Here is a 144,179-nt window from a genome sequence, read left to right as displayed (position 1 = left end):
TTCTTCTAGTAGCTTGGCATATTGATCTTTGGTCACTGCACTGTACAGTAGCCCATCATCAGTGAACTGTTACACTGGCATTTCTCTTTTAGAACAAGTTAACAGTGAAGTCCTAGCTCATTAATGTGAGTTTCCCTATTGATTTCTGTAGCACCTGGACTTTTCATAGTATGAAAAACCTTTACAGGCTAGAATAGCTACATGTTAATCACTTGTAATACCTGCACATTTAGAGAAACGGTAAATGTGTAATTCATATAATTTCAGGGGTTTTTATAAGTGATAGCATTTTCTGAAGAGGAAAACATATGTAGATAAAAGCTGAATAAATTCAAATAAGACAAGAAATGTCTGTCAATGAAGCTAAAGTTATAAAAGAGTATTTAAAAAAAAGTTGGAAAAGTAAGGAATGAGATCATCACATGTTTAACACAGGAAGAACAGGTGACAGTAAAAGAGGGACTGCTGAATATGAATGTGAACTATGCATATGGAATATATTGTGGTGTTTTTGTTTGGTTTTCTGTTCTTACTTTGTCTGTAGTGCTCATAGAGAGCTTTCAAGTAATCTGCAATCAGCCCCCTTGTAAAGATAAATCATGTTGTCTCTCAAAACAAATACACCAAAATGTAGAAAGAGACTGTGTCATTGTCTTTTAGAAATACAGGTTGAAGAAGACAAAGCCAAGTATTTTTTATACTTAATAAAAATAGCAAGTATTTCTAGTGCAGGTGAGGGTAAAGAAATGTTAAAAGCTAAAAACATGAGTATTCACTATGAGGTTAAATGTAGCACAAGCAAATCAAAAGGCCTCTCAGAGTTTCACATGTCTTGTAAAAGAAACGTTCCTGTAAAGCATATGTAAATCTAAAGAAAGAAGAATAGAAGAGAACGTTTGTCTAAAGTGCTTCTCAGGTGCACAGAGACGTATAATTTTCAAAGAAAATCTTATTTCTCAAAGTCACAGATATCTACATTATTAAATTGGTTTTTACGGAAACTTTTGGAAAAGTTCCGAACATTCATTGTGCACTACGTATCTCATTTTAGAACTGGCCGGACTTGCATATCCAAAGGCTAGAACACTGTAAAATATAATATCATTTATGATGTTTCCAGTAAAGGGAAAAAAAAAGATTTCTTTTTTTAAGTATTAAAATCACGTCAACACTCCATTATCTGCAATGAAAACAGACTGGAAGAAGCTCTCTTTTCCAGACTGAGGAAGAGTTTAATTCCATTGCTTTTGAAGCTTGGGGGCCTCTTTTGACTGGTTCTCCCAGAACTGCTCAGTGTGCGTGCTATGCAGACACATGGAGCCAGTTCAGGTGTCTCATCTGGGTCTGCCTGGCACAGTGAGACATTATGCAACCAGAAGTGCTGACAGGGCATGGCAGGCATGCCCAGACTGGCTTCACTTCAGCACATTACCAGACAATTTGTGTCCTATTTGGCTTCTCCAGAACCACATTCTGACAGCACTCCAGAGCTGGTATCACCTGGCCGGACCTGAGCCAGCCTGGTCTATATAATTCTTTTTTCTGCTCATGGTACCCATAACCCGAGCACTTACATACAAATCCAGGCTGCACACAATGCATGTCCAATTCTTTCTTATTTACAGAAATTTTTAGTATGTGATTTCAGAGGTTATTGCCTAAAGTAAGTGTTTAATTTCTCTGAAATAAGGAGGAGCTTATTCATTGATCATTGAAATAAGCTTTAGAAATTGCAAAAAGCAAAGCATCCCATTCCTCATAGAGAAAGGAGAGCTGGGCCAGGAAGCAACACCTGAGAATAACCACTGGACAACCACTGCATGTCTGACTGGCTCTAACCTTGTCTCACAGGTTTAGCTCCTTTCTGCCACTGTGTTAGTCTTAAGTGATAAGCAGAACAGGCCTTATTTTTGCCAGCTGTTTTCAGTGAGTCATGTGAAAAAGAAAATATTACAGAAATTAAACATATAGATGGCACCAAAACTTTGTTAAGTCAATCTGTATTCTTTTTTTGTTAGCTTTATCATTGCTGGCACGACAAGGCACACAGATAATACCATCTGTCTTAGCGTACATTACAGTATTTTTGAAATGCTATTGGCATTAAAAATTGTGGTAGAAAAGGAGAATTTGTCTTCAGTTGACCTTGCCTTTTGATCTGTTCAATTTCAAGTGAACCAAAAGGGAGGAGGAGAGCCCCGACAAGCATGGCAGCAAACATTGCTAGACCTCACATTTCAAGAGGAGAAGTGTTTTGATATAAAGGAAAGATAGCAGTTAGTATCACCACTGGGTGAAAAGATGCAGGATGAATTTAACTGTCTTGCTAGGGAGTCCATGCAGGGGAGAGATACCGCAAATGAAAATCAAGAATAGATGTGGGCTCATATGATTTGCATGTTGCAGTACTGCTTGTTTTTGCAGAACTGCTTTGTTTCCTGTCAGAGTTAGCTTGTTCTTCAGTCTACATCTATTTGTTCCATACGTCTGCTGCCTCCAGTCATAGTATTGATGGGGACCTCATCTTCCTATCTACATGTAATGAATCAGCAGATACCATGTACTGGATAAAAGAAAGGGGAGGGAAAAAATGTTTTCTTAATGATATCCTTGTTAGATGGAAGTGAACTGGCTACATCACAATCTAGATGAGGCACTGATGTTCTCTAAAAATAAGCTTGTTAAATATGCACAGCTTTAATTTTGCTGTACTTGGAAACATTAAGTTGTCATTTGCTTTGACTTCTGCTGATATTTCTGATTATCAGTAGTTATGCAAACTCAGAACTGCCCTTGCAAGGCAGTTCCACCTTCTCCTGGGTCAAGTAGTGTATTTTGCAACATTGTTATTTTGGATTTTTTCTCATAACCTTTTTTACTAGGTCACCATCTGTTACAGCAGCTGCATATTTTGTGTGAAGTAGACAAGACACTGATTTTGTATTTAGGAACATGCACCTGTGAGAACCCACTGTCCCCTGATGAGCAAAGACCTTAGCTGAGCATAGAGCCAGTGAGGAGTACCACCTCCTAAACTACTGCTATTACTCTCTGCAACCCTGAGACTTTTTATTGTTCTTGAAACCAAGAGGCATCAACTGTAGTAAGTACATAGATGTGATGGTAAGCAATAATGAAATGTTTACAAATGTAGAACTTAGAGGTGTTCAGCACAGTGGGCATGCTATAGTGCTTCCAGTTTTGGAAGCATTCAGTTAATCAAATGCAAGGTTTGTCTCTGCAGTTCTTATGAAATAAAGACTATAGACGTTTTTTCCTTAAAAGTTACCTTAAGAGTTACAGGATTTGTCTTGAATATCTCATAGGAATAGATGCGCAGAATGATCTGAAAGAATGAAAGAATTAAATGGCTGATGCTAATACGCAACTTTCCTTAAGAAGCACAGATTTAAACAATATCAGTGAAATACACATGCTGAAGGAATGCTTAGCGTTTAACAGGTAATGGTAGAATAAATCTCTGCAAAGCCTTCTGGGAAGGTAGCAGTAATATCACTGATTTAGGATGTACTTTACACACATTTGCCAGAAGTGTCCATACAGGACACAATAATTAATCTATTCTTTATGCAAATAAGGTGTTGGGAAGTTAATTGTTAGCTACTTCTTCATTATATAAAATTACAACTTGTTTGAGAAGATATTGGTTTGGGGCTTGATGTACCATTTAAAACTACTTTTTGCTGACAAGTAATAGCTTGTAATACAGTTGGAGGGATTTACTTTTTAGAAGTGCGACAAAATTAAAACCAACCAGCCACAAAAACATCTCTCCCTGCCCTTCTTTAACTTGAAATAACAAGTGTGTAACAGACTTCACCAGCAGTTTACAGTCTTAAACACTTTCTTAATGACCTTGGTCAAGAGGTAGGTCCAAGTAGCTACAGTTATGGCTGTATATGCCAGCCATATATATGAAGAATGAGTTACCCTATGCAGGAGTCTATCTCATCTGTTTCTTACACATATGTAAATCATGTGTATATATTAAAAAGTATCTATTTCCAAGCATATATACATAAACAAAATTATGTATACAATTACGCATTTGTATATATTACTAACAGCAGTTAACTTCTAAGTAGTTCAGGAAATCAGCTTGACTCTACATCACCTCATGATATGACAACCTGCTTTTAATAATAGAAAAAAAATGCAGATTTCCATGCAGGTGTGCAGATTAAGAGGACCTCACTGCATCTGGAAGCATTCAAGTGACTGCTGTGAGAGCTAGCTGCAAGTGTGCCAAATGAATACTGTGTAGCAAGAGGACTAGCTCTGCTTCAGGCACCTATGGACCATAAATGCCAATCTGGAACTTTTTGATAGCTGTAGTTTTTTCATAGAAACTATCTATTCACATGAATAATCAGTTTTCCTCAGTCATATTCCTCTTTTTTCTTTTCTCATCAGAAGAACCCTCCCTTTTCTTTTAGCTGCTTTTTCAAATAATTTCAAATTAGTTCATGACTCCACACAGACTTACTTCATCTGCAGGATGACAAAAGCTTTCTTGATCGTATGAATGTAATTTTCTTTTAATGAGAACTCTTGAGGTTTCTAACATGAGCAGCAAATATACAAAAAATGGCTTCTTTGTTTTTAAGATTCATTCCATGAAATACTACTAAATTAGGTCAGGCATGAAAGTTTCAGGCTCAGATCTCTGGAAAGAACATAACTGTTATCATTCACTAGTAATAATGTATTTTAATAACATGCAAGTTAAATCTCTAAGCATCCCTGTCTGACTCTATTTGAAACTACTGTAATAGAAATGAAATACTGGTCCCATGTTTCAGATGAAGCTAAAAGTGAGCCCTGTGACTAAACTATGCTGGATGTGGTTTAAAGAAAAGTTTCACTATGCATTTTATAGAGCTATTAATACAATTATTTTAAAATCAATAATGAGATTTAATAGGCTTCTTAATTTTATTGATTTTTTTTTTTTTAGTGCAAGGGTAGGTCATGTTAGGCACAATATATTTTCTGCTTTCATTGCTGAAAATGCCCTTTTCTGTATTTGAATAGCCAATGCTCAAAAAAGAGAAGGCAAAGGTTATTTTTTCAAAATGCTGTTTTCCTATCACAGTTTTAGTTTTCATTTAGAGTCCTGAAGAGTTTTTTATGAGGTATCTGCCCATAATTTCTCTCTTACTATTGCACATACCTTGTAAAAATTGTTCAACTTATCTTTTTATAAAAGAAATAATAAAAGCTCATCATTATTTGCACATTATGATATGAAGCTTACAATGAAAATAAACTGTATGTAGCAGCTTTGTTAGCATGACTGATTATGATCAACACACAAATTACATTTAAAAAAATTCCAGTGCTCATTTGTAATATGTAACCAGTGTTAGACTGGTTTTCCTCTGGTGGAATAATATTTAAAATAGGGTTTACAAGATCTCATTGACCAGCTGCCATTTTTTTTTTTTTTGCCATCCACAGGGGTATTTCTTCTGTTTTCAAGTCTAACTGAAGTGATTTTAATTATTATTTCATTAGTGTTAGTAATTTAATCTTTATGAGATAATTGTAGGATGACACTTAGGATGCCTGATAAGAATTCAGGTACCATTGGAGCAGAGATGGTTTGACTCTGCTGGAGTTAGAGCTATCAGAGAAGTAGAGGCTACTAAGGAAATAAAGATTTTTCTGCCGCTAGTATGTTATGGGAAATAATTTAAAAAGCAAACAGAAATGCTCCTTAGGTAACCTCTGTTTCATACAACCTTTTAAACTCTAGATTCATTTATGCTGTTTGTTATTTCAGGCTGCATAAGACTTGATGATAGGGGGAGGCACTTAAAAGAAAACCAAAGGAACAAAAGCAAAAGGTCAGGTAGAACAAATCATTAGACTTATTAAGAAAGAAAACTGAATTCCTTTATGCAGGTTGTTCCTCTTAAAATAAGTTTTTCCTTCAGACTGACTTTGTGGTGCTGCAGTACTGGGCTAGACTAGACTACAGACCAGTAGCATCAGGAAATCCAGTGCTGATTCTTACAGGTTATTCAGTTACAGGGTCCCTCTCATGAATATTTGGAGAACATCTGTCCGATCTGTTTTATCTGAAATCCTGTGTCCCAACTGTGTATTTCTCAGAGCAAAAGCTGCAGCATCATTCAGGGCTAGCAAATGGTACTGGATTTTGTAAAATCTGAAAGTTTAGTGACAGAGATTCAGGTCACTGTTCTTTAGGTCTATTCTTGTACTTATCAAACAAAGCACATTTTAGCAGACACTGATACAAAACAGGAAACCTCTTACTATTGCTTTCAACTCATTAAAGGCTTTCCCAGTTGGAAGTATGAGAATAAAAGCTCTTATAAATGGATTGTGGGGGGGGGGGGGGGGGAGGGGGGCAAAAGAAATACAAGGAGAAAATGAATTAATGAAGAGTGGATTAAATTCATTAATTTAAAATAGCTGACATGCTGAATAAACTTATTTAAGAAAAGATGCTGTCTTCCAAGAGATAGGAGGAAGAATGTAATGCAGAACCTGTAAAACACCTGTTGAATAATACAAATAAGGAAATGCTTGAGAAATTTGAATATTCAATATATTCTTAATGTTTGCACTCCCTTTAAGATGCTAAAATAAATCCTTCATTAACCTCTGAGAATTAGTTTGGTAAAGAAAAGTCTCTGAAAAATGAGGATGAAAGCAACAGCATTAATATTGCCAGGAAAAAGGGGAGGGTTGTAGTAGTAGGGGACTCTACTTTGAAAGGGACAGAAGCGCTCATCTGTCTGCCTGACCTGGTCTCAAGGGAGGTGTGTTGCCTACCTGGGGCACGGATCAGGGATGTTGCAGTGAGGCTGTCTGCTCTAGTAAGTCCCACGGACTATTACCCACTTCTAGGGATACACGTGGGTGCTAGGGATTGTTGTGGTTTAAACCAAGTCCACACAGCTCGTTCACTAACTCCCCCCCTCACTCCCCCAACTCATGGAGAGTTAGGAAGGAGAATCCAAAGAATGTAGCCCCCACGGATTGAGATAAGCACAGTTTAAAAGCTAAGGCATAACACAAATCACTACTGCTACTACTACTACAAATAATAATGATAAAGCCAATAACAAGTGAAGAGAATACAACACCTCACCAGCCACTGACCCATAACTCACCCCACCCTGCCTGACCGAGCACTGACCGATACCTCCTCCATCCCCCCAGAGCTCCAGCCCTTCTGGGTTTCTCCTAGTTATCTGCTGGGTATGACGTGCTATGGTATGGAATACCTCTTTGGCTAGCCTGGGTCAGGTGTCCTGTTTCTGCTTCCTCCCGGCCTCCCCTCCTCCCTGGCAGCATGAGCTCAGGAAAGGCCTTGGACAAACCAAACATTTGAGCAGTAACTCAAAACATACTTGCTATCAGCAAATGTTCGCAGCCTGAAAGTCAAAGCACAGCACTGCACCAGCTACCAAGAAGGAGAAAAATGACTGCTACTGCTCAGACCAGGACATGGATATAGATAGTAGTAGTCTGGGGAACATAAAGAAGGACTACAGAGCCCTGGGAGAGGTGGTTAGGGACTCTGGAGCTGAGATAATCTTTTCATCAATTCTCCAGGATACAGGGGGGGAACCTTAAAAAAGCTAGGAGGATTGGACAGGTTAGTAAATGGTTAAAAGAGTGGTGTCATAGTCAGGGGTTTGGGTGTCTTGAACACGGGACCCAGATTTGTAGGCCAGGTCCACTGGGGGCTGGTGGAGCTGCTCTGATAAAGAAAGGAGAGTGGTTTTGGTAGGAGGCTTGCCAGACTGGTCAAGGATGCTTTAAGCTAGATGTGCTGGGGAATGGTGTTCCCCCCTCACTTCATTCCATCCGAACACACCTACTTAGTTGCCAGCACCTATAATAAATGCTTGGAGCAATGTAGTGATATTCCAGCCACTCCAGCCAATGAGCTGGCTTCGGTTGGAACTCGGCTCAGATGCCTCTATACAAATGCCCATGGCATGGGGCACAAATGAGGAATAGAGATGTGTGCACGTGTACAGGGCTATGATATAATAGGCATCACAGAAACATGGCGGGATGGCTCCTATGACTGGAGCGTTGGAATGGAAGGTTACAGGCTCTTTAGAAAACACAGGCCCAGCAGGAGGGGAGGGGGAGTTGCCCTTTATGTTAGGGATAGGCTGGAGAGTATGGAACTCTGTCTGGGGACAGGTGATGAGTCAACAGAGAGCTTGTATGTCAGGGTTAAAAGGAGAACAGCAATGGGATACATTATTGTGGGGATCTGTTACAGACTGCCTGGTCAAGAGGATCCTGCAGAGGAAGCACTCTATAGACAGACAGGAAAAGCCTCACTCTCACAGGCCCTTGTTCTCATGAGGGACTTCAACCACCCTGACATCTGTTGGAGTGACGGTATGGCCTGGCACAAGCAATCCAGGAGGTTCCTTGATTGTGTGGAAGACAACTTCCTTCTCCAAGTAATAGAGGAGCTGACAAGGAGAGGTGCTGTGCTTGACCTCGTGCTCACCAGCAGGGAAGGGCTCGTTGGAAATGTGATGCTCCAGGGCATCTTTGGTTGCAGCAATCGTGAGATGGTCGAATTTGAGATCCTCAGGACAGTGAGAAGAGTGTGCAGTAAGCTCACTGCCCTGGACTGCAAGAGATTTTGGCCTCTTCAGGAACCTACTTAATAAGGTTCCATGGGATAAAGCCCTGGAGGGCAAGGGGCCCAAGGTTGTTGGTTAATATTTAAGGATCACCTGCTACAGGCTCAGGAGTGTTGCATCCCAACCAGAAGGAAGTGCAGCAGGAGGGTCAGGAGACCTCCTTGGATGGATAAGGAGCTGCTGAGAAAAATTCACAAGAAAAAAGAGGCTTATAAAAGATGGAAACAAGGACAGGTGGCCTGGGATGAATACAGGGATGTTGTCCAGGAAGTTAGGAACCAGGTTAGGAAAGCTAAGGCCCAATTGGAGCTAAACTTGGCTAGGGATGTTAAAGATAGCAGGAAGGGATTCTATAGGTATGTAGCGGCTAAAAAACAGACTAGGGACAACGTAGGCCCCCTCTGGAAGCTTTTGGGAGAACTGGCTACACAGGACTTGGAGAAGGCTGAGGTTCTGAATGACTTCTTTGACTTGGTCTTCACTGGCAAATGCTCTGACCACACCACCCAAGTCTTGGAAGGCAGATGCAGGGACTGTGAGAATGACGACCTTGGTCCCACTGTAGGAGAGGATCTGGTTTGAGGCCATTTTAAGAACCTGAATGTGCACAAGTCCATGGGACCTGATGAAATCCATCTGCTGGTCCTGAAGGAGCTGATGAAAATGAAGTTGCAAAGCCAGTGGGCATCATATTTGAAAAATCATGGCAGTCAGGTGAAGTTCCTGACGATTGGAAAAAGGGAAATATAACCCCCATTTTCAAGAAGGGGAAAATGGATGACCCAGGGAATTACAGACCAGTCAGCCTCACCTCTGTGCCTGGCAAAATCTGGGAGCAGATTCTTTTGGAAGGCATGGTAGGGCACATGAAAAACAACAAGGTGTTTGGTGACAGCCAGCATGGCTTTACTAAGGGGAAATCCTGCCTGACCAATTTGGTGGCCTTTTATGATGGGGCTACAAAAGTGATGGACAGGGGTGGAGCAGTTGATGTCATCTACCTGGACGTGTGCAAAGCATTCAACACAGTCCCACATGACATCCTTGTCTCTAAATTGGAGAGACGTCAATTTGATAGGTGAACCACTTGGTGGATAAAGAACTGCCTGGATGACTGCATGCAAAGACTTGTGGTCAATGGCTCAATGTTTGGCTGGAGATCAGTAACGAGTGGTGTCCCTCAGGGATCGGTGTTGGGACCGGTCTTGTTTAACATCTTTGTCGCTGACATGGACAATGGAAATGAGTGTGCCCTCAGCATGTTTGCCAATGACACCAAGCTGTGTGGTTCGGTTGATACGCTGGAGGGAAGGAATGCCATCCAGAGGGACCTTCACATGCTTGTGAGGTGGGCTGATGCCAACCTCATGAAGTTTAACCATGAGAAGTGTAAGGTCCTACCCCTGGGTGGGAGCAATCCCAGGCACAGCTACAGGTTGGGCAGAGAAGAGATTCAGAGCAGCCTTGCGGAGAAGGACTTGGGGATGTTGGTCGATGAGAAACTGAACATGAGCCGGCTTCAGTGTGTGCTTGCAGCCCAGAAACCAACCGTATTCTGGGCTGCATCAAAAGGAGCGTGACCAACAGGTTGGAGGAGGTGATTCTGCCCCTCTGCTCTCCTCTTGTGAGACCTCACTTGGAGTATTGTGTGCAGTTCTGGTGTCCTCAACATAAAAAGGACATGGAACTGTTGGAACAAGCCCAGAGGAGGGCCACGAGGATGATCAGGGGACTGGAGCACCTCCTGTATGAAGACAGGCTGAGAAAGTTGGGGCTGTTCAGCCTGGAGAAGAGAAGGCTGCGTGGAGACCTCATGGAAGCCTTTCAGTATCTGAAGAGGGGCTGTAAGGATGATTGGGAGGGACTCTTGACTAGGGACTGTAATGACAGCACAAGGGGTAATGGGCTGTAACAGGGGAAGTTAGTTAGTTTGGATATAAGGAAGAAATTCTTTACTGTTAGGGTGGTGAGGCACTGGAATGGGTTGCCCAGGGAGGTAGTGAATGCTCCATCCCTGGTAGTGTTCAAGACCAGGTTGGACAAAGCCTTGGGTGATATGGTTTAGTGTGAGGTGTCCCTGCCCATGGCAGGGGGTTGGAACTAAATGGTCTTAAGGTCCTTTTCAACCCTAACTATTCTATGGTTCTATGATTTCTCCTGAATTTTAAACCTGAACAGTTTAGTGCTACCTGTCATTGTTTATATGTTTGCACCAGCTGTTATTGTTCAGACTTTTGCTGTGATTCATGCATAGAGCACACTCTAAAACTGCATATGCCAAAGAGACTGTTGCTTCTCTTGTAGTTTCCTACTAAGAAACCAGGGGGAGTATGGCATATGCAATCAGTTAACTCTGTGTTATGCCAGGGGTGTCAACAGAACAAACTAATCTTTTTTTTTTTCTGTGCTGAATTAGAACTGTGTTACTTCCACAAGTGTCTGCTACTTACACAAAGGCAGAAAGTGCTAGTAACTATTTGGAACTTTCAAATAGTGATTTACAAGAAGTTACCTAGAGTGCTTGATTGGGAAGTTCTTCACGTCTTTGTTCCCCATTTTCCATGTTTGTTAATCATTGTATTTCTACTCATTCTTCATTACTGGTTATCATCCCCAAATAGTGCACTGTGTGGTCTTCATGTCAGTAGGCAAAAAAATTTGTCCTTCTGGCTTCTTCTTACTGTTTTAGACTTTTTTCCTTTGTTTTAATCCTTTAGGTTCTTACAAGAAAATGCTTAAAATCTGTTCAGGTCAGGAACAGAAAAAGCATGTCCCTCATTTGAATATTTTTTGTTGAATTATGAGTAAGTGACACTTATACCATAAAAAGATCAGAAGCAATCTACATGCTATTCCATAATTATTACAGTAGAGCTGAAGTTCTTTGTTTATAAGTTGTAACTCTCTGAATTAAATGATACCAATTAAATGTATTTTAAGAAACTTGTAATAGTTCGAAAAAAAGGTCACTTTACACTCCAAAAACAGGTCTAGCCATGATTAATGCAGTGTTGTATTTGTGAATGGATAAATAATTCATTATTCAGTTAAATAAGTGGTCTGAATATTCATAGATATTCTGTTACATGTGAATTAAGTAAATATAAACTGATCTTTTGGGTAATGTTACTGATATGGCTATTGTTTATAGTGTCTACATGAGAAAATATATCTGTGAGGAAAAGAGCAAGGTAATGTCAAGCTGTGGAAAAGGCAATCAAAACCTTTGAGAGGGCACATGAAATGAAACTTGAACATACTCACATCTTGACTACAAGGAAAGATTTTGTTCATGTTTTTGTTGGCATTTCTATAAAAATCTCACACTTGCCTGAAAATGTGGTTGTTAATGATACCTGAATATGGTGGTGACAATAACACAGTCTTAAATCAGCATTTTGGATAACTTCATCATAATTTTGCACAGAGAAATGTGATTTTCTTTTTCTCTTTCATCCCTTAATGCAATTGTATGTATAGAAAGATTACATATGTACATTTTGTATTGTTTGCTTCTCAAGGTAAGGTCCTATTTAATTTGTTTGGAAAAGTCTATATACAGCTGATAACGAATGGCATAAGATGCTTTACCAGGCAGGTAACCATTGCTTTTGACTTCATGGAACAACTGGGGAAGGGGGGAATCTGGCAAATTCTTAGTTTGGAATTCTTTTTTTTTTTCTTATTTTGACACCAAAGCTAATCGAATATACAATGCTCAGTATTCCTTAGTTATTCCACAGATAACATCTGTGAATATCTGAGATCACTCATGGATGACCCAAAAAGGACAGGACACAAAAGATTTCATATTCCAGATCTTTTTAAACCAAAGCATGAGCAGGTTTTAGAGTGAAATGACATGTGGCACCTTCTGTGAACTGAATGAGAAGAGAGGATAAAGCCTCTTGCTTTCTTTAGTATCTCCTTTTTATGACATATTTCTCCTTCTGTAATAAGCATTTACATTTTGAGAAGCCAGAAGTCAAGTCATTTTCTATAAACACATACTGGTAGGGAGGTGTGAACTCCTTTGACATCATTCTGATCCTATTTGAATTGTCAGTGGTTAAAAGTTCACTGCTACCATTCTGAATCCTCTAAGGAAAACTGAAGTAAAAAAGAAGCAGCAGACAGAAAAGTTCCAAGGGGGAAAAAGGGAGAGAGAGAATGAGGGAATGCAATAGAGAGCTCTCAAGTAGAGCATGGTCAGTGGGGAGAATCAAGAAGTGGGGAGGTAACAAGGGGGTAATGACTGACATTCTCATTTTGCAATGAAATGTGAATACCTGCTGTATAGGTTATCCTTCTGTTCCTGTCTCTTCATATAGGTCCCCTCCCATGCTTCCCTGTGAGCAGGATAGAATAATTTTTATCTGCCCAAGAAGTAGCAGTTTTCTAATAAAGAGAATATTTAAATAGTATTGTGAGGGTTTTAAGATGTGTCATGGTTTAAACCCAGGCAGGAACTCAGCCACGCAGCCGCTCCCTCACTACCCCGTCCCCTCCCCCCCAGCTCCCAAAGGGATGGGGAGGAGAATCGAAAGAATGTAACTCCCACAGGTTGAGATAAGAACAGTCCAGTAACTAAGGTATAACACAAACCACTACTGCTACCACCAATAATAATAATGGTAAGAGAAATAACAAGGGAAGAGAATACCAGCGCTCACCACCTGCCGACTGATACCCAGCTAGACCTGAGCAGTGATCTAACCCTTATGGGTAACTGCCCCCAGTTTATATAGTGGGCATGATGCACTGTGGTATAGAATACCTGTTTGGTTAGTTTGGGTCAGCTGTTCTGTCTCTGTTTCCTCCCGGCTTCCCCTCCTCCCTGGCAGAGCATGAGACTCACAAAGTCCTTGGTCAGAGTAAACATTACTGAGCACCAACTAAAACCATCGGTGTTCTCAGCGCTGTTCTCAGGCTGAAAGTCAAAACCACAGCACTGCACCAGCTACTAAGAAAGAGAAAAATGACTGCTACTGCTGAACCCAGGACAAGGTGGGGTGGAGATGTTAATTTTGTGTGAATGTTGATTTTTTTGGTTGGTTTGGGCTTTTATTTTATATATTATACATGCATGTATATACACACACATATGTATTATATGTATATGTGTATAAACTCATAGAATCATTTAGGTTGGAAAGGAGCTTTAAGATCAAGTCCAGCTGTTAACCCAACACTCCCAAGTCCACCACTAAACCACATCCCCCAGTGCACATCTGCACATCTATTAAATACCTGCAGGGATGGTGACTCAACCACTTCAGGCAGCCTACTCCAATGCTTGACAAGCCTTCTGGTGAAGAAATTGTTCCTAATATCCAGTCTAAACCTCTCCTGGCATAACTTGAGGCTGTTCCTTTCGTCCTACCACTTGTTACTTGGGAGAAGAGGCTGACCTCCACCTCACTGCAACCTCCTTTCAGGAATGATATGATATCCCCTGAGCCTCGTTTTCTCCAGGCTAAACGACCCCAGTTCCCTCATCTACTCCTAGTAAGACTTGAATATAAATGTATATACAAACATAAATGTATATACAAACATGTATACATATATATATAATGTATTTTGCATTATATTTGCATATATTTTTAGAAACCAGATATTTTTACTTTTATTAACTGGCACCCTTTTAGAAGACCAAGTTGTTGCCTGGGACTGTTGCCCTGTTTCAGGGCCTGTTTTTAAAGACAATGTCTAGATAGCAAAAACCAGGTAGCAACTTCTGTTTATGTATGCTGGCAGTTTTAGGGTCACGTAATACTAAAAAAGAGTTTGTACTTTGTAAACTTTACTCTGAACACAATGCAAGTGTAAGTCTAAAACATGTTGCTGGAATTGACATGCTGATTACTATTTTATGTCATGATATGCTAACATACATGTAGTGTGATCATTATGTTTTTTTGTGATTCATATGTTCTTATAGTAGCAATTTCTAGTACTACAGAGGTGATATATTTTACAAGCTTCATAGAGACTGTGATTTCTTTAAACCAGCAAAATAATGTTAATTTAAACTAAATAGTCTATTATGTGTTATTTTATAGCTGTCCACAACGAGTGGACCCCTGTGGTGGGTAAATCCCTTTCCCACATACATTTCCAAGGTAATACGTAGCTCTCAGAGTGCCTGCTGAGTATAACACTGCCAGCTCCTGGTTATCAGAATTATTTATTTATTTAAATTAGCAGAGAATTAAAAAAATGACTTACACTTCTATGCCCTCTGTTTGGCACTAAGTATAATAATTCTGTTTACCACAGGTTTTAGGACTTCACCTAATAATCTTCAAAACTGAATTCTCAAACAGCTCTAAGTCAGGCTGAAAGAAGAGATCTTCCAAAGAGTTGAACACTCTCTTGTTGGATATGCACTCAACTGTGGTTTAATCTACTCTAAAGGCTAATTAGCTAAGTAAAAACAAGAACCCCATCATGTCTCAAAGGCTTTTAGTCCAAATAGAATGCATGATGGAGTGGTAAATGAATGTCAAGGCATTAGGGTGATTTTATACTTTTCATATTTCAAAGGGGAGTGCAGTCCTTTGCTTGACTGGGAAAACAGGACCTCTTAAGCTGAAAAAGGAGGTCTTGGTAGAAACAAAGTTGAGAACTCCAGCTCTATGTAATTGAACTGACTGAAACACTGTCTTCTTTTAGTTTGGTTTAAAGAAACTAAACATTAGCCTACGATGCCCCGCAAAAGAAAGGAGTACTCTCCTCAAAATAACTACAGAGGGTTAAATCATGTTGAAATCAGCTGACTTTCTAGTCATGTGGGAGACAATAATATGGGGCTTTTTCAGTGTTTCCTGCAGAGTATGTGAGCTAATCCATCGTTCATCTAATTTCTTAAATTATCTTAGAGGTTGAGAATAGCATTTTAATTACATTCCTCATTTACCTAATTTAGTTAATCAAGTATTAAAATATTACCATGACAGACACTGCAATAATATGAAAGCATTTAGCATCAAATATCACTTCATTAAAAGCAAGTTTTAATTTTTCATACTCCTCCTGTGTCTCACAGTAAGCAGCAACAATACTAGAGAATCAGTAACAACAAAAGGTGTTGATTCAGGTTTCACACTTTCTTCCTGAATGTGGCAAATGCTACTGCATTATATAGTACTAGAAGATACAAGGTAAAGCAAGTGTAGTTTCTTCATGTTTAGATCTGCCAGTCTAAAATAAATTATTCCTAGAAAAATTTTTTAGAAAACAAACAACATTAGACTAAGTGGCTTAATACAGAAGCCTCAAGCTGCCATTCACCAGCCTCTATCAGAAGGAAAGATGATTCTACCTTTCTCTGCTTACTGTTGTAAGTTTGCAGTACTATCCAATAGTTACATCTACTGTTAGAGCTTGTAATATTTCTGACACCAAAAGTGCATTAGTAACCTTTTCATCTGTTCGTTAGAATTTGTAGACCTAGCTGAGTTTGGCTTTTGATAAATTGGGTCCTGTAAGTATGTTGTTTTCATGAGAGGAGGATTCTTGGAATCCAGATATCCCCCCCTCTGTCTTATCTAACCTACAGAACCTGAACTCTCACTCTTTGAGGCTTTCCTGTGGATTGGTTTTGTGTCTGCCTTTACACTACAGATGATTACTTTTGGGTCATTCATTTATTCTAGAAAAGAGCCTAAAAATGAAGGGCTCCTATGTATGTAGAGACTCATCAGGACTCTGATGATGGACACAAGTTTCTTTCATTTTCATTACCTTACTATATAAAGCTCTTAAGGGTGACAGCGGGAAGTTAGAATTGGTTGCCAGGTTGGTTAGAGGAGGAGGAATGCTACAATACAAATAGCAATGATTTTATCAAATGTATAAAAGGTAGAATGATGCATGTAGTGGTGAACATAAACATGAGATAATGATACATGTGTCAAGGTGTTAATTTACTTAATTAAAAGACAATAATTTGAAGTAATTGGGGAAACTGATGGAGAGTAATACCTGTGAAGAATTTTTCCTGTTTCTTAACTGAAGCAGCATTTGCTGAACAGACAACACAGCACTATATATGCCAGCTAGGTACAGCTCTGGAAAACTGCTTGTTCTGTAGCAAGAAAGCTGAATGGTAGGGTATGTAATGTGGCATGAATTTAGTTGCTTGAAAAAATGAAAGTTGGCTTGAGAACTCTGATACACTGATTTCAAGATAGACAGCGAAGAAAAAAAGTCATGGTAGTTGCCCAGATGTCTTGATTTAAACTCTGCTCATCTGGCAGAACTGTTAGGGGCATCAGCGTGTCAAGATTTTACTCAATAGTTGCTTAACAGGTATTATTAGGAAGTCAGCGGGAGTATTTTGAAAGAGAACAATTCAGTGAGGCCATCGACGGAAGAATAACCTCCAGTAGAAGAGTTAATAATAGTTGCAAGTAACTTCTTACTGGCAGTCTAAGGTTTGATATATTTGCCTGTCTCATTCATCTTGGGAGATATATATAGGACATAAAACCTACTATTTTTTGTCATTTTGCTAACACTTAAGTATAAGATAATGTATGTGAAGATCTAAACAATAAATGCTGGGTTTGAAACAAAGTTGTAGGGAGCTGAAGTTTTCTTCACAAAAATAATTACCAAAAGAATATAAAAGGCAGAAATTAAATCAGCCTGAATTCCTTTTTGACATAAAAGGAGATTACCAATTTAAATTACATTTTCTAAAAGTAATTCACAATAAAGTGCTACTTAGATCACTAACTTGCCAATTAAATGTAACTACTGTAATCCCTTATATTAACCTGGTGACTGCATATTTTATAGTAAATGTAAAATGTTAAAGTAGTGTGAATGCCAAAATAATTTTTTCTAGTAAAATAAGAGCTAGTGCTCAGAATCCATAAACATTTTCTTTAGCTAAGTGATAATTTTCTGATAATATCCACACTTTATAGCATGTCTGTGTGAGAGTGTCCTTATGCATCTTAGTTTTTCACATAATTATACCTTATTTCATTTAGCACAGTGATGCTTTGTCTGTGGCATGAAAAGGAATGAGCAAATGTCACTGCAGAAAGTCTGCAATCTCAAGATTCATCCACAGAAAAAATTCTGGAAGTTTTGCCTCCTCGTCTGTGTCTAATATCTTGCATCCAAAAAAAACTGCAGAGTATTTCCCTAGTGGAAATATTCCATGGTGTTGGCTGAAAAGCAAGGCCAAAATCCCCAAACCCATCTACCTGTTAAGCTCTGTCTTTATAACTATGTGTTTTCCTCTGCTTCTTTTTATTAGCCGTTACTGTACTTTTACCTCTCAAGAGAAATTACCCAAAGTCTTCATTCCTTCCACCCTGAGTTTTAAGTGTTACTTTAACCATTGCACCAGTCCCAGTTCTAACCCCCAGTTTTGGTGTTCTTTTAAAATAATGAAAATTCAAGGGATTTTCCTGTTTAGAGACACTTCACATGAGACACCAACCGATTTAGGCTACGATTTCCTGTCAGGGTCATGCATGTAAATTGTGTGTCAGGTTTGTTTAAGTACGAGAGTCATCCAGTCGTACATTGGTTGACTATGCCTTACCAAAGCCGTTTGATACAAGGTGGCTTTTCGATGGCAGAGAAGGCTATTCAAGAGCAAGTGACATTAATTTGTTCTGAACGGTGCCAGCATCCACATGTTGTGGGTACGTACCGCAGCCTCAGCATTACACTTGGAAAGGTGTTGGATTCACTAGTGTCCCTGCTAGGCTTACATCTAAAATGTTTCCCTGCCTCACTGTTTACTAATAAAACCCATAAGTGCTTAAATATTTTTCAGAAGGAAAAAGCCTGAAGCTTGCAGTATTCTCATGGAAACAGCCAAGTTCTATCTTTGGCTTCAGTTGATATTTTGCTATTAATGGAAAATCCACCAGCTTCCACAGGTCCATTTCAGGATACTAACACTACAGTACGCTGGTAAAAATCTGATATCCTGACAGATACAAAATACACATTTCAAGGCTCCTTGAGATTAGGCAGGGAGTTAAGTCCTAAATTTGGACCTATTTTTTCTAATTCCTTCTCAGTGGCTCTGATAATTGGATTAATCAATATGAAGCTTCTCAGGTGTTTTTTGAGAGCACAATATCTGGCTTAAATCCAGCCCAGAGGCAATGCCTAGCACTTTGAATCCTTGGCAGAAATGGCTTTCTTCAGCCCAGAATTAAGTATCAGTATTTCTAGAACACGATGGACTTAGGCCTCCATTTCCCTGTGGCTACCTACAGACTGGGTACTGTAGCAATCATTTCTGGACATTTTGTAGTCCCTGTGGAAAACACAGAATAGACTTGGTACCTATTTCAGGACTCTTATTTCCACTAGTGATCAGGGAACTAATGAATATCTGCTCCCTGCAATTTAGTCTGTGTTGTAATAATACCAAGGAAAAGTCTCTGTTTCATTTCTCTGTATTTTTCAAAGGATATTTTGCTTGCCAGATTTTCCTCTTGTCTGTTCATCACCTTCTAATACCCATGATGTGAAACTACTAAGTATAAATCTAGAAATATTTCTTGTAGACATTTAGTGGGGCTAGTGAGGAAATACTTCAGAAAAGTGAATAATTTAATAGTTTTTAATCTCTTTGCTTACTGTTGTCTGTGAATATATTGCTTTTCCTCAAAATACGGTTTTTGTTAGTTTTTCCACTAAGGTACAGCTATGCAATGTACTATAAGATGTTGTAACTGAGTATATTTACATTGATTTACCTGGTTGACATTCCACTGTTTGACTATGCAGAGCTAAAGTAAAAAAGAGGGTATTAGGAGAAGTAATCTGGAAAGAAATCAGTGTTCAGAGGTAGCAGAACGTTTTGTGACTTTGTGATATTTATAAAATAATGACTGGGCAGGTAGAAAGAAAATATCAAGTATTGGAAATAAACATCTACTGAAGGACTGACTAGCCAGCGTGCAGATATTTGAGTTGGCAGGGCAAAAAAATGTACATATGAAAAGAGCTGTCCTAATTGTGCAGAGGTTGTGGGGCAGTGTGGGATTGACGTAAATGCAGGGGAAACAAATGTCTTACAGGAGCCTACAAGATCTGTCCCATCTAAGAGCTAGGTAATATGGAAGATCTAGCTCAGCTATGTAGGCTGGACAATGCGGTGTATCTTACCACACAGAGGGAAGGTAAAAAGTACTATTACAAGAATGATATGCATTTAAAGGAGGATTCTGGTAAGAAATCTCTGTTAGCACAACAATACAGTGAGGATAAGGTGCCTCACAAATAACAGCTGGAATTTCAGCTGGATCAGAGTGGAGATTTTACCAGAGAGGGAAACTTGAAAGGTAGAGAGATCACAAGTGCAGTTCGTCTCTGAACTACCACAGGAGTTATATTTAGAGCTAGAATAAATCTGAATTTGCCTTTGAATATTATTTAGGTGACAAAGGTGATGAATCAATAGAAGCATGGAGGTGCAACCTCATCTCAGAATTTCATTTTGATGGTTTCTAAATCTAGGAATGTTTGATAAGAACAAACAGAGTGTCTGTGCATACTGCTTGTACACTGCAGACAAATGTAACCGAGAGGCAATAGGTGGTGTTTTTTTAACCCCTAGAGGTTGTATTATTTGTCAAACACAACAGGAATTTAAATTATTTTCCAATTAATAAATGTATATGGACTGCACTGAGATAACATTTATGTCTTGGGAGCTAGAGGAATGACAGCATAACGAATGTAAAATCATAACATTTTGAGACTCATTATACATAGGTAAGAGTTCAGTATAGTTAAGAATACCCATGTATTCTTGACCTTTCTTTGAAATACAGAAATGGTGCTTAGATGTGAACTTCATTATGGTCTCCAGTGAGATGCAGCTATTAATTTTTTAACTGACTAATTTAGGTTAGTGTTGATGAAAGACTTCATAGGACTAAATATGGAGATCTCACTGGCAAGTATACTGTTTTATAAGTAGGTATCACCTGCCTAATTAAGTGTTTGTAAGTAGCTATTTTGTCAAGTTTTTCTGTATACAAAATAATCATTAAGTGGAAAATGTAAAAATTAAGTTGTGTTATTCCATACATTGAACTTGGCTTTTAGTCTTTGATATGAAACGTGCTTCCTTAGAAGCACAGATACAATTAAAAAAACATCATGTTGAACAGAAATAGACAGAAGCATGCAGGCTGTTCTTCAGTAAATGAAAATTTATAAAGAAAATGGCACCTATGGGATTATCTAAAATCTGTAAAAGGTAGGAATATCTAAATCATGCACTGGGCAGTCCTTCGGGAAAATTATCTGGATTTGTACAGACTGGGACCATCACTGGGAGTTTCAGTCTAAACAGCAGGGTCTGGAAATGACAGGAAACAGAACAGGTTTTAATTCTAGAGATTAGGCATGGTGTTTAAATCATTTAGTGCAAACTGCTGTGCTGTGGCTGTTTTGTGCCTATTGTGTGAATAAATGGGCAACAGAAATAAAATGGCTTATTGGCCATTCCGGCAGGGTGTTTTAAAATTATAAAGAAGGAATTTTTGCAGCTTTCTGTATATGCTTTCTAGTGAAGTGATACATGCAAAATATAATAAATTAGAATTTTTAGCTTATAATTGGTTTACTGTATAGATAGAAATAAAGAAAATGTGTTTATAGTACAAAACTCTGGAATAATTTCACTATTTAGAAAAATAATAAAAATTAACTCTATGAAATTTTTACTTCATTTACACCATGTCTCTTGGAGCATGTAGAATCCAACCAGATGTCTTGTATTAATTTGAGTAGACAGGAGTGATAAATTTTCAAAGCTCTGCTGACCTTGTAGTAGCTATCACAGATTGCTGTACCTGAAGATCTTATCCCTTTCCTTTTATGGATAATTTTATCTTTGGCTAAAGGTCAAAATCAGTCTGCTCGATAAGCAATTTCAAATTAAAAGCTGTAATAACAGTTCAGTAAAGTGATTAAATATACGTAAGTATATGATTAAATTGTCTACTTAATCATATTCATGTGTTAAAGGAGTCTTAAAATACCCCACGCCATTGTCAGAATAGCATATATAAATACATTTTATAACGTAGATTTACTGATGTCTATAAGGTTTGGGCTGTGTTTGCTTTTAAATAGATTATTTTTCATGGGACTTAACTCCAGAGTCTTGTCTTAGTGCAATACTTGTTCTGAAGCAATAAGATAAATTTTTAAGTAGATGTGTTAATCTTTTGATGTTGAACTCAGGTTTCTGAGTACTCTCGATAGAATGATCTATCCTACAGGATTTACTCATCCTGATTTATATAATTGTCTAAACACTACTGTTACAAGGTATGGATATAACAGTATCAATACAAACAATACTTCTAAAGATAAATTTACTCATGATGATCTACACTAGAAAAGCTAAAATAAAAGTTTTAAAAAGCAAATTTTGTGCAATTTATGAATGGATAGAATGGAAAAAAATCTGCCAGATTTGTTCATGTATACCTTTCTGCAGGGGGAAAAGTCAGGAACAAGTGATCTGATGAAATTTAATTTAAGTCTGTTCAGATTTGTTAGAGGATTTTTTAAAGATTTTACTTGAGTTTGAACTCACTGGTCAAGCATATATAGGTTTTATATTAGACCATGGTTTTCAGGGAAAGCTTAGTCTTCTGTGCAGGTAAGGACCCATGTTGAAAATCAGACATTGCAACTTTTGTTATTAAGTACAATTTTACTTGGAGAGGTAACATTAAGAAGACGACCTTACTTTGGCTGCACTGAGGTTGTTGAATGAACTGAATTTATTCCATATTTAATATGGAATGGAATTTCCTGGGAAACTCAAACTGGAAGATAAAAAGCTATTAACCTGGGCAATGTAAATAATTTATTTTAAAATGTATTACTAGAAGTGAAGGTGAGCTAAAAAATCTTTCTCATTGGAATCCATTTACTCAGTTGCTCATATACAGCATGCTAGTACATGCTAGTGTGTGTTTGAAGGTATAATACAAGCTTCAGTACAAGTTGATGAGGTGGCAGCAGTTCAGCCTCAAAAGAAATCTTGGAGCTTCAGCTTGCTGTGCCTTTTCACTTAACCTGCATCTTACCTGGGGTGCTACAGAGAAGCACAGCAGAGGGCTGAGGACACTGCATTTGGGGCATTTGCAGCTTTCTCTAGCCTGAAGACTTTAGGAAGAAGACTTGGTGTTCCCTATAGGAGGCCAGAACATGAACAAGAGGCGCAGCAGTACATAAAGGGAACCTTTGTGACACTGACAATATACACAGTAAGAGCATTCAAAAGCATGATATGGGTTTTTAAAGATTATATGTAGGAAGCTGGGGCAAAGAAACAAACCTGTCAGGCCTAAACGATGACTCCTGCCAACATTATTCTTGTGCTCATGTATTCGCTTTTACTCAGGTTTCTTTACTGTGCCCTTTACTGATGGTTGAGTGCTTGGCATAAGCCCTGCCAGCACATTCAAATCTTTCAGGGAGCAACACTGATCCTCTGTGTCAGAAATCCTGCTTCTTCAGTGCCCTAGGCAGGTCATGAGCGAGTCTGATAGCTGTCCAAGCAGCATGGGCACAGGTTAATGATTACCTTGTCCAGTTTCTGGCTGTTCTAACACAGCCCTGTGCGGCTGCTGGATGCCGTCCAGTCAGCAGTTTTCCATTCCAGGAAGCTGTGGGTAGCTGTGATGAAGCACAAATCACAGCTATCTGTGCTTGGCCTGTGCTATAACAGCCCATGGTTGAAAACCAGTCAAAGATAAAAGAAACCCAGGGATTTGGCAATGCTGTTTACACTGGTGTCTGACATCTTTGCTGTTCGTTTGGGCACTTGGCTAAACATGCTAAACATTTTTGTAATCATAGCTTGATATTTCATTAATACTAATGAGCCAAGTTTATGCTGTGTGGAGATCTACTGTATCAAAAAAAAAAAACCAACAAAAAACTAGTGCCTGTTAATTAATGTTATTCCAGCTACTAATTTGGTTCCTGCTTCTTTGATATAATCTGTCTAAATTCTTAACTGATTATGCATAACAGATCCAACCCATTTGTTCTGACTAATGAAATCAGGGTCTTCTTAATGGTAACAAATGTCAGCTATTAGATTTGAACCTCTGTCCTTCTATGTGAATTTTGTGGGAGGTTCTTTAAACTCAAGGCTTCAATGGGGAAAGAGAAAATCCTCCCAAAGTAATATGAAGACAGATGTGACCTGTACAGTTCTGCACACACTTTTTCTTTAATATTCTTTATTACTGTGCTGTCAGAATATATTTAATATCATGTAAATTCTGGTGTAAGAGAATTAGATTAGTTCTATATCCAGTGAATGACTTCAGTGTTTTGGAATAGTGAAGTCTTGTAGAATTAAGTTGCTGGCCCAGCATGCCATTAGCTTCAGATTATTAATGCAAATTTAAGTACATTAGCACAGTATTTAATATAATAGGGCCTATCCTTCTTCAAAATTCCTATGACTTTGATTTAAAAAGCTGTCAGAGAAAGAGCCTAGTAATGGCACATATTTAAGTTTACATGTTCCCACACAGTAAATCAGTTTGTTACTTATCGACTTCTGGATTGGGCAAAGTTGGCAAGGGGCGGGGGTCAGCTGTCCCAACAATTCCTGGCATAAATCAGTGTAGTAAACGTCTTTTTTTCACCCAGTGGGTGAAATGGGCATGCATGTATGGTTTCCTATGCCCTCACATAATCACAGGAGAGACCATGTGTACAAGGATTTTGTTGGGAGGAGGCCTAAGATCCTCATCCATTTCCATTTGCTCTCCTGCTAAGGGGTATTCATGTTCCCACTGCAATGCTATGGCTCCTCTGAAGAACCAGGAAGACGGCAGTATTGCACAGAGCATAGCAATAATGGCAACACAATGGTAGGGCAACAGAGGATGGAAGGGAGGTGGGTGGTTTGAGATTTACAGTCTTCTGTATAAGTTTTAACCTTAATCCTTACTGTTTTCTTGTCCACTTACTCAATAGGATAGCTTTGGGTGTGGGGAAGAAATCTTCAGAAGTGACATAAACTGTAGTTTTGACCAGTGCCAAATGCAGCAATGTGGCATAACTTTGGCAGACATGATTTCTAAATCTGAAAACTCCTAGAGAGCTAAAACAATAAAATAAAAGATGAAAAGGTTTACAGCTGCTGTGTGTCAGGTTCAGTGTGTAGATGTGAAATATACCAGTAAGAAATACAAAAATATCAGTTGTACAGAACTGAATTATCAGAAGAGTGCAGCTCAAAACTGAGAATCAAAGATGACAGACACGTTGATATGCTTTTTTTTTGTGGACAGAAGAATCATTTCTAGGATAGAGAAATAGAATATAAAGTAGTCATATGATATACTAAGTATCTATGATCTTCGGGAGCATATTTTTCCTCTATGCCTGCTTATTTGAGGTGCTAATTGAGGCTAAAAGCAGCAATTATTGTGGTTGATTGGCTAGAATCAGAACAGGGTTTAGCAGTGACAAATGCCAGAAATATAAAAGCTGACATATTTGTACATATATAGGGTTTTTTTGGACATTCAGGCCACATCTAATACTAAATAAAAATTAGCTCCAAAGTCATTAATCAGTCTAGAGATGAAGATGTTAGTGGGGTTTGTGAATACAAGGTCACAATATTTTAGGTAAATTGTCTATCACCAAATGTAGTTTAAGGGAACCCAGTAATATTGTAACCCACAACTCCACTGAATGCTTGTCTTATCTTGCTTGCAATTAAAACTTACCCAATAATACTACTGCTTAAAAATGACCTGCACTAACAAAGGAAGTAAAATATGATGAAGGAGTTAGTTCACTCTGGCTGCTGCAAGAAATGCTGAACAGTTATTTTTGTAACTTGTTCAGATAGGGGAATAGACTCATTTCTTATACATGCTCAATTTGCTGTTATTTTTTCCTCAGTCTTAGAGAACAGTTGTTTCAGATAATACAGTGCCATCACTCTGTGGTAACATTTGAACAAAGTTTTCTCAAGCAGACATACACAGCCAGCCAGGGCCCACAGGTGAAAAGATGATGGAAAAAGGCAGCAGCAGCCTCACACCGACCCCAACACTGGCAAGTTTGATCCTTAAGATCACTAAGAAAAAGAGCTACACAGCATATAGACACATCTCCAAATGTCATTGCAGGTAATTCTTGAAAGGAAGGACCTAACAGCAAGTCTCCAGGAGAGCATCTGCTTCAGGAGGCAGGACGCACAGATACTGGAACCTGAAGGAAGGAGCAGCCTGGTATCCTGTACTAGCATTGGAAGCCTGTTGTGTCACTTCAGGCACCTCACATTACAAAATAAGCGAAAAATACCATGAATATTGAATTACTAGGAACCGGAAAAAAAGAACTTTACTCCCCTAAGACTCCACAGTAATACTGCAGTTGTTCAAATATCAGCTAATGGATGTGGTAGCTGGAGCATGCTCTATTGGAAGAGGCCTTATAAACTTTGGGGTGTCTTTGTGTACCCTTTTCTACTGCATGACACTGGAAGACCCAGTAAAAGCAGAAGGCTTGATCAAAATATGTGAGGAATCCAGAAGCAGAACAATTTTTGTACATAAAGATGTCCTGAATTCCAAAGTCAGTTTTGATGACACACTTTGAAGAGCAGTCCTGTCATATCACGGTTTGACACATACAGCCAGAACGTACTCTGTGACATAAGCTCTCTACTGATCAGTTCTTTGCAGGATGATTTGATAGCACAGGGGAAAAGAGGAGATAAAGAATACTTAAGATAAAAGATACTCCAACAGTGATTGTTGTTCTTTGAGATACTATGTTTAAAATGGATTCCAGAATCTGCTTCCCAGTTCATTAGGATGTAGGTGGTAAGGGAAACCTGGAAGGTTTTGGCTTTCCAGAATTTTATATCTTTACAGGGTAGCAGAAACTGTCACTGGGTACTTTTGTGCTCCTAAGTTGCTGTTCTGGGGTCTCCAAGCTTGCTCAGATGAGGGACAGAAGTCCTGTATAGTAGAAGCCATATTGGCAGCAAGATCTTCGACCACTACAGATTTTCTAATGTAAAGATGATAAAAAATGTGGTGCATGAGGCAACCTGTTTTCAAGAGGAAAATGCGATAGATAGAAATCATCTACCATAAGAAAAGCAAATACAGCATCTAGTGATTTAACAGTAGTAGAAGACAATGATACACCTGAAAACTTCATTCTGTATTTGAACACGTATTACTGAAGGAACCCAAGTATAGAGAAAAACTGTAAATGGGTTTTAGATTTTATTTGCTTTGCCAGAGATTCTGAATAGCAAAGACCTGATACAGCAAATATCCTCTGAAGGGTGGTGCAAGGATAGATTTTAAAGATGTTTGCATGATAGCTTGATATTAAAATAAGGATAAAAATAGAGAAGAATAATAGCCACTCTTTAAAAAAAAATCATTTATTATGCCAAGTGTGTCTAAACCCATGTGTAGTGCTAAAACATTTCCTTTCTTATAGGTGTCTATGAATAAATGAGATACAACTTTCACAAACCCATAGCAGTGTTAAGCTTTCCTAAGGAAACAACTAACTCCATCTTCTGTTGTGGGTTGGGGTTTTTTTAATTCTTTTTTAAAACTAAGTTGAAGTGGAAGGACATTAAAACTATAGTTGCAATGTTTCTGTAACTGTAAAGGCAGGCAGTATGTTAGTGTGAAGCAAGTTGTACATTAAGACAGATCTGTGGCCAAGGACACTCCAGGCAGAGCTAAAATCTAAACTCAGAAGGCAATTTTGTTGACAACAATAATCCCAGATTACACCTGTGTGTTCAGAGTTACACAGGAAAGCTTACAGGTGTTTCTGATCTTTCAAGATGATAAATGCACTGCTTTGAGTTTCAGTAAGGAGATTTTAGAGTTTCAGTGAGGGCAAGGATGAACTCACAGGGGAGCATTTGAAATGAACAACATTCCAATATGATTTTTTAAGACAAATGTTAATTTTTCATTTTATGACTACTTTCTTTCTAGAAAAGTTTATACCAACTTCATACATAGAGGTAGTATTATTTGGGAAACATTTATAGATGAAACTTCTCTTAATAAGCAGCAAGTTATTACAGTATGTTATGCAAAGGTTCTCAAATGCAAACCCACAGACAGCAGACAGGAGGACTTACAAAAGCAAATTAAGGTATTATACCACCATTTCACTCATCTAGTAGGCTGAATGTGTAAACCCCTTTATATTTAGGGTCAGTAATGGATTTACTGAAGCGTCATTCTAGATTTTCTGTTTCAAAGATTTCTCTTTTTGCTCCTTTTGCTAGATATCTCAAAACATGAGCATCAGTAGCAGAAAACCAATCAATAAATCACCTTTACAGAGCAAACACAGAAATAGTGGAGGAAATAAACTTAGGGATAAACTCCTCCATTTTTCCAGATATTAGAGAAATGTTTTTATTTGTGCCATTTACAGGCAATCTTGTTACTATGCAAGCTGCTGGAATTGACTGTAATCATTGTGCTATTGTATAAAGGTAGGGAATATTTTTTTCTTTGATGAATGTAAAGTAGCAGTTACAGGGAAAATTGTTCTCTTTTCACAGGATGTTATTGACAAAGCCAAGGAAACAAGAAGTCTTAGGCCATGAAAGAGAATACTTTAGGTTTGGAAGATGAATGATAAGACAAGGAATCCCAAAGCATTTCACACAGGAAGAGAGAATATTGCCTACTCTCAAAACATTCTTATTCTATGGATTTCCCCAAAAGCTCCTTTTAAATCATTATTAAAGTGACCAGAATGCAATAACTCTAGGAAAACAGGGACAACAATCCTAGACATGTTGTCAAAATACAGAAAAAACACAGAGCAAAAATGAGTTGGATGCACTGTTTTATCCTAAGCAATGTGTTGATAGAGAAAATATTTAATTATGTCAAAATGGAATACAGTAATAATTGTAAAGATATAAATATATGCATAATGGTATTAGGGAGTCTTGTAAATATCAAGAAGTGCACCCATTTTTTGTCACCGGAAAGAGCCTCCTACGTGTTTATTATCTTTCAGTCAGGTTGTTAAGAAATATGTAACACTACGTGTTTGCAGTTTGAAAACCAAATCATAAAATCACCGAATAGTTAGGGTTGAAATGGACCTTAAGATCATCTAGTTCCAACTTCCCTGCCATGGGCAGGGATACCTCTCACTCAACCATGTCACCCAAGACTCTGTCCAACCTGGTCTTGAGCATCACCAGGAATGGGGAATCATATCAAATTGTTTCAATAATGAAAACTGTAGGTGCATCGAACCCAAAAGTTGCATCATTAAAGGTGCTTAAGCATATTTTGAGCGGAACTTTGCATTTCTGAGTATGAAAACCTGTGCAAAACCACTTAGAACAAAAAAAAATGTAGGAGATTCCTATGGACTCTTAGCTTTAGGTTACTTCTCTCCACATTTATCTTGAGAATGAGGCTAATGCTAGAGGTGTGAGGCAGGCCCCGCCTCTTCCTGCTTCTGCAGTAGTTTGTTGGGTGTTTTTCTCTTTTGTGAAGTTTTAACATGCCATTTTGGTCTAAGTAAATCACACCAAGAACAAGAGGTGAGACTTTTTTCAAATGCCTGTATCTTTAACAAATCCTACAATATTTTTAGAAATGCCACATTCAGTGATAGCTTTTTTCTTGTTTTGTTTTTCTGGGGTTTTTTTCCTTCAAATTGCTTTATTCGCTTTCTGTTGCAAGGGGAATTACACAAGTCTGTGAGGCTAAACATAGGTTTAAATCACGTATGTCATACATTCTTCTGGGCAACTGCAGCTGCATTTCATAACCTGATTGTAGGTTTGAGTATGAAACATCATAGGTGGTCTCAAGGCTACAGAATTCATCTAAGTCCTGGACAAGCACTTTCACTGATTAAGATGCTGCAAATTTTTGTTTCCTTTCAAGCCTTTGCTTCTCACTGTGTTGATCTCTGGCTTGTTAGGGTTCAGCTTTAGCCTGTCTTCCTTTCTCTGTCTAAATGTATTACACAAATTAAGAGAGAGCGTGCCACCTCTGTCTAGCTGGTAGGTCCACATCTTCTCATGCAAAAACCTTATCAGTTTATAGCAACTTTGAACATCAGTGTGGGTTTCTACTTTTTGTCATTGTCTACATTTATCTCTTCTCAGTGGGGTGAGTGACAAGGTCTTAATTTTTCTAATGTACATCTTCCTACAATTTCCATGCTATCAAGGATTTTTCCCCCTGGCTCCCCCAAAAATGACAATACCATTAACTTTCATGGAGCCAGAACATCTTTGAAGAAATCTTTGTAGGATGTGTGTTAGAAATCCAAGCTGATTCAACAGAATCCAATAGAACATCATGAAAAGGCCTACAACGCTTAATTTTTCTGTGCTTCAGAATAGTCAGTAATTTGGGACTGAATCAGCCCTCTAATTGACACAAACTCCATATATTCCAGTATTAAAGCAGAAATAAGCTAATATTATGTTTAAGACACTAATTTGGGAAATCCTTTAGTCACTCCCATGAATTTTAATACGTAGTTCTTGTTAATGCATTTTCTGTAATTAATTTTGACAACTGTTGCTAAAAAGAACAGTTACTAATTAATTTCAAAATATGTATGAGCAAATCCTGAAATTTCTTTAATTGTAGGAGTTCTAGTATGGGTACGTTATTGATGAATAATGTATGAACAGTAGAAAAAAGTTATTTATGGTAGGGAATGTTTATTTAATATTGTTGTTAATGAAAAATTTACATGATTTTGAACCTTTTTCTCTCCTGGAACCTGTATACTTGTATGGCAACTCAAACGCTGTTAGGGTGAAAAAGAATCCACACTCTCTATGTAATATTTGAATTAATTTTAAGCTGATTATGGTAAGAAAGCATGATGTAGCTTTACTTTCAGCAGCCTTGTTGCAAGTGGAATACAAGTATGACTGACAGCAGAATCTGGCACTTGTGCTTCTGTGAATGTTAATGTAAGGAAGCATTTCAATGCACACCAGAATTTAAAAAATATTATTAATTGAAGTTTTTAAGATTTATGATTATGGGCCTTATAACTTGAAAATAATACTATAAAATGTAAATAATTAATTGAAATGCTCAAATATTTCACAAGGTTAAATATTTGCATGTTTCTGTTCCTGCTAACCAAACTGGTATCTAGTAGTACTCTATACAATCCCATTCTGAAATCCTTTCCCCAAGCATAACATTACATTACCATTCCTTAATATTCCTTATTTTCTGATCCTTTTAACCATCTAGTTACCTAGATATTAATGTTTTGTTCTGACTACAAATTGCTTTTCTGTTCCAAAAAATAGTCTGGCACCACTGCTCCTAAGTTACACCATTGTACCACCATATTTAGCTTTATCTTTGTTCTTTTGCCAAAAGAAGTGCGTTAACAGGCTGTGCAATCTTTGAACAACGATCCTTTTGGTATGGATGATTTGACATCAACATTCCAGCAGAACTAAGGAAACATACTATCTTTGTTTGAAATGCTTATATCACAGCTACAGAAATGTTCCATAAGCCAACAGATACAAATGATGCCAAATATGCTGCAGCTTTCGATTTCCATTGCCAAGAGTACATTTTGATCTGGCCAAGATCAAGTGGGTTTCTTTTTATTTCTGACAACACAGTGTGCTGGAAAAGTTGTGTACAGCTTTTTTTAAAGAATACAGCTGCAAATCATAAAATGTTTTATTTATGATTATTTGATTAAACTAATGCACTGAATATTGTCATCACTTTTCAGCCCTATGAAAAATTTGGGCTCCAGCAGAGATTATTTATTGTTAGGAAGGAAATTAGAAAATACAGGCATTGAGTATTTTATTCACTTTAAAAACAGGCTATTATCAAAAGTGATGTATAGTGTACTGCTCACAGGGCTGGCATGACATACTAAGGGCTCCAGAAACCAAGTAGTTTTAACTTCCAGCTGCTCATTTCTTTTTCCATTGCTTCAAGAACTCAGAGCAAAATTCCTTTCACCATGTACTTTTCCTGAAACCATTTCTGTTACTGTAGTGAGAACTAAGTACTATGTCTCTACCCCTTTCTCTTACATTTTCAATCCTTTGGGACAGATTTTCTTTTATCTAATATTGCTATGTCTGTCTCCATTGACCCAAGTAAGGGTGCTGATTGCTTTTACCTAGGTGAAGAACAAAAAGAAAAAGGGGGGGGACGACACACACATGGACACACAATCCTTGCAATATTATGTTGGAAACTCTTTTTTGATGAGTGTAGTCCAGATAACTCTTCCATGCATGTCAGATGTTTCTTGATGCCATCATGAGGTAACAGGCTGAGCAGGACTGCAGCCTGGCTGACTCCACAACTAAATGGCTGCTTTAGATATGTGTGGGCAGCTGCTGAGCTGGGTGATTTTACCTTCTCTTCCTAGATTTGCATGGCAGTGCAATGAGTCTCACTGAGCCAACCGGGAAGTGTTTGGTTTGTTTGTTGGTTGGTGGGTTATTTTGCTAGGTTATGTTTTAGACAGATTAATCCATGATATGTATGGTTCAATTGCCTGGCTGTGCAAATGCTAGCCCAGTGATTCAGGGCTGGCCATGAGCAGAGGGAGCAATGGGAACCACACCTCTGTGGGGGACTACACTCAAGTCTGATAAAGGTGACTGTACAGCTACAGATGAATTACAGCAACTTGTCTTGACAAACAAAAGGAAGAAGGGCAGATTAAGTGATCTGCTGTTAACTGACATGAAGCTATCCCATATTTCCCATACACATGGGAGGGAAATTCACAGTGGATTCAACTTCTTACTGGCCTAGGTAGAGCTGAAACACACTTAATTGTCCTTCCTCTGATGTGAGGGGAACTGAATCAATTTCTGTCATGTTTCTCCCTTTTGCACAAATGTATGAAGTTAAAATAGTGATTTTTGTTAAATAAAGGAGGTAGAACAATAATGGATCAGAGTAGAAGGATTACAATGACAGAAATGTTCACATTCCGAAAGAGGCAGAAAGCAATTCTAATATTGAGAAAGAGATAAAGGGGTAGAAAATGGAAACAGCACAACGTATCTATAAATATCTTCCAAATGAATATGCTGTATATGGATCAGATGAAAACATTTTTACTCATGCAGAGCTCCTAACATACCCTCTAGGCAGAACGAGTACTCAGATAGCAGATACTCAATATTTCAGGTCAGAATTTCGAGTAAACTTCAGGTGATGGAGTTCTTATATTCTGTCTCTCTACGAACTTTTTAAGTTCACAAAAAAAAAGCATCAAAAGGAATACAGAAACCAGAAGGAACTGTGGAAAAGAATAACAAAAATTGAGAAATAAAAGAATAAACGCCGGCATTGACAAAAGAGCATTAAAGTAATTATGAGAGGAACAGTCTCAAAGTAAATCCATAATACGTATTGTGGGTTAATCTCTGTTGTAAATTACTAGTGTACATTATAGAGTATAATGCCACTACTAAAAGCTAAATAACATATTAAAGAGCGTATTAAAAATGCTACTGCAGCAGCCACTGAGACAGATATATTAACACCAGCGGGTCAAAGGAGGTGAGTTTCCCTCTCTGCTCTCCTGAGACCCCACCTGCAGTACTGCATTCAGTTATGGGGCCCCCAGTGTAAGAACAACATGGAGCTGTTGGAGCAAGTCCAGAGGAGGGCCATGGGAATGATCAGGGAGCTTGAGCACCTCTCCTATGAAGACAGGCTGAGAAAGTTGGGCGTGCTCAGCCTGGAGAAGAGAAGGCTGCATGGAGACCTCATAGCAGCCTTCCAGTATCTGAAGGGGCCTACAAGAAAGCTGGAGAGGGATGTTAAAAAAAAACCAACACCAAAACAATAAAAAAAACAAACAAATGTAAAATAATGCTTAGCTTTTAAAAGTAAATAAACATAAATATGACTGGTTTGAAATAAGGGTGTTTTAATGTAATTACAAGTAATTGTTTTCGTAAGTACAGCACATATCCAACATGATTTGCAAAAGTGCTGAACTTTTGCTGTACTTTTGGTAATACTTCTCTTCTATAAGGTACAGACGCCTGTGATCACAGCCTGTGTAACTTGAGTACTCCAGTAGAGATAAAAAAAAGTGTGACACCAATAACCCTCTTGGTTTTGTTCCTGTTTTACCCAACTCCTAACCCTGATGCTCTTGTTCCCACTGAGATCCAATATGCCTCTGCAGAACTCCTGCTGTTGGCTCTTCCCCATACAGATAAATACCAGAGTGACATTTCTTAACCCCTCTACAGATGGAGACAACATTCACAAGACTAGTAAATGACTGAATAACACAGCAAACAAACAAACAAACAAACAAAAGAGTGATACTATTATTATTTAATATTGGCTGTGGTACACAAACTTCCCATTTTCCCATAACCTGGCCACTCAGAAATGAGAGACAAAATCTGAAGTAGTACCAGAATCCTGTTGTTTATGGGAGACTATTTGCTGCTTGTGTAGAGCTTATGTCTATTAGCTCTACAATTTCAGTTCAACTCCCTTAAAACTTGAATCTGTCTTTTATTATGACGCTGCAGCAGCAAGAACAAGGCAGAAAACATACTCTGAAATCCCACATTACAGAAATGAGAATTTTCTCAATAAATAATATATCAAAACGTGGAGGACCAGATGAAAGAGAAAACTTGAAACTATGCTCTTGCAGGGTTTAAAAGAGCATGAGCTCATACTTGGTACACAATTATTATAATTTTTTCATGATGCTGTGATGGGAGGCTGAAGGAGGTGCAGCCATTCACTGGAGCATAGGTCCTCACTTGCTAAGTAGTCCAACATGAAAATACTTCCTACTGTTTTAAGGAAGAGTAAATTCTAATAGGTGGCTTATTTTGTCTCATACCAAAATCATTTCAAGGCAGTAGTCACAGTAGTGTGCTGTAATGATTCGATTCAAACTAGAGTTAAACTATCACTATAAGAACCGAAAATGTCTAGGCTGATGCAAATAAGACTCTCTGTTATCATCATGATTGTGTCAGAGCTTTCTGATACACTATGGATGAGCTACTTTCCCCCTTAAATAAGCTAAACTCTGTTGAAAGAAATGTCAAAGTTTGGAAAGGTAGCTGAGAAGAGAGTTCAATACTGCACTGTCTTGGAGAGGCCATGACTGAGCACTATAAAAACATGTATTTGTTCAATCCCTTTATAGAGTGCACAACACTACTAATAATTGTACCCTACCATTAAGACTATGGTGAGATTTCTTGCTATGTTAAAGTCTCTTGGAAAGCAGAAGTCCAATGGTGAAACACAGCCTTTCTGCCAATTTAGTATTTGAAATAAGCATCAAAAGTGTACATAGTCCTTACACAATTTGTAACTTGTTCCAAAATTATCAGAACACTCTAATTTACTTAATCTTGAGAAAGGTCTTGTTTTTTACAGTATAAAATTGGAAAATGTCATAAAAGGAAAACTATTAAGTAATAACTTTAACCTGTGTATATTTGCCTGTGATTCAGGAGCCTTCTCTTTTTTTTTTAAATAGTTATTAATTAGGAAGAAAATAATAATCTTGTTCTGATTTTTGCTTCCTGTGGGCAAGAGGAGAAAACCAGCTTTTGTCAGCTGACAGCCTCATGTGAGCAGTCATAAAGGTGACCTAGTTAGGTGGTTGTGACACAGCCTGACACTCATCTCTTCTACAATGGAATGCCAAAAAGTGTTTCTGAAGGTTCTTTTTGGCACAGTTGCTTGCATAGCCTGAATGCTAGAGAAAAATAAACAAGAATGCTAAAGAAATTGTCCTTGTCTCAGTGAGGATGCTTTCTTCCCTCTTGATAGACTATGAGCTTGTGAGTGCTAGTCTAGCTTAGCTGTGTGTTAAGCAACATCTTAATCATTTGGGTTCTCAACAGAGCTGATTAAAAGCTTTTTGTCAAAATATTTTTCAGAAAGATATTTATATGCTCATCATTATCAAAATCAGTCAATAGATACTTGCAAAATATTGTTTACAAAACCCAAAACTGATACTTCTTGAATTTTCAGTTTAGGATTTAACTACTGCTGCTAGGAATATGTCCTAGTCTGAAATTTAAAAAGAGACAAACAAAATACTGTGTATTCTTCGTTTTGAAACAGCTTTTTTGAATGAACTTTGTAGAGTCATAAAGAGGATCAAAATCCTTCTGACTTTACTGATAGAAAATTATTTGATTAAACCCAGAGGATTTTGGGTAGGGATAAGGATTCATTCAATTAAATATTTCAGAATGCCTTGTTTTCCATTTCAGACCTGAAAAATTTAAGTAGTTGATTTTCAAAGTAGTTAATTTCTAATGAAATAGAAAATCTGGTTCCTCTTTATTTAAACTTTAGCTCAGTGTTAAATGTAGCTAAATTGCAGTTCAAACTAGAATTAATTACTGGCTTTATCAGCTAAATATAACACATTTGTATTGATAGTTTAAGACAAGAAGATATCTGAATACATGAATACATGAAACCAGCTGTTTCTGCAATTTGAGGATGAATCAGTAGGAGGACTGAACAAAGATAGTACAGTCAGTCTTCACCTGACAGAACAATGGAAATTCGTATCTCTACCAGAATACTGTGCAACATAAATCACAAGAGAGAAAATAAACACGAAAGACCAAATAAAAGAGGGGCAGCACACTGCGCTACATGTACAGCTGAAGAAATGAAAGGGAACTGAAAGCTACATATCACACCAGTGTAATGGCAGAAAGCAGATTATGCAAACAGTCTGCATAAAGATTCAGAACATTGGAATATACCAACAGGTTTGTCTTTGCCACAGAAGCAAAACCTCGAAATTGGTTCATACCGTTTATAGCAGTTGCAAACATTCTGTAACACATCTCCCATGGCCTTTGCAGAACATAAAAATTGCTGTATTTTGTAATTTTAAAAATCCCCCAAATCAATGTGAATTATGAGCTGAGTGTCTGTGGAAACTTAAGAACACCGATGTTTTATTTTCTCCATAGTGAATTTTATGTTCTTTCAAAGGCACTAATCTGATGATAGCAGTATGCTGTTTATCCACTGAATGCACTGTCACACTCTACCAGCATGCCTAAAATCTGGAACTGGAGGAATCAATTCTAATGCAAATGAGAGGAGTTTGGTTTCCCTGAATACTGAAGTAAGTCCTTGCATCTGCTGAGACTGACAAGGTGGTTGCCATCTGTCCAGCTAGGAATGTGGCAACGATAAGCAACATAGTAAAAACCCCAGCCTACTAGCTCTGTAGCTGTTCTCTTCCCCATGCACTCTGAGTCTCATTATCAGGAGGTGAAATTCTCTGCGTTTCAGCCAGCACAGTCATCTTCAAAAGCCTGCAATGCTGCCTGCATTTCATTTCATATATTAGAATGAATATAAGGAATGTTTTTCAGGTGAGCTGCAAATGTTCTGCTGCAAATGAAAGCAGTAAGAGGCTGGCCCCATTTACAATGACATTGAGTCAGTAGTGTGTGTGAAACTCTTGCCCCAAAAGTGCATATGAGGCATAATTCCTACCTGTGGATTTTGTTAAAAGAAATTTGTTCTTCAGTGCATTGAACTTGAACACTGGCTCTCACAACAGCATGGGTATGTGTTAGCTTTCACCACATGTGGGATCTAGGCATTCTATTATATGAATCAGAAATGCTGTGAATCTGCCTTGCCATGTGAGGAAGAAGGAGTGTGTCTTTTAGCAGGGCAGTGTTTGGAGGAGTGCCCACGGCTGGAAAGTTGCACTGTCTTCTTTCAGCCTGGAAGCTGATGGGGTTGACAGATCACAGATAAAACTGCTGACTTGGGCATGTAGGACCCTGGTGCAGGACTTACTATGAATGGATGGTATTCATAACTCACTGCAGAAGGTGTGAGACAGGAACGAAATGGGAGAGGCTCAGTCTATGACATTTCATATAAAGGTCTCAAGAAAAAAGCAGTAACTGCTTGAACAACTGTAGTTGATTTTCTTTGTTCTTCCTATTTTGAATTTTGAGTGAATCTTTTTCCTCTCCAACTTTTTTTTTCCCCCATAGGATTTGTCTACTTATCTATTATTAACTTCCCACAAGTTTCCAAACCAATAGGGGTAGTGAGTCTAAAGAGAAGGATGCAGTTAACATCTAGTCATTCTCCTTGCTGACCAGTAAAAATAATAACAGAGCTGGAACTCAGAAGGATAAAGAGCCTCTTAGCCAAAATATTGGTATTTGGAATTTAGTTGCTTTAGTGGTGCGGTTTTTCCTAATAGAAAAACATGATGAGATGCAAGAAATCTTGAAAAAGATAATGCTCTGCTTTGACCAGTGAAAATGGATTCAGTGTGTTATAGAAACCTATGTTTTCTTTCCAGAAATAGCGATTTTTCCTAGCTAGGTTTAAAAGATATTAACTTTCACCAACAGGAAGGTATTTTAGAGAAGTTTTTGGTCTGTTTCAGTTTGGTGGTGGCTGGAGTTGGTGTTCTAACAGACCTACAGCTCTTAAAGGAGTTGTATGCATTAAAAAATGGGATAGAGACAACTGAAGACCAACACTTACTCATAAGTTAATGTAATAATGTAGAAAAGGAACAAACTGGTAAGGAGAGCTCGTAAGAGAACCAAGCATGTACTGCTGCTAATATGCCTGAAGGGCAAATTGCAGTATGGGAAATCACACAAGCTACTGTCAATAGTCATCATTCCATATCGAGGAGACAGTGTTGAATTAATAAGAATGTCAAACAAAAACATATTTGCCCATCAAAAGCATGGAGGCAGCTCATATCTAGCAAGACTAAACAGAATTACCTCACCAAAACCACGTTCTGAACAAAAGACAAGTGATTGTTCTCACTATTGCAGGTAAACAGACAAAAGCTATGTGAATAAACCAGACAAGGTAGCTACATCAAGTACTTAGGATTAAAGAGTTAGGAAATAAATGCCTTGATAACAAGATTACAGTGACCTGTTCATAACCTATAACTTTCTAATGTGATTCACTTTAAAGCTAGATTTCACAGTTCCAATTTGATTTCTAGTTGCAAGCATTTTGTCTGTTTGAGAATATAGGACCCCTCCATTTCATCTGATACTGGATGAAGCTCCTAAGTTTTTTCAACATTAGATGTGCAACAAAACTATTGTCTATGCATGTTCTGTGGAATTTAGGATACCAAATGTGCGGGGGGAGAGGGGGGCAGGGGATGGGTTGGAAATTTATTCTCTTCTTTGCTGTATTGTTTATTAGGTTTGTGATCTTACAGACTCCTCTAATAGCATCCTTATTAGCATTAACTGCATTCTCTACTCTGTGTTCTCAAGGGAGAATACTGAAGTAAGGCTTTGAAAGGGTGTTCAACTGCACTACCACAGAAATCAAGAAAGCCATGGTGACATGGCTTAGATACATGAAACGACTGCCATGTGGCCAGTTTCATGGCAACCTCACAGTAGAAAATGTTGGTTTTCAGTTTGCCTTTCTCTCCTATAGGGACAGCAAATATTATGGATCTTTTTAAGCCTTGTACTTGACTTGTATTACCAAAACCCCAGTGTACATACAAACCTATAATCCCTAATGTTATGTATGTCCAAGTCAGACTCCTGAATTAGAATTCTATTTGATGGAACATCTATTGTATGTTTTATTCACTGTGCATTTGTCAAAACTTTTCTATACTATCTTGTAGTGCAAGATATATGGAATTTGAGTTATGATTGTGATACAAGAATGAAATTCAAGTTTGTACTGTGGTTATAATTGTGTAGCTGAGTATCAGGGCCATTCCTGTGTGCCTACCCAGTGCAGTCATCAAATTCCCACATTGGTCCGGGAACTTCGCAATTAGTCTCCATAGAGATGAGTCCAGATAAAGACAAAGGAATTCACCGAACACCCAACTGTCTTTACAGCAAAATATTTGACTAATTGTTGCGGGAGGTCTACAAGTGGGAATTTCAGACACTTCTGGAGACTCCCAAAAGCATCCCATGCTGTGCATAAGGCACTTGGTAGACACTGTATTAATACTTAAGGTTGTTAATTAATGCCCTGGGTAGACAATCTGTCAGTCTGAAGGAGTCCCCCAGACAGTTTCTGCAGCATTTTCCTGGAGATGCAGGAATGGTAACACAAGACAGTGTTTTGTATGTAATTAAGATACTAGGAGTTGGTTTGTGCATAGTTTAAGGTGGTTGACAGAAACAATCATGCATAGGCCGGAATGGTCACTTAGAACCCTATTCAGAAGATTCCAATCAATTAGCTTTTGTCTGTTAACAAATACTCAATGAGTGTCTTTGCAACACTGGTGTGGAAAGGGACTGAGTTGTTCTGGGGAGACACTTTCATTTTTCAAACTGCTCGTTTAGCATACAGCCATGTTCTGCTCAGCAGCTGCTTCTGATGGTAGGATTCACTGTCAAGTGACAAAGCTGAAAAAATTCCAGATCCAGAACTTACAATATTTGTATAACTTTTTGTACTGCTTCTATCAGGAAAAAGGTGGTTTTTGCTCTTAAGGGAAAATTCAAAGTGGACTTTGGGAGTCTTTGCAAAGAACAAAATAAAAAAGCACATCTGTCAAAGCAATTAATTGCCAAATTTTGGAAAGGAGATGAAGTGAGTTGCTGGAAATATCTAGAAATATTTTTCAAGAACCATTTGTATGCAGACTTCAGAGTTGTACTTTTACATTTGATTATCATGTTTTATTGTGCATTAAAGGAAATTACTTTTTTCATTAAACTTGATAAAAGGATAGCTTCTTCTAATTAATCTGCCTTTAATTTTAAATACAAGTTTGTTGAGTTAGCAAATACACAGTCTTAATTCAATCATTATAGTTATCCTTTCAGGAAATATTTGATGGTACTGATAATGATGTGCTGCAAGTTACCATATTTATGAATTAAGGTATGTGGACCTACTATGATTTATCTGTGATATCTCCTTTTCAGGATGTGGTGGAGGTTTGCTGGTGATGAGAGAAGCCACCTTGGGTTTAATTCATGGTAAGAGGGAAAGTGCTAAATACCATCTCAACCTGCTGAAGGATACTTTATACTAACAGGCTTAAAAGGAAAGGTAGTGCTGTGCAATCTCTGTGAGACAAATGAAATATTTGACAGAGTGAGAGGCTTTAAATGGCTGTGTGACTGGAGATGTAAAATCGCAAGGAGCAGTACTTTCAGGTGGATTCTTTTGTGTCTGCATATATTTCAGATCCTTAGAATTCCTTATTCAAAAAGCGTGCATAAAATCCAAACTATCTGTTTGGAACAAAAATAATACAGTCACCTTTTTCCTTGATATTATTGTTTGCGCACCAAAGAGCATGAAATGTTTCTGAAATTCTACAGAGCACTGTGTGGATACTCTTTATTTATCTATGAATAGTGATTCCATCAGGAGATATTTCAATTTAGAATCTTATCTGAAGGACTTTCCACTACTTCTCTCTACATTTTGATGTCCTTTCCTGTCACTTGATTTTGTAAAAATAGTTGTAGTGTTTGGCTTTAGTTCACACAAAAACTTCATTACTAGTTACAACTGAGTCTTTGTTTTCAGTGCATCACAGAAACAAAATGAATTGCTGAGATAAAAATATACTGGTTCAAATGTTAAGGTAGGGAGCAATAAATTTGATTTGCAAGAGTATTTTAAGTCTCTTTGCCTTTGCTAGCGTCAATGTAAAATATTTTTTAGTACTGACCCTCAGTAAAGAAGATATTAGGTATTCCTCCCATTCCTATCTAGATGTGTATAGAGGTAATATAATTTTGATTAACTGAATTTAGAGAGAGCTGGAACTTTCTAACATTTTCAAGAATCAGCATGGCAAAGCTTTTTTACTACTGGTTTATATCAGACTAATTGCATAAATCACTTTGGCATCAAGTTTGAAAATATTTCAGAAGTGTCTCATATTTTTAATGTTAGAAGGTACTACAGGAATCAGCTACAGATATTGCTCAAAGAAGAAATGGCCTTTGGCAGGATGACTTACAGACCAAACTCAAGATATTCTGGGTCTTGAACATAAAACTGAAATTTAGAAACCGAAGATCTACAGTTTGTATTGTTTGTGCAGCTGTTAATGGCACTGCATCATGACTGCATTAGAACTTTATGATGCGTTGTGTGATATATAGTAGATAGAAAAAATAGTGAAAGATCATAAATAAAACTACTTTCAACAACCTAGCATAAATTGTCAGGGATGGATCTTAAATAATGTGACTTCCCTTCACATTCACAACTTGCAAATAATTTGTACCTCAGTGAGTTTCAGTTGGCAGGAGAATAGAATTCCTATAAAAATATAGGGACAAAGCAACAACTCTGGGTATGCTCCAATCCTGTTTTCTTCTCGGCTTCAGAGAAGTACTCTGGTTTTACTAGTTGCAATTCAGGTATTCATGTTACATTATTGCTGAAACTGTGTTGATGTGGCCACAGTGAGCCCCACAACTTAGTATTTCACTCTCTCTTCCCATACAGATGCCACAGATTTGTGTTTTGTAAAAGAAGGGAGTATCTGACTGTTTAGAGTAAAGCAAACTGTCACCACAGCTGTTCTCTGTCTCTTTCATGGCATAAAACCATGCTGTTCTAGATGGAAATGGCCTTGTAGGCCACAGCACACTGTCGATTTAGGGAAAAAAGGCACGACCACAGGGTGGAGGGTACAACAGGAATGACATACAGTATGTTTGCATTGAAATAAATACTGTGTTATAAGTACTGCAAACTAACGGTGTGTAGCTTTTCCACTGGGTCTTTCCCGAGCCACAGAAATCTTGTTGAGATTTAACAGCAAAATAAAAAGAAGTACAAGTATGCAGGACATAAGATAGAATCTAGGATCTCCGAAACAATGTCCTTGATTTCTTTCTGATTCTCCATAATCTGCAGTCTCTGTGTATGAGCATGGAAAGATGACACCATGTGGTTAATTGGTACAAGTGAAATGTCACAAAGGGCTCTTTCCTTTGCAGAGTCTTCCCTTGACAGAGGAACAAGATGACTGGCTCACTGGTTTGATCTGTATTTCTCCAAGTAATTATGCTTATATTGGTTTAGGATTCTGAATTACCTGAAGGTGTTCTCTAAATGATATTTTCTTTTTACTGGTGTGTTAGGATATATCTTCAAACGATATGATCAAAGATACAGGACAAGCTGAAATAGCTTTGAAGATAATAAACAGACTTCTGGGAGGTAAAATCTACATGAAAATTATTTAGTCAGATTAAGATGCAGAATTTGAGATGGCTCTAATATTTCTGGTGCAAGGATGACAAATATAAGGGCAGAGATGAGTAAGAGTTTAGGGATCTATATTCTGCATGGCTTCTGGAATTTATTGCAATGAAATAAAGCCAAATTTTTAAGCAGCAGCTACGTCAGAATTCAGATGCCTTTTTTATTACACTCGAAGGTGAATAACTTCAGGGAACTTTGTCTGGAGTCTGACATTTAGGTGTATATACTAAGTACTCCCTCGCTTCGTCCTGGGAAAATCAGCCACCCACTGTTAAGGAATCTGTAGTCTAGCTCTAATGGCTTTTTGGTTTGGGGTTTGGTGTGGTGATTTTTTTTTTTTTTAATTTCACAGGGTTTGTTTGCATTTGCCAAGTTAAAATGTTTTGTGCTGTAAATATTTAAAGGATCATTTTGAGGTGACACAACTAAGGTACATAATGACTCCTGAAATTAGAGTCTGACTAAATTGTTAGAGTCATGCTAAAAGAAGTCTCTTATTACAGGTTAACTGCTGTTAACCTCAAACACGTTCAGAGTTATAGATACCTGAGACATACTCTAGTCCAGTTTTTCTTGCAAGACAAGTCTTATCTCATGTCAGAAATCCCTTCATTATGTTACACCTGCATATTATCAAAAGCTTTTCATGGGACCTTAATTCCCCACCATTCAACCCTAAACAGTAGGTCCTTCCTTTTGCTGGGAGAAATACTTAGATGGCAACAATAATACTATCACAGATATGTGAGCTAACTCAAACTGATGTAATCTCAGTTAATAAAAATGAAAATTTTGAAACTATTGAAGAAGCATGTGTTGCCGTATAAAATATTGAGATCTAATTATTGGTTTTAAAGTCTTAACAGATAATTTGACTGGGTTTGTTTTGTTGTTTTTTTTTTTTGTCCTCTAAACATTCCGTGTTGCAGATGAATTCATTTCACATCATGGAAAACCAGTTATACCTTTGCAGGTGTAATGTCTTGAGACATTTTAATTTCATTGCAGCTCAGAAGGCAGGAAAAAGAGTACAGAAGAAAAACAGCTTGGGGAAAACAGTTGGGACTGACAAAGGCAGCAAGGGATAGAGTTGGAATTGAGAGTCTGAGACCTGGCAATTAGTACTTTTTAAAAGATGTCTTCTGGTTAATCTTTGTAGCTACAGATAGGGGCCTGGCCCTCTTCCCTGCCAGCTGCTTCCAGTGATTATAGTTCTTGTGCCCTTGACACATGATTGTAGTCAGCATCCACCTTGCTGCCCCCGCAGGACTGAAAGGATTTTGCTGCTAGTATATAATTTGCCCAAAGTCTCTATATAAACCTGAGCATTATCATTAAACACCCTAGACAGTTATCAAGTGCACATATTAAATGACTCACAGAGAAATATTCAGTCTACTTATGAAAGATTCTTGCAGAATTTTAAAATGAAAATTTGGACAGATTTTTTTCAGTACAGATCTGGAATAAAGTCACAAAGTTTGGGACCTTCTAGCTGCCCAGGTGACAAAGTGGTCTTATCACATCAACTACGAGGTTGTGGAAAGGTTGGTTCACAACAAAACCAATTAATATTTTACTCCATATTGCATCACATAATGGAAAGTAGAAACCACCTTTATTGCATCATGTGACAATAGTCAAAAAAAGACCTACAGACCCTCTGACAAAAAATAAGCAACAGCCTTACATCTGAAAGGAAGATCATTAAAACCTGGAAAGCAACTCAATTTCTGCTTCACTGTCCAAAATCCTGCTTGGTTTTCTTTAGTAGCAATGCATCACATGCTATTACCCAGGTGATGCCTCTCCAGATTATTCATAGTGTTAAAGGAGGAATGCTTTAGGCCACAGGAGAAACACAAATTATTAAAACCTCCCTCTGCACAGGTTCATTGAAAGCTCCCTCTGCACAGGTAAAGGGAAAGAAACTGGAGAAGGGCTAGGAGAATTTTAAGTCAGTGCTGCATTTCTGTTTCTCAGTAGGCACTACTATATCTTTCAGTTTGCAAGGGAGCACTGAACAGCAAAACATGTTGGAAAAGAGGTTGTTAGAGACAGGGGATTTGCTGCACTGGGCAAACTGCAGCAATTTTTGTTGTAATTGCAGTCAGAGAACTGTTCTGGTTTCCCTTTCTGCTGAGATTTGGTTTGGTCATTCCACAGCATTATCGTAAAGCCTCTGGTTATTTGGTGATGCATCAGTGCCAAGATCTGATAACTTATTTTAAAACTCTAGCTTACATGGCTGTGTGCTAGCAGCACGATTTGATAACTCATTTCAAAGCCGCATGAAGTAGTACCATCTGGCCATTAGCATTTCCAAGGCAAGTACTGTGCACTAAGCCTAGGAAAGGCTGTAGGTCACCAATGTGTTCTACTTTTGACAAATCTTCATGGGCTGTTTTTCTGAGATTGAGTTTGTACTTTTTTTTCCTCCTGTGGAAGCCTACTTATTTTTCACTCATTTCCATTAAAGTGAGAAGAGCACTGATCCAGAAACAGTTCATGAATTGCATTATCCAGTTTAATTAGAGTGAACAGAAAGTTTCTCCACAGACATAAGAGTCAGCATTCAGCCTAAAATGCAACTTCGAATGGTAATGGCTGAGGCTAGCAATGAACTGAAGTCACAGCCAGTACTAATTACTCCTTCCACTCATCATAGTGTACATTAAGAATGATGCTACAGCATGTTCTCTGTTTCAGTATTTCATGATACATAGTAAACATGTCTGTTTAACTTTTTTCTTAATTCTAAACTATGTCAGAATCAGACCAATAATGACTTTGAATTGTTTATGTTTAAAGTCAAATTCTTGTTTTTGCTTTTTCTATTTGTCTTAAAAATATTTTTATATCAAGCCAATTAAACGTTTGTAGTAACAAAGAGCCGATACGCTGTTGTTACCTTGCTGCTGCAATAATTTTATGGACAGGATGTGAAATTTTGGAGTTCAGTGATAAATCTGTATTTGGGTACACACCAGCTGTGATCTGTGCCAGGGAAGTTAAGGGAAAAAGAGCAGACAGAAGCTCCTAGACCATGTAAGCTTTAATTCCGTAAATGTAACATGAGGATACCCTCATGCAAGATATGAAATCGTATTAGGTGAAGGCAGATGCCATACAAGTAGTTCTCAGATTCAGGCAGTAACTACCTTGTGTCTCATTCTTGATAGAGACACATGGTTAGGGATGACAAGGTTTGACAGAGTCAGGACATCCTGGGAAGTGTCATAGCTCAGTTTCACCATATTGATACTATATTGTCATTAAATTCAAAATAAAAATGTCAAGAGATTCAAAATACCCTAGGGAACTAGTCTTTATAGCTTGAAATGGTGGGAAAACTGCTATACGGTTAGAGGGTATGAGGGTATGGCCAAGGACAGATTAGTCTCAGCAGATCACACCTACATTATTGGGTCACATACTGCACTAACTGGTGAATTAGACCTAGCATTTACTAATCTTTGTTTTTTTACACATAATGCCTACAGAACCCATAAATCATACTCTGGATTTGCTGCTAAAGTCTGTGTCTTACCTTTGTAAAATGGAATCCTTGTTTCACAGAATTGAATGAAATATGAAAGAGTCAGCATGTACAGTGGGACATAGAAACTAAGTGCTTCTCAACACAAGAGAGAATTTCTGACAGTTTGCTCCTCAACAAGGAGGACTAAAACAAGCATAGTTGTAACTTGGGTACACTAGCTGCTAAAACCCCCTCACTTTTGCCAATACAGATTTTACTGTGGCCACTTCATTTTAGAGTATGCTTGTTTGGGTTGTCTCTTTCACCTGAGAATTGAGCTGGAAACTTTTCTAGTCATTAATCACATATGATAAACACATCAAAAGTACTGAGAGCACTATATTACATTCACTTACTATACTGTGTAAGTAAAGACAAAAAAATTATGCAGGATTCTGGTGACCTGAAATGTAGTATCTTCCATCAGGCGTTGCACAGAAAGTTCAGCGTGAGCTGACCACCTGCATTATGGACTCCTGCATAGCGTGTGCATCCCCCCTAAAGTTCTTTTCGCAGCAGGTGCAGTCAGTTTTTGAACTGTCGAGTACAAAGTTACTCCAGCTACAGTCCTAATATACAGAAGGACACAAGAGGTCAGGGGCAGGATAAAAATGGAGTTGCTAGTGAATAGATAGCTTTACATTATTTCCATTGGTAAGCATGTAATTTTAAAATAGTATTGGCACAACTTAAAAGGCTAGACTCAAATCCAGCACTCCAGTCTCCTTTGTTACACAAATCTGACCAGTGAAGTTACTGACAGCAGGGGGTAACATCCTTCTGCATGGAAAGAATCCATAGCTGGAAAGAAGGTGGCACAAACAAACCTCTCCACAGTTAGCATTATTTTTCCGACTGAAATGCAGAGCTCGTACCTCTGTCTTGTTCCAGGACAATATACTGCAGGCAAAGCTAGTTGACATATCTGCTGATCTGCTACCTCCAGCATGTGTGGTCCAGGATCAGGATAGGAGCTCCTTAGAAAAATACATGCCATGCTACCCACCATGGCCAAGGAGCATGAAACTGGGCAGCAGGTGAAAAAGTGGGTCTGTACTAAATGAATGAGACCTAGCAGGCATGAGAAATGAAATGCAAGTAAACTGAAGTAGAATGGGTGGATTAAATGGATAGATTACTACTTCTTAGTACATAGTCTGTGAAGAAATTAAAAAATCGTAAGGTATTTATTATGTCACATTAGAAGACCATTCTTGTCTCTTTTACAGCAACTCATCATAGTTTCTTTCTTGAAAGAAAACCCTGCCACATTTTTATCTTCAAACACAAGTTGCTCACATGCATAATATACACTGTGTGTTTAGTTTTCATGTAACATTTTTGCTGGTCAGAGGTTTTTCTTTTACTTTGATAACACTTTCTTAATTTGGAAATAAGTCTAGCTTTAAATATTTTCAAACAGAAAAATACAGTTCATTTACATGATTGTTCTCCCTATGAATCATGTAATATACACTGAGAATCTGCTGTGGGGGAAAACTGTTTACTCTTTTCCTTTGTGCACTATAATATAGGAGTTTCTGCAGCAATAATTTAAAATCCCTAAATGTGGCTAACTAAATCTTCTATTACTACAGTTCTGGGAAAGAGACCTTTAAATACATAGTTTCTGAAATGTATGGACTTAGGAAATGTTAAAAAAGGTGGCGCTGAACTCTTTGAATTAGGAGAAACAGTATTAAAAAAGAATATTACGCATGAATTCTGCATGGGGCTTTTTTTGTTGTTGTTTGGGGTTTTTTGATCACTAAATGCTCCTAAGATGTGCATCTTCTCTTAGAAGTAGTGACATTCTCATAAAGCAAAAAGATCTCCAAAACTATTCAGTCTTTGCTGTCACAAATATATCCTTGTTTTACTTTTCAATTGACATTTCTACTTCTCCTAGCACTGGACATCTAGAGGCAGTGTAAATAAAGCAGATACTTAAGCACAGGTAGGTCTGAGAGGCCCATGTGCCTGGCTAAGATGCACATACTGCTGCTGAGTGCAGTGCAGTAATACTTTGAGTGGTTAAGAGGTACCTTATGGTCTGCAACTAGAGCATGGTGGTTACGTGCTCAAGGTTAATCAATAATCACAGTTAGGTGAAGTTGTTACCACGAATCTGACAGGCAGGAGCTCTTGATTTTCATTTGCCTCCTTTTATCACATGTGGCATGGTCTCTCTCTCGGTCACTTGAGCACTTTTAACAAGTAACATCCCTTCTACTCTAGACACAGGACGTGTTGGTGTTAAAAAATACCTTTTGTTCTCTTCCTGTGCCACATAACGGTTTTCAAGGATTTGTGTGTTTTCAGTAAGTATTTAAGTTTAGTAAAAAAGTATCTCTAGGGAGAGAAAGGTATTTTTGTTTGATGATGTACATGGAGATGGAAAAAGAGCAATTGCTCTTGGCAATGTCATTAGGTAATTGTCTGAAGTCTAGGGAAGATTATTTCTTTACCCTGATGGTCCCATGAATAACAGGAATTAGGTGTTCTTGTAGAATTCAGCATGTAGTTGAATGGAAAACGTATCTACTGTTCAAACTAGCATTGTACGTGTACCTAAACCTAATATTTTTCTAAACTATTCATTTTCTGTACTCCATCATCATTGGTTCCTTTGTTGAGGTAATAAAGGCTGTCTCTGGCCTGGTATTGTGCATAGATAAGTACCTTCTCTCAAAGGAATTGACACTGGTACTGCAATGGCATTCCTTTACAAAAAAAACACCTTTGTCATTTTCTAGTTATATATAAACAATTTTATGAATTTGTCTTTATTTTGCTCCAAAATGCTTTCTCAGGGATGTCCAAATTTATTTTCACTTAATAATATTTCTCCCTAATAATAAGCTGGCTTATTTTCCTACCAGAAAAACCTGGTACATTAAGACATACTAATAAGTGCAGCTGCCTGTTCCTCTCTTACATACAGCCTTTTTACATAAGTGTTAAAGAGTATATTTTGAATACGCAGAAAAATATCACTTACAACATTACAGTTCAAGTATGCAGAGTTTTATGATCAGCTAACATATTTTTCTTACAGAAATATTAGAAGTTTTATAAGGGAATCTCAGGACACAGGAAAACTTTTAAAATGAAACAATAAAAGCCCCTTTGTCACATTCCTCTGTGAATTGCAGATATACTGCATATACAGCAGGATTGGCCATTGTGAATTCACATGTGGCTTGAAAAACCATTCTAACACAAGTTATTAAAAACATCTCTGAAATACTGTCTTGAAAAGCTGAAGATCAAAGTTCATGTCCCTGAAATATATGAAAGGAAGAATAGACAGATTAGTTACCTCTAATTGTGCTGTGGCTGCAGGGTTGTAGCTGGAAGGTCTGGAAACGAACCTGAAAAACTCTATTTTTTTCCCCCCCAAATATCCACCATTGGAAAGCCAATATATAATAACTGATGATCAAATAGTTCTCCCACCTGTAGTATAATTGGTTCATGAGCTGAAATACACCATGTGATCATCACACATACTCAAGACTGCCTCACAAAACTACCGTAGTAACTGACTCTTTCATTCTGGACAGTATATTCAAGACTGTCAAGAATGCCTTCTCTTTACCAGTCAGTGTCTAATGTGTCAGGAAAACATAAGTGATAAAACAGATTCTAAGTGGGAAAGTGCCTGAGTGAATTTTAAATTCTGTTCATTGCCAGTGAGAAACCGATAGAATCTCATTCAACAGTAATGGGCACTGGGCCTAGAGGAAAAGTAAAGATAAAAAAGAATTAACTTGTCTGTATCTAGTCAAGGATAGAAAATGGTTTTTTTTCTTACATTAATTCTACTATACACCGTGCATATGGCAAGTATAATGGAAAGTGAAGGAAAAATAATACTAGTTTGCATAACATCTTCTAAATATAGAGAAGAGTGAAATGCTATTTTATCTAATTGTTGAAGACATTGCTAAAAGATGATGGTTAGCCAGTGCAGTGTGGTGAGAGCAATACAAAGTAGGTTAATCATCAGAAGCTCTTGCAAGCCATATTAGCCTCTAGTTAGTCTTTTCCCTAAGGTATAAACATAATTTGAATTTCAAAAAAGAGCTTAACAGAACATAGTCCTTTCTTTTCTGTTAAATAAGATCTGGACCATAAAGAAATCAACTTTACCTTTTCTAAATTTCTTTTAATCATCTGATCTGAGCGAGCCAGTAGCCTAAAACTGGGTAGTGTGAATATTCCCATGAGCTCCAGAGAAGATGATGGTAAAGCTCCCACCAACTTCTGAGTCCTTGGTCCAAAATAATAAGTACTTTGAAATTCTCCTGCAGATAGATCATCTCTGCTAACTGAGAAAGCTTTTATGCTGTGCTGTGTTACATGTATATGCTTTCCATTCCAAGGGGATATAAATCCATACTACATCAGTGAAGTCAGTGTAGCTAATTTATATGACCTGGGCATTTGACGCAAAAAATAGCTACCAAATGATTTCCCAAACGTAATATTCATAGAGATGAAAAGCAAACCTAAGAGGAAAAAACCCCATAATTCAACCCATGACCATGTGTATGGAAAAGCAGCATGTTTTTAGTATTTTCCTTTTAACTTCTAGACTTTAAACATTCTAAACCTCAGGTTTTTCCTCTCACATTTGTTAACAAAATTTATTATTGTAGGACTGAAGAGCTGAAGTTTAGTAAGGAATAATAGACTACATTAAATTTATTTGATCTTAGCCCAGCCATTAGGGATAGTCATAACAATGAGAATTTTACCTTAAAAATACTGAGCTCTTGCAATATATTTGTAAGATGGGTGAATATTCTCTCCCAATTCCCCTTCCCCAGCACTCTTTGCATTTAAAAACGTCTGCCTTTCTGAGAATATTACATAAATCAGATGGAAATAAAAAAGAGCCTATTTATTTAAAAAATGTGTATTATTGTAGTTGTTTGAAGCCCAGCATGATTTTTACTAGTTTTCATGGCTTCACTAACTGCTGGTTTTGTACATTTTTAGTAGTAAAGAAGGTATTGAACTCATATGAGCTTCTTGGGCCAAAATATTTGTCTTGCAGCTTCTGTTCCTCAAAATTATACTGAACAAAAATGACAAAAAATCTGATCACAATTGAGCAAAAAGTCTCATTATTCTTCCACTACTGAAACAAAATTGCTAAAAAAATAATAAGAGTTAAGAAAATCCACATTTTTATGCTTGCCTATTAAATTCCTTCATCAAAACAATTAAGTTTGGGTAGTAATTCAGAGGGCTTTTGATCTACTAACTGGAGTTCTTACTAATGAAAAGCAAATATAAAGAAGTTACTTAGCTGGTGAAGCTTCTGGATGTGAAGATTAAAGGGCTGGGCAGCTTAGCAGTATAAAAAAGATGCTAGAAAGAGAATTGTATACATATTGAAGGTGGCATTAGAGATTTTCAGGAGGATTTGGGGGGAAAAGGTAGGGTAGCAAAATTCTGATAGGAAAACACCTGTACCTCACAAAGATGAGCACACCATCTATACAAATGAAAGTTGCTTGCTTTAGAGTGCATTTAAGGCACAGAGATTAACTAATTGGAATTCCTACCAGCAAGGAACTAAATTAGTAATAGATACTGGTATTTCTCAAATACTTGACATAATTAATATAATAAAAGACATAGAATAATAAAAGACATGGAAATCAGGTAAGGATGTTTTTAAAAGTATGTCAGCATAATGAGTTAAAAATAATAAGACCCTCTTAACAGAAATATCAAATTATACATTTGAGAGAGTTTTGCAGCTGTATGCTGATCACGTAAACTATGCAGGGCAAAAAGAAAATATACACTACACAGTAATTAGCAGATTAATTAAATACAATAAGAACTGTATTAAAGCCCATGACTAACAAGAAATTTCCCAGCTCAAGCAGCCAATGAATATGATCAGTTTTCACATCAAACTAGAGTATTTCTGGGGCACAGATTAGCATCAGGATGAAATCAATAGTGCTACAATCGTAAAAGAGGCACAGAACCAGGACCCCTCTTTATACAAAGGGTTATGAAAGGAGTAAAAAAATCATGGAAAAGTGTAAGCATATGTAATTGTTTAATTGAGCTAAAAGAGGTTTAAAGGATTAAGAATAACTACTTTTTTCAATCAGAAAAACATCAGACGTTATTTATTCTTTCATCTGGAAACTGGAGACCAGTTGTTTGGATGTCAGCTTTAGAAAAAATCATTGTATGATAGTTAAAATGCCCACTGGAAAAGCACAGTTCAATTAAGCATAGTCTGCACAGATCAGTCAGAGAAGGTCATACTTTAGTGACGCGCAGGAGTACTGTGAAGATGTTATTGCCATGACTGATGAGAAGAATTCAGTAGATTTATGATATTCTGATTTGACAATGCCCTGCCCTCAGAAATTAATGTATATAGGACAGTGTTAGGACATAAGGGGTAACTGAAACTGCTAGTTAAAAATAAGAGGTGGAAAAAATAGATTTAAAAGCTTGGTTTTTTTTCAAGTTGTCATGGAAAGAATTATGTAGGCCTAAATAGAATGTCTAGTACACCCCTATTTGTTATAGGACAAGGATACTAATTCTTTTAAATTGCAAATTAATTTCAAGGTAATCATATTACCTGGCTGAATCAGTAGATGACAATCAAAGTTTAGTCTACTCAAAAGTAAACCCGTATAAAGGATATAGCACGCGTATACTTTGCATAAGCAGGTCCATTCAGAAACAAGGTGTGAAAAATCCCTGAGCAGTGCCCTTCTGTGTATTGCTAAGGAGAATATCACATACTACCCAAATTTGAAACACAATGCAAATTACCAGCTGGGCAACCAATCCTAACAGGAAAGCAATACAACTTTGTGCCATGCCAAAACATGAGGTCTTTGCCAAGCCTTTGTTTGGACAAATTTGTTGTGTATACCTACATTCAGCAGCTTTTTCAATGCCTACCTGGAAATACAGCGGTGTAAAACTATTTTCCATAAATTCTGTCAGTGCCTTCTATGGAGCAGAAAGCTTCCTGTACAAATATTAAGCTACCCAATACAACTTAGAAGAGCAGATCTAGAACAGAATAGATACAAGTTTTTGGTTATCAAAGGGAAGTTGTAATCTTCTGTGAAAGGCAGCAAATTTTCAGCATAATTGCTGAAAACCTCTATCAGATCCACATTTGAAGTTCTTTTAAGATTTCGTTGTAACTGGAACTTGTGTTATCACTGAAGTATTTAAGTTACATTAAAAAGAAAATTGACTTTTTCCTAAATGAGATTTGAGACAGGATAAAGTAATCAGAATTATGAAAAATAGTGTAAAAGACCAAGTAAAACTGAGTCAAAATTCTCATTCTGAGAATCAGAAATTATGGGTGCAAGAGATAAGCCTGATGGGCCAGTATCACAAGATTCTTAGAATGAATTAAAACCTTTGTTTGGGGTATTTTTCTGAACTTTTATTTCCCCTTGATCTGGATCAAAGGAAATTTTTTTCCCTACCTTTGTGAAAAGCATTTTCTAGAAGAGAGACAGTCGGCCTCTTCTGGTTCATTTCTTAAAAGATGCTGTGGTCCTTGGAGCTTTCAGCACTGCTGTACGTACTGTACACACAGAGGGATCCTTCCCCAGTGAACTCAAGATTCAGACTCTAATGTGCTTTACTGCGCTTCACTGCATGTAACGTATAAACACTAGTCAGTACCCAGAATGCTATATGTTTCTGAAAACTGAGATTTACAGATGGTAAAGAAACTGATCTGGCTTGGTTAGTGAGACAGTCTTGTAGAAGCCAAAGGAGCTAGCACAGATGGAGTGACACCCCATCTGATTATTTTTGAGCAATGGGAAAGATGTAGTTCAGGTGTGGACAATCACTCCAGCTCATTATTATTTTAACCAAGCCATTTTTATGTAAAGGTTTTAAAACAGAACCAAGTTACCATGGAAACTGATTGAAGCAGAGACTTACTGTAAATTCTAGACAAGGATAACAGGACTGACAGGTGGACTGTAAAAGGAATATGAGTGCAATCTAGAGTTAGGCATGATAGTCTGTTTTCTCTTCCTAAAAGTGTGTCTTTACAGTTCTATCTCTACTATTTTCTACAGTGATACACTGAAAGTATTTTGAGAGAAACTCCACCTAAATGAATGTTTTATTTTGTCATAATCCTTTTTGCATGGGGATGTACATGCTCTGGGGAAAAGAGCTGAAGGGCAGGGCACTCCACTTACTTTCCCAAACTATTATGTCTTGCCAGAATCATCAGGGAGGAAGAGCCATCACTCAGGAAATGCATTTGCATGAAGTGCCCTTTGCTGCCAATGTTTATATTTTGCCTCTGAAAAATGCTCTAGGTACATTCACACCATAGCACAGTGCTCTTTTTGTATGATATGAAAGAAGGTAGCCAGGTAATAAAGACTTAAAAAGAAATGCCCCATTTCCCTTTCTCAAAAATTTGAAAAATATACCTATTTGCTGCAATCCTATTCAAAGTCAAAATTATTTCACTCTGTAAATATCTTTCTTAGTCTGATGAATGTTGGTAAGAATAACAGAGATTAGAATACACAGACCCCAGAATACAGTGCCAGAGAAGTAAGAAGGGAAACTGGCAGAGAACAAACACCAGAGCATGTACCTTTTCCACTTGGAATAGTCAGCTGTCGGCACTGGAAAACATTTCAGTGTATGAATATGCAGTATTTTTTTTACATCTGTGCCGGATGTTTCTACCTGCTGTGCTTAATTTCAGAATCTTATGTTATCATTAGAGGGAAATAGTTCTCTTTTCCAGTATAATTTTCTACCAAAAGGAAGGCGGGAGAATGGGGGAGATCCTTATTTGAACTCATCCTGATACTTCTCTAGCAAAGTTTCTGCTTCTTGGTTCCAGCTCCCAGCTGGAGCTGTGTTTCTACATGCCCTCCTGACATAAACCATAAAACAGTTTTCCTCTGGATTTTAGGAGGTTTGCTTGTCATCAACAATCATGGTTGGTCCCAGTGCACTATAATCACTATAGGTAGTCACCTTTCCAGCTTGTTTGCCTTACAGCTAAAGGTAATGGCAACAGCTGGTTTTGTTGACAAAAGTAAATATACTTCTCACCTTCAGTCTCTGCCTTCCTTAGCAATGTGGGGGTGGGCACATGACAGATGGTTCTTGCTAGCTAATCACAGAAAACATGGTGTTTGGTGTATGGCATAAATTTCCAGGCAAACAAAATGCTTTTCATTTAACATCCTCCCTGTGAAAAGCTGGACACACTCATAAAATGTGGTATGCTCTAAGGAAACACATACTATGTGTTAAAGTATATAAAGACGTGACCAGTCACAGAAATCTGCAATAAATGATGCACAACCTGTTACTTGTCATAATTTTGATGACTGTGCTTATTATATGTAAAACTTTTTGGCAGCAAGACAAAGAGAAACATGGGGCCAACTTCTGCTGGTTTTAGCCTAAGTTCATCTTGGATTCAAGCCCTGTCCACCATATCGTATTTGTGTGTGTGAGCCACTGAAGGCTGCCATTCCAGGCTCAGTGGCAGGAAGGCTTCTGCAGAGGCTTGTGCAGTTCTTGAGACTGAACGCTCAAGATCTCCATGCATTAAAGGGTAGAATCATTTTCATCATTTAAAAGAAGCCATTTTAAGTGTTTCTGTGCTTTTTGTCTTCATTCTGACATAAATCCTCCTACAAAAGGGCTAACAAATAGGGCTGTTGTCTTTCTCAAGCAAATAAATTCCCCAGGAATGTAGAAATAATTTTAAAGATAATGGCTTTAGTTTTAGAAAATATGTCCCAAGAGTCTACAGTTGAGTTCAGTTAAAATTCATTAGTATCATTATATATTCCTGAATTCTGAATGTTTTTCATACCTGCTTGTATGCCAAAACTGTGTTGTTTCAAATAATCATGATCAAATTCCCCATACAGGCATTTATAACTATAACGGACTTAATTAAGGAAGTCAGAGGATTAGAACTGAGAATGTTAGGAATAGCTAAGTTCATAAAAGAGGACAATATAGTTTTTATTTACAAATTCATGCCTAAAGACATGATTGTTCAAAAGTGAAGGTGGGGAAAAGAGGCACAAGAGATGGAAAAGGGACTGTTAAGAGTTGGGGGAAAGCCAGGAAATAGGTTCTGGAATTAAAAAAAAAACAAAACAAAACAACCCCAAAACCAACCAAACAACCCACCAAAGAGTGACGAAAGAGAAAAGGAAACAGACAAACCTCCTTCAGATTGCAGTTCAGAAAACTGCCATTTACAGTATAGGGATATTTCTTGCAAGCCTGATCAGAATTCTGTGAAAGTCGCTGAACACCGCAGTGTCTCTGATAGACACCTTGTTATAAACTTCAAGATCAGCTCTAAAAGAGAACAGGTAAATGCTGCAGCTAGTTTGTGGCACTTCTAAACATGGCTGGTCACTCTGAAGGTTTTGCTTGGATTTCTAAAGGACAACATGCCAAACATGAGTAGTTTTTGTTTCTCGTAAGCCCAAGTTTTGTGTTTTAAGAGACATTATTTCTATGTGTTTGTATTGCCACATTCTTTTCAGAAAAAAAATAATTACATGAATGGATTATGTGCATGGATTTAAGTGGTTAGCGGTATAAAAATAAGGCTGGAAACTTATTACGTCAGAGCTTGACCCCAGGTCTCCTGTTGTTCTCTCTCTGTTTTCATTGAAGACAAAAATAAGAGTAATAAATATTTTTTGTTTACTGATCTGTAACTCTTAGGTATTTGTCAATGCAGGTTTATCAATATACAGTCTGCACTGGTTTTGTATGTGACAAGGAGGCGAGAAAACAGTGGAGAACGGCAGTAGAGATGATGCAGATAAGCAAGAAAGAAAAATTAAGGACAAAAAGTTTCTAAAATATCAGGTAAGGAATTCAGGTGATTCTGTATAAAGTGTGAAATGTGTAAAGATTCATATAGAATAGTTTATGCTTATGTTGCCCCTCCCTACTGTTTCTGAGAATTACTGCTTTATGTGTCTATGAACATAAATATGCACACACACATACCCTGCTCCCACCCACTCACACAATAAATCTCCTTTTTGAGCAAAATTGCCATTACCCTCAGTGCAGATATTTACTACACTGGTATTTGACATATCTTTGAATGAAATCCATTTTCTGTATTTCATTTTGTTTAAATAAAAGGTTATACTATTTCCTAGAGAAAACCAAACATGCAATACTTTTCCAAAGGAGCAAAAGAGAGCTGTGCTATGTGGTTTACTGTTCTTTCTCAACAAATCAGTTCTAAGTTCTCAAATCTGACATTATCGTAGCCTGGTGCTGATCTCTTGGGGCATTACACGTGCACTGCAGAAAAGTATCATTGTTATGACCTACCTCTTCCTTCTTAGATTGGTGACAGGTAGAAAGGTCATTTGGAGCTTTGGCACACTTCTATTTCCTGAGCCTGGGTAGAGAAGAGTAAAAATATATTTACTAAAGAGCAAATCTGGAAGAACAGTGAGCAACAATTCATCCTTTGCTCCTCTCCTCTGCTGCTTTGGTGAAAAGTTGCTGTACCACTTGTAGTGACATAGTGAGAGCAGTAAATGCAGTGGACTCTATTTTCCCTACAGAAATTGCTCACGACACAAACATTTTCTTAATTTCTTAGGTAGACTTACTTCTAGAATAGATTGAATCATATTTTTGCCACAAGCATAAGATGGAAAGAAATACTCTTACTTAGACATTGCATATCCATCATTTGCTTTTCTGTCTACTTAATACTTGCCTCTCCTTCCACTCATAAAACTAAAGCTAACGGGAGATGCTTGTATACCAACACACATCAACTGGTAAGAAACGCAGGGTTTCGCATTCCTATGTACTATCAGGTTATCACATCCATTTTGTACATATACAAATGAAAATTCCCTTTCGAAGTTAGCTTTGTAGGCAAACGTTTGTAGAACCCATCTACAAACCTATGTTATGCTTATTTTTTAACTTTCATGGAACACTATCTAATGCTTCTACTCAGCATAGTTCAGATGATTGACTCCAAACCTGTGGAAATCCACTACTGAAATAACACATTCTGTGAATCCCCAGGAACAATACAGACACTAAAAACAAACAACAATCCCCAGTCCAGCCTTGCAAACTACGTGAAACTCATTATTACTGTTACATTGTATCAATTATATGTTGCACAAGTCATGATAATGCAATACTGTGTTTATGCTAACTTTCTGAAGTTTGGTAAGCTTAGCACATTGAGACATTCTGCCTGTTCTTTTGTAGGTTGTTGATTCTTGCAAAATGACAGCTGCTTCATTTATGTTAAAAAAGGCTCAGAATATCAGCAAGGTTGCTTCTAATGGAAGCAGCAGAATCATACAGCTAGAATTTCTCTAGAATATCCCATATTCATCAGTTACAAACTTGGGTATGTCATTTTGTAGAAGCTGCATGATAAAAGATGCTGTGTGGTGTACAGCTGACTCTCTTTGCCATATGGCATGTTATTATTTTGTGTTACCTTGGGGAGTGCTCTAGAAGAGAAAGAATAGAACACACTCAAGGCATACAGAATAATAAACACATTGTATAGTTTTTAATTATAACAATAAGGTCTGTAACTAAAATGGAGATGGAACTAAATATAAGAGTTGAATATGTGCTATACCACTCTCCAGCTACCGAAAAGCAATAAACTCCTATCAGGAATATTTAAAGAGAAGAAAATTGCCAGGCAGCATATATAAAACCCTTAAAGTAGGTTGACTCAGAAGTCAGCAAATGCTATGTGCAGTGCTACACACATTATCATAATATGGGTTTACATCAAAACCAGTTTTACATGGGGTAGGCTGGAGAAAACTTTTAAATCAGTAATCTCTAAAAATGAAAATCCAGATGTACAGCTGGAATAAAGCCATCAAATGAATAATTAGAACAACAAAGTGGAGGGACTATTTGCTAAAATCAATTAAAGAATCCTAAATTACTTGTGTCAATTTGATATAGGGTAAGTGAGCCATTGACAGGTACTGAGAAATCCCAAAGCAAGCAATATCTCCAAATTTACAAAAGCTTTACTTTTACAATACATCAGAATTGACAAGCAGATTGTTATTAATACAGCCAGTACTTAGCCAAGATTTAAGGAAAGTAGATGCAATGAAAAAATACTCTTTCATTGTGGCAATATTTGGCTGCACATTCAATTCTTCCCATGCCAGCAAACAGCTTCACCCCTCTCACCCTGCAGTGCCATCTTTGGAGGTGTAGCCTAACTCTTAAGCAAAGCTCAGCCAAAGTTAGATCATTCTTTGGGAGCTATTATTCAGTCACAACTTAAATTTTAAATGACAAATTTTGTGATACCCGATGATGGAAATGTACAGGCTTGCTGGTTTTAGGAATAGCTTGGCTCTAAGCTCCTCAGTCCATTAGATGAGGCATTTCATGATCTGTTACAGGAACAGAATATTTTAAAATTATTCATACTAATTGTGTAATACTTCAGATGACATCTTCAAAGCTATCATCTACTCAAGTGTTCAGTTTGAGCAGCCAGAACGTAAAAGATCATTCCCTTTTGCCAGATCTTTAGCAGAAATAAATCAGAGAAAGTCCAGTAACTCTCGGTATTTCCTATTGGTGGTTATGCATTTTACTTTTCTGTTAGTTTTTACCCACTATTAGGATGATAATTTCTTTTTTTTTTTCTTTTTCTGTAAGACATCCAAGTGACTCAATGTCATTTAAAGACAGCAGAACCTCACAGTAAAATGAGAAGAGGATCACAGCTGTATGACGCTTCTAAGCTTCACCCTCCTTGCACTCACTACTCAAACCTAGTGGGTACAGTTTACCAGTCTCAAGGTTTGACAGTGCACTAGTTTACATTTGTAAATACTTGCTGCTTAGTGATGGGAGAATGGGCCAAACTGTTGTGCAACTGCAATTTACTGCATCCGTTTACATTTCTCAGCTAATATTAATACCAACTCATGACTCGTTTTCCGCTTTTATTATCAAAATCTATGAAGATTTCACACATTTCAGTTTAAATGCCACTCATGCTTATTCCACACATAACATTCTCTTCAAGCCATAAAAAGGCTGATGGAAAATGTCTGATGTCACTAGATGAGAGTTATTATTTAATGGGAGATAAGAAGTAGGAGAGAGGGAGAAGTAGGGTGGGATGGGGGAAGTCAGTTCTCGCTATCATACTCAAGGATATCCTTCCCTTTTAAGTTATCAGGAATCCTGAACATGTGTTAACTGACAGCTCAAGTTTTAAGACTCTATGTTGTAAACATACCTGCTGAATTAGCAAACATTTGTCTATTATCTTCTTTAAAGGAAGGATATTATTAGGGTAATATTTGTATACCTTTTTTTTCCTTCTGAGAATGTATTTAGTTCCATAATGATGAAAGATAAGCAGCATCTGACAGAACTAGTGTTTACCTTACCCTAATAAATCAAGCATTTACAACTGCCTTTTTAATACTTAGATTTCTGTTATTGTGATTAACTCCGTTAACTCAACAACAAACACAAATGAATGCACTATTGCACGATAAATTTTAAGTCGAGCATTGTAATGGAAAAATAACCTTTTTGAATACTTAGTGATTTCTTATGAAAAGATAAAAATGTTTAATTAAATGCCAGAAATAGATTTTCAGTATCAGTTCTTCAACCTCCAATCTTATTGTAACAATGTAATTATTACTATTATTTTTTAGAAATTTATAAACTAGTCAAGTCGCACATTGAACAAATCAGGAAAACATCAAGAAAATAATAAATGGAAGGGCTTAAGAGTTGAATTTGAGGAAAGAATTGTGTTCCAAAGTTTTCTCATGACAGACAAAGGTTTTTTTCTGCTAGTTCAATTCATTTATGCAGTTGTTGTTTTTTTTCTATTAATTGATCATGACATTACTATAGTATAGTATTGATTACATTAGATGTGTACACATTTCAAGTCTTCAGTTAGTTTAAGAAAATGCAGATAGGCCAAAAATTTGCTATGCTTCAGAGGAAGAATGTTCAATTACATTTAGCAGGAAAATCATCAGTAAAGTACATTTATCTAACCACAGTTTTTAAGTAACCAAAGGGTGAATGACAATAGGTTAAGAGAATCCTTATATGAGAAAGAACAGAACCTCAAAGGCATGACTTCCTCAAGTAGTACATTGTGCAGTTTTAGTGAAACTGCAGTATTAAAAAATCTGGAGCACTGGTTGCATAAACTGAAAATTGTCAGAATGGGCAGCCTCTGACTTTCACTTCCAGAGGCACTAACATGCTTAATTTTATAAATATACCTTTCCGTGAACACTTGAAAAACAAGCAATTGCCCTGTGCTTTGGAGGTGCTTAAGACGAGCTAAATAGGAGTTTTGTGTCTGTTTCAGGGCTTCTTTTGATAAGTATTCAACTGTCATTTCTCATACATTTCTTCTGTAAAGATACTCTGCTGGATATTTGCAGTGTATTATGAACAGATGTTATTCCTGCTCTGCTGATTCATGTTAGGGGGCTTGTATCTTTGATGGGTTATGAAGGGTAGATGAAACTGTAAGTGAAAAACACAGAATAGTAAAGAATTATTTAGGATTTCTCTGCTTTTTCTAAATGAAGTTATTTACAGCAGATTATAAACTGGTGATTCCACACTATTCTAAATCTAAAAACTGGTGATTCCCCACTGTTCTAAATCTAAATCTTATTATGCCATCAAAAGCTGACAGACTTTCAATGTAAATGACTAACAAAGTCTGAATCCTCATCACCCGGCATGATCTGTGTTTATTGTAGTCTGGAAACAACATCAGTACCATTTAAGAGTAAGGACCACAATCTGCCTTTTATGGTCCAACAGTGTGACTTGGAATACCAGGAATTTTCAAGGGTGTGGTAAGCAGATCCCATTTTGCAAGCATGGCTTTTTAACTGCAGTGCCTACATTGTACGTTTGGGCAATCAAGTCACTAGTAAACTACTGAGTGATTTGCTGTCATTTTGTTCCCAAAGATGTACATGCATGTTCTTAATACACTGTATAGGTAAAAAAAAATAAAAATAAAAAACAATTATCTGAAGTAAACAACAGAATCTTAAAAATTAGCAAGATTAAAAATGTTCTGAGTGAATTCATTTTATTCAAATGCTCAGGTACCACAGTGAAGGCTATGCCACCCTTATTTACACCTCATCTCCAAGAACACTTTGTCTCCTGCTCAAGCCTGCATTCTAAAAGTAGCGTTAAGTGCTTTCCTGGAACAGACTAGTGAACTACATGCTCAGATGATCTCTAAAATTTCTTACTTTTAAAGCCATGTGACTGCAGTAACATCATGCAACAAATTCTAATTTGTACATAGCTGCATAGAAATAAACCTGCAAGGTAGCTTAAGTCTAGTTTGAAATAGAAAAAAGTGAGAGGGTTGTTTTTTTTAAACTGGAAAATACAAGACTGAACATTGTGCTTAGATTGAAAATAGCCTTTTCAGGACCGTCTGATTTCTATGAAGGGAGTTAAAACATAAGAGCTATAAATTCTTTTCTGCTGTTTAGAATATTATTGAATTTTTTTTTACATCACAAATGACAGTAAATGTGATTAATGGCTGCTGATAATTGGAGTTTCATTCCAGTGGTTATTGCTTGTCAGTAACAATTAATAGTTCCACAAAACCCCCATTCATTTCACAGTATTAAAGAATGATGGCTTGTGGGAATTATGCTAAACTAGCAATTTCAATTAGATTTGGAATTTTATCGTATATTGAATAACAGTTTATGGTTTTATAATAGCAGTGATGGTTTATTGTTTTATGGTAATGACTCTCATTACATGTATGTTTATCTGGAGAATTACAATTTTTATAGTCATCATATTAAAAATAAAGTGCATGTTACCGTTTCTTTAAAAGTACAGAGTGTTTTGGTCTTTATCAGTAATGATTTTGATTGTCAAATACATAGGGTTTGTCCCAGTATTAGATAGTCAAGATGTGATGTATAAGGATGCAAAAAATTCTTAAGCTGATCAGTATCAAGCACCAGCTGGTATGGCATGTGGCGCAGTCACCCAGTTGCAAGTCTCTTGCCTGCAGTTGGCTGGGCTGTAGATGGAAGGCAGTAACTGCCTCATCTGATTATTTCCAGAACTACAGGAAGAGAGGAGGAGAAATCTTCACTAAAGGGAAAGATACTGATTTTGGAGACTCACTGAGAAGCATCCTCACCTTTGGCCCTTTCTCCAGTAGATAACTGCCTACAGTCAGAATTAAAAAAAAAAAACAGAAAAACAACAGGAAGGGAGAAGAAATCAAGTACTGGCATAGAAAAGCATACAGGGAAGAGGGCAAAAATTGTGTAAGATACAGCTGATTGAAGACATCATCTGGATCAGCACAAAATGGTGTACAGAGTTTGATGTGAGAGACTGGAAAGGGCATAGTTTCATTCTGTGACAGCGTTAAACCTAACAGAGCAATTTTTTAAAGTTTCTTAACTGAGAAACAAGCAGGCTCTGAAGTTTAACGTGCTTATACAACATTGAGAATAAAAGTATACTAATAAAAATTCTGGCCCCCAGGAAGTCAGTGTATTTCTAACATTGACATCTGTATTGTCAGGATCTGAGTCATAGATCATCTGATAAAGTTCAACAAAGTGAAAAAGGGAACAGTGTGGAGAAAGAGCTTTATACGGTTAACTTCATTAGCACGGCACATGCTGATTTCACTTACATAAGTGCTTTCGCCTAGGACTTTCATTGGTTTCAATTTTTTGTTGCAAATAACACAATTTCTGTGATAATGTTCTAAATAAATGGTTCTTCTGCTTTGTCTTTAATTTAATATAATCTTAAATTTTACTGGTAATTTGGATTACTTTCCTAACTTAATCTTACTTACAGAAATTATCTAATGAATCTCCCAAATAAGAGAAAATCCTAGTAATTCAATCTTGTAATGTTCTTCCAGGCAATGAAACTTGTAAAACAAGGTAAGATGAGAAGCTGTACCATGAAGCACTGTATTATTTTAACAAACTAGGTTAAGGAAAAAGACAATAAAAATTACTGTGACAATTCTAATAAAATTCCAAGTCAGAACTGTAGCACACTGCAAGTTCTATTTAAGATAATAATTCTCTATCCCATAATTATAATTTCTAAGTCACTGCCAAACTCTGATTGAAGTGAATGAGAACAGGAGCAAGACCTTTATTATAACTTGATTAATTTGTGCAAGTTTACAAAAGCAGAAATTAACTGTTGGTGATAGGGGAACCTCAAAAGATGTACTCCTTTGTTTCATGGGAAAAAATCATAATGCAGAAGTTTGGATGAATACACAGAGATGTGTAAATCTTTTAGATTTATTTCAATCCTGCCCTTCAGACCACCTGTTCAGAAATATTTTGGTTACAGTTTCATGATACTAATATTAGTAATTTGGTGTATATTAGCATCTAACGGCCCTAATTACTATTTGTTCTTCTGAAACAGGTGCTGTACAGACCATGGTGAAACCAAGTGCAGAATAAAGATGAGAGTAAATACAAAAGTAACTAGCTTATGGGACTCAATAAAAAAAAACAAATTAGTTTTGCAATTCCCAAGGTAAATTTGGGGTTAAGTGGAGGTTAGGAGTTATTTTAGAACAGTTGTTTTTCTTACAATTTCTTTTCAATTTCCAAATGTTTATTTGGGAAATAAAACACACCAAAAAAAAAGTGCTATTGAATAAATTCACAATTAGGATGCAAAATGTCATGATTAAAGAGAACAAAGTACACAGTGTGTATGTCAGGAATCTGATACCAAAGTACAACAGAGTTCAAAACTACATTTCAGTTCTGTTCTTTGATCTAATCTAATAAACCTTTAAACTTTCTGTTGTAGAACACAAATTTGTGTATTGGAACACCTGTAAATCCAGTTCTAATCTCTTATTCAGACAATTATTTCCACTCCTCAGTAACTCAGGTTTGATAATGCCAACAAAAAGATTCCCTCAATATATGTCCCTTATCCGTACCAAATTTATCGGTTGGGGATTACTTATTTTACGACTGAAGAATTTCTCTTGCAAGAGAAAAATGAAGATTTGTCTTCTTTATTTTCTGAATGCTTAAACATTGAACTTTCATTCCTTTTCCCCAGAATCCACAATTCTTATTCTTTCTGTGACATTCTTAATAATTTTTTTAACAGCAATGGTAAAGTACATTTTGCTGCTCAGTGTCTTGAAGCCACAACGATATTCAGCCTTCCCTGGAAGAGAGACCTTTTCACTTGCGCTCTGTTTTTAATTCAGTTCAGCTACAATACAGGAAATTGAGCAATAAACCAGAAAGTCAAGAATAGGCTTCTTTTTCTATACATATGTAAAGATAATGTTACTTTAAGTCAGTAAAAGCAGTGGTTACTCAGGACCTCAGAAGACTAGATATTGATAAGATTCTCCAGCAAAAATCTCAAGGTCAGTTAAATATAAGTTAAGATTTCTTAAAATGGCTGTACCCTCAATTTCTTTTACACAGTATTACTATTATGAGTGTCCCAGTGCTATATCATATGAAGAACTTAACCCCCCAGCACACCCATACATATTTCCATATTTTAAGCATTATATATATATATAGTCTGCTGGTGGCTGGGCAGAAATCCAGATTGTTTTAATAAATGGTACTTCCTCAGATGTTACGCTTCTTCCAGATATTCAGTGTATTTGGTAGCAGAAGTTAACTTTTCCTCGATATCCTTCTCTCATAACATTTCAAATGTTGGATACAGAGCATTTCAAAGACTTAGATTTTCTGAATTATGATGCATAGGAACACGTTTTTAATTAGTTCAGATGTTTTGGGTACAAATGGTTCTTAACCGAGGAGTGTGCTGCAAAATCCATGTTGGTAATTCAGTTACTGTTTCAAAATGCAGTATTTTATAAAGCACTTAAGGGAACCATTTCCTCTAAGAAAACTCCAGGGGAATGGGAAAGCCAGTACATCTGGGCAGAACAGGGAATGTCAGAGTTATCCATTTTTGGGTGTAGCCTCTAGATTTTGCATGCCTCTCTAGTTCTCAAGAACCCAACAGTTCTAGCTTGCCTTGGGTCATCAGATAATTAAAGTATTCATACATTTAATAGGCAAAAATTTAGAAGCAGAGACCCTGCTGTTTGCTGCTTTGAAGAATAGTTTCTTTTGTTTCTTTTTTTACTATGGTGCTATGAGGAGCACCTCATTAAGAGCTATAAGCAGAAAGGAGGAACAAGCCACACAAATACTCTCCTGTTAGAATGAAGTTGAGGTTGTCCAAGTATGTTTTCTAACCTCAGCCAGAACTTCCGCTGAAATATCTCTCACTAAAATACTCCCATCTTTTCAGGGGATGTTGCGTACTAGTTAATTGTATGTGTATGTTATGACAGTCATGCTAGAGACTTTAATTTGATTAATAGAGGAAATAAAAAGTTTAACATTTTACTGCTGCTATGTTTATGCACTTTATGACTTCATTCCTGAACTTAAGGAGAAACAGGATTGGTTTAGTCTACACTGTTTGTTAAAAATTCTTTCTCTTTTACTCCTGCCTTACTCACGAAAAAATAAACTCAACAGTTTGGCTACAATTTTCAATGGAAGGCTCATCAGTATTTGCTATCATTTCACTGCAAGAAAGGCCACATAATTATACTAATAAGTTTCCTACAGAGTTCTGCATCAGAGCATCTATATTCACATAACTGTTATGCTTATCAGGTGCATGGATTTCAGGCATTTCTATAACTTACGTTTAATAAGCAGGCAAAAGCTCCTCTGAGCCTTACTAGCAGGAGATAATTGTTCCATACTCTCCACAGTTTCCTCTCCAGCCCTATAATGTACATCAGTTGCTAATGGTTAATTACTTTGTGCACTTGCAGTTCAGTCTCCTGAGCAGTGAAATTAAATTTTGTGGGTTTAGCCTAGGAGAACATGGATGCAAAACACACACACTTAAAAGTTTTTCTGAACATTAGTCAAAGCGCTTCCTTGGCACATAAAACAGAGAGTTGCAGGCCTGACTTTTATTCCAGGTGGCACTTGACTTGATGTTCACAGATAGCAGCAGTGGCCAGAACTATTCCTTTGCACGTTCATGAGTATGCCCTTTCCTGTCTATGAAAGCCTGCTTATTCACTCCTGCGAGAGGCTGTACGTACCACTATAACTGATTAAATAATTCAATAAATTACTCATTCTATCTGTATTTCGCTTACATGTGCCTGAAACTAACAATTTTGGCAAGAGGCAACTAACCAGCCTTGGAGCACTGTCAGTGCTGGGAATGAAACACTTGAATTCATTCATCCTGGAAAGTTAAGGAGTGCATTGTCGTTCTTTGCCCAGACTTAATTGGGCAGCTAGTATTTAAATGTGTGTACTGAGGAGACAAATTGCATTTTGCCCATTTTTACTAGAAATATTACTGATCCCTCTGTGCATTGTGTAAATTATGCTCACTATCTTTGGAAAACAGAACTATTTGGAAATATTCCAGTGAAAAGGTTTTCTCAAGAAGATCTATCTTCATAAACTGGAAATATTTTCCTGCAGCATTTTGTATTTAATGAATTTTCATTGAATGAAAGTCAGATTCATAGAATCCCTTGTCTGAACTCCTGACAGTTTGTCCCAACAGATTCAGAAATTTTCCAGTTTTTTTTAGTTCTGAATAAATACAATGTTTTGAGAAAAATATGGATCAGTTCTTGCAAAGCGGAAATCTGCTTTTCATAAGCTCTTTAAAGCATATTATTTTATCTTTTCATATAAGGTTCTCAAAGTATCTTAGAGGATGACCTCTAAGAGGTACTTTAAGTTTTGGGAGCTGATGGTAACCACTTAGAGCCTTTATAATACTGCAGTTATATAGTTATGTCAGCATACAACAAAAAACTACAAACAAACAAGAGAAATCCCATATTCCTTTTCAGAAACAGAACTAGTACAGCTTTGAGGAAATATTTTTTGCCAGTTTTTTGTCTTATTTGCTAAGTTTACCTGGTAAGCCTCAGTGAGTTACAAATTGTTTCTACTAGAGAGTAGGCTTTATCTTATGATTTATATGACTATCAGTAATGATTAAAACCCAGCAGAATAAAAGGCTTTTTTTCTCATGCTAGATACGATCTTAATTAGCATTAATTTAATTCTGATAGCAACTGTCACTTTGGCTCCCTTATTTCATAGAAGAGCTGCTGCTGAGGTATTTTGCTGTCTTTTTCATTCTTAGAGGATCCTTGACCTCCTTCTCCTTTCTTTTTCAGTACAAACAGTTTGTATGAAATATTTATACTGTTCTGAGGTTTTTTTAAAAAAAACAAAGCAAACAAAGCAAACAAACCAAAAAAACCCACCTTTTCTATAATTCATTTGGATTTGACTTTGATGAAGGCTCTTCCTCTTCAATTCACAAGGAAACAAGCTGGCTCAAAATTAATTTCCCTTATAAAAGAAGCAAGTAAAGAGCAACCCTCAACCCTGGGGGGAACAAACAAACAAAACCCAAAACCAAAGGACACTGGTGGTTTGGTTTGGGGTGTTGTATTTTTTTTTTTTTCAATTAAGAAGAGGGTATGTTCGAGGGAAATAGACAAGTTCTGAATTTAATCAAGGATTTATTAGCCAGCTGTAATAAAAGACCTCTTTTCTAACATTTTTCATATAGTCAAAGCAACATTCTTTATCTAATGCTAGGTCGCAAATATCAGGAGAAGAGCCACACAGTAATTTATCAGTGCCTAGAAACACCTGAGTTTGCCAAATGGTTTTCCTGCAGAGTTCTGAGTTTCAACTGTGCAACATTTCAGAGTGAGCTACATCAATTTACATTACAGAGCTATCTGAGATTTCCCCTCAGACAGTTTTAGTAGGACTAGGCATCCTAGACAACACATGCATAAAGCTTGCTCTACAGTTTGACAGCCCAACAAGACAGACAGAATTCCTCATACATGTGCATTTCTCAGAATCACGAGCTTTAAATTAGTCATTTAAGAATAAGGTTGGCTGAATTCAGTTCTTTCAGCCTATAAACAGCTGAGCTGAGCTCACTCCACTGACAGGTGGGAAAGGTGCACTACGGTTCAACAGAATAACATACAGCTTTTTGTTATAGAACTCCCCTATCTCCTCTGCCTGGCATCCCACTTCCTTGGGGCCCTAAACACACTTGAACTGATACGGTATAAAAGCATAACATTAAGTACTGGTTGTCTTTGTTTATTTCCTCTTGGAAACAAGTATTAGAAAAGAAGAGCTTTAACACTAACTTTTTACTTTGAAAGAATTTCTTTATGTTAAACCTCTCATGCAAATACTATCAGATAAACCTACTTGTTCCTATTTTTCTACCGTGGCTACTTCAGAAAGGGCAGTGTTCTGAAGTTTTCTGCAATTATTCCAGCCATTCTGCACAAATAAGACATTCTTTAAGGTTAGAGCTTGAATGTAGATTAAGGTGATGTGATAAATTATGCAGAACATAATTGATGAGAAATCATTACGTGGAAAAAAAAAGATCTGGAAACTGTGAATTTGCACCAAATTCTAAACATTTCCACTGACTATTATTATTTTTATTATTTAATATAGGAGCCTTTGTTTCTTTTGTTTCTTTGAGAGGGAAGAAGACAGCATATATTGCTTGGATAACCACTTATTTTACATTTAAAATTAGAGTCAGTACTCTTTAAGTTTTACGAATTCATTTTATCATAAAACCGTAGAATACTTAGGGTTGCAGAGGACCTTAAGATCATCTAGTTCCAGCCCTCCTGCTGGAATCGGGACACCTTATCCTAGACTGTTTCACCCAAGGCTCTGTCCAGCCTGGCCTTGAACACTGCCAGGGATGGAGCATTTTCTAGAACATTTCTAAAGATTCAGCTTCCTACATACTTCAAGTTACTGTTTATAACAATATAGATGGCAAAGTGCAGGCTTCTGCGCTTGGACCACAGCAACCCCATGCAATCGTACAGGCTTGGGGAAGAGTGGCTGGAAAGCTTGTGGTTGCTGACTGAGGGAGCTGAACACCAGCCAGCTTGTGCCAAGGTTAAAAACAGCATCCTGGCCAGTAACAGAAATAGCATAGCCAGCAGGGGAAGGGCAGTGATAATTCAGTTCGGGTGCTATGTATACAGGTTTTTCCTGGTTCAAAAGAGAATAATCTTCAAAGCTCTGTGTTTCATTAATTCCTTATTGTGCTCTATTCTGCTGTATGGTTTACTTACAAGTTAAATTCTGTGAAGGAAATCCAAAGCTGTTCATGAGCTCTGCAATAAAATAGTATTGGGTTGGGTTTTTTTTGTATGAGCCAACAATTTTCAAGTCAATAGGGCCATTATAAAACATATTTTAACACTCCTGTAGATTAATAACGTGTTAGCAGAAAAAGACATGTTGAGCTTGGCTCAGTTATCCTTCCATCCCAATTATACTGTGACATTAAATCTTGTGACATTTAATAAGAAAGGCCATTTCACCCATGGCTGCCTCAACTGGCAACAATTTATGCAACAGTATTCCCTCCTAAGAAACTATTCTAAAAGAAGGTTTTCTCACATGCTGATACATCCAACTGTCCATGTAAATTAAATAAAATGCAGCAAAATATATAAAATTGTTCATCTTACAATTACGTGGTGCCTTTGACAACAGAAAGAGGAATTAACTAGGCTGGCTGTTGTGGTTTAACTCCAGCCATCAACTAAGTAGCACACAGCTGCTTGCTCACTCCCGTAACCCCAATGGGATGGAAAGGAGAACTGGAAAAGGTAAAACCCATAGGTTGACATCAGAACCATTTAATAACTTAAAGTAAAATATGATAATAACAACAACAATAATAGTAATGGAAAGAGAGATAAAGAGAGGCGTAAAACACAAGAAACACAAGTGATGCACAATACAGTTACTCAACACTTGCAGTCCGATACCCAGCCCATCCCCAAACAGCCTCTCCCAACCAACTCTTCTCAGTTTGTGTACTGAGCATGATGTCCTGTGGTATGGAATATCCACTCGATCTGCTCCAGTGAGTCCAGAAGCAAGCCGCAAAGATGCTCAGAGTGCTGGAGCACCTCTCCTATGAAGACAGGCTGAGAGAGTTGAGCTTGTTCAGCCTGGAGAAGAGAAGGCTGCATGGAGACCTCATAGCAGCCTTCCAGTATCTGAAGGGGCCTGTAAGAAATCTGGAGAGGCACATTACAGAAGGGCATGAAGTGATAGGACAAGGGGGAATGGCTTTAAGCTGAAAGAGCATAGATTTACCCTCTTAACTCATATCTAGATACCTAATCTCTTACCTAATATATATTTACCTAATATCTAGATTAGATATTAGGAAAAATGAGGGTGATGAGACACTGGAACGTTTTTTCCAGGGAAGTAGTGGCTGCCCCATCACTGGAAGTGTTTAAGACCAGGTTGGATGGGGCTTTGAGCAATGTGTTCATGGAAGGTGTCCCTGCCCCTGGCAGGAGAGTTGGAACTAGATGGTTAACTTTAAGGTCCCTTCCAACCCAAATCACTCTGTGATTCTATGATCCTTTGGGATCACAGTTTGGATCAGGTGTCCTGGCAGTGCTCTGTCCCAGCTTCTTGTGCCTCCTCGCTGGCAGAACATGAGGGACTGAAAAGTCCTTGACTTAGGATAAGCATGACCGGCAACAACTAAAACATTGGTGTATTATCAGCATTATTCTCAGACTAAGGCCAAGCACTGCACCAGCTACTGGGAGGAAAATCAACTCTATCCCAGCTGAAACTAGGCCACTGGCATAAATCCTTTTTGCTGCTGCTGTACTGTTCACGGACTAAAATAAGAACAAACCAGGGTAAAAAATAATAAAGTATTTGCATGTAGGTATCTCTCATTTCTTTATACTGCTTCACATTTGTGAATAGGAATTCACAGAGTTAAGCATCTTCAATTTTTTATTAAAAAAAAAACATTAAGCAAAACTTTTAGTGACACCGCTGAATAAGCCACTGGTATAACCCTAGTACTGTCTTCCTCAAGGCAGAGCTGAGTGACAAGCTTTAGGACCAGCTCAAGATTCCTTCCAGGACAAAAAGCATGCACACTCAGTATAGAATGCAAGCAAAGAAATCACAGCTAGCTTCTAATCTGGCTCCAAAACTGGAAGATGTTTATCTTGGTTTGTACTGGAAATCACTAGCTTTGCTGACAAGCAACAGGATTTGATCTAGAATCTCCATGCAGCACCAAGCGACAATGTATGAATACATCAGCTGTTTCTGTAGGCATCTTGAGGGTTTTTGCAGCGAGTCCTGCTAAGTGGTGGTGTAAAACAATGCTCAAACCATTCCAGTTAACTTCTGCCTCTAAAAGTTACAAGTATATTGTCAGGTGCATTTAAGACCATCATTTGCATATTTTCAGATAAATGTGGAGTTACACACTTCCATAAATGGCTTGGCTTTCAGAGAGTCTGAGTTCTCAAAGCAATTTATTTTACTTCATTATTTAATAGAATTTTACAGTACCACAGCACATCTGTTCTATTGTTTAGGTAGGACAGATGTTTCAAATCAAATATCCAAGCATTGAAGAGCAAGCTAATTGCTGCAGGTGAAATCTCCATGAAAGTCACAAGGTCTAAAAGAATGTATCTTTCCTGATTAAGACTGGGTAAATGAACTGGAGTTTGAGGTTTTTTGAGGTATTTTGGGAGTTTGGATTTTTTTGTTTGGTTTTGGAGTGGGTTTTTTTTTGTTTTGGTTTAGTTTTTTGGTTTGGGTTATTTTTTTCCCTATGGATCTATTCTGCCCAGCAATCACTTTTTTGCCTTTTCCTACTAAGTTACAACATAAAGCACAGGAAATTCAGGTAACAAAAATAAAAATCAAAAGCTTAATCTTGTCAATCTTTTCAAAGGGTAAGAAAAAAGCAGCTAAACTTTTAACTACTCCGTGCTATGAAAATCACATGCTTTTACAGATTTGTGGCTAGAGAGAACAATGTGTACTTTCATGTATATTGACAAAAGTTAATCCTGCTGCTCCAGCTTCAGGGCGTACCACAAACTGCTGTGCAGGATGGATAAATGAATGAATCATTGAACCATGATCTTCATCTTTCTTTGAAAACCATAGTTATTTTCCCTACCAAGGGAAATAGTTGATGAGGTTTTGTTGGTTGGTTTTAGGGTTTGGTTTTGTTGTTCATTTTTTTTAATTAGAAAATGCCTATGGAGGAATAAGCACTGTACAAAGTCCACTGAAATTATGCATTGTAGAAAACACAGTGCTTTCACTGAAGATGCCGCTGGCAAGGACTTTATACTAGTATCAGATTTCATACACCTTTTCATGTAATATCTCTATAAAGCATTCAGCCTAATACAGAAGAAGACAAAGTGTTTACACTTGTGGCAGGAGTGGATAAAACTACAACCAGCAAAACACATTAACCAAATAAAAAGCGGAGGGGGGAAACCAAAACAATGAAACTAAGGTCAGCCTCTTAACTGTGGTAGTTCTAAAGACAAGAGAGAAGGAAGAGAAATATTCCAAAGCCCAAGGCCATTTTTCCCTTTTCTATTTCTTAGGGATAAATTCATGTTTATAGGAAGAGTCAGATTTTACTGCACAGAGTACTGAAGCTAAATGCCACCAAAATTCATTGGCACAGCTCTAATTTCTTTAGAAACCAAATGCTAACACTCGTGAGCATTTTAATGACAGGATTAATAGATTTGCAAAGTTTCACAGTGTAAAAAAGCCACAGGGATGAGGTTAGCTGTTGGCACAGAGCAGTCAGCTCGCTTGAAAGCTTGTCGCCTTTGTGTGTGCTGGTAAAACAAATGCTGGCTTTGAAGACTTGCTCGCTACTTGCACAACCCTCTCCTGCCTGCTGACATTCTGGGCCCTCGTGTCCTTTCAGCAAGAAGGATCCAGAATTACCTGTGGTGGTGGAACACAGGCACTGTCCCTACCTCCCTCTCCTCTTGGCGCTGGTAGCAGAAGCAGAAAGCCCTGCCTTCTCACCATGCTCTCTGGTCTCTTCACTCCTGCACCCCACAGGGGCTGCCTGGGCACAGAGAATGGAGCCTTTAGGAACGGATTTCATCATGGCATTTTGTCATTTTCTGCTACAGCATAAAGTTGATGAAAGTTCTCAGGTTTGTGCTAACACCTGTAGCAGCTAAGCCTGACTCATGATAACTGCTGCTGGGTGAGATCCAGCCTGCCTGGGGAGGAGGAAGGGGTTCTCAGAAACAAGGCAGGATTCAGTCTCTGTCAGGGAAGGGGAAGCCATACCAATCAGGCCACTTTCACCTCTCACTGACCTCTCATAGCCAATTCCTCAGATCTTTGCTTCTCTTCCAAGCCATCCCCCCTCCCCTCACTGATTGAGCATGGCTCTGCCAGTGTTGTGGAACTGACCTTTGTCACTCCAAGGCAGCAGCCTATTTTCCTCCATTGCTGAAGAGCCTCAGGTTGCTTTTGGCTGTGTTTCTCCATTGCTCTCTAACCATATGTGCACATTAGAAAGCTATTTTCAGAATATCATCAGCTACTAATGAAGACCAGTTGGAGGGTTTGGGGGTGGTTTGTTGTGTTTTTTTCTATTGTCTGTGCACTATTGCTCCTTCAGTAATTACACTAGTAATAAAGACAAAAAATCACATAGACACCCCTCTATATCACCAACCTTTCTCCTGTTACATAGGAAAACAGGACATAAGGATTAGCTACTTCATATTTATGCATCTAGAGGTGTAACAGAATCTCCACCCCAGAAAGGTTCAGAAAACAAGTAGAAATAGTTTGGAGCCTTGGCATAGTATATTTGTGTCCCTGCAGATAAATAGCAACCTTTATTGAGAAATACCAACACTGACATTGAAGGGCTTTGGTTTGTGGGCTGTTGTTGGTGTGGCCTTTGAATAAGGGCAGAAAAATATTTTTATTTTTGAATGCATTTTGAGCAAGTATTTGATTAAAATGGGAATTCAGGATTAAATTCTACCTCTGTACAAGTCTCCTCAAAAATTTCCATGCAATTTTCTGCTTTGCAGTTATAGCTCTGACTTCTGTTTTGGCTTCTAGATGTCCAGAACTGGCTCATTAATTATATTCCAGAATGATAACAGAATCTCCAGATGCAACATTTTGTTAAATTCTGCTTACTTTTCAAAAGTTACTCATCCACTGTGATCAGAAATTATTTTTTACAGTGGGATTGTGGAATAATTTATGAAACTCGAAAATAAAATCTGTCATTTTTCCTGTTCTGCATGGAAATTACTGTAACAGATTGTTTAATTTGAATGAGTGTATAAGCACAGTGTTGATGAATGGCTTTAACTATCAACATGACTGGGAGATAGTAATAAAATATACAACCATTAATAATGGAATTTTTGGAATGGATGATGATTACCTGTGGATATAAAGGAAATTCCATCACTACCATGCAGCAACCTGAAAATGTAAATTTATTTTCATTTGTGCTATAGCTAAAGATTGATAACTTTGAGGTAGGTACTCTAAAAAACTCAAAACCCCATAGTTCTGGCATGCACAGCGTAAAATGAAATCACTGGTCTTGATAAGAAGATAGTTGTAATTACTTTGATTAGCCTTGCATTACTCTTCACTAAAACATAATTACTAATAACTTGAAGTCCATTTTCTCCTCATTGTAGCTGGAATAGTGGAATTGTGGGTCTGATTTTGCTTCTTACAAAGTCTGGCATCTTGTCAGCTTGTGTTTGAATTCTAATCCCTAGGAAAGTTTTCTCTTGATATCTAGCACAGTGTCTCTTAATATATCCCTATTATTATCAATCTAATAACATGACATAAGGAATGCTCAGAGTCAAAACACTACCCTTTGCTATAAATTAACGTACGCTGCTGGGACCTCCCCTTGTCAAACACTGAGTTGTAAGTGACATAATTGTTACAAATGAGGCAAAGTTGGTAGTGTGCTGCCACATTCTACATGTGACATAGCTGGGAAAAAAAAAAGAATAATCAGCAAACCTAGAAGACTTTCTGTTCACGAAAGCACATCTGTTTTATCCGCCGTAACAGCTGGTTTTAGCAAAGTACACTATCTCTCTGTAACCTCGTCTTCTTGGACTGCCACAGGTAAAATGCGACCCCTCCAAACATTTTCAGGTAGGGATGATGCCATGGCAACATGCATAAATATTTTTTTCTTTTGCCTATATTAAGGCAACATTCATCTCCTGAGAGGGTTGAGAGATCATTCAGGAAGCAAAGCAGTTCCTGTAGATACTAGTGCTATGCTCAAGCCCACTGCAAAATTTTCCTATTTTACATTTATATATTATAATTAAAGTTATCTATCTTGTTTAACACAAAACAAGATTTTATTCACTATACGTGAGAACTGGGAAATAAGGTACACTAAGTGCTGTCAAGTGTTTACAGAGAACAAACCCACTTTAACCCCATTCGTCTATTATAATCTTAGATGGTGAACATAAGGCTTCCTTGTGTGAAAATGATGTAAAGAATATAAGGAACTGGATTTTAAATGGCTGGAGTAGTATATAGCCACTGGGATAACAGAAAGGATACACATTTTGATACTTAATTTTAACTGGTAGTTTCCTTTAGCTTTTTTTTTTTTCCTAGAGAGTAAAATAGACTCCCAAAAGTATTGCAGTACAATTTTCCATAGCCCTTTCCTATGGGTTTACAGTCCCCTTCCAACAACAGTAGAACTTGCCATAGGCTTACTGTTTCCATAAACATTAGTACATGGTTTCTTTTCACATCCAAAGGAAGGCACAAGTGATTTCAGTAGCCTTCAGCTGTGCAAGCAAACAGCAATTTGTCACATGCAGGAGGGCCTGTTTGTGTGGAACAGGCAGGTAGCTACAACAGTCACACTGACTATCCTTTGAAAACATGTTCCTTAAAGCTTCAGAAGAAGCAATAGTGATAATAATTATCAATGTTTCAAGATAATGCTAAACAGAGTTCTGAGGCTATGACAATGCAGAAATAATCCATTATAAACATAATTTCTCAATCCTAATGCCTGGAGTCGGAAAATGCTTATGACAAAGTACAGCTAAGGTCTGATTCCACTGGCATTAAAACTGACGGGAATTTTACACCTAGCTTCCATGGTAGCAGTTCATAAAAATGTATTTACTGGGGAAAGCAGAAGTAATTCATATGTATGACTGCATGAATGCTTATACATATGCATACAGATATTATAGTTCAGTACATTACTTTTTTTCAAAGTCAAGGTACTTGAAAAAAAAACCAACTCTGTCCTTTGTCTAATTTTATGTTCTTACATTCTTGTATTTTAGCATCATGTCTTCATGTTTCCCATCAGCTTTCATTTATGTCTAAAAACACACCAGTAATAATATCTCCAAGTTCTTCTATTTCTGCTATGGGTTAAATTTATACAGCTACATTATGGCCAAGGTTTTGTTAAAAAAAAACAAACAACAAAACATTATCTTTGAAATTGGATATGTATTTCCTTATTCTATTTAAATGCCTTACTCTTTTTTAATGCAGCAATTATAATGCAGAACTTTTGTGCAATTTCTTCAGCTTTTTAAAACCAAGAACTAGAAGTTTGATAGCAACTCAAATGAACATATTACATGGTTTATCTGAAAATGCAGAGTCAGATTCAATTAAACATAATTAACCTCAAATACTGCCACCGCTTCTGAGGGTGAATAATATTCCTCCCAGCAGCTGAAACTTCATGCAATGAGAGTCTCTCAAAAGGCAATGTATGTCCTTCAGCTCAGAGGGACTGACTCTGCTGAGTTCCTAAATGCCCATATTGTCCAGTTAACATCACTCCAGGTAATTTGTGCGAATGAAGCACAAATGAAGGACTCTTCATCTTTATAAGAGTTTCTTGTGTATGATAGGTAGAGGAATAGAAGGACCAGTGAACTGTAAATTTTATCAGACTGATTAGCTGTATCTGGGAATAAGGAGGCAAGAGATACAGACTAACTACTTTGATACAAACATGGTAATCGTAGAACAATTTACCTTAGAAAAGGATGAAATTTTTGTCTCTACAAAAATAAAACTAACAAATCCAAGAGCTCAATCAGCTGGAAGATCTTGATAGAATTTGACTAGATCTAAAACAATAAAACTTTATAGAAATCATAGAATGGTTAAGGTTGGAAAGGACTTTAAGATCATTGAGTTCCAACCCCCCTGCCGTGGGCATGGATGCCTCACACTGGACCATGTCACCCAAGGCTCTGTTCAACCTGACCTTGAACACTGCCAGGGATGAAGCATTTACCATGTCTTTGGGCAACCTGTTCCAGTGCCTCACCACCCTCACAGCAAAGAACTTCTTCCTGACATCACACCTGAACTTTCCCTGTACCTTGCTGAGGCAGTACTCTGCTCTTGCTATGTCTTGCTGCATTGTCATGGTTTGAGCATGTTTTGAGGGTGTTTTTGTTCAAGTTTTTTTCCAGCCAGGGGGAGGCCGGGAGGAAGGAGACAGGACACCTGACTCAGGCTAGTCAATGAGGTATTCCATACCATAGCACGTGATGCCCAGGATGCATACTGGGAAAGAGAAGGCTGGAGGGGTAGGGCTCTGGAGAAAAATGGAGGAGGGAGCACATGGTGCTCGGCCGGGCAGGGTGGAGTGAGTTATGGGTCGGTGGCTGGTGGGGTGTTGTATTCTTTTCACTTGCTGTTTGCTGTATCATTATTATTTGTAGTAGTGAATGGCAGTAGGGGTTCTGTGTTATGCCTTAGCAATTAAACCGTTCTTATCTCAATCCGTGGGGGCTACATTCTTTGGATTCTCCTTCCTAACTCTCAGGGAGTTGGGGGACTTGATTTAAACCACGACATTTTTTGGCGCCCAACGTGGGGCACGAGGGATTGAGATAAGAACAGATCTGAGCGGATTTATGGTCTCTTGTCATAATGCTGATTTATTGGCTCTTAGAGGTTTTTCTCTGGATCTCGCTGTTTCGGGATTTTACCGGGTACTTGGTGTATGGATTGGATGTGTTTGTGTTTGTGTCGGAGGCTTGTAATACGGTGGGGCTCCGGCAGCAGGGGGGGATGGACGTGGCCGTGGACTTGGACTTGTACCAGGCCGTCCCGCTGCTCTTCGCCGTCCTTGTCCTTATCCTCGTTGTCGTCTGTTTGGAGCTGCGTGAAGCCAGGAAGGAGCGGCCCCGGGAGCTGCCGGCAGCTGAGGCTGCCAGGGAGAGCGGCACGGGGAGCCAAACGGCTGTGGCAGAGCAGCGGGAGCAGGCGGGGGAGGAGCGGAGCAGGGCAGTAGCTGAGCAGGGGGATCACGCAGCGGGGAAGGTGAGTCCCGCGGCCGTTCCCGACCCTCCGACGACCGAGAGCGTCCCCCGGAAGTCGCCCGCCGACCCCCAGCAGGATGCAGGAGACTACACAGCACTTCCCAGCAAGGCAGAGGAGGAGGATCCGGACTCGGGAGAAGAGAAGCTGATAGTGGGACAGATGGCAAGCACGGCAGCTACATCAGCCCCAGTGACAAGTGCAGCAGCATCATCTGAGAGTTCTGATGGTTTTGAATGGCTTTTGGGTGCTCTTGGGACCTGCCTGCTGATTGTGATGGTGGTTGGCATGTTGGCCCATACACAGAGTGTGTTCTACCCACAATCATTTTGTCTGATCCCAAAAGTTAAGCAGAGTCAGGTTTGGGTCTTGTCTAGGGTTAGACAAGGATATAGGAGCACCAGGAGACTGTCCCTAAGTCTGGACAGTCATGAGTGGCAGGGCATGTGGGACAGTATAGCCGGGTATCTGATCCACTGGGCCCCTCCAGTGCTTTGGAAGCATTGGAAGTGGAAGGCAGCTGTATGGAGTCCCCAGCAGCAAGCTGTAGAACTGCTGAAGGGGACGGTGAATGATTTTGAGCCTGGTGGGCCCAGATACTTCAGGCTATCAGTCCAGAGATGCAACATAGAGATGTCTCATGATCGAGGGGTGGACTTAAGAGTGATGGTGTATTGAAAATGTGGGATCTGGGCATGACGTGAATGGTATGGAATAAGGGGTGGATAATGTCATGGTTTGAGCATGTTTTGAGGGTGTTTTTGTTCAAGTTTTTTTCCAGCCAGGGGGAGGCCGGGAGGAAGGAGACAGGACACCTGACTCAGGCTAGTCAATGAGGTATTCCATACCATAGCACGTGATGCCCAGGATGCATACTGGGAAAGAGAAGGCTGGAGGGGTAGGGCTCTGGAGAAAAATGGAGGAGGGAGCACATGGTGCTCGGCCGGGCAGGGTGGAGTGAGTTATGGGTCGGTGGCTGGTGGGGTGTTGTATTCTTTTCACTTGCTGTTTGCTGTATCATTATTATTTGTAGTAGTGAATGGCAGTAGGGGTTCTGTGTTATGCCTTAGCAATTAAACCGTTCTTATCTCAATCCGTGGGGGCTACATTCTTTGGATTCTCCTTCCTAACTCTCAGGGAGTTGGGGGACTTGATTTAAACCACGACATGCATTAAGAGTGAGCACAGGCACTTCAGATTAGAATCAACTAGCTCCACCTCCTCCACAATTCTGCAATGTCTGTATTAAGAGACTGGAAAATCATTTGACTACATGGAATTCTTTTTTGTCCTATATTGAGGAACACTGAAAGTTGTGGCTGTTCCATGAGCTGGCCTTTTCTGATCAAATACAAAAGGGTAAATTAGCTAAGCTCATATGACTCTTAGTCCAAGTTACAATGCAACATGTTGTGCAAGGCATTGCTCCAGCACCTTTTCTTGGTACTGTATTGGTTTTTATTGCACTGGACTGGGGCGTTACAGTGCATTATTGTAATTCATTGGAGGCAAACGTTGCTGTCCTGACTAAAATACTTTGTTAATTACAGGCCTCTCTGAGTTACAATAGCACCTGCTATATAGTACTTGCAATGCATGTGCAAATGGAGTACAAACAGCACACAACAACATCTAAACTTCCCCCTGATATGTAAAGAGGCATTCTTTGGTGGTGATACTTTTAAAACATTATTTATTTCAACTGACAGGAAGACACTTCAGTAGGGTTTAAAGGTGCGGTATATGAATTCTACGTTTAGATTTTAAACTGCTGCAGGATAACCAAAATCTAAATCACTTCACATAAATACATTTTTATTATATCTAGGTCTCCAAAACTGTACACTGGTGAAGAAAAAAAAATATTATCCAGCAACTTTTTGGCAAGTGTTTTCTAAATAAATAACAGCTACATGCATGATAAATGATTCTTTATCACCACAATGTTGCATTTCTGTGTTGATACTAACTACTATAAAGCATTTTTATTTAATTATAATAACAAAAGTTGTTTGTATAGTCTGGTATTGAGTAGCAAAGACTAAAAAATAAGAACATAGAAGAGACACAATAACTCGAGTTTAAAGAACTGGAAAAAGGCCAAGAAAGGGCAATATTGGGAGTGGCACAGAGGAAGAAATCACAGAATACTATCTTTAGTACACAGGAAATTAATTCCGATAAGATATAAGGAAAAGCATTAATGAAGACATCATTTGTCTAGTTTGGAGAAAGGGAGGCTGAGGGCTGACCTCATCATTCTCTTAATCTTCCTGAGGAGGGGAAGTGAAGAGGGAGGTGCTGATCTCTGGTACCCAGTGATGGGATGCTTTGGAATGGTTCAGACCTGCACCAGGGGAGGTTTAAACTGAAAGTAAGGAAGCATTTTTTTACTGAGAGGGTGGTCAAACACTGTAATAGGCTTCCTAGAGAGGTGGCTGTTGCCCCAAGGCTGTCAGTGTTTAAAAGGCATTTGGACAATGCCCTTAATAACATGCTTTAACTTTTGGTCAGCCCTGAATCAATCAAGCAGTTGGACTAGATGATTGTTGAAAGACCCTTCCAACTGAAATCGACTATTCTCCTCTATTGTATTCTGAAATGAAAAAAAATGGAAAAATCAAGGAAGCAGGAATGAGTGAGAACTGTCAAGCAGCGAGAAGGGTAGGAGAGGAAAACTAAGGCAAATACAACTGTTCAAGACAGGTATTATGTGGTGATGAGAGGGAATTAGAAAAGAGCTTGATCTTCAAGAAGTCAGAGGATGTAAGTTAGAACAATAAGAAAAGGAAGTTTCATTAATAGGAAAAAAAAGAAGATAAAACATTATGGAAACTGCCCTGTCACCGCAGGTCAGAAGAAAGCACAGGATAGCCAGCAGCAGATCTGGAAATAAGAACTGGCAGCAAAGCAGGAGGAAGAGAGAATTAAGTTTACTTTGCAGTGTGATGATGGTAGGACAGAGAGAAAAAATACGCAGGGAAAATAGCTGGAGTGAGGCATAAATGAAGAAGTGTTGGGGAGCTGCATGTCATCACTTTTTGTTGCAACATTGTAACTAATTAAGATGTCAGTCTCGGTGGGGTAAGGCAGTGTTTCCTGAAACTGAGCTGGACATGGCATCTGCTAGGGCTATGTGGATATTCTGCACTGTACAGCACACAGACATAGCCTTCTGCACCCCATGCAATCAGTATCTTTCCTTTACTGAAACAACAGTTCTTGTAATCCTTTGATAGTCCTGCCCCCCACCCCATCTCATTTCTCAGTCAATGGGTGTCCTTCAACAAGTCATCTCTTGTTCTGCTACTATAACTGCTATTCACATAAAAAGTGGATTACACCATAACTAGCCATGTCTATTTGGATGTGTATTTTAATGGATAATTTGAATTTAACATTAGGTTAAACTCAGGAACACATTAATTGAATATGGAGTTCAAGAAAGAAAAAACAGCAAATAAGCTTCACATTCCAACTAGAGTTTGGTTGCTAACAGCTGCAGAGAAGGTTCCCTACTGCAATATGAAATTCAAGAATCATTTGTTAGAGTTTGCTTCTGCCCAGGATAAACAGACCTGCCTCTATTTGCTGATTTGGACACCAACAGCATATTCTCACGGGGATCTACTTGGTAAAATACAGCTAACTTAGACAGAAGACATCCCTCCCAGATAGGAATACCAAGATGTGCCAAGAGGCTCCTCCTTTCTCCTGGTGGTTATACAGGCTTTTCATTATCTGTGGGGTTAGCAGGAAAAAACTACTTTTTGTGTTTGCTAAGGTTTCACACAGGCCTCCATATGCTGCACTCATGCTTGTTCCCAAGGCAAACTTTCTGAAACTCTAGCTAAACAGGGGAGGGGGAAGCCATGAGGCACATAGAAGAGCTTATATCATTCTCAGCTTCCCAGTGTCTGTAACCTCGCCCATCATCAGGCCCTGGGGAGGGGGCCAAATGAGATCAGAGAGCACCTAACATGGCAGATTTATATGGGCTGTTGATATTCAATGCCTTTTTCTGCCATACAGTATAGCTACAGCATTCCTCCAAGGAATGAGAAAGAACAGCCTTTCAGAAAGTACCCTAAATATAAATAAGTAAAGGTGCAACATTCATCCAGGAAAAGGATTGGAATATTGGGTCTCTAGTGACATGTGAAGCAGAGATAACATCATCTAGGGAAGAAAAAGGCTCAAAGGCAAAGATGCTCTTAATGATACACAAAATTCTAATTAAAATGTCTCAGCAAGCATTGAAATGTATTTGCCACTGATATTATGACATGCATACTGGATTTAATGTGCAATCAGTGCTAATCTATTCCAAGCCTTGCAGTATCAGCAACATTTAAGGCAGACCACAACTGAAATTACTCAAATAATGAGGACAGCTCAGAAAGATAATGTAGAAAGTTCCTCTAAATATCATTCAAGACAACAGTGAGATTACAAGAAATTCTGTGACCTCAGAAAACTGTCTCACTTCTCTCTTATTGTGATTCAGGACTAATAGAGATCTCTGCAGCTGGGTGCAATATCTGTTCCTTTTAACAAAATGTCAATATTGAGGAAATATATGTCAACACAACTGCCATAATTCTTTAAATCTTAGCAATAAAGATTATTCCTGCCTACAGTCCAGACCAAGACTTGTGTGGCTGTAGAAGTCTAATTCAACTTTTCTACTGGAAAAGAGAACATAAATATTTTTAAAGGACTTTTTGACCTTTCTTAGTCCTGTTACTTCATTTGTTCCTTATAAACAGATATACATGTAAATGTTTTAAGATCTTTTAGGATTAATACTTTAATGGATTTAGGATGAATTGTTTAATATGATCATGTGCTTATAGTTTAATTGTTGCTTTTCTGCTGAAAAGACAAAACAGAATCATCTACAATCATTTATAATGATCTAGCTTGAAATGACCTATTGTTACTCATGTGGCTTTACTTTAAAAAATAAATCTCAGTAGCTTTATTAAGGATCATGGGACCAAGTTGAGCAACCAGTTAATGATCTCTCATGCTTTTAAATTATGTAGTGTCTGCTGGACCAAAACCTGTTTCCCAAAGAACATAAGGCCTGACTAGGACTGGAAAATAAATCTCAAGTTACAATCATAAAAACTATAATTTCTTCCTTTTCTACAAAAAGCTTGCCAAGAAAATCCAATGAAATTCAGAAATACGTAGGGCCACCACTGTTAAATTACTTGGAAATCTGAATATACCAACTTCTTTATCATCTTCTTCCAAAGTATTCTAAAATCTAAGTCTAGTGTATTTTACTGTTTCTCCAGTACAAACCTGCTTGCTTCTCTAAAAGGCCACCAAAATGCCACGGAAGTTAAAATGGATGAGTTAACCTTTTGAGAAGTACTCACAGCACCACAATTATTCCGACCTTTGACTGTACAATCCTTTAACTTTCCTAGCTATTCATTTAATGCCCATTTGTATTTTTTAAAATTATTACTACATGATTGAAAACATTTGTTTGCCAATCCATCAGCTTGACATGTAGCAGTTTGCAATAACAAAGTATTTTGGTACAGGCAGGTTTAATTATTTAACCAATAATAAGTAAAGCAAGGACCTACATGTGAGGGAGGCAAAAACTGTAGGAGGAGCAGAAGCACACAGAGAATTGGCATGAATTATTTTGGAGCCATCTTAATGCGTAAATCTGTTTTGATGGATAGATAGGTGTTGAGATGAAATAAAGAAAACCAAAACACCTCCCTCTCAAAAAAAAATTATGATACCGGTAATAGCTTATCCTTCAGCAAGAAGCAGAAAAGAAAGGCTCATCTCCACAGCCATGGAGCCTTCACTTCAGCTGTAAGTGGAGGAAAACAGCCCATATCCTGCTAAATCCTGTAGCACTAAGGTAGTAGAACAGGGATTCTGACCTTGATTCTGTTAATAAAAAAAGGTACTTGCATTGCCTAGAAGTAAAATGTTATCAGCAGTCATGTTAACAGTCTATCCCCAAACTCCTTCCAAGTTTGGTGATGAGGCTTATCAGTAGCCTGTCTCCACTGATAAGAATTAACCTGCTGAACTCAAATCAGCAGCATACAAGTTGAACCACTGGTGACAGTACACTAAAGCCAGCAAAGTGACTTCATAGCCCAAGTGATCTCTTGGTGCCCAGAAGTACAGAACTGTAAAGAACAGGTTTTCTACACATCCCACCTCTCTAAATCTGGGATATCTAAGTTAGTAACACCATTTCAGAGAGAAAACATCCAGTCCAGAAAGTTGAGAAAGTTAGAATACAGATATGCTGAAATCACATATATGAAACATACTTGGAGTGGGAGAAGAAACAGACTTCGATGCCTAAAGGAAATATAAAAATCAGATGTGAAATTATCAGATTCAGTAGAAAAGTGTAATAGCAGCAACAAAACAAAACTATTAAGTTCCACTAGCCGTGGCAGTACTTTTTAATCTGTTTCCCTTTGCAAGAGGAACCAGTGTGCAATCATTGTAAGGTCTTAAAAGTCACTCAGGTGCATTGATAAATATAAAAGCCAAAAGGCAAAAGCTTCCAGAACTCAGCAGTTCAGTTGGCACTTCCTTATCAACTGGAACTTTTTTCTGCCATTTGAGAGTAAAATGGAGAGGTGTCAGTTTGAAAAGAATGCAAATTAGACAACTTAAGGAAAATAAGACAGAAAAAGTATCACAGGACAACTAGCTATTGAGTAGCTCAGCAACTGGTGCAATGCACCAACCCTGAAGGCAATAAAAACCCCATTTTAAACCACAACGAGTGCATGTAGCTCTGTTTAAGGAAGTAACAGTATTGAAAATACATGTTTTGATTAACAATGTTATTTTAATTGTTTCATAGGAATTTTAGAATATCTCACAATGTCTCTTACAGCCAGCTGAAAGGATAATATTATAGCCTGACCTTCCTAAAGAGGTCTGTACATCATCTATTTTTCTGCTACTGTATTATTTACTGTAACTGTAATGTCTTTCATTTATCTAACATTCTCAAGATATGTATTAACAAAGAAATCTGCTGGCAGTGAATATCATTGCAGCATTGATGATTCTTTTAGCACACAAGAACTGTGACAAGTCAGTCTTGCGTTTATACCTTGAGGAGATTTTAATGAGTAAAGCAACATGCTGACTTACACAAGAGGAAAAAAATCCTAAAAATAAGTTTTAGCGAAAGAGAAAATGTTGTCACTGAAGTTTCTGAAGAGGTGAGGAAAATGACATGTTAGCAGGTTTAAATCACAGAGGGAAAAGTAAATATCAAAAGAGAAAAGCTGATTGCTGCATTCCCAGTGGAAATGCCTTAAATTAAAGCAGAGATATGCAACAGTGCGATCTTACAACGCTAACCTTTTGAGATCATGTCTGCATTGCAAAACTATTCACAAAGGATAAATCAACTCTTATCCTCCTGTCTCCCCATGCATACAGGACCCTCAGAATTAAAGGCTAGATATCGAAACAATCCCTTCTTTTCCTGGTCTCCTAGTCTGAACAGCATGAATCTAATGCAGCCATTTGTGAACATGAAAGCTTGACTGGAAAGTGATTATGTTAGGACAAAAAAATGTTCACAAGGACTTCCATTAGATATGTTATTAAATTATCAGATTAAATATGCAAAGGCATAACATTAAATATCATATCCTGTGAAGTCAAGTCACAGCATTTTCCTTTTAATGGAACCTTGAAAATGTGTCAATTATCTGTCCATATCTTATTCATCCAATTGACAAGTTGGCTTGCTGGTGATTTTATACTTTTCAAGCAGAAATGGTAAATCTGGAAATATACAGGGCTGCAGAACACTACAACCATTCTGTCCCATGAAATCATAACAAATAAAACATAGAGAAAGAACACACCAAAAAAAAAAAAAACCAACCCCCCCCAAAATCGTGAGAATTTGCTAATTGTGAAAATCAAGCCATTATGTAGAGAACTGAATGATTTCAAGAAAATTACAGCAGAATCCAAAAGCAGAACCCCAGTGCAAGCTAAGAGAACCAGCCTCTCAAAAGCAAGTCTGCCTGGTTCTCTGTCAGCACATTTATCCTCCTAGCCAGCAATTTGCTGAAGGCTAAAATGTAGAAACTTGCACAGTCTGAAACATGCAGGTGTTGTACATCTCGTTCATCTCTTCATACAGTTTATCAAGTACAAGCCTGAATAGCTTAATTCTAACGGTACTGCAATTAAGAATACCCAAAGTATAATATTTCCAAAATTACAGAAGGTCTTCAGATTTCTCACATTGTCTAGATTTGAGTTAGGCCACTGAAAACCCATTTTCAAAACTGAAATCATGCATTCTTACAGTTTCATTAGGTACAACTAAATGTCAGTGGTAATATTGGAAGTGGCATCACCATTTCACTTAGGAAGTAACTGCTAATTAAATAGCCGGGCCTTACATACAGAGACATAATAATGGAAACATAGGTAATTACAAATATCCAGAATGAAAAGATCATGTAGGTTTCTATAACTTTACAATTCAATAAAACTCAGCATTTTGATGTTACTACGTGTCTAAAATAATCCTTGCTATTATTCACAAAGCTGGGTAAACTGTTCAGAAAACTTCCAGAAAGCCTTTTGGGGGCTGGAATGGAATAAATGTTCGAGAAGTGGAAAAAATCTGTTCTCAAGGACATATGGTAAACTATCATTTATCACTTTGTCTAAATGTATGATATAGATGTATGGCTAATAACATTTTACTCTCAATAGTGTACAAGCTAGGGTCTGAAAGTAATACAGTAATTTGTAAAACCAGCATATGTTCTTGTGATAAGTGGGAAGGAATATCCTCTCAAAACTGCATTTTTTGCTTTACTGGATATAACCCTGTGAGGAAACATCTAAAATCTGCCAGTTGTTGGTAAGCACAGGCAAATTTACAGATTCTTGCACAAACGAAACATTCTGTAAATTCCCAAAGGAAGGTTATTTTACTATGTATTCTTTTTTTTTAAAAGCTCCAGTAATAATTTCCAGAAATAATTTCTATTGATCAACTTTTTCATTGAAAAAAAAACCCAGCATTTTAGTTATATATGTGCAATGGTTTTCAAACCCTGATTTGGATCTAGTACCAAAGGAACCACCAAGGATAGTTTGCTGGATATTACCAGCATGGTAATCCAGCAGCAGGATTTACCCCTCTGGCATAAAAGACCAACTGCATTTGAAGCAGAATCTCCTGTCCTTGGAGTTACCCAGCAGCCATCTGGACACAGACCTGGGCAAACAGCTAGAGGTGGCCCTGCCTGAGATGGGAGGTTGGACTAGGTGACCTCCAGAGGTCCCTTCCAACCTCAACCATTCTGTGATTCTGTGAGTATGGGAGTTGTAAGCCCATGTTAAGGCACACTGAAACATGCAGCTACACACACTATTATTACTAGAAATTAATATATCATGCTAGGTAGTACTTCAAAAATAAGCACTCAGGCCATGCTCTTCCCATTTGTTAGCTGTGACTAGCCAGCCTGTCCCAAATACCTACCTATGTCTAACCAAGGATCCAGCAAACACTTGGTTATATGCTTACTTTCAGATAGATAGTGTAGCAGAATCAACCAGCACTTTTATATGCTTGAAAGCAAATATGCCCATAAATGCCTTTACATGTGGTTGCCTTAAGCAGAGTAATATGGTGCTTCAAATTTATGATTTACAGTGTTTATTAGTCCTTTGAGCACTATCTATATTTTGAACTCAGAACCAGACATGTTAAAATAACGCAAAACCAGTGAGAGGAAATCACATACCTACTCTGAGTCACTTCAAAGTCAGCACATGATCTCTCAACAGTAGATTTGTGGAAATGATTAATAATTTACTTGCCATTTATTATTTAGTTGACAGTTTTTGCCTTTTTTTAGTTACTAATGAAATGCCTGTGAGTATATCACAATTTTCTCATATTTATTATTCATTACAACTATTTGCTGAATAATTTCTGCAAACAGTTCCTCTTTTGTAGCTCAATCCCATTGTGAATGTTTATTATTCAAAATTTAGTCTGTGAAACTAATTACCTAAGCCATATATTAGATTCTGTTCAGTGTTTGCCTGAACATTGTTCTTCTAACCAGTGTATGTTCTCCAAACACCCTTCCCTCCAGTATAAACTTAAATTGTATTATTCTGTGAACACTCCTTTTGTAAAGTTAGTTGCTGGAATGTTCATAAAAAGCAAACACTGTGAAACAATCGAATTTTAAAATCTGTACAAATATTGGAGGATATTTTTTCTTCAGGACCAGCTAAGTCTACCGATAAAAGACAGCACCATCTCAGTTATTGATCTGTTACTCATATGGCCAAACATGATGATGATCCTATTCTCCTCCTCATAGTGAAAACAGGGACATTGTAGGATCAAAACTAGATGCCTTTTCATTTCCATATTTCTTGTACCCAGTTTTTCCAAGTATTGCGAGCATTGCTTAAAGCAATATGGCAATCACCAAAGTGCTACTTCATTGCAGGGTGACCCTAAAACTGCTAAGGTTTTACTGGGAAGGTGAAGAGTAAAAGAGAAACACACAAAATGAAAGTACACACATCACACACCTCTCCTGTAGCCCCCAGAATTTCACATAACTGGCCTCCAAGTGTTTGTGGAGATTCCTCTCACATGCCAAGACCTTAAAGCCTTCTAGTTTTGTTTTTTCTGTTTTTATTGGATTTCAGATTTTTCAGACTTGGCATTCATTTCCTCATGTTCTCAGATTTCCTTCAGTAACCCTTAGCACCCAGCCATTTTTTGAGACTGATTTAGCAGCAAGGACTTTAAGGAAAACACCAACTATTGTGAGAAGTGTGTAATAAATCTGAGACCTGACATTGTTGAAAGGCAGTAGTGTTGCAGAAGGCTTTTACAAATTTGAGAGAGGTGAAATATTTGCGCAACTTCACACAGCTACCCAGCAACCCACATCAAGCTGCTGCTCAATGCTATCATTAAGAATTAGAACTGAAATAAGATTTAAGTGACACACAAACTCACAAAGGCCTTTCTGCAGAGGGATGAATTTTACACTGACTCACCTGTCAAAGGTTATTCATTTCATCTGAACTCAGAGGCACTAATACTATTAATATTAGGAAATATTTGATTCAACATTCAATGATGGAATTAATAGTTCCACTGGATTCTAATGAAATCGTGTAGAATTTGACTCTTCAGGGAACAACTCTAGAAAATGGTACAAATGCAAAACAATTTTGAAAAATCTGTCCCCATTTCCACCAGTGGTGGGTACTAAGACAGTTCAGCCCTATCTTTCTTTCAAAGATGTCACATATTATTCATGGAATTATTACTTACATTCTCTTACCAGTGTGCTTTGATCTTTGTGCTGGTGCTGCTTGTGTTTACAAAATGGGAATGGTGCAATGGGAGGAGTGCTTTAGAATGAAAAAGCATTTGGAGCACAAGACTGATACAGAATAGTAGAAAAATGCAGTAATTTGGATGTATTTTAATCTGAAAAAATATCAAGAGAGAAGGGCTGGATTTTTTCCTTGTCAGAAATTCTTGTGAGAGCTTTTTGTATTCCTTTCACAAATTCTACATATTCCCTAGCTATTATCTCTCCAAGTTATTGCCCCCAAGAATATGGATAATTATTCCAGGATCATCACTCCTCATAAGTCTCCTAAAGGTTAATGCTTTTTTCCAGCTGGAAATCTATTCAGTGGTTACATTTCTCATTATCTCTTCAGAGGTATATTGCCTGTAGACAACTGTGGATCTTTCTCCTCCCAGGTTAGGAGCTGAGATTTTCCCTTTATTATGCAGTGTCTTGGTGTGGATGAATACCATGTAGAGCACTCCCATAGGGAAGTGTAATGCATTTCATGTCACAAAGCCAGCCACAGTTAAGAAACTATATACTGCCAGCTACATTATGAAGTATTCCAAGCACTAGTTGCTGTATTTTCTGAAAATACAATTTTTTTACAGCTCCAGCAAGAAACTTTGCTTATCTAACACAGGTGTTTTTAACTCAGCTTCAATGTTAGCTCCCAAGTCATAGCAAGGTACCACAGCTAGCACTGGCCACAACAAATCAGCTCTAGATTCTGCCATCATCAGTTCTAGAGTTTATACCACTTTTAAGATGGTGTGAACGCTAATGAATCCTGTAACAAACTCCTGAGGTTCTTCCAGGAGGCACACAGCTGTTTCATTATTTAAGCGTGAGAACGTTTTAGTGAGTGCCTGCATAAGGTCAAGAAAATTTTTCTTAAAGTACTCTAATATAGTTACCCTTTAAACTAAAAAGGAAAAAAAAAAAACAACCAATAAAAAAAACAAAAAAAACCCCATACTTCTAGGGCAGATATAGTTGCTTGGTCACAAGATGTCAGGAATTTGCATCTCCTTCCCAATTAAATTGTACAGTATGTGTACCTGATGGCCTACTGGCTTAGATTCTTTCAGGTGCATTTGCTGGGCCCATCATGGCAATGGAGATAAAAATGTACTGAAAACTAAATATATACTCTATGCTTCTTTCCTTTGTTCCCATTTATGATTCCCTTTAGAAATGCAGGAGTTATCTGTGAAAACTGACACTAATATAATCTTTGAAATTAATTCTAAAGGTCCAGCAAATTAAACCTCACTGAGGTGTGTTTTACTCTCTGTTGCCAGGATAGCTTCATCAGGACAATCTAAATCTGCTAGTGGTCCTTCAAAAACCTTTTAGCAAGCCTGAAGTAACACTGCCATAGAGACATAGATAAATGACATTGATACAGAAAGAAAATTATACTGAGCTTACTTCTAATTGCTTGCAAACAATACACACAGAATGCATGTGCATGCTTCACTGGAAGAAAGAATTATATTCTAAGAACCTCAAAGACAATTTGGGATTTTAATCGTACAGGACAATTATTTTTCCTTGGGCTATCAAAATACAGAATAATTTTGCAACCAATTATATGTTTTCGATTTTGCAGTCTTCTTTCCTCAGCATTAAAGCAAGCTTCCATGAACTTAACAGAATTTAATAATATCTTAACTAGCTGACAGTGCTGTAGGTCTATAATTGTGTGTCACCTTGCAACACTAGTTTGTATAAATGATTTCTTTTTCCTTTCAGCAATCTACTGAATAATGTCGAACACTGATGATGAAGGATTACTTCTAGACAAATATTTCTTAGTGGAATATCACACAGAAAATAAAATTCCTTATTCAGATGTAGACAGCATTTCCTGGAAAGCATTTAATATTAATTTAGAACCTTTTTACTGACAGCTGCTCAGCAGGACAAAATCTCTTCATTTGATTAGAGTCTTGAGGCGGTCTCATGAAGGTTGTTACTGCAAGAGTCATTAGGGTTCTCTCTTTTTCACCTTCAGACCCAGTTATACTGAAATGTTCAAGGAGGTTTCCTTTTGATTGCTTAGAATAAACATGTATTTATTATGAGTATGTTTATATTCATGTAAAAGCTGACTCAGTATTAATACAAAATAAAAATGCAAAGTTTTATGAAACTAAGTTGTTGCATAAGAATGTAAAATAGTGGAAATTTTGAGTGATGGACTGAAAAACAGTATCACTAAAACAGTTGCTTGAGGGTGCAGTTTGGTATGGTATTCTGGTTTATTTGCTATATCATTGTCTCTATTTAGCTGTAATAAACCACAAATAATAATTCTGCCAATTAAAGAATAAGGCAAAACTGTTCATTCTGCCTAACACTTGAGGTTTCTCCAATCATTGCTTCCTACTGATATTTAATGTTTAAAACATGCTTTGAGCTTAATGTTCCCCTTTCCCTGGTGACCTAGAGGTGATTTAATCAGACCTAAAAGATGGCAAAGGCTTTAAGAGGTATAAATGAAGAAATCAAATTAGCCACTCAGATTCCCAAAAAGAATTGATTTAAAACAAACAAACAAAAAACAAACAAAAACAAAACAAAAAAATAAGGTAACTCTGAAGTCTTTTCTTCCATCCACTGTGCCCATCTATAAGCAACCAAATGTCAGGTTCTAAGGAGACATGCCTCAATTTACCTGCTCAGTACTGATAATCTGTTCATGGCCAGGGTCATTGCCTCCCTGTGTTTCATAGTGAAGTCAGTGGAGGGTGCAGGCATATTGCTGACTCCTTTCAGGACACTTTCAAAGATTATGTACATTATGGAGATTTCTAAAAAACAAAACACACACAAAACTAGTTTGCTCACTTTTATCTCCAGGATCAGATTTCTCTTCAGCTGGATTACAGCTGACCATAACCATATGGATCCAAGAACTGTGAAAAATTCTTCATTCTGTTCTTGATACTTATTCTCCTGGAGCTGAATTTAGGTTACCCTAATATCTTGGGTATACCTGTCTTTTATGTTCTTAAGTGTACATGTCCTTAATCTAACACACCCTTCTGTTGGGGAAAAAAGAAAAAGAAGAAAAAAACCAACCACCACAAAACCCCCCAACAGCCTTACTGACCATGAATTTATTCACTGCCTCATCTCAGTCCTCTCCACTTCATGCACAAAAGCTGAGCAATATAGCTCAGTTTTGCCGCCATAAACACAGTTCCCATGTAAGTGGGTTTGGATAAGATAAAATGTTAATCCTGACCTGAACTAACAATGCTTATAACTAACCACACAGGTAGACAGAATTTAGGATGTTAATGGGGTGTCATACTGCAATGCTTAGCTCATGATTCCACAATCAATGGACTTCAGTGAAAAGCTGGAGTAAGAAGTTACTGACTTTCCTTTCTAGCACCATAACTGCTTGTGAAACTGTGCTATAAATCATGCCACAAACTGATCTGGAATAAAAAGAAGTCCAGAACTTGGGAAAAGACCGTTTTCCCAAGTTAGTATGCTACGCCATAACAATACATAGTTGAACCAATACAGTTGAGATATCTTTCACCACATGGGAGCAGGGCCATATGGTCAGGTAAACCAGCCTCAGCACCAAAGCCACTGTGTCCTGACTTTTAGCACCCCAAGTGGGATTTCAGGAATTCCTGAGTGGGAACTCGGGAATTCCTAGCTTCTAGTATCAAATCACTTTTCCAGTAAAGAAATCACTAGTGAAGAATTCTGAAATGTATTATTAGGTCAATCCAGTGTATCACACTGTGGACCTGAAATACTGATAAAAATATAAAATAAACATTGGTATTGGCTGCACGACATAGATCCCAAACATGTGCATTTTGCAAGTGACAGGAGTAAAAATGTCAGTGGGGGTTTTAAGCTAAGCTCAAGAGCAAAGACTGTGACAGAGATCTAAATACCATGTAAATAAGACAACTTCTTTTATGGGCATAAGAGAGAAAAGGAAACATAATTTAACATATGTCTTGCTAACTCCTGCTTATCTGTGAAATAGTAAGCATCAGCATTTTTTTAATTTAAAAGGAAAATTAAAAAGAAGATCTTGTCACTGCAGTGCACACAAAAGATGATGTTCAGAGGATGAAAGCCAGCTGCGTAGAGAATGACCTTGATGTTTGTAAATCCCCTTTTGTTACAGAAATTGAAAGGAGGCCCAGGTCTTACACTAGAGAGACTGTAGAACTGAATTTTCTTCCTAGTTCTGCCACCGATTCTTGCATGATAGCAGTCAAATTGCTTCAGTCAAAACTTTTACAAGCAGCTGCTGTGTATTTGACATGGTCTATCATGAAGTGTCCCTGCCCATGGCAGGGGGGTTCTTTCCAACCCAAATTATTCTATGATTGTGAGATCTCAGTCTGACACACCAAGGATTAGGTCTGCAGAAGTTTTAAGAATTCACAGCTACAAGTGAAGTGAATTGACTTGCTTGTTTTAAAACTCCAGCTCTGGACAACTATTAAAAACTATGTACTTTCAAAAGTAAAGTCATGATAATTTCATTAGACACCCAAACTGGTCTGTGCTTTGAGGATGTATCACTGTGCCATAGTTCCATGTTGTAAAAATTGAGACAATAATAACCACTTATTTTACAAGAGCATTACAAAATGGAGACACATTTGGGAACTCAAATCTCAATACTGTAGTTTCAGTAAAGCCCATTACTCTTATGAGGAAATCAACAGTATTGTATTCAGAGAAAGATTTGAATATTGCAGTAAGGAAGGGAGCCACAAACTGAATGAAGCACATTTTTAAATTATATATTGGAAAACTGGATATATTTAAATGATGTATTGGAAAATATGTGGTATCCATCTTGTGACCTGACTGAGGCAAGCTGGGAGTCAGTTGGAGAAGGGTACTGGGCTCTCATGTAATTAAGGGCTCTCATAATGCAAACCCACATTTCAGCCCAAATACTTTAAAAGTTTTGTTAAGCTCCTAGCAATGGATTTCAAACTCTAATAATGAAAAGTTCTGGGAAGCTAAAATATAGTCTTGTTTTCTGTATCACGTCTAACATACACTTATTAGCAAAGTCCTCATGAAAAGAAACGTTTGGCAGACTAACACAAGAACAATTTAGAATAGCATTCCAGTGCTGGGAGATCAAATCTTTCAAAAGGCTTTATGTTAAAAGAACTTGTGAGACAGAAATTATCTTTGGAAGGAGTGAGTTTCTTATCTAGTTTTATGCAAAAAGTCTTACTTGGACGGGATCTGTTCATGAGTTGAGTCTAGCTATAATCACTCAAATTATGATCTCAGAGTCTGTGCTATTTAATTACTATTTAAGTACATGTACTGTAGCTACATTTAATTACATTCCTAGATTTCTATCTATTATCTGACAGATGATTGCTACTATTTGGCATTCAATCAGCTTCCAAAAAATAGGAGGTGAAAAACCTAATCTGAATAACAATGAGCAATACAGAATGCTGTTACCCAAAACAAGCCTACAGTAAATGCTAGATCTTAGACACAAAAAACGTAGCTGCCGAATCATCAGAATCATAGACACATAGAATCATAGAATAATTAGGGCTGGAAAGGACCTCAAGATCATCTAGTTACCCCTTGCCCTATCACTACAATCCCTAATGAAGAGTCCCTCCCCAGCATCCCTGTAGGCCCCCTTCAGATACTGGAAGGCTGCTCTGAGGTCTCCACGCAGCCTTCTCTTCTCCAGGCTGAACAGCCCCAACTTTCTCAGCCTCTCACCTCATATGGGAGGTGCTCCAGTCCCCTGATCATCCTCGTGGCCCTCCTCTGGACTTGTTCTAACAGTTCCATGTCCTTGTTATGTTGAGGACACCAGAACTGCACACAATACTCCAAGTGAGGTCTCACAAGAGCAGAGTAGAGGGGCAGGATCACCTCCTTCAACCTGCTGGTCACACTTCTTTTGATGCAGCCCTGGATACGGTTGGCTTTCTGGGCTGCAAGCACACACTGCTGGCTCATGTTTGTTTTCTCATCAGTCAGTGTATTAAAGCAAACTAAGGCCCTAAACTCAGATTTTCTTTTCTTTCTCCAGTGGTTTTTTGGTTTTGTTTAGATTCTGTTTCTACATTTAGTCCTACAGATTACAAGCTTCATTTAGTCCTACAGATTACAAGCTTGTGTGGTGGTGCCCATGAGACCCTAATATCAAAGGTATCAAAGATGGGGACAGTGATGTTTGCAAATTAGAAAGTAATACTGCAGTTAAGTTATTCTTACCTCGAACTTAACATGCATGTATTTTTCCAAACTTCAAAGATATCTCCCCAGTTCCTCCAAATGCTCTTCATTTTGTCCACATAGGGACCAATAGGGAAAAGAATAAAGGTATGAATAATGCATAGTAAAGCTTGCTAAATTTCTTCTCATTTAAAATTGTTCTTTAAGCTATGTTTCCTAAATACCTTTAAGATAGACATTGTTAAGTGAAATAATAATTGAACTGCTGAATGAGACTAAAGTTACTGCTGCATATATGAGCAATGTGAAAAGGATTTATAGGGACAAAAAGTGGGAAGATTAAACAAAAGTGAACAGCTAATTCAGCTCATGGACTTAAGCAACCAAAGGCTAACTTCTTCCCATGCAACACTAGTGCTAAAATCACAGCACGGTTTGTAATATGAAAATCTTAACTTAGCCTATGCACACAAAGGCCTTTTATTTTCAACTATCTAAATGATTTTTGATGCCCCTTTGCTGACAGGATTACACTCCTGTGCACTACAAGTGAATACAAGATTAGACTGGGCTGTTCTTTACTTAGGATGTTTCTCAATTCAGGGTTTCTGACCCAGAATTCTGTGTTTTAATTTAGCTATCCATTCACTGTTTTGTTATTTTACAACCATAAAATCTGCAGTGCAGTACCCTTAAAACTCCTGTGTCATTTCACTGGTTCTTTGAACAGATTGTAGCTACAGCATACAGCAGTGGTTATTCCGTAAGACAGAATTCCACAGGATTTTGCCTAACATTCTGGAAAAGGAATTAAAAAGGATAAATATGCAAGAAGTGATCTAGCGCTCCTAAAGATCTGATTGCTATTGCTTGAGGGCATGCTGATTTACCTCACTATTGGGAAGTGTTTGTTGGATTTTTCTCCATCCTCTCACATGACACCATCTATTTTTAATGTTGGTACATTTACATTTTAAAACATTCCAGAGACCCAGCTTCACATATTTATCTTGCTGAATGTGAATGAAATTCAGACTGAAATGCATCAACTAATTCTGCAGACACCCAAGGTATCTATTCTTTTCCCTGACTTCTCCATAATCCTTTACTTGATCTATAAATCCTGTAGCTTGTTTGGTGTAACAGACTGTATTGTCATCATAATTTCAATTCTGTTAAAAATCTCACAATATTTTATGAGGTATTTGTCTTAGGTTTTCAGGTCCTTCAATCAAAACTTTTTACAAGGAAGTCTTAATCTCTTTTGCTTGCAAATTAAAGCTTCACTTTTAGGTGCTACAGGGCTTAAAGATTACTTTTCTAAAGCCCCCAAATACCTAAAATTATAAAGGACTCCATGAATAAACAACATTAACAGGGAGCATCAGAGACTGACAGACCATTTTACAGCAGTAACCAAAGTGTTAAGTCTAGCCTTATACTGAAATTGTCACCAAAGTCTCTGCTCAACTTCCCATTTTATTTATTATATGGAATATCTAGTTACGATTATCCTAAATTCAGAACTGGAGAAATCATCAAATGCAAGAGCTAGAGTAATAGAGTATTGCCAAGTAAGGAAGCTAAGCGAGCAAAACCAAAAAGGGAATTGTACTCCAAGTGAGAGATCTAGGAGTAAGAGCAGGAATTGGGCTAGAGAGCAGGGCTAAAGAGCAAGCCACAAGAGATTGATGAGCTGAAGTATGAGCAAACTCAAAAGCAACTTGTTGAGTGTCCTAAAGGAAAAACCTATGCCAGATGGGTAAGCAGCTATTGGTCAGGCTGAGACCAGTCTTGAGTCCTGGTAGACAAATTACAGCCAGGTGGCTGCTGTATCAAGTCTCAAAAATAGACACCACATACATCCAATTGAATTTTGTAAACATAGGAGAATTTCCATCCACAAGTATAACACAAATGCTTAAAATATATTAAATACTGCTATAGACAGTATGCAATAAGTGACCTGATAGATTATTGTGAGCTTTGAGTTGCCCGAGATCTCAGCCCATTGCTGCTTTCTGATTTTTATCTTTGCCTTCATTTTAGAGACAGATTTTAATGAGATCCACAACTTTCTCCTCATATGTAGGTATTTTTCTTAAAATAGGCAGTGCTTTATATGTGTGAAAACAAACGTACATGGCTGTAGACAGATTATTGTGAACCCACCAGCACAGAGGTAAACATAGTGAAGAGAGCAGTAGTGTATCTCGCTCCATCTGTAGCTGAAAACTCTGTCAGTTGCCAGAAAAGGGGAAGAGGGATATAGGGGAGTGCAGACAGGTGACAGATACAGAAACAGAAGTTTAATAGCAAGTATACCAGAAAAAAAGGGCATGAAATAATTTGATACAGGTGGAAGTTGTCAGCTTATTGCTTTTTACAGACCTGCATAGATGTGTATAGCACTTCGTCATACAAAAATTAAATTGATGCAGATAGCTGAAGGAGTAGAGATGTGAAATAAGAATTGATATGAAGAGAATATTAAAATGAACTAAATTATCAGGAACTAGGAACCACTTTATCCTCTTGTCATTGCAATAAATATGCAATGAATTATTCTGAAAAAATACTATCTTCCTAATTAGGCCTATGGTGTCACTGTACAATGTAGGGTGCTCAGACAGGAATTAGTGATAAGCAGATAACCCTTCCATAATGAAAAGAGGTGTAAGAGTACAAAACACATTATAGCAAAAGCTATACCAAACACAAACATATCCAAAGAAGAGGTCTGATATGCTAAGCAGAGATTATTTCCTGAATGGGAGTCCTCTCAAAAAACAACCTTTTCTAGAAACTATAAGAACACCACACCAATAGAACTGCTTGTAAAGTCCACAAGAAGCCTGTTCTTTTCTGCTCCCAAAATCACAGAATCACAGAATGATTTGGGTTAGAAGGGACCTTAAAGATCAACTAGTTCCAACCCACCTGCCACTGGCAGGGGCACTTCCCACTAGAAGAGGTTTCTGAAAGCCCCATTCAATCTGGCCTTGAACACTTCTAGCGATGGGGCATCCACAACTTCTCTGGGCATCCCGTAGCAGTGCCTCAGTACCCTCATAGTGAAGAATTTCTAATAGTATCAGAGTCCAGAAACATTGTCTCAGAATACATCTTTCATATTTATACATTCTTAGTTGTTCTGAGTAATGCAAGACTTTTATTTATTCCATTAATACTTGAATTCTTAGAGGGAAGTGAATGGGAGAAAGAGTTCAAAAGAGCCAAGAGCAATCAAAGACACCGATTGATATCTACAATAATACTCAGCTAGGGCCAGCTTCTCACATTCTGGACCAAAAATAAGAGTATAATAGCTAAGGACCCACCAGCAAGTGCCATTTGGGGTGCCACCACCTGTGGTCTTTGTAGAAAGGAAGTAACTTGCATGAAGGTTGAAGCAACAGAATGAATCTGATTAGTTTTCTTTAAAGTTAATTATAGCATCATTACTTGTTTTCTTTGTTTTCTCTAAAATGAGCACAGTGAGGAGCATGGATTGTATTATACATATAAATTCCTGTTTGTACGGGGTAAGTCACTGTAGAAATGCATATACATATACATATAAATATATATACACATGTATTGTATTATACATATAAATTCCTGTTTGTATGGGGTCACTGTAGAAATGCTTTAAAGTTAACAAACCTTCTCAGTTCAATACAAATACTGCATTCCTGCCTTTAATATGAAATGAATAAATTATTAGTTGTGTACACAACTTTAGAATTTCATGTCTGGTACTGCAGAAGCAGTATCAGTGATTTCATACATTTGAGATGTATAAAGATCGGCAGCAAACACTAGCTCTTCAAAAAGTCCCCAGACCGGTTTTAATCACTTTTCTAAATGTTTTAAAATGAAGACTGAAAAACTTTCATTTTTGTAACACACAGCAGAGCTTATTTTTATTTCTAGTGCTGTGAAACACTAATAGTTTATTATTCAGTACTTGACAGGAAGATGAGTGTTATTTACAACTCTAAATGATTTGGATTTTTGAAAATCTTTGATTCAGTTTCACAAAGCAGCAAAATGATGTTTTAGATTAGATGCATGAGAGAATAAGAACTTGCTGGAAAACAGACGACTCAAGCATATTCTAAGGAGAGAAAGAATAAAACACATTTTCCTAAAGGACTGGGAGTTATTTTTATCTGTCTTTCTTATGTTTAAGTGCTTTCTTTTTTTTTCTTTTAATGAAAGTGCTATGGCAGACAATTCATGTTTTGGTTGAATACAGAGCAAGCAGCAAGCTAAATTATATACTCAATACAAGTCTCATGCAATAATGATGAAATAAGTGTAAAATGACTGTAACCAAAGCAGACGCTTTATGAACTAAAGTCTTCTCTAATTCAGTATGTGTAGGCTATATAAAGAAAATGGAAATGCATTAAAAAAAATAAGAAATCATAGACCAGACTGGCCAAAAGTTTTAATGAGATTGTAAAATATTATGATAAGCCTCTGTTTAAAATATACTCGGCCTTTGTCACTGCAGTATAAAGCAGACAAAAACCTAGCGAGATGTCAGGAAACATAATTAGAAGTCAAGCTGGCGTGGAATTATGGTCCTCAACAAACACAAGGAGCCAATTCTGAGCCCCTGGCCTGTGATGAGAAGTTCTGCTGAATTCAGCACAAAGAAAGAAATAACTCAAATAATTGTGGGCTGCAGGACTAGACCTTGGTCATTATTTAATCTAAATACTGTAGAGCTACAGTCTAGTAAGGTTAGCATGAACTTTGCAATGAACAGCTATTTAACAAAAGGGTCAAAAGTCTGCTGCTGCTACTAAAGAAGCAACCACTTAATTTCAGGCAGCATACAGATACCCTGCTTCCAATATATAGAAATCTTTACAAAAGAAATGGATATTTATAGTCAAACTTATCATCCTTGCATTGTCATACACAGATAGACACACACATTACTCTTTTATTAGATTAGTTTAGGTTAACTTCAGGTTTAGCTTTTTTCTAACACTGAGGCTGTGTTTTAATAGAGGCATTTCACAGAAGGTTTCATGTTTAGAATTTGGTAATTCCACTCAGCTTAGGAAGGATAAAATTTGCATAATAGGGCTGCAATTAAAGATCTTCTAGGAATAAAATTTCTCCTAAAATATCTAACATTTATAAATTAAAATACCATCAGAACAAATCAATGCTTGAGGTTCAATCCTAGGTTTACAGAAATAGCTATAGAAAATAAGAATGAGAAAATATTTCATTGTGAAATGTGATAGTTTTCAGCATAGCCAGGGGTTTCTGATTTTTCATCCACAGTTCAGCAGTCTTTAGCTTAAAGTACATCAAGTATGATAATGGTCATAACTGTTTTCTGTTCACTTAAAAATATTAGTAGTGAAACTTACTGAACTACTCTAGCTTGATTAAATGCATAGCAAAAGTCAAGCACTGGAATGCTTATTTTCCCATGCCAGGGGATACAATGACGTATGTCCTACACCTTTCCTTTCAGATGGAGTCAAGGGAATAAGTTAGCACGATGCCTGTGAAAGATAGCTGGCATGAAATAAGTCATACACCAGACATTATCCCTTGCAGTGATAAATGCTTTAGTGAGCTGAATGTCTAGGGGGAAAAAAAGAGGGCTGCAGAAAATGAATGTGCCTTAAACATGATCTTCGTTGTTCTAATGAGTTATTTAGTTAGACATCCCTCTCCCATTGCTAAGTAGGGGAGTATATCATGATAGCCATTCTGCAGAACATTCATCATCACAAAATCAAGTACCTTACACAAGCTTGTCTGCTTAACACCTTCTTACTTGTGCATGTACCCAGTATTTTGTATTTGTATGTGCCTGAGGAAGTTCTACATATACAAATTTTAAAAGTATGCAAGACCAAACAAAAAATAAAACCAAAAAATTTGCTAAAATGGTTTCCCTGAGTCACCAGAAATTCAGAACTGGATATTTTTAAAATTATCTAATTCACAGGTGGTCCTATACTAACCATATACAAACAACAAGATGCGTTGATTCCTGTTTCTGTCACTTAAAATTATTAATACTCAACTGTTAGAACTAAGTATTAAAAAAAAAAAAAAGATTTCCAAAGTCCTCATCCTTTTTCTTCTTCAGTGTTCTAGAAACCATTTTGGATGCTGCCGCCACTTTCCCCTCTTCCCCCCCCCTGCCAAAAGCCTGATATCGCACGCTTTATGGAAACTTCCAGATTAATTCCAGTAATTTTTCATGTGACTATTTAGTAAGAATTAAAAACTAAAAAAAAAAAAGGGGGGGGGGGGGGAAGGGCTTATTTAAAAAGGGTGTGGAAAAAGAGCAGTTAAATAACAAAGAACAGTTCATAAGGCCAAATAAGGACCTTCAGGATACTGAAAGATTCCTTTTTTTTTTTTTTTTTACAGAAGATTCATGTTCATGCCTAAACATTTTTGAGACTTCCATGCATTGTTTGTTGCATTCTGCAGTAATAAACTCACTGCTAGAAGAACCAAAGCTACATAAATACTGGTTTTGGGGGTGGTGGAAAAACCGGCATTCAGTTTCTAGGTCAGTTAGTGAGCAACAGCTCATAGCCACAGTGCTCAAACCTCACAGGAATACATTTCCCATATTCTTACTGCATGGATACATGGACCAAAACCCTCTGCATCTCATATGGGAATTTAAACCATACAATTTTACTGATTTTACCACAATTTCTCCTGAAGGCATCTAGCTTGTTTGCCTGGGAAAGAAACCTCAAGTCAACAGGATATCTGAGGTGTGGGGGACCATGGAGTCAGAGTCTGGGCAAAATAATGACAGATAGGTTTTCTGAAGATAACACCTTTCTCTTTCTTAGTCCCAACACTTTTACACTTGCACTTTCTCTGTTTTCTTGCTATGCATTCCTCTATTTTTTTTTTGCTATCATATTTCTTCATTTTATTTCTAATAATCACTTTTGTGATTATGAGATGTTGTTTGATGGTGTATCTCCAGTCTTTAAGCTCCCTCATACTTTCATTCAGTCTTCTTCATATTCTTTGCTATTTCTCTCTATTTCTCATTGTATGGTCCTAACCTTCCCTACATTCACTCAGGCCTTTAGCAACTGATCTAAACTGGCTTTAATCATGGTTTAAAAATCTTAAAACCTGTCTCAAGCCCTTACACTTCTGTCTTCCCCTATATAAAGAAGAGATTGCAACTTCTATAAGAACAACCAGTGTCAGTGCTTGCCCAGGGCCCTTCTTTTTTTAAGATTGTAGAATAAGTAACTAAGAATAGTACGTAAGAATAACCAGAGAAACAAGCAGAAATGGTGCTAACAACAGCCAGTTACCGTGAGCTTTAAGTTTCTTCTTTAATCTACCACTTAACACTGAGATCACGGTCAATGAGCCAGCTTCAGTGTGCGCTCGCAGCCCAAAAAGCCAACCGTATCCTGGGCTGCATCAAAAGGAGCATGACCAGCAGGTCGAAGGAGGTGATCCTGCCCCTCTGCTCTCATCAGACCTCACCTGGAGCACTGTGTGCAGTTCTGGTGTCCTCAACATAACAAGGACATGGAACTGTTGGAACAAGTCCAGAGGAGGGCCACGAGGATGATCAGGGGAATGGAGCACTTCCCATATGAAGACAGGCTGAGAAAGTTGGGGCTGTTCAACCTGGAGAAGAGAAGGCTGCGTGGAGACCTCATAGCAGCCTTCCAGTATCTGAAGGGGGTCTACAAGGGTGCTGGGGAGAGACTCTTCACTAGGGACTGTAGTGATAGGGCAAGGGGTAATGGGTTAAAACTTAAACAGGAGAGGTTTAGATTGGATATAAGGAAGAAGTTCTTTACTGTTAGGGTGGTGAGGTACTGGAATGGGATGCCCAGGGAGACTGTGAATGCTCCATCCCTGGCAGTGTTCAAGGCCAGGATGGTCGAAGCCTTGTGCGTGACATGGTTTAGTGTGAAGTGTCCCTGCCCATGGCAGGGGGGTTGGAACTGAATGATCTTAAGGTCCTTTCCAATCCTAACTATTCTATGGTTCTATGATTCTATGAAACAGCAAGACAGAGCCCAAAGTTCTTACTAATCACTATTTTGAACTCCAAAATTAAGTAGAGACATATTCAGAACAGTTCAGTAGTAACATTTTTGTGCAAGTGAAAATACTATTATTTACAGACTATATTCAATTCATCTGTAGTGAGAATAAGAATAATAAGGGAAGGGGGAGGGGAGGTTGGTTGGTGCTGGTGCCACAATACCTAGTGTTCAGTAATTACCTTCTACCAGTAAAAGTATTAAGGCTTTCTGACTACTGGCTAGCATAGTTATGGAGGACGGCTGGAATATCCACAGCGATCTTCCAATAGCCAGTCATACCTGGACTGAGGCACACAAAGTTGAAGTGGGGATTCAGAACTCCAGGCCTTCCAAACTCTTCCTAGCATTTTCTTTTACCAGTTACACAGGTTATACTATTGTCTCCATAATCCACTCTGTCATCTGTAGTAATTTACATTGTTGAAATGAAACCAAACTGAAACAACTCATTTGAATGATTTTTTCATTATCTGAAATAATTATAGCTATAGCTTAAAGTTAGGATTCCAATTTCATATATAGAATGGAATCTGCTGTATGGTTGATCTTAGCAACTGAACTAATCCATTAGACTGATTTGTACGTATTATATGCATATACCTGGAGAACAGAATACGTGTGTTTCAATTTAAAGCTTAGATGATGAAGCTCAACTCGTTTGCAAACAATTGGCTGACTGACAAAAATACAGAAAGAAACAATGCCTTGGTAAGAGTAGTTTTCTATACAGGAATCTTGTTGCATAATCAGCTCTTAACAGATACTCCAAAAGCAGTGAATATATTGTGCATTTATTCCTCCTTGTACTTGTACAGAAGATTGTGACCTTTTCTTTGACATGTATTCCCCACAGCTGTTTCACAGTCATATTAGTTTAATAAGATAATATGTATGGACTCTCTCCAAGGAGAACAGTGGAACCAAAAGCACAGTGATGATAGCTCCAGGAAGCATTTAAACTAGCACACCATCTTTTGTAGTGGGTAGAAACAAGACCAAGGACTTGAGTTCTTACCACTTCTGAATGATTTTCCTCTTTGCTTCAACTTAGATTAGCCTTAGCACTTGGGTAACAGTCTTCAGTACATAATAGCTAAAGACTGCCAGGAGATTTTTTAAACAAAGAACCCTCTTCTCTGCAGTGCATGCACGTACTTTCCACAACAGGGCAAGAAGCCCCAGATTTGGTGATCAGGAAGAGCCTTGTACAAGATTGCTCTCTCTTCTAAAAGCATTCCTCTAGGGAATTAAAAGTGATCAAGCAGTCTGAAAAAGGGCAATCTCAGCCTGGGCTGAATACAGATCAAACATATAAACGAAGCTGCACATCAGTTAGACTCACTGCTGATAAGTATTGACAGCAGCATAGCCTTTCCCCTTTCCTTGGACCATCTTCTCTTCAAGTCTTACTTGTACAGATCAAAATACTTACACTGCTCTTCTGTACTACTATCATGATGTTCCTGACACTATGTGCTGCCAGGTTTCAATGGGATGAAATTTTACCAATTAGGGCAGACTTATTAGTGGCCATTGCTTTTAACAGGGATTTATGAGCGGCTACTTTATGTGTTGCAGTCTTATTTGTTTTCAAAAGAACTGTACTAGCAAATAGTAAATTCCAGTCTTAGTTTGAATTCCACAGAAATTTTATGCTTTCAAAATGGTTAAGTTATAATTCCTTTCTGTCTTTGAGGTACAAAAATTAGAAAGAGTTCCTCACTCTTTTGACCCTGGTTAAGATTTTAAACTCTCTTTTTCAGATAGATGGCTTAAGAAAGTTGCATAGTTTATCTCTGACCTGCTTAAAGAAAACATTTCATATCTATTTTATTCCAAACTCAAAGTGGAAAAGAAGCGATTGGTGGGGTAGAGGAAGAAAGTAATGACTATGGAGATAAGGAATTTTGTAAGAAGTCCCAGTGAGAAAAAAAAATAAAAAGTGGCAATTTCATTGATGTTTCTGCATTAAAAAAAAAAGCTAATTTTTAGTCTAACCAATCTTTTTTCATATGAAGACAAAGCACCAGATTTGATTTATGTTTCATTACAAAAGTACTGAGCCTAACCCTAAAATTAGTGTTGTTTAATTAGAAAATTATTTTGAAAAAAATAAGAATTTTTTTTAATTCAAAATATTCATAGGAAAATTTAAAAGCAACTGGGATAAAAATCTTAAATCCAGTTTTAAGATATTTGAGTAACAGTCTTTTTCATACTCCTTGCCTTTACTGTACCATGCAGGGCCTCTATGCAAGAATACTTCCTGATATAAATTCAACAAGAATAAGAGCAGTTCCATACTCTGACTTATATAATAATTGTTTCTCAATTATTCTGTATACTAGTGTGATTTCTATTTGTATTCCACAATTCTGAAAGTCTCCTAATTGCAAGACATCCTAAAATAGATGTAAATTGCCTGGATGGGTATAATCCAATTTCTCATGGGCAGGTGTTCATATAAAAATCAGCAACAAGTGGGCAGTTATTGGTGGGATGAGGAGTGTTAAGAAATTATTTGGCTTAGAGCTGAACTTCCTATTTAACCACAGGGATGACCAAATTAAGTCAAGGTCAAGTATGTGACAGAGCAGCTGTGCCAGGCAGCAGATAAGGACTGCTGATGTATAAATAGTAAATTTGTTTTCATTTTCTAATCCACTATTTGTGTCTTGCAATTCAAGGCTGCTGCAGGAGAGAGAGTGGCTTTCTGCACTCAGCCTTTAATTTAGGCTTTCCAGGTTCAGCTCCTTCCCAGGCTGCTTGAAGCCTTTCTGGTGAAGCAAGACCCTAGCACTCAGTGCATCATTTCAGTAGCTCACCTCTGGTTTACAAGGAAAGCTTTACAGCTGTCAAATATGGCAGAATAACCAGCTAATGTTCCCCCTTCCAGAATAATAGAGATGTTTAAATCTCCCTAACAGAATGAAACGACTGAACTGGGGGTGAGCTTCTTGCCTGCAGATTTTACTCTCAGATGTAACCCATCTAGAACTCCTGGCAATCATTATAAATATGTTTTTAACATAGAGTGGGTTTGGGTTCTGTAATGTTTTGGCTGAATAATCTATAATTTTCTGTTTCAGTAAATGAAAATAAATTGATTTATGGCAGTTAATAGACAGGTACTGAAAACGGTGGCTGTGATTTTTTGGTACCCATCTGTCCTCTTACTCCATCTGTTCCCTTCACTCATTACAGTGGAATCCTGCTTCACAAAATGGAATCCAAACTCCATCTACAGCGCAGTGTAAGTTACTTAGTTACCCAGCTGAAAGACATTTTCAAAATAAATCACGTTCTTTGTACTCTGTAGAAGGCAACATCGATTTTGTTGTTAATATATGTATGTCTGACCAATCCTTCTTTCAACAAAATATACAACTGTCAGTAAATTTCCTTTAATTTCAGATTGTGCACTTCAAAATAATACCATAAAGGCTCATCATTTTAATCAATTATTGATTACACCTTGGGGACTTTCCACCGATTCTACTCAATGCTGCTTTTAAAATGGTAAGTACCTACATAACTGCATGATATTATAAACTGGTTTAGATTTTTATAGCTAATACAATAGTATAAATGCACAGTATTGTATGATTTCATTGGATAGTATAGCTTTTATTAAATTGTATTGACTGACTTTTTTTATTCTTTAACAGTTCTTTGGCCTGTTAGTGATTAAAGATTTTGCTTTGACTCTTTACACTACATGTGTTTAACAGGAAAATAAAACCTAAGAAAGCCCTCCCGCCTTTACAGTCCAAGATAGAAGGTACAATATAAAGGCTGAATTTATTTTTTCTGATAAATTTTTCATAGCACAAATACAAGAGCCACTACTAAAACCTATTTGTTCTATGGGATACTGTAAACAAAGGATACTTTCATTATTATCTCATCTTTAAGGCACTGTGGTGAGGTCATTGGAAGGTTGAGAAGGGGGGAGTTGCTGTTGCTCTGTAAAAGGGCTCACGGTTTAAATATAAGTATTTCAGTATTCATGGTGTTTTTCTTTTCTATACTAATACAATATCTAGAATACTTGTTCTACATATCTACATGCCCTAAATACTTTGCTTTATGCATTTACCATTTTATTATTCGCATCCTATTAAAAGAGAATAGTTACATTTCTTCTGCAGCTACAAAGGACTTCTGACTGATACTGAATTTATACATAATAAAACATAAAAGAATGTTAGCATGCAGAATACAGTTAACAGGAACAAGGATTTGAAGATAACTTTATGACCAGGATGATAGTAACTCTACTCATAACTTTTGGGGTTTGGTTTGTTTTGTTTAATCCCACATCATTTTGCCAAAATGTCAGTAGCATAACTGTCCATAGGAATTTTACTGAATCAAAAGCAGTAAATTACCAAACCTCTTGAGAAACAGGAGTGTTTATAATAAAGGGGATTTTAAAACTACACAGTGAGAACTTAAGTTGGAAACTAAATGTTTTCCAAAATGAAAAATGAAACAAGTGCTGGTACTAGCACTTTGTAAACAGATACTTCATGTAAGAGATTCATTATATTGATGTAGGTGACTAACAAAAATGAGGACTGCAGTCCTTTTAATCTTCATATGTACATTTAAATACACATAACCCATTTCTCCTTTCTACAGCAGAGTTTGAAGTACTTACAAATGAAGGCAAAAAACAAATGGCTGGTATTAATCATACAGAAAAAAAATAGTCTATATAGCTCCTGTGGCCTTCCAGAAAGCATTAACAATGAAGTATTTGCATAAAGTTAAAGCAAGAAAACACTTATACGTGAGAAAACATGCATCTTTTTGACATCTGCAGGCCACCTCTCCTGATCTGCTCTATAAACAGCGACTACTTATTGAGAGACTAAAACCAAGACAATGTCCTAGAAAATAAGAGAGACTGTATGTTTTAGAAATACTCAAAATAGCGTTAATACATTTGTATCATACAGATGCACAACTATTAAACACATTTGAATTATAAATCTCTTTCGGTCTAGTCTTTCTCCTTTTACAAGCAATGGTTAAACTTCCGCTGACTCCTTTCAAAGCAGTGTCAGCCTTGATTCATTCTTGCTCTAGTAATATTTTCTGGCCCACAGAGTATCAATATTAACAATGACTGTCAGAAGACCTGTACAGGCTCCAGTGAAAAAAAGTGTTCATTTCTCTAAATGAATGCCTGAGCTCTGACTTTCACGTGAAGACAGAAATCAGCAAGTCAGCTGCTGTTAGTATTGCTTTCTTACTCATAATCAAAAAACGGAGGCTTGCGAACTGCTTAGTAATATAATCCCGTCCTTCCCAGTAATTTGATATAAGTTTTCTTTTAAAATAACTTTATTTCCCTGCTTTGATTATAAATATAACTTCAGAAATAAGTATGATCCAAGGCTAAATTCCAAACCCAAAAGCTGACACAATATAGGAGGTCAGTAGTGGGGTTGAAATTTCAAATTAATATTCTAAGTCAATCCTGTCAAGGTGGGTGTAAGGGCTTCTCAGTTTCAAGGAGTACTTCAGCTGCTGTCTTTCTAATGTTTCCCAGACTCACTGCAGAAGTGCATATCAAGCTGTTTCTTAGAACAGATAGCAACCTGTTTATATTTTGGCAAAAGGAGTCTGCAAAGGACAAATAGAAGGCACTTCAGCACGCAGTGCTAGAGAGCAGTGTTAGAGGGACTGAAATGGAACCAAACAGGGAAAGTTATCTTCCTTGGGAGCTAGGGGGAAGGAGGTGGCTGAATGGAGTCACAGAGCTCAGGCAAGTACAAAGCTGCATGCTGTATTTCACAAAATTAAATCAAACCACGGCCTTTATGTTTAGACATCTGCATGAAGAGAAGGGAGATTAAGATGCCAGAAATTATTATCCTTCACAGGCAGAGACACTCAGGAATCCAATCTGTATGAGTGCAGATACCTGCAAACATTGATTTCACCAGGATACAGCACTTAGCTACAACTCACATAGTTTTAGTGCCGTGCAACAACCCAGCAGTCAAAAAACTTACCCCATTAGAACAGTGTACAAATTGACAATCTGCTATGCTGCTTTGCAAAATCATCATGGGAGGAAATATCTTTAGGTTTGCCTTAACCTACCATCTGTCCACACAAAAAGTCAAAATGCATGCATTTACACGCATTTTGCTAGCCACTAGCAGACATCAAGCATTATTCCTTTCCCCTCCCCTTCTCTTTAATAGGGAGATAAGAGAAATTCTTCAGTCATGGCATATACATTTTCTGTGAAGAAAATAAACTGAAGCAACTGGATAAGTGTCAGTGTACAAAAAAGCACAGCCGAGGTGGAATGCACAACCCAGCGCACACACTCTCTGTTTGCTATATACTGCAAAATATTTACACAAATACAGGGAATAGTCAGTGGCAACAGGAGGCAGCACTTGTAGTTTTAGACCAGTCCTAGTCTGTGCCTTCAGAGACCTATTTCAAACCATATGGGCATTAACCTAAATAGCATTTACTTGAGTTTGAAATAAATTCTACATGCTTGGTCCTAACTTCCTGTTTCATCAGAGTGCAACAATATTTTAGTTTACCCTAAAGCAAGGACAAAATGAATCATGTAAGTCTAAGTGGATGGATTAAGCATGCTAAATGGGGAACGGGCATAATCATTTAAAGCAAAAGCAATTAGATCACAGGAATGCATTTAAATACTTACAGCAGTAATTATTGCATTGCCAGCTACTTGAGACTATGCGACCATAACCTGAAAATTTAGTCAATGACTTTTGATTTGTAGACAAGTGCTAAACTACAGAATTTTAGTTTTCCATGGTTAACTGATCAGAACATGCTTTTCATTCATTCTTGGTGTTTAGATTTTATTGTTAATGGAGAAAATTTGCATAATCCTGAAGGTGCAGTGTCAAATAAATGGAACTTAATATAAAAATAACAAGGCCTGTTGCACTTTTTGGCAATTCTTCATATTTAATTAACAGAAAACTTCACTTCTGGATTTTAATTCACTGACAAATAGCTTCATGAACATAAAATTATGATTGCCTGTGGTGTTTCATGTCTCTCTAGAAGGCTAACTCAAAAACATACAGACTTTGGAGAGGGAGAGTGGCAAGTAGAAACACACTGGAAACAGCCTTAGGTTGCATTACCAAAAACAAAATTCCCTGTACAAACTCAAATTGAATGGGATCTTGGAGGTGATAATAGAAGGGGGATTTCATAAAGCAAGTTGAGGGAATGATGACTGGAGGAACCTGGCAAATCAAAAGCAGGAGATTCCTCAGGAAGAGATACAACATAACAACTATCTGAATTAATTTGAAGAAATATTGACAATGTCTTCACACAGCCTTTTGAAAGACTGGGAAATAAATTAGAAGGATTAAATAGTATCTATCAATTGTCAGAGGGATGTACCTCTTGTTTCTCCCCATCTTGTTCATCATCAAGTTCAGCATTATCAGTAGAACATTTTTCACCTTCTCTTATAGAGTTACAAACAGCAGTCCTGATGCCATGAGCATGGCAAAAGTTGCTCAGCTGTGCCTGATTTTCTCTGCTGCTGAATCATCTGTGATAATCAATGTATTGAAGAATAAACCCAGTAGAATTTTCATGATGGCAACCTGAGGAACTATACTAAAATGAGAATTACGTATGTATATGAAGGGTTTAGCCCTCTGTAGATGACCCTGGCTTGGCATAAAATTGCTCTTTAGCTTGATAGGCAAAGAAGAACAAAATACACTGATCTTCAGCTCAACATAATGGTGATATCTACATTGCAAAGCAAAGAGGTGAAATTTCACTTTAGTGTCATATCTTATAGAAAGAAATAGCATTTGCTTATTTTATTTATGCAAGTTTAGAGGACACTGACATACATAGACACAAAAAGGAGGATCTTTAAGCTCACTTCCAGACTCAACCATTCCAAACCCAACCATTCCATGATTCTATAATCAGGAAAATATGTGCAAAAATAAATATATTCTGTTCTTGAACTTACTGAGTTAACAATAACTGCCATATTAGTGAATGACAAACATCTCAGGTAGACTGAAAACCATTTTTCTGTTAGAAGTGCATTAGAGATATAATCTTAGATTTTGCTAATACACCAAGAGTTAAGCTCCAGGAAAAATCAATAATGTATTACTGATTGCAAAATTTAAACAAAGTTAACAAATATCTACTATAAGAATTTTCATTAGGCCAATGTAAGACCTCTGGAATGTATTTTTGTTGGTGGCCTGACTCTTCTCTAATGACGTAATTTTGCAAAGAATCATTTGATGAATGATTAATATACTGAAGTGAAAAGCTGAAAAAGGGATAGCAAATGTCTTATGGTTCTGTTAATTTATTTTTCCTCTATGAGTAAAAAAAACTTCACAAAAGGAAATTAAATCTTTGAAGAGTAAAATATGCTAGTAAAAAAATAATCTCCACTATGCTCCAATCCCTGGCAGTGTTCAAGGCCAGGTTGGATGAAGCCTTGGGTGATACGGTTTAATGTGAGGTGTCCCTGCCCATGGCAGGGGGGTTGGAACTAGATGATCTTAAGGTCCTTTCCAAGCCTAACTATTCTATTTTATGTAAAATATTACTATATATACGTAACTTCTTCAAAGGCAAAGAAGCAAGCTAACTGCATAACACAACCATCACAGTGTCAGTATAGAATATGAGGGGAAAGGAGAGAAAGGGAAATAACATTTTGAAATTATATTACTATCAGAGCAGTAAAGATGTAGATTTTTAGCTGATACCAATGTCTCTCAAAGAACACTAGCTCCATTTATCCACCAAAAATAACATTTGCCCCTCCTTCAAAAGCAATCTGGGAAATGAATCTTTGTGGTATCTATACAGAGCACACAGCCTGGATATAGCTTATTTTAATTAGTCATCATAGCTGATTTAAAAGCTATGTGGACGTTGCTACTCAGATATTATTGTGGACCAAATGGTTATTCTCTCAACCTCCTCCTTTCTGACACCAGAGGGCTTGTCATCAGCAAGTTATAAAAACACTCAGCTTCAGCAGGCATTTCATTCTTCTGCTGTGAAAGCACTAGGGAAGTCCTATAACATTAATTTAACTCGGGTGGCAATCACATGAGGCATTGTTGTACATGCCAGGTGCCACTTTCCCTCATCACATGGTAAGAGTTTGAATATTCATAAACATCAAAACAAGTATGAACATTTTTAACGATGGGAATTCAGTATAGCAGTGACGTTTCTCTCACCACGTTTTTTCTGCTTCTAATACACACACGAATACTGTCATATCCTCACCATTTGCCTTAAAATGATGTTCTAAATGTTTTTCTCTGTCCATAAATCTTTCCAAATCTTGCTGCCTCACCTTTAATCACCAGGTTATTATCTAACATCCCAATTAGTAGTAAATTATAAGATAACTCAGCTACTGAATAATCATTATCTTAACCTAGACTTTGTAATCATAGGAGCATAACTCATTTTTTCCACCAAGTACTTCAAAAAGTAGCTGCCAATAACAAATTTTAACCTTTAATATCACAGTGAGCAGAATGAGTTTTGCCACCAATTTTAATAGGACTAATCTCATATCTAATTAATGTGTTCTTCTTAACGAGACAAAAGTCAGTAAGCTTCCAATAGAAAATTCTAAATTCTTCCTCAAAGACTTCTCTAAGAAGTATTTTTGACTTGTACCTCACAAGTGATCCAGAGTGCTGCAGGATACGGCTAGCATAGCATTATACTTGTCACCCAGAAATAGAATAGACTATAATGGAGGCGTAGCCTTAATTGTATTTAAGTGTAGATTCCAAAGACTATGAACTAAAACACAGCATCCCTGAATTCCATCTTCTATCTTCAGAAACACCTGGATTTCTGTCTTCTTCATCCAAATAACTCCACTGAAGAGCATTGATTACACTGGTATTTGTTTCAAAAATAGAAATCTAAAGCATACAAAAACACTTGTCACTGCTAGGAGACACAGAACAAAACATAAGTAGAGTCTTTTGTGGTGTACAGCTTCAAGCCTTCTTTCTAACACTAGCCTGAAAAGGGCCAGAAATAAGAAATGGACATGTTGGTATACCTAGAGCCCAAAGAATTTGATGAGTTTTCATAAAGAAGAGCTTATAGGATTGTGCTCCCAATCAAGTAAGTCTGCAGCAACTCCAGCTTTAAGCAATGTAGAACAAGCTACATTTTATCACCCAGGGGTGGCAAAGCCTGAAAAAAATATTGGGAAAAACAATATTTATTGAGTCTACATTTCCATTTCCACCTTGAATACAATTCTAACATGAATGCAGATGAATTTGAATTTAATAAATTCTGTGTAAGAAAAATGTCTGCTTAAAAAAACAAAACTTGTATGACACAAATATATGAAACAAACCCCTTTCCTCAAGCATGGATGAGAATTCATTTAAGGTTTCTTTCTCCAATGTGTATTTAACAGAAGTTTCATTCATCTAAATGCTTTTAAAATGACAAAAATCAGTGTTTCTTTCAAAAGAGGTATGAACCAAAGTTATGTCATGATAAGGCTTGAATTATCTTTACTTCTTTCTCTTCAGGATTTTTTTTATGAAAGAGATTTACGAAGAGGTTCAGTTGTGTGTGCCAAATTAAGGTTGTAATGACTGATAAACAGATAGGATATCATATTTGAAAACAGAATCTCTTCTATCAAAGAAAAAAAAAGGTGCTCCTGAGTACAAAGGCAGTATGCTTTTTGTCTCACTATATGTAATAGTGCTATTATCCTTTCTTACTAGACAATGTATCAGCTAAGAGCTTCACTTCCTGCTCTCTTTTTCTGTTCACTGATCATACCATAGGGATGTGGATAAGACTCAAGAGTCATTCTGGAAAAAAAGAAATTTGAAATCTAAAAAAAACCAAACCAAAACAAACAAGATCCCCTCTCACCTCCCCTAAACTCACCAATATGCTACATCCCAGCCTGAAAATTGTTTTCAGTAACAGAATGACAGACAGAAGCCTCTGAAGATGATGAAGTGGGCTTCAAATACAGATCAACAAGAAAAGTATATTATAATATTCATGAGTCTCTTTGTTTCTTTTCATTGATACCTCTTGAATTTTGCTCATACACAAAATTCAAGATTTTTGTGCTCAAATAGAAAAATCTGCCTTTTTAAAACTAGTTTTATAGAAACATCAATGATGTTTCTGAAAATGGACTTGCCTAAGATGACTTAGGATCTTTAAACTATCGCACAGGATGTGTGTCTTTGAGATCAGTGTCTCCTCAGCTTAGGAAGAACCAGAACTTTGAACTTTATAATACATTAAGTTATCTATTTGTTTTTGAAATTACAGATGAGTGAATTTATGATTTTTTTAAAGATAACTTCAATTCTTTCATCGAAGATGTCTTGTTTAAACAGAACTGATAAACACTAAAAGCATCAGCATAACATATATTCACTTTCACTGTTTTGCTAGAATGCCCCTAGGTATAGAAGTGCCAGTTATTGATAAATGCAAGCAAAATTCAGGCCCACAAAGAGATGTATAATTCATATGTTACAATGTTCTCACGTGTATGTGGATTATCTTTACAATCAATTCACAAGAAAATAGGAAAGGTTGGGACCTAGAGGGTACATTTTCAAAGCTTTCTACAGGAGTTACACTCATTAATTGTATTAATGAATAATAGGATTAGTGTATACACCACTTGTGTGGCTTTCTGAAAGTTCCACATTTAGACAAAACTTAAGCAGATTAAATAAAAAAATAAATAAAAATCCTAATAACATGTCAACCAGTGATTATGCCTTTCTATTCATGTATAAGCCGCTCAACAGTACTTTTAAGTTTTTGTTGGGATTACTGCTGCTGGAAAGCAGTAATTCTAAGACAGATTTTATTGTTTTGGCTACTAATACAGAAATATTCCTGTCGTGCTGAATCTTCCATTTCTTCTTTCCACACTGTAAAAACAGACACCTTGATATCTCTATAAAAGATACTACCCAGTATAACCATGTCCTCTACATTAAAAAGGACATACAGGTTAATGAAACGTAGGATCAGCATTTCTCTGGCAGCATCTGCACATATCCTGGTTGCCAAGCTACATTCAAACTTTTTGGTTTTTCATATATAAAAACAGCTTTTGGGAAAAGTGCCCAGACAAACATCTGTGGATGAGTGTTTTTTATTTGCTCACAGAATAGACACTACATCATAAGGATCGAACTTATCCACTTTGTCTCTCACAGGCAATCTAAAAAAATCCACATTTAGTTACCCGAGTATTCACCTCTTTAATCTTGAAAAGAAGGACGATAAAAGGAATCAGGTGAAGTCAGTTTTCACAGTTACTATGCTAGATCATCTTCTTAGGCAACCATGAGCTCATTCTACACAACCTGTAAAACAATTTCCATACAAAATGGATTTTGGACAGAGTAAACTGGCACATAAGAAAGATTCTGGTAAAAAAATTTGTATCAGATATAAACTGGTTGACATTCCTTCCCAGTACTGTGTATATCCGTTAAACCCTGTAGAATATTTTCAGGCTAAGATATGTCAAACTATTAACTTTTTTCACTCAGAATATGCATCAGAAATATTTGATAAAAGCCTTTAAAGAAAAGTAATTGAAGCAAAAGTTGAACACATGACTAATTTTCCTTTATCTTGAAACAAGTATTATCATGAAATAAATTACACAGGACCACTTCTACTATTAATTTTCAGCAAAGCATGAGCATTTCTACCACTGCCATTATGTATTCTCAAAGCCAAACACAGGAACTTTACTTGAAAATCAACTATTTCATAACATACATGACTAAAATCATATTTACCGGGCGGGGGGGGGAGGTGGAGGGGGAGGAAAACCTAGGAAAAATGAGGGAAATTTTAAATCAAAAAGGAAATTTAAATCAATTCAACGTTGATAGACAAAGTATGTCTTAGATGCAGTAATAAGTTCATGCTTTTCAAGCTGTTCAGTTTTAGATGAGTTCAATTTAATATTTTTAATTCTACACAGGTATTTTTTTTTTATTCCTGTAAAGCTAGCACAAAAATGGTCTAAGCTGTTACAGAACTAGTATCTACTTAATCTGCAATTCTCTGTGCACTGTAAAGGGGCAAGACAATTGCTTATGAATTCTATGGAATAAATATTAATGAGAGTTCTGAATGTCTCCTACTTCCTAAGTTCAAAGCTGAAGTCCGAAGCCAGAGTATTTTAGACAGTGCAAAACTGTCTAAAGGGATCCTGAAACACAAAAATAAACTGGGTTTGGATTAATAGGGATCCTGAAACACAAAAATAAACTGGGTTTGGATTAATACCTGTCCAATTACACAAGAATCTTTGTGAAATACCACCAGAAGATATCCCTTCCCCCAGAATATCATCAAACACACGGGGAAATGAAAAGCATCTCATAAAAGAAAAGTGTTTAGCAATTCCATTTTTCTGCTTTGTGCATCTGGTGTAGTTCTGAATGCACAACCTATATATAGCATCTCTGGATGAAATAACCAAAAGGCAGAACAATGACAAACTCACTGAGTTGCTCAAGCAGAATCTTGCTTCAACTCCCACCCAAGCTGCAAGTTGATATATACAGTGTCAAAGAAAAGGTACTACCAATCACCAATTATACCCTCAGTTTCAAGGTACCTTTAATTAATAATTAAGCAACATTCAAAGTATAAACCTTACATATTTCTTACAAACCTTAGAGTTTGCTAAGAGAATTATCATGTTTCGATCACTATTCAAACCACTGAAGCTATCACACAGATGTGTTGGCCTGTATGAGCCCTTCTAGCTAAAATATGGAGATGGTTTAAACCTATATCGCAGTTCTGAGTATTTCTGAAGAAGAAAACAGAATGTGACATTTTAGCTTTAAAGAGACAGACTACAACTGTAGAATTAAAATTGCATCAGGACATGACAGGCAGGGAAGGGAAACATTTCCCACTACAGTGACTGAACATGCTGAGGGTGCTGCTGAGACACCAACCTTTGTGAGGAGGGAGATTAAGGATGGGAAGCATTACACATCTCTCATCTTCCTTCAACAGTAACAGCCAGTCACTGCAAGAAAGTGTACACTGCAAGTATATAAGGTGCCATACTTCTGTTAGAAGGGAGGTATTTATTTGCCCCCTTCATGTTCTGCTGTAATTCATTTCCACTTGGTATTACAGTTGTAAACCCTGCCTAGTAGGTGCGATAGCTCACCTAACAGCAGGTAAATGGAAGTATTTTAATGCTTTACTTTATAAAGGATTCACCAAGGTCTGCTTGATTACCTTGTTATAATATCTTATTTGTTCAGCATGCTCTAGTAATTTTAAACTTGCAGTGATACTTCAGTATCTCCATAGAGCCAATATTCATTTTCTGCACATATTATGAATTGTTCAGAAAAGTATTTGGAACCTTAAGATCTGCACAGGCTCCTTGACCCAAAAACTTGGATTAGTATTACACAAGTCACTAACGGAAAAGTGACTTAGAATAAATTAATTAAAAATAGCTTGGTAATATTGTGGTTAACCATAATTTATATGTCCTACCTCAGGGCAAGTAGTTTCTAATATATGCTTGGTCATGCTTATTGGAAAAGTTGTAATTATTATATTTAGATATATTTATTTTTTACAGCAGACTAAGAAAAGAGACGAGGGAAAATTCTTTGTAAATCTAAAGGAACATAAGTAGAATTAGACATTCAGAGCAATGTAATCTGCAAGTTACTGAAACTCACACTAGCCAATACTTCTCATGATTGTAATAATCTTTTCATTTACTTCAGAGCTAAGTCAATGTTAGGTTTCAATTTTACTGCCCATGTATGCAATTTAAAATTAAAAAAAAAAAAAATCTGTGAAAGTCTTTCCACATGGTATTAGAGAAAAGGCCTCTCTTTTCATTGCATATGTAGTACCAAGTTACAAATATGAAAGCTCTGTTTGTCTAAAGAGGCCACATGGGGCTGTGCCTTGTGATCATATAGCCCATTTATTGCACCTCTAGCTATACAGCTGTGCATAAGTAGCTCATGCAAATCAGATAGATGGCTCTAAAGATCAAACTTAGCCTGCTGCGTGTCAGGATTTTGTCCATCAAGGGGCTAAGTACCAGCCATTACGCATCTATTCTATTAAAATGCAAAACACGGAGAACTTTAAGGTTCTGTATATATTCCAGGAGGATTACAGTGTTTGAAAGAAACAAGAAGGTTAGAGTCACATACAAGTGACTCGATGTTTATGCTACTCCATGTGCTTTTATTTTCTACCCTTTTTTATTCTTATAGGTCATAAAGATTGTCTAAGTGCACACAGATTAGATATTTGATTGCACAAAAATATGCTCTAATGCACCACAAACTGATCTGCTTTGTTGTCAAAGAATACAGAAGGTATTTGAGAGAATCTTAACTGACTTGGCAAACATGGCAAAAGCATAATGAGGTTGCATGGTATCTGGTCAAGACTGTCTAACTCCATGAAATAGGATGGATCATAATACAACGTAATGGCCTGTTCTGACCTCCTTAAGAAGTTCATGAAAACTACAACTTAGCCTCATGCAAGCCGTAGTTGAAACCATGACTAGCTATAGATGGGAAGCTCTAGCTCTACTATAAATTGAGACTGTCAAGAGGGATGAGTGGCATATCTGATTTATTATAATGCATAAATGAGAAGGGAAGGAGGAGCAAAAGGCTATGAACAACTGTTAACACTGCATAGCCAAAGGACACTCCATAAATATAATAAAAGAGCATATTAGGACACTCTGGAGTGTAAGAAGAAATGCTGAAGTATCATCACACTTCTCTTCTTCATGTGTAGGTAGCATACCCAGAGTAGCTGAGCAGGCTGCATGTTGCCTTTTCGAGGGAGTAGTGAGAAGTCTCAAGCAACAGAATAGATAATTCTTTTAAATTCTGGTTTCTGTGACAGCATACGAAGTCATTGTATACACAGTGAGAAAAGGCCCATCTTCCTCCTTTTTTTCTTATATTGCTGACCTGCATTAAGTTGCGCAAGATTCCTACTGACTTCAGTGGATACACTTTGGGCACAATCTTTCTGGAATTCAATAGCATTTTACAGTCCACTATAAGCTGTTGATTTACCTTTATTGTTTCTCTTCTTGGTTTTTACTTAATTAGAGCCATTTACTTAATTAAAGCCAAGCATTAAATGGCCTTTTTGACATCACTCTTAAGATACTAGAATACTATTTTGGCTCTCATTGCAAACCCAATGGTTTAATTACTTGGAATTTTAAAATAAAATAAAAAACCCTAAACACAACTATGTATTCTTTTCTGCTTTCCATGTAGGGCTAAACATTTATCTTAAATTTTCAAGGGATAAAATGTCAGGATGTTCCTAACAACACACAAAGAATAAAAAGGTTTCATCAGAATTGTGCTCTTCCATCGATGAGGATTTTTCTCAAAATATCAGGTTTTAAAAGGCCACAGAGGATAATAAAAAGAAAAAATGAGGAACTAATTTTTAGATGCCTGGAGCACCCTTCACTCAACTGAAGATAGTAAAAATCATAGTACACTGCAATTAAGCTCTTCTGTAGTTGTTCATACCAGTAACCACACAGTTAGGCCATCCAAAAGTCAGACTTTAATTTTCTACAAGTCTTCTTCACTGATGGTTGCGTATTGCTGGGAGCAGCTTGGTGTAAAATAGAACTTATGTAGAGCTGGGTAGGAAACTACTGAGAAATTGAAAATCGTGTCCTAAATAAAATTCAACCTAGCATATTTTTATTAGCAAAAATATAAAATTCAAGCTATTCCAAATATTTAGTTTGGGCACTTACCCTTTTCATGATGAGGACTAAATTTAAAAAACAACCAAACCAACAAACAAAAAATGGTCACAAACAAACAAAAAACCCATCAAAAATAAAAATAAAACCAAACAAACAGAAACAAACAAACCACCCAAAAAAAAAGAAAAAAATGAAATGAAAAAAGCTCATGGAAAAAAAACAGCTCAAAAAAAAAAAAAGAAAAAAGCTCATTACTGAAAAGATCTAATTTTGAACCTGGAAACCAGAATATCAGGTATGAAGAATTTTAAATCAAAGCCAAATCATTCTAAGAAAAATGTGCAGCATAAACATATATATATGTATATAAATAAATCTAAGTGTATAATAAATAAACCAGAACTTCTTAATAAAATATTTATTCGGGGGAAAAAAACTATTTCAGATTGTAGTACTTGCAGTCAGATAAAAGTGATTACATTTGTGGTAAATACATACAACATTCCTTTTTGAATAAAGGGATGGAGCAGTAGTATTGCATGCTGAGTGGTTAATAATATTCTTTTTCTCTATCCTCTGTATTAAGTTATACCCAGGTATCCTTAATCTTAATGAATATAAAAATATTTGTGATCTTAGTTTGGTGTTTTCCTAGTACAAATATTTCAAGCACTGATTCAGCATTCTCCAAATTTGTCACCTCTGTTGTTTTTTATAGGATAACAGATGGACAGATTCCTCAAAATCTTAATACTCCTATTACTAGTAAACCTTTAGCATTCATAGTTTCTTAGTATTTTATGCTCCTAGTCATGTATGTAACTGCTGATTATTTGATTGTAATGAATCATGGTATGACGGATCTTTTTACAGATGTTCAGAGAATTAACCATTCTTATTAAGAGATTTGCAACATACACAGACTTTGTATTTAGTAATGCTTATCCTAAAAATAATCAACGAAATATTAATCCACATCTGAATGTCATTGGGAATGTCAGAGAAGTCTTTGAACAGCAAAAGCACAATCTGCCTTATGTACCTGAAGTCCCAAGCAGGGTTGAAAAAACATAACACAGGAGTATATTTTTCATCTTCCTGTGAAAGTGCCAGCACATTTAAAACCATCACTCATAACAGTAAATCAAAATCTCTCCATATTGCTTGTTGAAACTGGCTTTCAAGAGAGAGGGTGAACAAAAAGACCTTTTAAAATAAGTTTGAGGGAATATATAAATTGTCTGAACACTGCCACGGACAATCAGTTTTAATAGCATATGTCCAACAGCATGTATGGTTACTTGCTGTTCTGGGAGCCTGCCAAAGAAAGAGACCTATCTAGAAGTTGGGGGGGAGAGGGAAAGGGTTGGGTGGGTGGATCAAGAGAAAACTGATAATATCCCATAACTTTATCTATTGTAAAGCCTTTCATTTAGTGTCCATCATCATATAATCAGTGTTCCTGACACAGTATTAATTAAAACTTCATTTTAATAGAGAAATAATTTTTAAAAAAGCCTGAAATTCCCGATCTGCTGACAAACTGTACAGTAAAGCATTCAAGATTTATCCTACTGTGCAACTTTCCACAAGAGCATCTGAGAATTACTGATGACACAAGCATCACTGATTCATTGACTGGTATGAAACCACCTAAGGATTGTAGAATTGAGAACAGCTAAACAGCAGAGGCCATACACCAAAATCAGCAGGAAACCTTACAGTACCTCTTAATACAGTACCTAATTAATATCTCTTAAAATATACTCCTCTTTTAGGAAATGTATCACTAGAGGAGAGTATTTGTTAAAGCAGCAACTGCCTCCCTATTTCTAAATAATTTAAATGAACCGCGTTTCAGACAGACACTAGTAACTCTGGTTAGCAGTTTTACTACTAAAGAGCTTTGATGAGACCAGCTTGAGCAGTACCTATGTGGACTCTGTAAATAAAGCTGTGTCTGCCCTGAGAAAGTATGGCTTGAGTGTGTGGTGATGAACAGCATTCTGGTTGAACCACTAAGGGAAAAGGTTCAGCAGCTAATAACAACAGCCCACAGCAGCACTTCAGATGCTGAGCCCAGAGCCCAAGAATGCAGCACGCAGCTGGCAGACAGCTCAGCTTTAATGGAACTCATAAGTTGGTTTCTTCCTACTCTTGCACATTCACTGCTACTCATATCACAAAATACAGCCTTATGGCTTTTCACCTTAACTAGCAGTGTGAGCACCATGCTGCTCAGATTGGAGGAAGGCCAGGCACCATGCCCAAGAGAGGCTAGAGAAAGCAGTAGGCACTGCCAGTGCCAACCACTAGTGCAGTGTGGTTGGCAGCTGTCAAGCATATATGCTGTTGAGTCTGTTCCCCTCTCCTCCCCAGTGAGCATTCTGATTTGGCCCCATGATTTGGTCCAGCCCATCAACCTGGGAATTAAGTTTGGTCCAGAAATATGCTTTTCTAAAGTAAAATATATTGGAGAGATCCTAAATCCAGACCTGTACTGAATATTGCATGTTCACAGGACCCTAATGTCCATCTGGCCAGCTTAAGCTCTTGCACTTTAGATTTATGGATCTGGAAGAAGACAAGTAGGAGCTCTGCAACCTACAGGCTCTCTCATCTAACAATGGAGAGCTCCAATTTTCACGTCCAGAACTTTTTGTGTGTTTTGTATTCAGAACAGCAAGGATCAGATGAGAGCCTTAACTTGGAAGGGCTCAAAAACAAAGCAGATACAAAGTCTGCAGCTTTCCTTCTTTACAGCATCTCCTACTTTGCCAGCTTAAGGCCCTGACCACCACTGTGAAGCACTGAGATCAGTGCACATGCCTCGAGCTGACAGCAATTTGAAGTGTCACACTGCACAGCAATTAACAGACATTCTCTATTTGTATCTGCCTACATCCCTTTACCAAATCTACCTGTTTGTTAAAATTCAGGACAGCAACTAAAGCTGAGACTGAAGATGCCTCTCAGCTTCTTACAAAAGGAGAATTTATCAAGGAATTTTAAAATATATTTTGACATAGTCTGTGACATAAAAATCAACCTGCCTCCCACACGATCTAAACATTTAGGACTCTCTTATTTCTTGGCTCTTTTCCTGGACTTCTGATCTTTTCTTTGCCTTCGCTATTTATGTCTACAGTGCATTTTCAGAGAAAATAGCATGTCAAATTTTAAACTTCTGTTTCCTTTTATGTAGCACTTCTAATAGTCTAACCTCTGCTGGTTTTCTGCTGTAGCTGAACACTCTAATTTCTTCAACATACCTCTTCAGATTTTCCAGTAGTCAGTGGCTGCAATCTTCTAAACAATGCGTTATAAATATCTGCAACAGTAGGAAAGGCTCTACTGGCATGTGTTCTTGGGCAAGAGACATACAGGAATACTGAATTGTCACTTTAAAATAACATTAGTTTTTGAACAGATGTGGAAGAGCTTACTTTCATATTAGTCCATGTAAGCCTACATAATCTCCTAACAATCCGGGATCTAAAATACAGGCTTTGTGCATCTCTTCATACTCATTTGACAACAAGTTTGATAACATGCTTTGGCTTGCTATGGATGACTGAAATTTTGCAGAAGCTTTGTACCCCAACAAGCTCACAGAAATGTACAATTTACACCGAGATTTGAGAAGTGCTCTGTAACTTGTCCAAGTGCTTTTACAGCAGGGTGGATATCAGCACAGTGGATTCAGGTGGTAAAACGATTTTAATAAAATCTAAGCTACACAAATGATAGCTGCGTTGACTTTCCAACCCTTACAGTGTACCAGTCCCACTCGGTACTCCATTTCCTGGTATTCCATGTACCTCCAGGTATAAAAGCCCCATAAATAGAAATGTTTATATTGTAATTCTTATAAATTATACTTTCACAAGCCCAGCTACACAAAGCTACATTAATTCAGCTCTGTTTTTATGCAGCAGATGGTTCAATGGGACTGACCTTCTCGGTCTGCCTAATGTCCCCCCTTAAGCCAAAGGTTCATTTATAACTGTCCAGTATCACATCCTTTAGATGTCAGTATACCGAATAGAGGCATGCTTTTCCTAGAGGACAGAGAAGTGATAAAGCATCTCTATAAATGAAAGAAATTACTGTGAACTTCCAGGGAACAGCAGACATTTTCTATCAGTTCAAACTACTTGTGCTGCTATTTATAGAACCTACTTTCATGTTAAGGACTTTTCAAGGCTGATATGGTCTGGTAGAAAAGCCTGTGCACTTTTATGCAGAGCTTGGTATTTGGCCCTAAGTTATGGCCCTAATGAAGCTGGAATGAATTGAACCTTCACAATTTATGTTTTACTGAACAGTGACACTTTGCAAGACTGTTTTTTAAATCCTAAAATCACATCAGCTTCTATTAAAAAAAAAAAAAAAAACAAAAAAACACACAAAAAGCAGAATTCTAGCAAGATCATAGCTCTTCCTAAGATACCTCAGTATCTTTTATTCTCCATGCCTAGCATAAATAATATTAAATACAAAATACCCGTTTGAATGCAGTGGTATTCCGTTTTTGTTATTACTGCCCAGTGTTAAAGATGAATAGAAAACATTTTGTTCTTTTAACACTCACTTTAGGCTTAAAATGTCAGAAAAAAAAGTGTACTTAAAATAAACCTTTGCTGAAAGCTTTGTTCGATGTCTCAGTTGTCACAAAATCTGTTACAGTAACGTGCGTGAGATCTAGAGGTCCAGTACAAAGATGAGTGTATCTTTTAATCCACAGCAGGGAGATAGCTATTTTCTCTCCTGTCAGGATGATATATTCAATAAAAAGAGAGAATATAAATTTTGGGGGGGGGTTTTGTTTGTTTTTGCATCTCAATAAATAGTAGAAATCTTAAGAAATTAAGAAAATTGACTCCACCATAAGTAGTACAACACTTATAAATAAAAAACTAAACTGAATCTTAGGATAAAAACATATACATTGCAAAATTCTATACTTTTGGGTGGTTAACTCAAAAAAGTCTGTGCTCTGTTCCCTATGGTTTTGTGCTGCATCCCCAAACTTTTTTATTCATGTTCCTCTTAAGAAGTGTATTAGATTTTCCGTATAGATGTGTATCCATGTAGCTTATACCAAAAGACACAGCCCAATCTGCTTTTGCTGCATGAATTAGCAGAAGAAATTATCTACAGAAATGTTAAAAGCTGAAGTTTAAGCAGGTGAGCTTTGAAAGCAGGAGATACCAGGTATAAAGAAGGCAAAGACAGAGACGGTTCAGGTATTATGGTTTTTCATAAGCCATTTGGATAGTACAAACAGTACCAGCAATAGAAAAGAGACTGTCTATAAGGGTTAACACCCTCCTCCATGGGTTCAGACCCAACATTTTTCTATTTCATTCCCATCTGATTTTTAATCTGAATCACTTTCTCATTCTCTTAAGTGTATTTTCTGAAATTATGACAGGAAGAGCGGTAGTAGTGTAAAACAGATCTTGAAATCCTAAAATTTCCCTAGAAAGTTTTGTCTTAATTGCACAAAATATAATTGCTGCAGGGGAAAAAACAGAAGAGAAAGCAATGGAACCTGCTTCCTGACAGCTTTATATAGAGCCAACATTAGTGTGGCAACTGGTACTGACACTGAATACTTCCAGGAAGTTTTCATTCGCTGTAAAACTTTGTAGCAATACTAGAAAATAGCAAACAGTGTTGGGAGAGGTCACAGTAACCTCATGCTCTCTAATGAAGTTTTGTTCCATGCTACAAAAGCAGGGAGCCCACCAGAGCAGAATTCACAAAAATGTCTATGATCACTCTCACTTTCATGTTTATACCATCTGAACTGGGTTTTTAAAAACAAAGACTTTTCCACCAAAATAACAGCCCTTGGCAGGATCTGGAAAAATGACACTGCAGTGAAATCTATAACACAGACTGTGAATGGATGTCATGACAAGAGAACACAGTCTGGCATCAAAAGAAAGTGACCTCACACAGTGATAGTTTGTGAGGATGGAGCAAGCATTGTTAAGAACAATGAAACCATAAAAATATACCATTTCCTCTTCCAAATTTCTCAACAGCTTGATTCACAGCCCTTCCTAATAAGTTGATAATTAGGAGCATTTTAATTATACGATTGTAAAATGAAGGCAACCAGGATAAAAGGAATCACAAGGCCAAGCCTAGATGGCATAGATTCTCCTAATACGGAATATATTTATACTTGCTCATTTTAGGCCTCTTTGCATTGCACTGACCCAGTGTAGATTTAAGATCTCTGTAATAACATGTAGCAAGACATTGTGTTCAGAGTAACAGGCGCAGTTATTCAGTAGGGTTTACAAGGCACACAGAACTTCTGCATCACACTGGATTGACATCTGGGATTTTTTTTTTTTTTGGTGTCTAGGTCAACTTTATAGACCTACACATAAGTACATATAAATGCACATTCTCTGTGTCATTTGAAATGCCAGCACGTGTCCTCAGTTTTCCTCTCTCTCTACACATGTGTATCTCATAACACATGACCCATATTTCTGCAAAGGTGGATGGATGGGTGAATCCAACTATCTTCCATCAGCTGTATTTCTTCATGGTCATCCAAAAAGGGGGCACTAGTCCCTACAACTAACAGCACAGTCTTCTTACATTATCATTTATGCAGACAATGGACACACATGTTCAGGTGGGGACCTAAATAGCTTAGGCATGATCAAAGTGAGTTGTAAATACATTCTGGGGAGTCGTCAAGAGGAAATCAGAAAGGAGCATTACCCAGTAAAGTAAAAACAGTTATAAACCCACACACATTTAGTCACTTTAAAGAAATTAATGCATTTTCCCAGATTCCTTTTGTAAAATCTCAATTATCCAAATAAATGACCTGTGAAATAAACCTCTAAATTAGTCCATAACTTTCAAGTCTCTCCCCTGCCAAAATCTCTTGAGTCTTTAATGGGACCATGTCTCACTTATAAAACAACCTTTAAGCTTCATAGGTTTATTCCTTTGTTCCACAAGGAACATGTCACAAAGAAAAAGTACGATTTCCCCCTTCTTTTTTTAGTTCCAGGAAATATATCAGAGGAATGAATGGTAAATTCACACACACAAACCTTTTCTAGAAACACTTGCAAACTTATCCAATGAATAAAATACAGCTCTGCTGTTTTGCTTATCTAAAAAAGGCACAACTAAGTAGCACAGAATAATTTTTTTTTTAATTTGCAGTTCTTTTTTGAGATAAGTGCTCAGAAGACGTTTTGGCAAATAAATATGAACACTGTTATGTAATCATTAACTAATTATTGATACTGCACAAAGATTACATTGATCATAAATTTTTCATGCCACAAGCTGTAGGCACAACTAGGATGATATATATTGATGAATTTTGCTTTCAGCTGCTTTTTAGGCTAACTAAAATGTCAGGGTTTAGTATCTGTATGTAATTCAATGTAATTCTACAATTCACATATCTTTATAACATTAGAAGTACAGTCACCACTACAAAAAAGGAGAATTTACTAGCATATAACACCCTAGAAGAATTTAGAGAACAGGGAGCAAACCCAATTAAAATTTAAGAAATTAAATATTGCTAAATGTCAACTTTTACATGGTATCCATCTCACTTTAAAAAGTGACGTAAGCAAAAGAAGTCTCACCTTGGTTATCAAGTTCTTGTAGCAAGAGGGTCTGTACTTTAATTGGTTTTGATCTTAAATGTTTAAGCTGTTTTATATCTATCAATCAGCAAATGAGACAGGCACAAATATCCATCTCAAGAAACAGGCCACAGGAATACTAACTTTTCAACAAGCTGAAGGGCTTTGACAAGTTGTCATAGGCTTTTGATGCCTTAAGGAAGTGCACACACACATATAGGAAGTCCAATATACTATTGTTATACATGGCTTTCTTCACCTGCATGCAGCCATGCGTGAAGTGGCACATATCACAGCTCCCTTTCTTCTCACTTGTCCAGCTGCAAATTCACTGTGCCAGGGCTGACAAGCTGAGCAAGGGGGTAAAAATAAAGGACCTTTTCTTGCATACAAATTCATGGTTTGAAAGTGTTGCACCTTTTCTTCTGAATAATGTAAGTTTTCCCTGCCTTAAAATGGCACTGTGGTTTGTCACCTCTCCTGCTCCCAAGTACTGGCTCTTTGCCACCTGGTCTCCAGCACTGCACATCACACCAGACAGCTGGATAGGTAGGGAAAGACAAGTCATATAACCTGCCTTTATGTGAATGCCTGATCACAGACTTCCACTATTTTTTGATATAGGAATGCAGTTTGAAAATACAAATCTTCAGACCTTCACCACAAATACAGGAGAATGGCTTCAATGAGGCAACAAAAACTTTTTATCTGCTGAAGTCTTGCCCTGTAACTCCTAGAGGATTTATAGTATTAAATTCCTATTGTTGTTTTAAAGTCTCACTGCCATATTATTCTTTACTTTTAAGCCTCTTTTCACCTTCTTTCAATCACAAAAGTTCCCTCAAACCCATGCAAATATATTTTGAAAAAGATTAGTTCTCTCATGTTTAATAAAAGTCTACTTAAATTATTTTTCAGCTTTGTTATCACCGAATACTGTGAAGTCTTCGAATGAAACAAATCCACTACAGTATTAACATTTTAAAGACTTATTTAGAACATAAACAGTACATGTACTGAACACCCAGACTTTGTTCCACAGAAGCAAAATGAAACAGGATCATTTGATACATTCCCTGTTGTATTGCAAATCAGAAACATGCTTCAGTTCCTTCATTGTGTTTTGCATAATATTATCCATAATGCTTTTGTTGTTTACTTTTCATGATTATTTCACCCAGGCCTTACTCAGATCTAGAATCAACCTGTCTCACAGGACAACAATTTCTCTGGCTTTGGGAACAGCTGAATAACTCAAAAGACCCCAGGCCTCATTTTCATTCCTAAATTTGCATCACAAATCTGGAAACAATTTCACACGCAAGTAACTGTATAAACCCCTATAATTTGATTAAACCTGGAGAGATAGGACTCACTGTACTGGTGACCAAGCAAAGCTGCTTGTGCACCAACGGCTGTCCCAGCCTCAGGACGACAAGGCATCAGCACTTCTCTGGGCTCCCAAGATAGCTGTGTCACCAGCATCTGTCAGAGCATTTTTTTTTACTCTCCCATCTTTGTGTGTGTGCTATCAGCCTTTCAAATTGTCCCTCAGTTCAGTCCCAAATTCACTTTCTGACAGAAACACCACTCATGTTTTGCACCTAGTCAGCAAAGAAGTACAGCATTAAACAGTTTCTAGTTAATGTCACAGAATCACAGAATCCCAAGGGTTGGAAGGGACCTCGAAAGATCATCTAGTCCAACCCCCCTGCAAGAGTCTAGTTCTGGTTTTATCTCCAGCTAAATTCTAATCAACCTCCTTTAATGAGATTTTATTTTAAATTCAGGAATATATTCTTATTTGGTCTTATAAACATCTTCCACTTTTTTCTGTCTAGAGGGTCTATATTTAGAGCCTTAAATACTTGATTATTACCCTATTAAAAAAACCCAAATATAGTCTTTTAAAGAGTGAAGAAAAAAAAGAAAACCTCATTGTTCTAGACTGCTAAAACCTACGTTCAGCTCCACAACTTCTCTCTGTCTCTCAAAAAAAATTGATTTTCAGGGCTTTGCCATGAGCCTTTGCAGTGCTTAAGACAAATGGATTGTATTATTGAATCCAACCCTCAGGAATCTTACTTCAAAATAAATCAAACCCAGAACCATTCTTTCCTGCAGACCCACTAAAACCAGGGACAGGAAAATAATTAACAGTTTCACAAAAATAAAAGTAGTCTAAATTTTATATGACTAAGCAATGTATAGAAGACTTAGCATTTTTATAACAATTAAATGGAAAATACAGGTATCAGTAAACCACAAATAACTCTAAGGTACAAGGACAGTCATCACCAAGTAGGCAAAATTAACTAATAAATTCTTGTGCAAAGTTGTCATTCAATATGTAGCTGTCAACTGCTTCAGTTTCATGTTGTCCAAGGTCTGGAAAATGAGGTCAGCATAGTTTTCTGCAGATTAATTCAGAAAAAACTTGTGATAACCCCAGACTTTCTGAAAAGTAAGCTGTGGGCACATGAGAATCCTAGTTAGGAAAAAAGTCCTTTTCAGTGTTCAAAAGAAATGGTAACATTCAGCCATAGCTAACCATGTATATTTTTATACTTAGAGAGACTTCTGCCTGTAGGCATGTACATAGACATTCACACTCAAATGTGGTATACCAGTAAGTAACCATAGGTTTTGTGGCTCATGTTGTTCTCCATGGATACACATGGGTAATTAATGTCCACAAATCAGCCCGGGAGCCTCATCCGACTGCCAGATTTGGCTGCTAGGTGGAGGGGTCAGCTATGACAGCCAGGCAGAGGAACAGAGAATTTGGGTGCATCAAGTAGTGTTTCTTAAGAAAGCTGCTACTCCTGGGAAATGTAACTGTAATTGTTTGGCCTGTCTGCCCGCCTGGGAATGAACATGGCCCCTGAGCATACAAAGGCTGGCACTCCCTAGATTCAGCTATTCACATTTGCTTCTAACTTTAGTTTCAACTCACATCTCCAAGTCTCCTGAGTTGTTTTAGCCATGTTAGATCTGATTTCTGTCTCTGCTGTGAATGGCCATTCCGTTTTCATCCAAGCAAATGTCCCATGAGCTCCACTTAACCCGGTCTGTTACAGAATTTATTTTTCTCATGGCCAAGCTACATTTTTCCTTTGATCCATTTAACTAGCCTGCATTTGTTCTCTGTGAGGCAAAAAGCAGAGCTATACCTGGAGGCACTTATTTGCTCTATGACTCTGAAAGAAAAAAAGTTGCAAGTATAAAATCTTATTTCTCTTGCATGTGTTCAGAAAGGCCTACACAGCTTCTGGGAATGCAGGGAAAAATTATTAGAGCCAAAGGGTGCCATGTTTCACTTTCTGTATATGTAAAACCTGGGGCAATGCCACACACCCACCCACTACTGAAGGGTCCCACAGTGTGGTCTTAGCAGCAGCTGCATATGGAGGGGTGAGTCAGTGCAGATGATTCAAGTTTTTTCTATGCATAATATTAACTTCAGCAGAAATATTACACTGGTATTTAAAACTAGATTTTTTTTTTCTTACATGAAATTAAACTCATGAAGGCGGAGATAATCATGCCTTTTTACTGGAATCAACATTTATGCCAGTAACTTTTGGCACACCACCAATCCATCTTCATATCTCAGTTTGCTTTACCTTAGGCCAAATTCTCTGAGTTTCCGAGATCTGCACAAAATCCCATCTCACCACTTCCCCTCACTTGCGATACCTCACACGTGCCTCAGAGCATTATCTGTTGCCAGCTCCATTCTGCTACCAAGCACAACTTCTTAGAGGTTGTCTAAGTCTTTCTCTTTTCATCTTAAGGATATTGTCTTCACTGCCCAGTGGGGGATGCAGCACCTACCCCACTAAATTAAAACTTGAGCAATAATCTAAGATCCAGCTCTGACCCAGGACAGGCATAAGAAGTTAGTTGGGCTTAAGAAATTAGTTGCTTCTTTGGTTCTCATAAATCACAACTGCTGATGGTGCTCTGTACGTCTGGGGAAAAAAGGTGGTAGATACCCTAGAATCTGGTCTTTAAAACATACATGAGGTGATTTTTCACACTTGGATAGGGTGTTAGAATCTGAAGATAATATCTTCCATTTCTTCAATGTGTGACATCAGAGAGTACCATAGTATGAACAGAAAGAGCTGAGACAGGAAAAAGCCAAGTTCTGTGTGCTCATCTAGTGCAGATGAACATGTACTGACCTGTGTAAATCACAGCCCTCCTCATTCTGAGTTAAAATAAAGATGATGACAATAATGTCGCTGTTCTGGTGTTCTGGTATTTTATTATGAAATATTGTTAACTGCAGCCCATATCTGTGTTCAAAAAGAAACAGTCTTATGAAAATAATTTTACTCCCTTTGACTGATTTTTCTCTGATAAAAGTAAGTCTGGCACTCCTTTGCATTGGTCATTAGAAAAGAACTGCTTTCCTTTTATGTGAGAAGCAGTACCAGCTGTAACAAAATGGTGAAGATGCAACGAAGAAACAAGCCCAAAATTTCAATACTAGTAGCTGCAATTTCCTGTAAAATTCCTGAGCACTCAAAGTTTCTATTTCAAATCAATGCATAAATTATAATTTAATTTTATTGCAACTTTCACTATGTCCCTAGAACCACAGAGCTGTAATTTGCTATTTTAGTATAACCAGGAGTATACTTCACTCCTGCTTAACCAAGCAACCTCATTGACTTCAGTGAAACAAGGCAGCATGAGACCCAGTCAAATCTAACTGCAATTTTAGTATCCAAGCTATGTTTGCTATTTATGATACAATAACATACTTTGAAGTGAGAGGTCATGGCTGATCCTATTACATTAGAGCATAAAGACAAATTTGGTCAAAGAAGCAGGAATAGTATTGTGTGTAACTGTGTTCTGCTTTAGTGTATTTTATTTGTTAACATTTCTATCCACCCAAATTACCAAGGTAATGAAAAATAATAATACATTACCATAGTACTGTGCCTTAGGTTAAAAGATGGCTATAGCATGTTACGGTTCTGCTGTTTAATTTAGATCAGATAATGTAAAAGGAAATCTTTCAACCATTTTTTGGAAACACACTCTATAAGAAAATAACATATAAAAGCATGCTCTATAATTAACCAATATAGCAGTGTTTCAAAGCAAACGTTATAATATGAAGTAAGTGAAATTTAGGGTTGGTGCAACTCCAGTAAAAGGATATAACTGCTTTAAGGTCTGCGGGCAATCTTTAGAGGTTGTATTTTCACATCCCTGCACCCATGTTTTTAAGAGCACACACAGCAGCCATTTCACCTCCTCCTCTCCCAGCCCTCAGTCCTGTTCCGAGTGGCATGACTCTGCCTTAACGACATATCATGATCATATACATATCAAAGCATTCATGATACAACGGTTTCACAGAATAATCCGGAATTCACAAGTTTCATGTTTATGAAGTCCCCAACTGCCAGACAATACTGTAAACATATGAAGACAACTACATAGGTATTTTGCCTTACAGCCTGGCAACACAAAATCACTGCAATTGTAAGTAACATCTCTGTCAGGCTTCAACGATGGGAAAGCTGAAAAAGAGATACAGGGAACAACCCTCTCCTTTCCCATGCAGACATCTATTTAACCAGTGTTCTCCAACAAGGGCACAAGGATTGCTTTCCAAGGAGGGCACAGCCTGAGTGAGAAAGCAACAAGGAGCTGTTCCACCCACATTTATCAGTCATTACAGAGCTGAAGACCCCGTTATCAACCAAATTTCAGGAGGGGCTCAAAGCAGGGGTAAATTCTGAGCCAATGGCAAACAGTGCAGAGGACAGCTACAGACTGGACACCTTCTGCTGCTCCAGCAAGCATAAGACAAGTCCTGTAATTGGGGATCCACAACTTTGGGTGATTTGTCCTTTGCCTCAACTACAGCACTGACACAAATCCACATGGAGATTTAGATTGTATTCTCTTCCCTATGTTTTCTATTAAACCATGTTTACATATGATTAAAAACAGCTGATAAGTAAGGCTCCAATGGCAATGTGAAACAAAGTGCTTGAGATAGTACATGCATAATTTATACCCATCAGACAGAATCAGAGGAATAAAGCAGGTCACAGTAAAAGTAACTACTGGCAGAGACAACATCAACTGGTTAGGGCAAAATAGCATTTTTTTTATCATAGAACCATAGAATATTTAGGGTTGGAAAAGACCTTAAGATCATCTAGTTCTAACCCCCCTGCCATGGGCAGGGACACCTCACACTAAACCATATCACCCAAGGCTTCATCCAACCTGGCCTTGAACGCTGCCAGGGATGGAGCATTCACAACTTCCCTGGGCAACCCATTCCAGTGCCTCACCACCCTTCCAGTAAAAAACTTCCTCCTTATATCCAATCTAAATTTCCCCTGTTCAAGTTTGAACCCGTTACCCCTTGTTCTGTCACTACTGTCCCTAATGAAGAGTCCTTCCTCAGCATCCCTGTAGGCCCCCTTCAGATACTGGAAGGCTGCTATGAGGTCTCCACGCAGCCTTCTCTTCTCCAGGCTGAACAGCCCCAGCTTTCTCAGCCTGTCTTCATAGGGGAGGTGCTCCAGTTCCCTGATCATCCTCATGGCCTCCTCTGGACTTGTTCCATTAATATAATAGCAGGTGTTAAGCTTTCGCTGTGCACCCTCCATGTTTGAGCCACATGGTCATGGATTGGCCACAAAAAGGAAACAGATATTGTCCATGTCTGCCTGAGAAACACTAAATAAATGTAGTCCACAGCTTCCACAAATCTCCAGCTTTGCAGCCTTCACAAAAAAATGGAGTTTTATATTCTGCAAAGCAATGACACTTTCTTATTAGCAAATCAGAAAGTAAACCCAAGTAACTACTTAGCCATACCCTCCTTTCTCTCCATCCAGCAAAACATTAAAACTTTTAAAATATGGAAAGTTACATCTCAAGCCTGGACTTTAAATAATCTCATATGCTGAAATATCATTATTTCTTTATCAGAAGGTTTAAAATGAACAGGTACGTAAGTGGCTTGGGAAGAACATTTGGTAAGGTTTGCTCATTAAATTTTGTTCTTGCCTAGTTCTGATTGGTTTGGGGTGTGAAAACAGGTTGAATTTTATAAAGTAGGACTCCTATTTGACAACTGAGAAAGAGAATATTGTCCTATCCCCCTTTGACAGCGATAACAAACATTGCCCACCCAGTCATGGGAAGAGCATAGAATGGCCTTGCATCTCTCTTACCAAATTCATGACCAAACAGTAAAAGCAATCCAAAAGATTCTAGGAGGAGGAAATGCCTGACAACTCACTCACTAACAGCTGACTGCAAGTGTGTGATAAATTACATTTTCTGATGTTTTCCCAGACTAGCTTTAAAATTCTGAAGTGATTTGATGTAATCTATTACTGGAATAACAACATGGGCATCGTTAGAGAAGTGCATTTCACAAAACTGAAAAGTTTAAGAATCACAGCCACTGCATAGAATTTGTACTACTTTACTTGGTAATCTGTGTGCAGACTTATCACTTGTACAGCTGTTTCTACTAGGGTCATATCTATAGCAAGTGTAGTTTGTGCTTGAGGATGATACAAAGTTTGCAATAGCCCTCCAAAACCATTCTACATTATAAAAATCACTGAGCAGAGTATTTGCTTACTGTGTGAGTTGATTGGATAGTCTGCTCTGAAAAGCTCCATTTCTCTTCTGTTGATGTGCCTTGGCTTTTAAAGTGCTTCCTCTTATTTCTTGTATGGAAGATGTGTCATCTGGTCTGTCATTAATGTTCTGAAGAGGGTAGAACTTCTTTTTTCCTTAGTCATTATCACAAAGTTCACAAAATCATCTGTTTTGAACCACCTGTCATTTGAGATTCTAAACTAAAACTTGACAGAAATGTCAGTATTTTGTTCAGACATGGCAGGGACGTCTGGAAGCTATGGAGAATTCATTAAATGTCCTACACCTGTCCTATATGGAGGTTCATCAAATTAGTAGCTTGCAGCAACAAAAACTACACAGCTTGACTTTTAGCGGGTGACACAACTCCCCTTGATGCCCTGGCAGCAACAGAACTTCCAATGCTTCAAGAGTCTGGATGAGCAAGAGTCAAAGGGAACTTTTAGAACAAAATAGAAAATTTTAAATAAAGTACTCTAAATAAGTGCTGGAGATACATTTGCATCAATAAGCATTTATCACAATTATTTCTACTATTTATGTCCTATACTACCTGCCGGCATCTTATCAAATGAGATCCCATTAAATCAAGTTTTATCCCTGAACTTAAAAGCTCAGAGTCTAATGAAAAAAAAAAAAGGTCAAGCTAAGCAAATTACATGAAACTGTAAGTAGAGAGGAAAATATGCAAAGTAGGAAGGATAATGGGGACTAATTAGCAAATTTACTAAGACTTTCTTTGAAGGGAGAGGTAGCACTTTTTGTGAGACAATATTATATAGCAGACAAAAGAATAGACCATGGGTTTAGGCGTGCAACATCAGCAAGGCCTGAAAAAGAAACCACAGCCTTCAGCCTAAAGGCAGCTTAAGAAATTTCCACATTTAAATTAATTATGGGAATAATCTATAAAATTTGAAAGGAGAAGAAGGTAATGTTAGCAAAAAGGGAGATGATTAAGTCTTGTGGGATAAGCTTGACAGATAACCAATTAATTATTGTCCTTGGAACACTAAGGGTGTCTTACTGAAAAATGCATTGTTCCATAAAAAACAGTATCTACTGAATACATGATTTGTGTTCAAGAGCCCTAAGAAATTTCTCTCTCAAGCTCATCTTCCATGCAAGGATGATGTTAGAGATGAGACGATATTCTAACAACTATCCACTTTTGTCTGTTCTCACATATTTTAATGAATTCAGTCAGTGCACAAGGGTTGTTGTATTTTCTCTAAAGAATTTTCTTAGGGACATCTGATGCACTGGAGGAAGATTTTTTCACCCTGGAAATCCAATGTGTATGAGTCACTCCATGCCAGGGAGCATTTATTGTATTGTGTTTTGCATCTATTTCTTGTGTAATGTCTGCTTTATTTACTGTATTTTAGTCTGTAAGAATTTCCTGATGACAACAATAGCAAGAAACAGCAGGTTGTTTGAAGGCAAGGAGAAGGATCTCTGGAAAAATTATTTCATCATATAATCTACTGCCAGGAGAAATTATAATTTAAATATAATCAGCATCTAGTTAATTTGCCTGCTGTTTTATACCAATGTAAAAGTCAAATGAATTACATTTGTGTTAAATGGGTTTGCCTAAAACAGATTGGGTCAAAATATAGATATTGATACAGTGCAGTCCACCCAGAATATATCTCAAGTTTAATTTTATTGCAATTTTTTCAAGGAACTTTTAGAAGGAAGTATTCCCTAAGAAACAAATATTCATTTTATTTGACACAGAGATTTCCCCCACCCCCTCTAATTTGTTCTCTTAAAAATGAATTAATAGATTAACAAAAGAAAACTAGTCAGTAGTTTTGCCATAATAAAGGAAGAATAGAACAAAAAATACAGCAAAGCACAAAAAATGTAATGATGAGCCTCTGGAAATCTCAGCATCTCATTCAAACATGTACTAGTCACTAAAGCAAAGTTCAGGATCATTCCAATGGGAGCTGTGTCTGCATAAAGATAATGAGAACAGAAATGTCTTTGAATAAGAAATAGCCTAACTTTTAGTTAATTACCTGATACCAGCACTTTTAAAAGTAAAATGAGGCATTTCCTTTTGAAGTTTTAAAAGAATTCTAACCCTAAAACTGTATCTATCAACTTAAGCAATGTTCTGTTTACTTTACCTTGAAGATTTGCTGCTTACCAAGAAACCAAAAACATTATTGTCTGAAAACTGAACTTGACTTCCCATTTTTAAAAGTAGATCTTTGAAAACTACATTCAAATTTCCAAGTTTTGATAGCCCTTTTTGAAAAGTGGAGGAAAAAGATTCCCAGAGAGATAACTTTTCCAAGACAAATGTAAAATGAGTGATAACAAGACCTTAATTCTCATTTCAGTGACCCTAATATTCCTTGAATGCTGCCAGAGCAAGACATAATGGCAAGGAGTTCATATTAGAACCCTTACATATATAGTGTCTGGATAGCATAAAAAAAATAATAATAATCTGTATTCCTCAAATCAATTTGGAAAAATGCTAAAAGCAATTGTAAGTAATTTAAGATATTACAAAAAAAACCACAGAAAAAGTATTTGCATTATAGTTACCCATAAAGAACAGGCTTTTCTGATGGCAGGAGAGGTTGAAAGAGACAATGTTCCCTGGTGGTGTATCATTGGGGAAGCTGGAGAATGCTAGAAAGGTTATGCAAACTTATTGACTAGTTCACAGCAGAAGTCAGCTTCAGCTTGTACTGTCCCCATGGTTCTTCAGACCTGGCATGCAAAAACCCCACTTGGAAAGCATATGCAGGTATGTCCAAATAATTGCCTGGAATTTACACTCTTGTATTAGACTTCAACATGTATGTATAGCTTTGAGAATTTTCTCCACAATAGCTTAGCTACAGTATGGGCCTTCAGTATTTTTAGTATTTAGCATGGTTATTACTGAAAACAAGTAAGCAAAATAAAATAGCTTTTATAAGATTTGTTGTGTGTGTATTTTATTTTTCAAGCAAAGGGAAACAACTGTTAATTAGGAGCTTACAAACTGTTCTCTACAACTGTGCTAGAAAAAAATAAAAGGAGAACCTTTTGTATAAAAGAGAAGGGTGAAAAACCTGATTGTGTGACTGACAATGTGATATGAGCCTCTACTGTACATAACATGTTCCAGCATCATGAACATTAGATCACCGATGCAGGAGGTTTTCTGACAGACAGATAGCATTGTCATGAGCATGTGCATTAGGCAACTGCTGGGTACGTTTCTTTTGATAACTTCAGCAGCATCTTTATCTCAAATCTTAATTTTAAAATCTGGAGCTGTCGTTTGTCAGAAGGGTGTTCAGGCTTCCTTTAAAACCCTTGCACTTTTAATACTAACCTGCTGGTGCTAAGAAGCATTTCCACAGAATGTTTTATTCAACAAGACTTAAGAGATAGTTTTGTCAGATGTGCTTCCTGTCATCTTTTATTACACTAAATCTTTTGATATTTGAGCAGAAAAGCTGGAAATAAGGATGAAGGGTCAGTGGCATGGGAGGAATATAAAACTTTTCTTTTACTATTCCCATTTTCATATTTTCCATCAAAACCGCAATTTGAAAATGCCAGATAACACGAGTTTCATTTTTATTTTAATCGCTTAACTGTATGATATTATAACAATTTAATGGCTACGAAGCAGATTTAGCATGAGAAACGGGGATTGTATTCTGACAATTCTAGATTACTGTTCTCTATACAGGGAATTCAGTGCTAATTGTGCAGTTTATGTGATCTGGTATTTTCAAAGGAATGTCCTCATACATTAGAAGGCAAAAGCAAATATTTAAAGGTTTGGAACTCAGATGAGCACCTTGTTTTCTAAGACTGCAGCAGTGAGCTGTGAATCTCAAGGGAACAGACACACTTTCTCCAGCTCTTCAGTATTTAAATTTCTCATCATGGCAAGAAATAAAAAATAAGACCTATTTAATTATTTCACAGATTTTTAAGTGCTTCATTTTAAAAATTAAAACAACCTTTTCACCTCAAAACATGTTCAGATCTAAAGTAATATGACTTTGGGGGTTCCATTCATATCAAAATTCTGATCATTAATTTTCCCACCACTTTAAGCAACATCCTCATTAAAGGAGGTGCAGATCTTTAGCTAAAGCCTGAAAATATGAAAGTTGCACTGATCAACAACTGTTGCAACTATCTAATGAGCTGTCATATTAGAGTGTACATGTTTACTTTTATATATGTCAGCATCTCCACTGATGGCACTATCCATCCTAAAGAGTCATTTAATCAGAAACAGGCTGCTTCTCTTCCCTCTTATCCTGGGTTCAGCTGTAGCAGTTGTTTTTCCCCTTCTTAGTAGCTGGTGTAGTGCTGGTTTTTGGCTTGAGTCTGACAACAGTGCTGACAGCACTGAAGTTTTAGTTGCTATTAAGTAGCACTTACCCTGATCAAGGACTTTTCAGTCTCATGTGCTGCCAGTGAGGATGTGCATGGGAAGCCGGGAGGCAACAGAGACAGGACACCTGACCCAAATTAGCCAAAGGGATATTCCATACCACAGCACATCATGCCCACTATATAAACTGGGGGGAGTAACCCAGAAGGCCAGACCACTGCCCAGGTTGGGCTGGGTATTGGTTGGCATGTGGTGAGCAATTGTATTGTGCATCGCTTGTGTTTATCAGGCATTTTTTTCTCCTTCCCTTTTTAGTTTTATATTCTCTCCCCTTGTTATTTCTCTTATTATTAGTAGTAGTAACAGTGTTTTTATATTATACTTTAGTTACTGGACTGCTATTATGTCAGCCCATGGGGGTTACATTCTTGCAATTCTCCTGGGGACAGGAAGGGGAAGGTAAGCAGGCAGCTGTATGGTTCTGAGCTACCAGCTGGGCTTAAACCATGACAGCACTGCAGACTAGATGCAGTAGTTGACACATAGGAGGTGTATGTGCAGTGGCTGTTGCAGCTTAGTTGTCGTTTAGGAAAATCTGAGAGTTACGTTATCTTGACTGCTTTAGGCTCATTTCTGTGCTGCTTGTAAAGCGTAACGGGCAACAGAACACAAAACAGAGTGGACTTATATGCAAGAGTATCAGAAGTCCATCATCAGAATAAAAAAAATGTGTTTGGCTTGTCTGCTTTGGTTTTATATTATTATTTTTCTAATACAAAGACTCTAAACTCCATAATTACTTTTAAAATAATGGTACTTATATTTAAATGCTTGAGAGCATGAAAACCTTGATTTGGATACAGCCCAGTTCCTTACTGCCATGCGTTGTTACATTTAGCTCCTACAGTTGCTAACAAAAGAATGCAGCATCTTACTCCTAAAAAAAAAAAAGCATTATAGAAATGGTAAGCAGACATGCTGGACATGGACAAGACTTAGGGTAGTGACAGGGTAGAGGTGATAATGAGAATTTTAAAAGTAACAACAGAAATGAATGCACAGTCATTTGTGATCTGAAAAGTGTGGGTCTTCTTTGAGTTAGCTGCTTCTTCCTTCAGTATTTACTAGATACGATACAGTATACAGGGAGTGTAGAATTCCCATCTGGTATTTAAAATCCCAGAAGCCTGACTGGCTCTTTAAATGTTATCACATGTTAAAATTGGAAAAGCCAGATGTTACACTTACAAAGCCAATGTAAGTCTAAAATCCAAGAGCTGCCACTGCTAAATCTATTCTGTCAGCATTGAACGATTAACCAGTTAAGCAGCATTACTTTTAGCAGAGAAATGAAGCATTGTATGATGTGGGATAAACAGGCATTGCCAAGGCCAATTATAGGGACAGGAGAGAGAAACCCAGGCATCAACAGGACTTTCAAATGACCTCAGTCAATTAGCCTTTCCTCAGAAGATATACTGGGTTTCTCATGTTTGGGGTCTATGGCCATGCAGTTGCTGCTGATCAGACACTGCTATACACCCCTGGTAGGAAGCTGCAGATGTTCAGTAGTTATCCAGCCTTCCATTAGCAATCACAGGGATCAGAGTGGAGCTCTGTTTCTTACAACTGTATCTAATATACCAGTCTATGCTCTGTTCAAAATACTTGAGAAAAAACTCAAATATAATAACAGGCCTGAAAACATGCTAGAAACATACTGTGGAATAATTTCAGAGCTATTTAATACTGTTTGGGGCGCCCTTCAATAAAAGACTAAGCAACAAAAAGCTTGCAAACATCACAAGACCCATCCCAGTAGAGAAGAAACAGAGATGGCAGCAACAAGCAGCTTGAGAGTCATTTATAAACTTAAATGTCAAAACTGTAACTGGAAACTATATCCATATGTACATGTGATCTCAGAGCAGAGAGAATTATGAGCAGCAGAAAGGAAGAATCTCTCCTCA

The sequence above is a fragment of the Melopsittacus undulatus genome, chromosome 8 (assembly GCF_012275295.1).
Source record: "Melopsittacus undulatus isolate bMelUnd1 chromosome 8, bMelUnd1.mat.Z, whole genome shotgun sequence".
NCBI lineage: Eukaryota > Metazoa > Chordata > Aves > Psittaciformes > Psittaculidae > Melopsittacus > Melopsittacus undulatus.
Note: the sequence above shows the minus strand (reverse complement) of the source record.